The sequence below is a fragment of the Delphinapterus leucas genome, chromosome 9 (assembly GCF_059928025.1).
Source record: "Delphinapterus leucas isolate spDelLeu-1000000601 "Yukka" chromosome 9, BTC_Dleu_Yukka2, whole genome shotgun sequence".
In the NCBI taxonomy this organism is placed as follows: domain Eukaryota; kingdom Metazoa; phylum Chordata; class Mammalia; order Artiodactyla; family Monodontidae; genus Delphinapterus; species Delphinapterus leucas.
Window position 1 is genome coordinate 33,557,859 of NC_143137.1, and position 144,179 is coordinate 33,702,037.

The 144,179-nt window shown below is 35.5% G+C and overlaps 1 protein-coding gene and 1 long non-coding RNA gene across 4 annotated transcripts; both read left to right on the forward strand.

The window, feature by feature from the left end:
- The first annotated feature begins 26,895 nt into the window (after nucleotides 1–26,895).
- On the forward strand, nucleotides 26,896–109,654 carry TFEC (transcription factor EC). 3 transcript variants are annotated; one of them, XM_022582818.2, is made up of 8 exons: nucleotides 26,896–28,161; nucleotides 52,829–53,080; nucleotides 71,335–71,421; nucleotides 91,209–91,323; nucleotides 93,256–93,312; nucleotides 96,876–96,951; nucleotides 102,760–102,907; nucleotides 103,791–109,654. In XM_022582818.2, exons 2-8 carry the CDS (start codon nucleotides 52,901–52,903, stop codon nucleotides 104,169–104,171), a joined length of 1,044 nt encoding a protein of 347 aa, XP_022438526.1. In that variant the 5' UTR covers nucleotides 26,896–28,161; nucleotides 52,829–52,900; the 3' UTR covers nucleotides 104,172–109,654. The 3 variants fall into 3 exon arrangements, with proteins under 3 accessions (XP_022438526.1, XP_089773611.1, XP_089773612.1); XM_089917485.1 differs by lacking the exons at nucleotides 26,896–28,161; nucleotides 71,335–71,421; XM_089917486.1 differs by lacking the exons at nucleotides 26,896–28,161; nucleotides 52,829–53,080; nucleotides 71,335–71,421 and adding an exon at nucleotides 80,372–80,452 and having other exon boundaries at nucleotides 103,791–104,171.
- A 19,627-nt stretch (nucleotides 109,655–129,281) lies between these two features.
- On the forward strand, nucleotides 129,282–135,890 carry LOC149748378 (uncharacterized). Its single transcript, XR_016394292.1, has 3 exons — nucleotides 129,282–129,392; nucleotides 134,679–134,743; nucleotides 134,854–135,890. It is a non-coding gene; the product is annotated as an uncharacterized LOC149748378 (long non-coding RNA).
- The last annotated feature ends 8,289 nt before the right edge of the window (nucleotides 135,891–144,179 follow it).

Below are 144,179 nucleotides of genomic sequence, written 5' to 3' on the forward strand. Positions count from 1 at the left end.
TATTTATCCATAAAAGTTTGGTAGAATTCATCAATGAAGCTATCTGACTTTGGAGTTTTCTTTTTGGTAAGAATGTTAACTTCATATTCTATTTTTTTTAGATAGACGTAGGCTATTCAGGTTATCCATTTCTTCTTGAAGTCTTGTTTGTGCCTTTTAACAAATTTGTCCATTTAATTTTTAAAAAAGTTTTGAGGGTTTTTTGGAATAGAGTTATTTGTAATATACATTGATCATCTTTTCAAGTAGCTGTAGTATCTGTAGTGACATCATCTCTTTCATTCCTTATTGAGTGATTTGTGTTTTCTCTTTTTTACTCTCTTTTTGGATCAGTATGGCTAGAGTTTTATCAATTTTATTGATTTTCTCAAAGAACAGCTTTTGGTTTCATTTATTTCTTTATTTTTTATTTTATCAATTTTCATCCTGATCTTTATCATTTCCTTTCTTTTTTAACTTAATTTGTAATTTGTTTCCTTTTTCTAGTTTCTTAAGGTAGAAGCTGAGGGTTGATATGAGACCTTTCTTCTTTTTAAATATAGTCATTTAGTGCTAAAGATGTATCCTCAAGTACTGCTTCATTAGTACTTCACCCATTTATTTAGCTCACATAGTTTTGTTTTTATTTTTATTCAGTTCAAAATACTTCCTAACTTCCCTTTTGATTTCTTTTCTGATCATGAGTTATTTAGAAGCATATTACTTTGTTCCAGATATTTGGAGATTTTCCATAAATCTTTCTGTTTTGATTTCCAATTTAATTACACTATGCAGAGAACCATACTTTGTATGACATGATTTCTGTTATATTTATTCATATTTATTTATTGCCCATAATATGTTATCTACGTAAATTTTCCATGTGAATGTAAAAATAATGTGTATTTGTTGTTGCTGGGTAGAATGTTCTGTAAATATCAATTAGGACAAGTTCGTTGATAATCCAACATCTTGCTCACATCTTCTAAATTCTGATTTACTGTCTTCTATCTGTTATTAAAAGAAGGTTATTAAAATTTCTAACTAAAATTGTAAAATTTTTTATTTCTCATTGTAGTTCCATCAGTTTTTGCTTCATATACTTTGAAGCTTTGTTATTAGGTGTATAATTGTTTACAATCATTATATTTGTTTAAATGAATTGACAGTTTCATTATTATAAAATTACCTTCTTTATCCCTGCTAATATTCATTGCTGAATAACCTAGTTTAACTGATATTAATACAGTCACTCCAACTTTCTTTTGATTAGTGTTAGTAAGGGTATAGCTTTTTCCACCCTTTCACTTTAAAACTATTTCTTACTGTATATTTAAAGGGAATTTCTTGTAGGAAGCATATAGTTGGGTCTTGCTTTTAAAAAAAATGCAATCCTACAATCTTTGCCTTTTAATTAGGGTAATAAGACATTCAATGTGATTAGTAATTTGAGTGGTTTAAAACTATTATTATTTGTTTTCTATTTTTTCCATCTATTCCTTTTTCTCCTTTCCTCTTTTTCTGCCTCGTTTTGGATTAGTCAAATTAAACAAATACTGCTTATGATTGCACTTTATCTCTTTTGTTGGCTTATTCTCTATAACTCTTTATTTATTTCAGCGACTACTTTAGGGTTTATAGCTATGTCTTTGACTTCATACAGTTTTCCCTCAAGTGATATAACTTTATGTATAGTGAAGAACCTCACAATAGTATACTTCCATTTCTTTTCTCCCAGCTTTTGTGTTATTTTTATTAATTTTATTTTTATGTTATAAACCTCACACTGCATTATTATTAATTTTGTTTAAATAATCAATTATATTTTAGAGAGATTTAAATAATAAGAAAAAATCATAAATATGTACCCATAAATTACTGTTTCTAGTCCTCTTCTTTCTTTAACATTTCTGATAGTATGGGTCTGCTGGTGTTGAATGCTTTCAGATTTTGTATGTCTGGAAAAGTATTTCACCTTCATTTTCAAAAGATGTTTTTGTTGAGTTTAGAAATCTAGGTTTACCATTATTATCTTTCAGCACCTTAATGACGCTGTTTCACTATCTTCAGTGACAGAAATCTGCTGTCATCCTTATCTTTGTTCCTCTGTACATAACATGTTTTCTCTGGCTACTTTTAAGATTTTGTCTTTATCACTGGCTTTGAACAATTTAGTAATGGTATGCCATGATGTTTAGGGCTTGGAGTTATTTAATTGAGCTTCTTGGGTTTATATGGGTTTATATGGGTTTATAGTTTTTACCGTATTTGAAGAGTTTTGGGCTACCATTTCATCCTTTTTTTTTTTTTTTTTTTTTTCTGTTCTCTTTCTCTTTCCTAACTCTGGGAACTACAATTACACATATTTTAGGCTACAAGAAGTTGTCCCATAGCTAGCTGGCACTCTGTTCATTTTTGTTCTTATTATTCTTATTTTACTCTGTGTTTCATTTTGGATAGTTTATTTTGTTATGACTTAAAGTGTACTATTTTTTTTTTCTTTTTTTTGCAGCAGTATCTAATCTGCTGTTATTCCCATCTGGCACATTTTGCATCTCACACATTGTAGTTTTTATCCCTAGAAGTTCAACCAAGTCCTTTTTATATCTTATATGTCTTTACATAATTTTTCAAACATATCATATGCAATACAGTTATAATGTTTTAATGTCATTTTCTTCTAATTCTTAACATCTGTGTTGGTTTTTATTGGTTTATTGATTGATTGATTTTTATCCCCATTATGGGCTGGGTTTCCTTGTTTCTTTGCATGTTTGATAGTTTTTTATTGGATGTCAGACATCATGAATTTTATCTTATTGGATGCTGGATATTTTTGTATTCTTATAAATGTTTTTAAACTTTGTTTTGGGACACAATTTAGTTACTTGGAAAGAGTTTGAATTTTGCTGGTTATATTTTTAAGATTTCTTTTAAGTGGGAGCAGAGCAGTGCTAGATCTAGGGCTATAATTATCCTCATAATTGAGGCAAGATCCTTCTGTATTCTCTTACTGCATACCTGTGAGTCATATGATTTTCACTATGGTTCTCAGCATTTACCTCTAATCATTTCAAGTGGTTCTTTTTCTGGTTTGGAGTATTTTCATACAAGAATGCACTTATCAGTACTTAGCTGAATGCTTTGAGAGAACCGCCTACAGATATCTGGAGTTCTTTCTCTGTGCAGCTCTTTCTTCTCCAGTATATTTGGAACTCTAGCCACCTTGGTTTCCCCATATTTTCAGATCTTCCCCACTCACAGAGTCTGCCAGCGTCTGCCTGGGTTGACTTACTGTGTACCACAGCCTCAAACTCTCTCATGGCAGTAAGCTAGGGAAATCATTGAGCTCACTTTTTCTCCTGAATGTTTCCTGTCTCTCAGGGATCATTTTCTTTTATTGACTGATGCCCAGTCTCTTGAAAGCTAGTGTTTCAAATATTTTGTCTGTTTGTTGGTTGTTTTCGTTAGGAACGTAGATTTGGCCCCAGTTACTCTGTGTTGGTCAGGTGTAGTAACATCAAGTTTATGCTTTCTTAATATTTTTATTAAGGTTTTAGTGAGATTTCAACAATGTGCTGTCAATAATTATAAATTGATCTGTAATAGCTGCTAATTCTAATATCAATAAAACCAGAAAAATTATGGTACAGTACGCATCAAATAGGAGCATCTGAAGATGTAGGTTATCGGAGTACAAAGATCACAGAACCAATAATAAGAGTATCTGGTCCTTGAATGAAACTTGCCATTGATCAGTGTGTCACACTTTAAGTTTTCTGTTTATTCTTGATTGTCTTATTTGCAAAAAAGATATTATTACAGCTATAGTATCTTCTTCAAAGACTTGTGAAATCATGTTGCATGTAAAATTTCTTTGAAAAATCAACACTTTATGTACATTTAAGACCTCTTTAAATATTTTCGATATTAATTTTATAAAATATTTATTACAAATATTTTTGTAGTATATAATCCATGTATGTTTCATATGTTACTTATATATTTTTCAGGAAAAGCCCATAGTATGAAAACATTAAAAGGCTCCTAGTAGATTGTAAAATCACTATGTAAGTAATATCAGAAAATATTTGTATATTTATTTTGAATTTAGACTTCTATTCTTCTTTTACACACGTTTTACTATCTTTCTTGATCTTGATTTTGTCTACATAATTCAAAAAAAACTTAAATTAAAGATAAGATAGTGTGAAATAGTACTGGAAAAAGCAAAAAAAAAAAAAAACCCCACAAAAAACACATTTAAATGACAGAGATTACTATAGCATTGATTGCAAACTGTGGGGCCTATTGCTTTTAAAAGCATAACATCAAGCACAATGCTAAATTGTTTTAAATATAACCATGGAATTACTGAGAGTAATCTTTTCCCATTTATGTCAAAGATAAAATATAATTTGTGATGATGCATAGTTATTTTCCTGTCATCATAATCAAACTTATTCTCTAAACTGTGTTAACAACAGGAATGATCAGGGAGCCTACCCACTGATATCTTACTACACATATAACTTGTGATACAAATTTTAGACCACAGTTTATGCTTTCAAAATGCCTTCACTTTCATAAAATGCCATGTGCATTTATATATTCATATGAATATCATATTTAAGATCATGAAATGCATTTACTCTAGTTTAGCAAACTAGGAGTATAATTTTTGACTTGATAAGATTTATTCATTACTTTATTTGCTTAAATTAATACTAGCAATAAAGATATGTTATCAAGCTCAGGAACTAAATCTGTGAGTTGGAAAAATCTGAATTCAGATGCTGGCTCCATTAGCAAGGTTGCCAGATAAAATATAGGGTGCCCAGGTCTACATTTATTTTTACATCTTGATTGGAGTATAATTGCTCTACAATGCTTTGCTAGTTTCTGCTTTATAACAAAGTGAATCAGTTATACATGTACATATGTTCCCATCTCTCTTCCCTCTTGTGTCTCCCTCCCTCCCACCCTCCGTATCCCACCCCTCTAGGTGGTCACAAAGCACCGAGCTGATCTCCCTGTGCTATGCGGCTGCTTCCCACTAGCTATCTATTTTACGTTTGGTAGTGTATATATGTCCATGCCACTCTCTCGCTTTGTCACAGCTTACTCTTCCCCCTCCCCATATCCTCAAGCCCATTCTCTAGTAGGTCTGTGTCTTTATTCCTGTCTTAACACTAGGTTCTTCATGACATTTTTTTTTCTTAAATTCCATATATATGTGTTAGAATATGGTATTTGTCTTTCTCTTTCTGACTTACTTCACTCTGTATGACAGACTCTAGGTCCATCCACCTCATTACAAATAGCTCAGTTTCATTTCTTTTTATGGCTGACTAATATTCCATTGTATATATGTGCCAAATCTTCTTTATCCATTCATCCAATGATGGACACTTAGGTTGTTTCCATCTCCGGGCTATTATAAATAGAGCAGCAATGAACATTTTGGTACATGACTCGTTTTGAATTATGGTTTTCTCAGGGTATATGCCCAGTAGTGGGATTGCTGGATCACATGGTAGTTCTATTTGTAGTTTTTTAAGGAACCTCCATACTGTTCTCCATAGTGGCTGTACCAATTCACATTCCTACCAGCAGTGCAAGAGGGCTCCCTTTTCTCCACACCCTCTCCAGCATTTATTGTTTCTAGATTTTTTGATGATGGCCATTCTGACTGGTGTGAGATGATATCTCATTGTAGTTTTGATTTGCATTTCTCTAATGATTAATGATGTTGAGCATCCTTTCACGTGTTTATTGGCAGTCTGTATATCTTTGGAGAAATGTCTATTTAGGTCTTCTGCCCATTTTTGGATTGGGTTGTTTGTTTTTTTGTAATTGAGCTGCATGAGCTGCTTGTAAATTTTGGAGATTAATCGTTTGTCAGTTGCATCATTTGCAAATATTTTCTCCCATTCTGAGGGTTGTCTTGTGGTCTTGCTTATGGTTTCCTTTGCTGTGCAAAAGCTTTGAAGTTTCATTAGGTCCCATTTGTTTATTTTTGTTTTTATTTCCATTTCTCTGGGAGCTTGGTCAAAAAGGATCTTGCTGTGATTTATGTCATAGATTGTTCTGCCTATGTTTTCCTCTAAGAGTTTGATAGTTTCTGGCCTTACATTTAGGTCTTTAATCCATTTTGAGCTTATTTTTGTGTATGGTGTTAGGGAGTTATCTAATCTCATACTTTTACATGTACATGTCCAGTTTTCCCAGCACCACTTATTGAAGAGGCTGTCCTTTCTCCATTGTACATTCCTGTCTCCTTTATCAAAGATAAGGTAACCATATGTGCGTGGGTTTATCTCTGGGCTTTCTATCCTGTTCCATTGATCTATCTTTCTGTTTTTGTGCCAGTACCATACTGTCTTGGTTACTGTAGCTTTGTAGTATAGTCTGAAGTCAGGGAGCCTGATTCCTCCAGCTCCGTTTTTCGTTCTCAAGATTGCTTTGGCTATTCGGCACCTTTTGTGTTTCCATACAAATTGTGAATTTTTTTTTCTAGTTCTGTGAAAAATGCCAGTGATATGATAAGGATTGCATTGAATCTGTAGGTTGCTTTGGGTAGTAGAGTCATTTCACAATGTTGACTCTTCCAATCCAAGAAATGGTATATCTCTCCATCTATTTGTATCATCTTTAATTTCTTTCATCAGTGTCTTATAATTTTCTGCATACAGGTCTTTTTTCTCCTTAGGTAGGTTTCTTCATAGATATATTATTCTTTTTGTTACAATGGTAAATGGGAGTGTTTTCTTGATTTCACTTTCAGATTTTTCATCATTAGTGTACAGGAATGCCAGAAATTTCTGTGCATTCATTTTGAACCCTGCCACTTTATCAGATTTATTGATTAGCTCTAGTAGTTTTCTGCTGGCATCTTTAGGATTCTCTATGTATAGTATCATGTCATCTGCAAACAGTGACAGCTTTACTTCTTCTTTTCCGATTTGGATTCCTTTTATTTCCTTTTCTTCTCTGATTGCTGTGGCTAAAACTTCCAAAACTATGTTGAATAAGAGTGGTGAGAGTGGGCAACCTTGTCTTGTTCCTGATCTTAGTGGAAATGCTTTCAGTTTTTCACCATTGAGGACGATGTTGGCTGTGGGTTTGTCATATATGGCCTTTATTATGTTGAGGAAAGTTCCCTCTATGCCTACTTTCTGCAGGGTTTTTATCATAAATGGGTGTTGAATTTTGTCAAAAGCTTTCTCTACATCTATTGAGATGATCATATGGTTTTTCTTCTTCAATTTGTTAATATGGTGTATCACGTTGATTGATTTGTGTATATTGAAGAATCCTTGCATTCCTAGAATAAAGCCCACTTGATCATGGTGTGCTGTTGGATTCTGTCTGCTAGTATTTTGTTGAGGATTTTTGCATCTATGTTCATCAGTGATATTGGCCTGTAGTTTCCTTTCTTTGTGACATCTTTGTCTGGTTTTGGTATCAGGGTGATGGTGGCCTCATAGAATGAGTTTGGGAGTGTTCCACCCTCTGCTATATTTTGGAAGGGTTTGAGAAGGATAGGTGTTAGCTCTTCTCTAAATGTTTGATAGAATTTGCCTGTGAAGCCATCTCATCCTGGGCTTTTGTTTGTTGGAAGATTTTAAATCACAGTTTCAATTTCAGTGCTTGTGATTCTTCTGTTCATATTTTCTATTTCTTCCTGATTCAGTCTTGGCAGGTCGTACATTTCTAAGAATTTGTCCATTTCTTCCAGGTTGTCCATTTTATTGGCATAGAGTTGCTTGTAGTAATCTCTCATGATCTTTTGTATTTCTGCAGTGTCAGTTGTTACTTCTCCTTTTTCATTTCTAATTCTATTGATTTGAGTCTTCTCCCTTTTTTTCTTGATGAGTCTGGCTAATGGTTTATCAATTTTGTTTATCTTCTCAAAGAACCAGCTTTTAGTTTTATTGATCTTTGCTATCGTTTCCTTCCTTTCTTTTTCATTTATTTCTGATCTGATCTTTATGATTTCTTTCCTTCTGCTAACTTTGGGGTTTTTTTATTCTTCTTTTTCTAATTGCTTTAGGTGCAAGGTTAGGTTGTTTATTCGAGATGTTTCCTGTTTCTTAAGGTAGAATTGTATTGCTATAAACTTCCCTCTTAGAACTACTTTTGCTGCATCCCATAGATTTTGGGTCGTCGTGTCTCCATTGTCATTTGTTTCTAGATACTTTTTGATTTCCTCTTTGATATCTTCAGTGATCACTTCGTTATTAAGTAGTGTATTGTTTAGCCCCCATGTGTTTGTATTTTTTAAAGATCTTTTCCTGTAATTGATATCTAGTCTCATAGCATTGTGGTCGGAAAAGATACTTGATACAATTTCAATTTTCTTAAATTTACCAAAGCTTGATTTGTGACCCAAAATATGATCTATCCTGGTGAATGTTCCATGAGCACTTGAAAAAAATGTGTGTTCTGTTGTTTTTGGATGGAATGTCCGATAAATATCAATTAAGTCCATATTGTTTAATGTATCATTTAAAGCTTGTGTTTCCTTATTTATTTTCATTTTGGATAATCTGTCCATTGGTCAAAGTAGGGTGTTAAAGTCCCCTACTATGAATGTGTTACTGTCAATTTCCCCTTTTATGGCTGTTAGTATTTGCCTTATGTATTGAGGTGCTCCTATGTTGGGTGCATAAATATTTACAATTGTTATATCTTCTTCTTGGATCGATCCCTTGATCATTATGTAATGTCCTTCTTTTTCTCTTCTAATAGTCCTTATTTTAAAGTCTATTTTGTCTGATATGAGAATTGCTACGCCAGCTTTCCTTTGGTTTCCATTTGCATGGAATATCTTTTTCCATCCCCTCACTTTCAGTCTGTATGTGTCTCTAGGTCTGAAGTGGGTCTCTTGTAGACAGCATATATATGGGTCTTGTTTTCATATCCATTCAGCCAAGTCTGTGTCTTTTGGTGGGAGCATTTAATCCAACTACATTTAAGGTAATTATCAATATGTATGTTCCTATTCCCATTTTCTTAATTGTTTTGGGTTTGTTATTGTAGGTCTTTTCCTTCTCTTGTGTTTCTTGCCTAGAGAAGTTCCTTTAGCATTTGTTGTAAAGCTGGTTTGGTGGTGCTGAACTCTTTGAGCTTTTGCTTGTCTGTAAAGTTTTAATTTCTCCATCAAATCTTAATGAGATCCTTGCTGGGTAGAGTGATCTTGGTTGTAGGTTTTTCTCTTTCATCACTTTAAATATGTCCTGCCACTCCCTTCTGGCTTGCAGAGTTTCTGCTGAAAGATCAGCTGTTAACCTTATGGGGATTCCCTTGTGTGTTATTTGTTGTTATTCCCTTGCTGCATTTAATATGTTTTCTTTCATTTAATTTTTGACAATTTGATTAATATGTGTCTTGGCATGCTTCTCTTTGGATTTATCCTGTATGGGACTCTCTGTGCTTCCTGGACTTGATTAACTATTTCCTTTCCCATATTAGGGAAGTTTTCAACTATAATCTCTTCAAATATTTTCTCAGTCCCTTTCTTTTTCTCTTCTTCTTCTGGAACCCCTATAATTCGAATGTTGGTGCATTTAACGTTGTCCCAGAGGTCTCTGAGACTGTCCTCAGTTCTTTTCATTCTTTTTTCTTTATTCTGCTCTGCAGTAGTTATTTCCACTATTTTATCTTCCAGGTCACTTATCCGTTCTTCTGCCTCAGTTATTCTGCTATTGATCCCATGTAGAGTATTTTTTTTTTTTTTTTTTTTGCAGTACATGGGCCTCACATTGATGTGGCCTCTCCCGTTGTGGAGCACAGGCTCCGGATGCGCAGGCTCAGCGGCCATGGCTCACGGTTCCAGCCGCTCCGTGGCATGTGGGATCTTCCCGGACTGGGGCACGAACCCGTGTCCCCTGCATTGGCAGGCAGACTCTCAACCACTGCACCACCAGGGAAGCCCCCGTCTAGAGTATTTTTAATTTCATTTATTTTGTTGTTCATTGTTACTTGTTTCATCTTTAGTTCTTCTAGGTCCTTGATAAATGTTTCTTGCATTTTATCTATTCTATTTCCAAGATTTTGGTTCACTTTACTATCATTATTCTGAATTCTTTTTCAGGTAGACTGCCTATTTCCTCTTCATTTGTTAGGTCTGGTGGGTTTTTATCTTGCTCCTTCATCTGCTGTGTGTTTTTCTATCTTCTCATTTTGCTTATCTTACCGTGTTTGGGGTCTCCTTTTTGCAGGCTGCAGGTTCATAGTTCCCGTTGTTTTTGGTGTTTGTCCCCAGTGGCTACGGTTGTTTCAGTAGGCTTCCTGGTGGAGGGGACTTGTGCCTGTGTTCTGGTGGATGAGCTGGATCTTGTCTTTCTGGTGGGCAGTTCCACGTCTGGTGGTGTGTTTTGGGGTGTCTGTGGACTTATGATGATTTTAGGCAGCCTCTCTGTTAATGGGTGAGGTTGTGTTCCTGTCTTGCTATTTGTTTTGCATAGGGTGTCCAGCACTGTAGGTTGCTGGTCGTTGAGTGAAGCTGGGTGCTGGTGTTAAGATGGAGATCTCTGGGAGATTTTCACCGTTTGCTATTATGTGGAGCTGGGAGGTGTCTTGTGGACCAGTGTACTGAAGTTGGCTCTCCCACCTCAGAGGCACAGCACTGACTCCTGGCTGGAGCACCAAGAGCCTTTCATCCACACGGCTCAGAATAAAAGGGAGAAAAAGTGAAAGAAAGAAAGAAAGAAAGGAAAGAAAGGAAGGAGGGAAGGAAGGAAGAAAGAAAGAAAGGAAAGAGGATAAAATAAAATAAAGTAAGATAAAATAAAGTTATTAAAATAAAAAATAATTATTAAGAAAAAAAATTTTTAAAGAAAACAACAAAACAACAGACGGATAGAACCCTAGGACAAATGGTGACAGCAAAGCTATACAGACAAAATCTCACACAGAAGCATACACATACACACTCACAAAAAGAGGAAAAGGGGAAAAAAATCATAAATCTTGCTCTCAAAGTCCACCTCCTCAATTTGGGATGATTCGTTGTCTATTCAAGTATTCCACAGATGCAGGGTACATCAAGTTGATTGTGGAGCTTTAATCCGCTGCTTCTGAGGCTGCTGGGAGAGATTTCCCTTTCTCTTCTTTGTTCACACAGCTCCCGGGGCTCAGCTTTGGATTTGGTCCCGCCTCTGCGTGTAGGTTGCCGGAGGGCTTCTGTTCTTGCTCAGACAGGACTGGGTTAAAGGAGCAGTTGCTTCGGGGACTCTGGCTCACTCGGGCCGGAGGGGTGTGGATGCGGGGCGAGCCTGCGGCAGCAGAGGCCTGGGGGACATTGCACCAGGCGGCGGCGCGCCGTGCGTTCTCCCGGGGAAGTTGTCCCTGGATCCCGGGACCCTGGCAGTGGCGGGCTGCACAGGCTCCCTGGAAGGGAGGTGTGGATAGTGACCTGTGCTCACACACAGGCTTCTTGGTGGCAGCAGCAGCAGCCTTAGCGTCTCATGCCCGTCTCTGGGGTCTGTGCTGTTAGCCGCGGCTCGCGCCCGTCTCCGGAGCTCCTTTAAGCGGCGCTCTGAATCCCCTCTCCTCGTGCACCAGGAAACTAAGAGGGAAGAAAAAGTCTCTTGCCTCTTCAGCAGGTCCAGACTTTTCCCGGGACTCCCTCCCGGCTAGCCGTGGTGCACTAACCCCCTGCAGGCTGTGTTCACGCCGCCTACCCCTGTCCTATCCCTGCGCTCCGACCGAAGCCCGATCCTCAGCTCCCAGCCCCCACCCGCCCCAGCGGGTGAGCAGACAAGCCTCTCAGGCTGGTGAGTGCCGGTCGGCCCTGATCCTCTGTGCGGGAATCTCTCCGCTTTGCCCTCTGCACCCCTCTTGCTGCACTCTCCTCTGTGGCCCCGAAGCTTCCCCCCTCCGCCACTCGCAGTCTCTGCCCGCCAAGGGGCTTCCTAGTGTGTGGAAACCTTCCCTCCTTCACAGCTCCCTCCCACTGGTGCAGGGCCCGTCCCTATCCTTTTGTCTCTGTTTATTCTTTTTTCTTTTGCCCTACCCAGGTACGTGGGGAGTTTCTTGCCTGTTGGGAGGTCTGAGGTCTTCTGCCAGCGTTCAGTAGGTGTTCTGTAGGAGTTGTTCCACGTGTAGATGTATTTCTGGTGTATCTGTGGGGAGGAAGGTGATCTCCGCTTCTTACTCTTCTGCCATCTTCCTGATTCCCCCCCGCCAGGTCTACATTTGAGTTTCAGGTGAACAACACATTATTATTTGGTATGTATATGTCCCATACAATATTTGGACATACCCAAAGGAAATTTATTTTTCTTATCTGAAATTAAAATATATCTGTGCATCTTATATTTTTATTTACTAAATCTGGCAACCCTATCCATCAGTCACCATTTTAATGACAATCTCCTTATTCCCTCAACATTTTAGCCCCTGGATCTATGTCATTCTCCCTTCAAATTGTTCTGTCTTGGTGATATCAATTTTTCTGCAGATAATGTCTCCAGTACTTTGGTCTCTTACTTCCTTAACCTCTTTTCCTCCAGTGATCTTTCTCTATTATGTTAACCACCCTTCTACATTAATTATTATATTCTAGACCTCACCATTCCAAATATATGCACTTCTCTCATAATATTTAATTCCAAGAATTCCACTCTCCAGCTAACACTTCTGATTTTTTTATTGTACATCATTGAAAATCCACAGCTGTAGTATTTGTTCTTTTTTACTCCACTGGAACCTACAGTCCACTGATCCTTCTACCATTTCATTCTTCATGTTCTTAATTCACTCCTTATTTGATAGATTCCACAGTTGTTCATGGCAGTATGGAATTATTATTATATGGATCCAGACTACCTAGAATTAAAGGACTTAAATCCTGCCTTCACCATTCACTATCTATAACTTTCAACAATTTACTTAGTCATTCTGCCTCAGTTTACTCATCTATAAAATGGCAATACTAATAGTTAAATATGCCACATAAGGCTATGGTGAAGAATAAATAATTTATGTAATGTGTTTTGAACAGTTCCCTCCTGGTACAAAGTTTGCACTATAAATTTAGCTTTTGTTATCATTATCATCATTAACATTATTACCACTGGCAACATCAGAATGCCCTAATTCACACTCTTAAATCCTTTGTCCATCCCTTCCTTCACTTTTCTTGTCTGGCAAAACCTAAATCCTATTCAAATCCAACTGTACTCTGTACATGAACATAGAAAGTAGAGGGGAAAATTGCAAAGCAAACAGGCTGTCTGGTTTCACTTTAAATTAATAATTGTGAACTTTAAATTGTCCCTTACTGCGCCCCAGAAATCCAGTTACATGTCCAAGATTCATTCTGTCTCTGTTTCACATGTCTCCTTTCTCACCAACCTTGAATGCCTGTCCTCATTCTTACATTGTACTTCACTGAGGAAGTGTGAACTGTCAGAAAAGAACTTCCAAAAACTCACAGCCATGTTTCCCAGCCTCTTGGAGTCTGTCCACCCTTTGGCTTCCCTCCTTTCACTCTGAATGGACCCTCCGTGACCCTACCTTGACCAGTCCCCCCATTTGTGCACTGCATCTCCTCCCCTCCTGGATGTTTGCATTTGGATGGATGTCTAATAGACACCTCAGAGTTAACACATCCAAAACCGCACTGCTAAATTTTCCAGCAGATTATCTCATCTCAGGAAATGGCAGCTCCAGCCTCACAGTTCCTCAGGACAAAGCACTTGGCTTCTCTATTCCTCTCACACCCCACATCCTTTGCGTGAGGCTCTGAACAGCACCTGATGTACCCAAAAGTTATTTTATCCAATCTTTAGTTTTATAATTTGGAAAAGTAGATGAAACAAATAGTATCATCTATCAAAATTTTGGGAGAGAATTCAACCAATAATGCCTGGAAAGTGCTGGCCGCTGTGTCTGGTGTATAGTAAATATTCAATAAATGTTTGTAGCTATTTTTACTATCATTCATACTACTCCTTTTTCTGTTTCTCCTCCTCCAGACTATGCTAATGTAGGTAAATATACAAACACATGCAGCTGAATATAAAATGCTATGGGCTTAAACATCATTAGACGTGTATTAATACAAAATATACTATTTGCCCCAGTTTTGTAGAAAAGTAATTCCTTTTGGACTGCTTATATGAATTTAGTTTGAGATACCCAAAGAATCTCATCGTTTAGTAATGATGTTGTATAATGTAAAAATTCAACTGGAGCCAGACTTCCTGAGTTTGTATTTTGCCTCTAGTATGACTTTGGTCACTTATTTGAACTCTATGCCTCAGTTTTCTCATCTGTAGTACGGGGATTATAATAGTACCTCCTCATAGGATTGTTCCACTGTTTTTCATATTTGTGCAGTTTTAGTGTGGTTACTGAGATATTATAAGTGTTCACCACTTTTGTTTCTATTTTATTTTTGTTTCTAAGAAGGGGTCTTCTTCATAAGCTTCCAAGGCATGAATTCAAAGGATTGTATTCTAGCTCATTTCTCTTGCAGGTATTATGGTCTATGTATATGAGTATAGTTTTTCACAACTTCAGAAATGTAAAGTACAGTGTGATTTTGCCCCAGATGCTTTGCCGATTTTTTGTTTTTTTGCGGTACGCAGGCCTCTCACTGTTGTGGCCTCTCCTGCTGTGGAGCACAGGCTCCGGACTCGCAGGCTCAGCGGCCATGGCTCACGGGCCTAGCCGCTCCGCGGCATGTGGGATTTTCCCGGACCGGGGCATGAAGCTGTGTCCCCTGCATCGGCAGGCGGACTCTCAACCACTGCGCCACCAGGGAAGCCCCGTTTTTTTTGTTTTTGTTTTTTTGACATACGTGTTTCTGAAACAAAAATGGATGACTTTGGCTGCATTTAAATTATAGGGAGTATAATCAATACCAAATGTCTGTCAATTTCATGCATTCCACAGAGAGCTATTAAACACTAGTATATATATTGTGCACAAAGTTTTGTAGTGGGGTACAATGGTGATTAAACTGAAAAAGCTTTTGCCCTCTTTGAACTTATGGTATGAAACAAGGAAAAGATATTTTTCACATAAATAAGTATAAGCCTATTTCTTTTCTTTTTGCTAGTTGTGTTGGATTAAGGATCTGGCCAACTTTGTAGCATCACATGGTGCCAATTTTTAGGCAGCACTGCAACAACACTGGGGTTCTTTGGATCTGGTGTGCTAGTTTGCTCAGGTTTTGCCCACGCAATTCCTTACATAACTGGAAATATTGAATTTGGTCTCCCTTCCACTGAAGTAGACAGTGCTGCTCAGTGTAAACAAATTTGGAAAAGAGAAACTTCTTCACGGGTGCTGCTTGTCCCAGTCAAGTATTTTAGATCTTACACAGGCAGGTTCCAGGTAGAACTACAGATCATGCCTCAGAGCCTGAGGCTGGGAAGCTGTCAGTTTCCTGGAATCAGCAGGTATAGGCAGTCAAAATACTGAAGATGAGGATAACATTCAGCGTCTGGCTCTTTACCAGGAACCAGTGATTCATTTTATTACCTAACATTTAGACCCTTAAATATGCTTCCCAAGTGGTTGCTCAAAAAAACCGAGGAAACAAACACTAAAGGATTTGAAGGACATTTTGCTGATACAGTAGCCAGAGGAAAATAAACTTACATTCTAATAAGATTTTTTTTTTATTAATTAATTTATTAGTTATATTTGGTTGCATTGGGTCTTCGTTACTGTGCGGGGCTTTCTCTAGTTGTGGTGAGCGGGGGCTACTCTTCGTTGTTGTTGCGGTGCGTAGGCTTCTCATTGTGGTGACTTGTTGTGGAGTACGGGCTCTAGGCCGTGCGGGCTTCAGTAGCTGCAGCATGTGGGCTCAGTAGTTGTGGCTCTCATGCTCTAGAGCGCAGGCTCAGTAGTTGTGGCGCACGGGCTTAGTAGCTCCATGGCATGTGGGATCTTCCCAGACCAGGGCTCGAACCCGTGTCCCCTGCATTGGCAGGCAGGTTCTTAACCACTGTGCCACCAGGGAAGCCCCTCTAATAAGATTTTATAACAAAGTAAGTGTAGGTCAGTTTATCTATTCTTGGTAACTATAACACTGTGAAAGGAAAATATATTCTAAATAATTTAAATTTTATGTTCAGAGCATGTAATAAATCTCTTATTTTGAATATAAGAGCTACACGATTAGTACTAATTAAGAGCAAATGCCTATTCTCATTAAATAGATGGTGTACAAATACCTTAAAATATCAGTTAGAAGACAGTAACATTATCCTACTGCATGATATCCCATAAGACTTGTTCTGACCATGATGGAGAATGTGCATAGAAGGACTTTAGAATACTTAATGAATCCTACTCCTGTCTTCTTTGGGGCAAATCACTTCTTTGTTTAATGTTCAGAGGCCCAAGTTTACAACTTCTGAGTAAAATTTAACATCGTTCACATTGGAAAACTTAGATTCTAATTCTGCCATAAATTTAAGTGATATACTTTTAGAGATTGTAGATTACCTTTTTATTTTTGAGAAAATAACTAAGCATTATTTGGCAGCTGAGGGTCCCGAAATTGGTTACTAGTCGTTTTGTAGTTCACATTCGCAGGAAGGCCACATTTAGCACCCAGAAGAGTTTTCTTTCATAGTGTCACGATTCCCACCCATATATTCTACTTCATTAATCAAAGAATTCAGTAGTGTTTAGTTCATTTTGAGCCCTACATAGACTGGATATGCATAAGAGGTTGACCTTGGATTTGTCAGGGTATGAGTGAACCCATTGGTGACCTCTCATGACATTTTTAGGTAAAGCATCTCAAATAGTCATACTCTGTTAAATACTAAAACATGCATTTTCATATGGGTTTCCTTTCCTTTTTGTTCTTAACTATTATTTGCAGGTAAAACTATATACTGTTTTTGATACTTTTTCTTTGAAAAATAAGAAATGGTTTATTTTTAACAGATTTTGATAAATGTAAATAGAAATCTCAAATTTAATCATAGTTTGTTCAGCAAGATTTGCTAGGTGAGAGCCCCTTATTTTTACTTAAACCCTTACATATTGATTGATACTATGACAGTTTTAACAATTCATGTTTTAGCCCACCATCTTCCCGTAGGAATTTGATGAAGGATTTTTAAATGACTTTTTCCATTCATAAGCTTATTCCCCTTTGTATAACCTTCACTTATAGTGCATATAGTTTTCAAAAACTTTGGTCCTCTGTTTGTAGAGTGTGAGATATCTATTATTAATGAAATATTGGTGGATTTTTTTTTCTGAATTGTCTTGAGAGAATAATGTTCTCTTACTCAGAAGAAAGTCCTTCAGAATGAGGTATTCTAACAAAAAAATCATTATATCCACATATGTTCATCAGATACACTATTAAATTTAGTAGTCCCATCACATGTAAGCTTCAGATATTGTTGCTTTAATGCATTCCCTCACTACTTTGATAAAAGCCTTAAGATGTTGCCACTAGTTCTTTGATGATTTCCTCTGATGTTACAGTACCTTTCTTTTTTTTCTCCAAAAAATCTGTTTTGCATAAACATGAGAAGTCAAGGCAGTTTGAGTTAACCGGTAAAAAGATTCAAGTTTTTGCAACAAAAGTACATATATTTGTAATCACATATTATAGCCCTCTCTCTCAATGTAAGGGAAGTTTATTTTCTATTTCTGGAAAATTTGAGCCTTTAGGTTTAAGAGAAGCCCAAATATGCTATTCAACTTTATAATTTTGAGCTTTATTCAGTTATTTCCATGTTGAATTCATGAGATTTATTAATGGAATTTAGAAGGAGAAGAGACATATTGACCTAGATATTGACTTATTCATTTTTCCCCATCATCCCTGCCTGACTCCTGAATGAGTCCTGCATTCTGTTGGATTCAGGCATGGATAATTTTCTTTTTAATGTTTAGTTCTAGCTTCCAAATCTTTTTGCGGCAATTTCATTTAATAAAAAGCCATTCTGGATTACTTATTACATCCATAATTAGGTTTAAGATTCCTATAAGGATGAAATACTAACAAATTAATAACGAGCTTAAGTTTGTCCATTTTAACTACAAAGTTCTGCTTTCAACTAGACTATAGTTAATAATATGGTGTTACATACTTGAAATTTGCTGAGAGTAGAAAAGTGTTCTACTCTCAGTTAAACTACTCTCAGTTTTAACTACTCTTAGTTAAAAAGAGTTAACTAAGTGAGGTGATGGATATGTTAATTATTTTGATCATGGTGATCATTCCACAATGTATATGTATATCATACTTTTCTTTAAAGCCAAGCATGTTCTTCTGTGACTCTATTCTAGAAAAGAATGCCATTCTACCAACTCTCAGTGGTACCTGTGGGTTTGCGTTCATCTCGTTGTGCTAAAATGTCATTTTTCACTTTGCTACCTATATTCTGTGACTTGATAGTATAGACATCTAAAATCTAACTATTGCCTCTGATACTTTTACCTGTATTTCCTTTTCTTTAAAATGAAGCTTACTAGGCACCACTTTCACTATTGTTTTTCCCGTGTCACAGTTGTTTTTCTCTAATAACTGATCTGTAGCTTTATATCAGCTTGCAAGCAGAAGGTGAACAGTTGTAGGTCTATATATGGTGTGAGAGATGCATCTTTTGCCCCTTGTTTCAGGAACTGGCTGATTGTGAAGCTTTGCCATATTATTTTTGTGCGTGTGAGTGTGTGTGTGTGTGTGTGTGTGTTTTCTTTGTTTCAGACCTGTCATCCAACACAGGGAGCATAGAACCTCTGAAATCCCTGGGTTTTTCAAAACTCAGCTCTGCCTGCTTTGAGTTAAAACCAGAAAATGAAGTATAGTTTTCTACATGATTAGCAAGATCCATACACATGAGAAAAGAATCACTTCTGAGCACACTATTACTTGTTATAGATTTTCAGATATACCAGCTCTGGTCACTGCCACTTACCAGCTCTCTTTTTCTCTTATTTAACATAGGAAGTTTTCAACGGGTTGAATTTTCCAATATTCAACTTTATAATTTCTGAAATATGTTACCTTTTTTAAAACTTTTAAATCACTGCATTTCATATTCAAGTGAAAGCACCTAGCACAGCTCCTGGCACATGACACACATGCCCCAAGTTACTTGAATCTAGAACTGATATCTGAATAGAGTTGTGCTTATATTTTGTAATACTTGGCTGACCTTCTCTAGCAGTTTAGTTGGATATGTATATATATATATATTTTTTTCTACTTTTCCCTCATTAGTTGATAGCAAAATGAAAGGAAGCATTACCCTATGGGAAATGCAATAAATACAAATGTCATATTGAAAGATAAGGCAATTCACATAGCTTACACCCAGTGTAATTAGTATGCTTACATGCTAGTCTAGATACACCCAGTTATTTATGTTTCAAGAAATATTTCAGTATATTTGACAGATCCTTCTCATTTCAGTGTCACAACAGGAGATAGATACTCAAGTTACGATATTCAAGTTACATTAACTAAGTATCCTGGGAAATTAAGTCTTAACGTTCCCTTGAGGGAAACCTCTACCTAAAAGAATGTGTTCCATTTTAAATTTCCTAAGCCATGGCAGTGTATTTAATTTATCCTAACATTTGAACTCTGACAAAATGAAAGTGAATAATCCAATGTTAATTCTTTAATATCTGGCATAAGAATCACAGTTCCTACAAATGCAAGAACCATTCATGGATTCTGGCGAATCTGGGTTAACCCATATCAGATAAGTCCCAAATGGCAAAGGTGGGGATGGGAATGTGATTTAGAAAGTGTAGGATGGTTTTCATTGGCCATGATGTTAGTGGCTCTGTGTCGTGAATATGTGGCTGCACGTTTGTGCTTGCCAGGTTTGATGTCATTAACCCAGGAACTCAAAGCTGATCATCACGACACTGTGCAATTTAAGCATTACAATAGATTCCTAATATGGGGAAAGAAAATAAATAAAAATGGAGTACTTAAAATGCAATTGTAAAACAAAAATAATATTAAAATATCAGGTCTTTCTATTTGTAATTTCTATTTTATGTGCCCTGTAAAAATTGAAATGAAAAGATATTTCCAAATCTAATTTGTGAATTTAGTTTGGCCTCTCTCTTCTGAGCCCAAATGAGGTGAAAAATCTTATTAATAGAAAATATTAATGCTCTTTCTCTCTTTCTCTCTCTGTATGTACATGTCTTCCTCAACTGACGATGGGATTACGTCCCAATAAACCCATTGTAGAAAATATTGTAAGTCGAAAATGTATTTAATACACCTAACTTACCAGACATCATAGCCTAGCCTAGCCTACCTTAAATGTGCTCAGAACACTTATATTAGCCTATAGTTAGGCAAGATCACCTAACTCAAAGCCTATTTTATAATAAAGTTTGAATATCTCATGTTATTTATTGAATACTGCACTGAAAGTGAAAAACAGAATGGTTGTGAGTGTATCTATTGTTTATCCTTGTGATCATGTGGCTGACGGCTCTGCGGCTCACTGATGCTGCCAGCATGGGGAGAGACCATCTTACCACATATGACTAGCCTAGGAAAAGATCCAAATTCAAAATTTGATGCATGATTTCTGCTGAATTCGTATTGCTTTTGCACCATTGTAAAGTCGAAAATCATAAGTTGAACCATTGTAAGTTGGGGACTATCTGTATACATTTTTTTAAAAAATTAGGGAATAAGAACAAATCATGTTGGCTAATTACTAAAACATTATCAATTAAACAAAGACTATTCCTGCCAGTGCCATCATTTTCCTGGCATTTGTTGACACCTTTATTGAAGTCCTATGAGCCCCATTTTCCTTTGTTGTCTTCCCACATCATGATGCACCTACTGACCAAAGTAAATTTAAATACCACTAGCATTTCTTGTCACCAAGTGTATGAATTATCCCCAGCAGAACATTTATACCTTGCTTTATTCTACTCTCTTTGTCTAGGTCACACCTAGACTTTGTAGATTATTGCATATTACTTCCTATCTTACTTGAGGAACAAGACAACCTTACTCCCCTCTTCCCCCTTCTATTTCTTCTTATTTTACTTTGTCAGAGTGTAGTTTTATCGTAGTTAAAAATGTCAACCAAAAATTATAGATTAAAACAAGAGGTATACTTTTTTTTTTTTTGCGGTATGCTGGCCTCTCACTGTTGTGGCCTCTCCCGTTGCGGAGCACGGGCTCTGGATGCGCAGGCTCAGCGGCCATGGCTCACGGGAGGGCCCAGCCTCTCTGCGGCATGTGGGATCTTCCCGGACCGGGGCACGAACCCGTGTCCCCTGCATCGGCAGGCAGACTCTCAACCACTGCGTCACCAGGGAAGCCCCCAAGAAGTATACTTTGATGATTCTTTGGTGTGCATGGGCATTTTTTTAAACCTCTAAAGGAATTTTAAAAACCCTCAAAATGGAAATAGGAAACACTTTCTACACTTATCCTTTCTCTATCTCTGATCTTATTACCTTTCCAGATTGTATTCCTTTAAAAATTATTATACTGTTATAATTATTATAGTTTACTCAGGGAAACTTCATGTTTGCTTATAGCAAACTATGAATTTGTGAAGTGTCTCATATTTTTATACTTCTTTGAAAGATGGCAATTCCCTCCTTGCAGATTCCGGAAAGCATTTTGGCATAGATCTTAAGAACAAAAATAACAATACTGATAAACACATATATACTCATACAGAGAGCTTTTCTTTTATTTTAGTTTTTATCTCCCCAAATCATGGTAATCAAAATTATCATCGTCATCTCTCTGTCAGTCTACTCCCTCCCTTATTCCTGTACCTACTCTCTCTTCCTATTTGTATTTATAATGAGTTTCAGAATAAAGTTCATAACTTACTATTGCATGGACTGAATTTGTTTCTTAGGTGACAATACAGGAGAACTAAACTTTACTAAAGAGCGATTCCCTTGGGAAAAGTTGATAAGTTAAAGGCTATTAGGAGAGTTTTATAGTCATTGATCCTAATGACAAATATCCCAGTTCTCTCAATATATGGAAGGATTATGCAGGTTAATTTCCTTTGAAGTAGACATGATCATTGACAGCTTTGGCCAATGAATGACAAACAGAAGTGACAAGTGTCACTTCCTACAGAAGCTTTAAGAACCTGCATATGGTTCATTGCATCCTGTTTGCCTGCCTCAGTGGTGTTGAAAGCATATATGGAGATGGAGCCTCCATTATCCTGGGTTCTTGAGTAGCTGTGTGGAACACAGCCTCCCTCCCCCCCCACCCCCCGCAATCCACACTGGACTTATAGAGTATAAAATAACGTTTTGTTTTTAACACTCTGTATTTTTTTGAAGGTTTTTGTTACCACAGCATATCCTGTCCTCCCCTGTCTAGCAGAGAACAACTGTACAATTTTGGCAGACTGCAAAAGAATTATAATTTTCCCAATCTCTAGGGAGCTGCAGTGTCAATCATGGGAGATGCCTTCTCATTTGGAACTTCCTAATATTACAAAGGAAGAAGCTTTATACTTTTACTTATTTTACGGATAATAAATACATTGTCTCGTCTGAGTATAGGTTAGATGGTAGCCTCCATGGAATATTTCTGATTTCTGGAATTTTATATATAATTTTCCCTTCCCAATTTTAAATATATCTTCTGTCTTTACCTTAAGGATTTATTACCTTCCAAATGCAAATGCTTTGGGGAAGGAGAATATTTTAAGTCTTATTAGGCATTTATACCTTGGCGAATAAAGTACATAATGAATTAATTAGAGAGTTTCCTAAAAATAGTTTTAGATAGTGGCAAAGTGGGGAGTTGATAAGGGATCATGGCACCTGTCTGGCAAAAGGGAAAAAGACATAGAGATTGCATGTTAAAGACAAATTTTGCCTACTTCATAATTTTCAGAAGAGCCGATTCTTTGTTTAATTCTCTGGTGTATGCCGAGATTAAACATAAACTCTAGAGAATTCTTAAAGCCCTTGGCATCATAGAAGAATTAAATTATATTAATGCCTTACAGGTTTGTAGAGACTTCGTGCTCTTCAAAACTGATTTGTTGGGGACAGAAAAACTTGCAAAAGTCATTTGATTCTCCATTTCTCACAGAGCAATGTTAAGTCATGCACTTCTGCTGACACTGTGGATTGACGAGTTGATGTTTGTGAAGTTCATTGAAGTAGATGAGAGCATTTTAGAACTGAAAAAGTACTACTATTGCAATTGTATATTTATACTGATCTACACGTGTTCCACAGCTCTCATGCCTAGTACGCTTCTTAAGGACATAATAACTTTGATGGAATAAAACCTAAATGCAGTTTTAAAAGATATATTGAAAGTTTGCAAATACTACACTTGCTAATGTGCTAGTGAAATAGTAGAAATCTAGATAAGTTTCAGTGTTAGTATTTTAGTGGGATGAACTCCTATATGTTTGATGTTCTGTAATTCTTAAATGATATTGGAATTTAAGATCAGATTTGATATTTAGTGTTTATCTTAAAGTGCTATTCAGGCAAAGTGTAGAGTAATCACATACAAACAGGGAACATTCACTTTCTAACTTATGCACTTCTGGTAATGAAATCAGACTTTTGAATAATCAATGTGAATTTTTTGCCAAATGACTTAATGGTAATATTAGTCTCTCTGTAAAAGGATAATTTCTATCCCTGAGGGACATATAAACTCCAGTTCTATATACTCACATCTGATTTTGTTTGTTTTCTATGGTAATATTGATTCTGGACTTTTTCTCCAAACTTCTTAGGAGAGTTGTATCTTTTCCTTGAATTTAGCTTTTTAAAAGAGAAGTTAGATTTCTTCAGTGTTTATCAGGTTGGAAGTTTTTTAAAAATTAATGATTATCTTAAACTAGGCTACTTGTTGGTAAGAAAAAAGGCATACTTACGGGCATAATGACCCTCAACATCCAGGTATATATGTACAAAATCAATTGCCATTAAAAGGATTCTTTACCAATAATCTTTTATCTTTGAGACTTCTATGAATACAGTCTGAAGTTACAATGAATGCATTGTTTTTCTTTTTTGAAGAGCTGGTATGCAATCTTCTTGTCTGCTTTCTACTTACTTGTAGGAATGTTTTTTGAGTCCATTTCCAAAAGTGCATTAGCTGCCATTTGGCAAACAGAAATTTTTTCTTCTATGGTCTGTTCATATGTTTTTAACTTAAACAGTATTTATCATAGACATTATCTATTACTGATTGTTACCTTAGTGCCCCCAAATATGTTTGACTTTAGAAACGAAGCAGCCTCTACTTTTGTGGCATTTCTCATTTCAGTATCCCAGTCCTTCACAAAATCAGATGTAAGAAAACAATCCACTTATTCCTTGCATCATTTTTGTTTGCTATTTCATATATTCATCTACTAAATTACTGTTTCTCCGCCTTTAACTAACTTAAACCATAGGTAATTTATCTTCCAAATTCTATTAGATTTTAATCTCCTTGAGGGTAAGGATCACAACAGCTTGTCTTTGTATCCTACTGCCTGATACATGGTAGACATTCAGTAGAAGCTGATTAATTAATAATAGATAAAATACTGGTTTTGATGGAGAAGCTACTGTGAAGAACATAAGGCTTATTATTTAATATACACTGTCTATTGTGTGACAGGACTAATTATAAGTACTTGGAGCATATGCTGTCCATGTTCTGTCTATACTTCCATATACCACTTACCATCTCAGGCTTGTCTTCCAATTGCCTGCAATGGAAGTTTTGTCAGAAGGCTGCCCTCAGCAGAACAGATTCCACTTTGCCCAGCTGCAGCTTGGGCAGGATATGCTTGGGTGTTAACGTTCCCTTGGAGGCAGCCTGAAACCAGTGGCTGATGGATTTTAGGGGGGGGTCTAAATATCCCAGGTCCTTTGTTCCCTGCCTGGAATAAATATAAGCATTTTACATAATTTCCAGTGTCATGAAACTAAGAATTACCAATACAAAGAAGAAAAAGTTATGGTCCAATCCAGCAATAAGTACATCTTTAGATAAGAAGACAATCAAACCTTTATAATACAGTGTAATGATTACCTACATGTTATATGATTTAAAGCTAAGGAATAAAAGCATTTCCCAAGATTTTTTTTAGTCATTAAAAAGTATTTTTCTTAGAGAGATTTTAATCTGTATGTGGTCAAATACGTTAGACTTTCTTGATATTTTTCTCTACTTTATGAATTACAAAATAGTCACAGTTTGGGGGGTGATTTTGAAAATTTTATATTTGCATCTTTAAGATTTTGAAATTGAGTTTTTGGTATAGTAGAAGTATGGGTCTCTCTCTACTTCTCTCTTCCTCTCTCCCTCTCTCCCAACAAATTGTTAGCTATTTGCCCTTAAAGTATTTATTGAGAAATATATCTATTTCCTACTGATGTGAAATACAACCTTCAACATATACTAAATTTCTAAAAATGCATGTTTGAGTTTTCTGTCTACTGTATGCCATCAGTAAGCTGTTTTGATTAGTGTAGTTTTACAGTACGTCCAGTATCTCATTAGTCAAGTCCTTCTTCACTATTTTTTAATTTCAAAATATTTTGGCTATGTTTTTCATTTATTCTTCTTAGTAAATAATAATAGAAACACCAATAGACTGTAACTAGAATTTTGATGGATATTATATTGAATTTACAAATTTATTTGGGATTAAAATATACTGACATTAATACTTATAGTAGAAAGATATGTAAAGTTCCGTTTGTTCACACACACAAGAGCATTTAATTCTTATCTTTCAAGAAAAACCTACAGACAGGAGGTCAGACACAATCTAGACTTTGAAAAAGGGAGAGTCTTGCATCAGGACATTCTAAGCAGAAGGAAGGAAGGATGTTTATGATGAAGCTTGAAATCCAGACTTAGATTTGGTTGTGAGGACTTTTATATGTTATTCTAGAGTAATGGGAATCAGTTTAGGCAGTAGGAATCTTCTGATGGTTACAAGTAAGGAGAATAAAATTATCAAATCTGCGATTTAGAAAAACAACGCTCTAATCACGTAGTTGTTTCCTCTGACAACCAGCCCTCATCCGGAAACTATTTTGGGGCCAAAGAAGTCACCTCTTCAACATAAACTCATGTACTAGTTGAAATGGGCTTACATGATTAACAAAAGATGCTCTTCTCACCCCTATTAAGAACCGTGAACCAGGAACCAAGGATGAAGACCAAATATTTATTTCTTATTATATCACAGTATCACACAAAGTAGTATACTATCCTTAAATGTTTTGGTGTACAAACTATTTTTAAAATCAAAACTATATTTTAATACAAATTACAAACATGTTTATTATATAAAATATAGAAGCTATAGGTAAACAAAACTTTTAAAATATCTTAAGTGCTCCTCTAGACCACCATTAAGATATAAGCACTGTTAACACATTGGTGCCTTTTGCTTCAGGTGTGTGTGTCCACGTGTGCATTTCCAACTTTTCAAAAACCAAAATGTATGCCCTTATAATAACAGAGCTTCAAAACTTACCTTCTGAGTCACACAAATGTGTTTTAAATTATAATTCTATCTGAAGTAGTTTCTAATATGAGTTAAAATCCCATATGTTTCTCTTTCTTAACAATGTTTCTTATTACTCTTGTTTTCTTTATTTCTAAAATTAGCTTAAATCAATCACCTTTGCTCTAAATTAAGTACTTACTCCTTCCCATCACCTTAGGAGATTTAAATGTGTGATAACATCATAAGAAAATGTAAGGTGACTCAAAAATTAGTTATTGATAATGAGAGAACTTTTAAAATTTTTACTTAATAGTTTTGCAGTTCTTCAGAGGAGATACAAAGTGCTGAGACATTTTCACATAAACCTCACTCCTTGACAAACATCAATGTCAATTTAATTGCATGATTTTATATTTATTTATTTATTTATTTATTTATTTATTTATTTATGGCTGTGTTGGGTCTTCATTTCTGTGCGAGGGCTTTCTCCAGTTGCGGCAAGTGGGGGCCACTCTTCATCGCGGTGTGCGGGGCCTCTCACTATCGCGGCCTCTCTTGTTGCGGAGCACAGGCTCCAGACACGCAGGCTCAGTAATCGTGGCTCACGGGCCTAGTTGCTTCGCAGCATATGGGATCTTCCCAGACCAGGGCTCGAACCCGTGTCCCCTGCATTGGCAGGCAGATTCTCAACCACTGTGCCACCAGGGAAGCCCAATTGCATGATTTTATAAAACACAAAGAGAGGAATTTGAATGTAACCTTTGCATGAAACTTTAGTAATTATGTTATATGTAATGATGTAACTGTTATAAAGTAAATGCAAATTTTCACAGCACAAATTATAGTGTGGGAACAAAGTTGTATCTTTAGGTTTTTACTTTCATGCAGGTAACTAATATATAAAATGAGACCTCTTTAGATGTTTCATTTATAAAGGTAGTGAGTGAGTAACCAGTATTCATGTCCCTTAAAAATACGTCACACTGGGATATGAAAAATAATAATAAAAATTAGAAATCTTGTAAGTTGAAATATATATCTTCCAGCTACATAGGAAAATAAAATATTCCTGGACAAGATGAAAATTATCCTGGAATTTGAGAGCAAAATCATATGTAAGGAAAATGTGATTATATGAAATATGGGAAATTTAATGGCCTAAAGCAAAAACTCAAAATCTGTTAACACTCTTAACAAAACTGCAATTCTTAAAAACTGAAAATTGGTGCAGGTCAGCTTTTTGAAGAAACGTTAAGTGTGAGACTTGACACGTCGCAATAAATGTGGGACCTTAGTCCATTTTGATAACCATTTACTGCTTGTGTTTATTCTGGGAAGAAATGTTGATTATGGGGCAATAATGGGATCAACTAGAGCTTTTACTGTGGTCACATTACTGTGGAGTGCTTTTGTTGGAGTGCTATTTCTCAAATTGGTAGCATATTTCACATAAAGAAAGGAAGTCCCCGTACATGAAACTGCTGTGTCATTTCTTCTTCCTTAACTGAAATTCCAACCAAGGTTCAGGAAATGCCCTAATGAGCCACTTCTCTTTTCTCTTTCCTCAACTAAGTGGATTCCAACCAGTCCAAACTATTCATTATTCATGATCAGGACGTTTGCTTTGGTTGTCTCCTGTGGCATGGTGCTTATGTTATGGGAAGAGGGATTATAATTTGGTGCTGTTTGTAAAGGTGATAACACTGATAGAATCCAGTCATTGCTGGTAGGTAACTAAACTGGCAAGTTAATTTTCTGTACTTTAAACTGTGAAAGACAAGTCTAATCAATACCTATTTTACTTTGATATGTGTGGCTTGCTGATAATTATAGTTTCATCTTGCATGATCACTGGATATCAGGATATTAGAGTAGTTGAGCTATGATTTGCTGTAATTTGGGTAAAATATATCTAAAACTCAATCTATTAATGTCTTATTTTAATCAAGATATAGAAATCACTGTTTTATTTCATGATAACCAAAGGAATTTCTTCTTCCAGTTTAATATTCCTGGATGTTTACTAAATTGGAACATGATTTAACATTTTATTGCATCTTTTATGTTATTTTATGAGTAAATGTTAATTTCTACTTTTAGCAATATATATTTTATTGGCTATTAAAGGTAAGAAAATATGCATACTATTCATAGCAGAAATAACACCAGATACTATTTTAGCATATATTATTTTTCCAGCATTAAAAGTTATTCTGTTTTTTATGGAGATTTGAATCTGAAAAATTTGTGTAGGAGATGTCAAAATCCCAAAGCAATAACTTTTTATTATAATAGTTTTCAATTAGTTTATTAGTAATAGTTTTCAACTGTAATAATTAGCAGAGTTGTAGTAGGGACTGGAAGATTATATATATATTTGTTTATATATATATGTACATAAAAAATATAGTTTATATATATTTGTTTATATGAATTATAATCCCATGCTTTCGGTATCATCTTAAAATGTTTCATTGGGAATACACATTTTGAGAAGAAAATAAACCTCAGGTAATCTTTAATTCATTTTGGGTAGCTTTTTAGTAACTTATTTACTAGAAACTTCATTTAAAGTTAAGAGAATTTAAAATAACTTTCACAGTTCTTCCCTGTTCAGAGACTGTGTCAACAAAGCAAAGTGAAACAGAATATAGAGTTCATTATCAAGATTATTCAGACAATTCTGCTTCACTTCTATTTTAGATGAATCTGAGTGTAGCTTTACACTTTCAAGTAACTTTTGAATTAATACTAAATCTTTTACTTTTTTTGGTGGAAGCTACCTTAAATAGGCCAAACTTTGTAATCTCCATTTTGAGAATGAAAACTTTTTTTAGCTATAAAACAAATGGAATAGAGATAATTTTCATGTTGTCTATTTCTTTGGTTTGATTATCATTACTTTTTAAAAAATTTCTATTTCATTACAAAGCAGTAGAATAGTTCAATGTATGAGTAATTTTATTGAACTGGAAGTTGGAGCTGATGTCAAAAATGAAACAAACTGAAAAAAGTTCCTTAAAAATCAGCTTAATTTTAATGACTGTGACACAAGTGTTTATTATAAGTTTTAGATAGCCAAAATAATTATGAGGTATTTAAATCTGATGGAAATGTCTAGCATTAGTGACATTTTCAGAAATTGTGGTAATTAACACAGTGAAAATGGAAAATAATTTTGAAAACAGTGGTTTGAATAGTTAGAAAGGAGAAACTGAAAGGAATAAAATATTCTTACATGATAGTTTCAAATAAACTAGTGAAATATGATTCAAAGGAATAATGATGGATACTGATAAAGTAATAAATATACAAGTGGATGTATAATCATCAATTCTTTATTAATCAATTATAAATAGAAGTCAATTTTATTTTTGTACAAATCATTGTATAAAATGAAATTCACTAGACATACCAGATTATTCATGGAGGAAAATTTAATTAACTCTTTATAGTAAAAAATATTGGATTAAGCAATGGAGTGATAGCAGATCCAGAGAAGTGATGTTTACAAATAGCAGATTGCAAAATTTATACTATTTGGCAAAAAAAAACAAAACAAATGTATAGTGCAAAATATAGTTCTTGCTCAGGTTTTACTGATTATATTTACTAAGATTAGGAAGAAGAGTCAGTGAGGCATAGAGCAGAGGATGTATGAGGAAAACAGTAAGAATCACAAGTGTTTTCAAAAACATAACCTATGAGGGGAGAGCTTAACAGTAGTCTTATGGAAAAATGAGTATCAATAAATTAACATACAAAAATATCCCTTATTTTCTAGAGTTGTGAATTACCAGCCTGTTCAGGAATCTGTAGGTCAGGGTGTAGGTGTTTGGAGATACACCAAAATTGGTCAGACATTATTTTGCTTGTGAAAACTTAGTTGATGATAATTTTGTGATTCCATTAAATTGTAGCTATTGGAGCATGGACGTCTTGGCCAATTGCTCATCAGCAAAAAAGAATGATATGGGAATGTATTACAGGTAGTTTATGTTAAACATTAGGAAAATTGGGGGGATCTGTATTATTGAAAAGTGAGATAGTAAGATAGGTTGTGGAATTTCCTTAGGTGACAATTTTAAGAACAGATTGGTTAAGGACAGAAAACCCTAGGTTCTAATTTTGTAATTGTTCTCAGAATACAGCAGGAGGTTGAGCCTAATGATCTTAAAGCCCATTAGGTTGCTGTTTTTCTTTTTATCACTTCACATTTGAAAGAACATGTGAAATTCAAAAATAGAACTAAAAAAGGCAATTGAAAGGAATGAGTCTAGGAAAGAGATTGAGGTTTAATACGAATTTCCATATCCCCTTACGTTTATTCCCAAGAGTTACCATGGAAGAGTGTTTCCAAATCATTTCTTGCCTTTCCTGAAACACTCCTCCTCAGCCTGTGTACTGGAACAGATTGTGATTCACTTTCTAGCTTCCTCCACTGGGCCAGAGAATCCTTCTATCCCTCCCTTTGTTCCTTTCTTTATTCCTTGTTTTGTGAACATGTTTCCAATACAAAAGTTCTATGCACATGAACAATTAAGTTCTGAAAGGTATTTAGCTTCCTTGTGTGGATTTCCATCCAGAAAAGCATTTGAGCCAGGGTTATGTGTTCAGTCAGACATTTCACTGTATCCCTTTTTTTCTCCATTGGTGAAAACTCATTCTATTAGACATCTTTCCACACTCCCCAAAAATCTAGACCAGTACCTATTTGCCTTGAAAATCTCTCTATAGACAGGTAATGCTGTCAGCTAGTGTCTGCAGGGAATTCCTCAGCAGCTAGGATGTTTACATTCTCTGCTCCCTTTGATCCTGTGCGAATTCAAATAGATTTGAACCTACTGAACTATTGAGGTCTGTAACAGAAGTTTTGTCAGTAGCATTTTTACCATCAGGCTCTAAGGTTTGGTAAACTTTTAGGCTTCTCTTTAATTAGTCTTAGGCTAAGAGGCATCTCTCAAATGTTTCTCTCCATTTAATCAATCACTTTTCCTCTTCTATAGCTTATGATTGTCCTACACATATGTAAGGCACTTTTCACATGATGGATGATTTGCTCTTTCCATCAGAGCAGAGATGTGAAAAGCATGGCACATTCAGGGGTCTTTGATTATAGCTTGGAATCATTGTGGGGAATAACATAAAGAAGAGCTGGAGAGTTAAGGTGGGGGCAGACCATAAGAACTATGCTTTTAAGGGTTGTACAGTTTTAACAAGAGTACCTTGTTCTGATTGTGTTTTAGCAGGATATCTCTGGCCATTTGGAACACAGATTGGTGGGATGAAAGACCAGAGTCATAAGTTTTAGATTTTGTTTATAGGGTGCTCCTGTATCTGCTTTAAGACAGCAAAGACAATTATGTGTCTCTGGATAATACTTTGCAAAGTGGTTGTACCTCTGGCAACAACAGAAGGCAAGTTCTTTACTAAAAATATTGTAGAACCTACTTCATAAGAAAATCAAAGGTGGTGGACCGTGTCATTTTCCACTGTAAAAATAACCGCTTAAACTGAACATGGATTAGCTCCCAAACCAGTGGGCCAAGGAAATATCTGCAAGTGATTCAGTGGTTGCTTTGTTTAGTGCTGACAGAACACACTGTAAAATAGGAAGTCAGAAGTTAAGCATTTGTAGCTTGCTACTAACTTGCCATGTGACTTTAAATAAGTCTGTGTGTGTATATGTGCGAGTGTTAGCTGAATATTTTATATTGAATTAATACCTAGCGTGGAGAGTGAATGAACGGCTGGGGCTGGGCCTGAGTGTGAAGGAAGAGGGGTCTGGTTGTGTTAAAGTCTCCTGTGCTTGAAGAGTAGTTCTGAATTTGCTCCTAGGATATCAAATTTAGATTGGTCGTGGGAGCTCTAAGATTGGAAATAAAGGTCACAACCCAAAGGGAGGACTTCTCTGCTTCTCCCTATGGGATCCCTGATCTCACATTTCTGACAGATTTCTAGAGCACAGAACATAACCAGGGGCTACTGTCTCATATATTCTCTCCTATGAAAATAGCCTTGGAGGACTCTGCCTTAGGACAGAGCCCTCAGAGCAAAATGAAGTAGAGAATGAAGCAACTCTTTGCATAATTTGCCTTTTCTTCATAGGTCACATCTACTTTTCCATGTTTTCTAAAACTGCATTGCCAGTTCATTCTCATTTCTGTTTGTTTCAATAGGAAACAAAGTAGTATGAATTCATTTAGATTCAGCCCCACTGAACACACCACGTGAAATATGTAACACAACCAGTTGCTTAAGATGTATTTGTCTAAAGACAAAACAAGCAGCAACAGTGACAAAATAGCAAGCAAAAATATCCTATAATATGTTAGGAGAAGGAAAGAATTTATAAAATAAATGCATAAGCTGAAATATTAAGTCCTCTACTGAGGGATGAAAGAGAGACAGTGAATGTTAATTACTTCTGCTTCATAGCAGTAATCTTAGAAGGAGTTTTAACCAGTATCAAAATCAGATATTGTACATGAAATAGTCTTTTCTCTTCCACAGTTGATAATAGTTAACATCCATTGGGCTCTCATCATGTACTAAAGACTTTATCACCTCATTTGAGCCTGACATGCCCTTGAGGCAAGTCCGCTATTGCCATTGTTGAGAAAAGTGAGGCTTTTGAAGGATAGGTAACTTTTCCAAGGTGACCAGTGGGGAAGTGATGGAGCAGCGACCTGGATCTAGGTGTGTAAGGGTCTTAGACCTAAGTAAACTCCGTAGTCTTTTCTGGGGAACTTTTAAACTTAAACTGTATCTTTGTTGTTCTACTTTATTCATTTTGAACAAATGTTCTACTTTATCCCATCTTTATAGCAGAGAAGGGGAAACAGTTCAAGGGAGACGGGTTGGGGGAAATCAGAAATCACAGCTCTGCTAAAAGTGGTTCCTAGGCTTATACATGGATAACGAGGTCTTTGCCTACATTAAATTTGCAAAAATGGCAGTTGCAGAGGTAACAAGGGACCAGAATAGATGGCTCTATTTCGTAAAAGAAAGGGGCAAAGTGAAGAGACTCATTAATGTTGAAGCAGTAGATGGATAACCAGTGACAAATATCAAGCAGATTTGCTTCAGTTTGGTCAGAGAAAGGTCATTGATTATTTTTGGTTAAACTGGTTCACAGAGGCCAGGTCTCCACTAAAAAAGGGAATTAATTGCTTCCATTTCCCACTAATTGCCTCAACATTTCCCTGTGCTTTGTCATTGGAGATTTGGTCAGAGAGGCAAAAAGTCAAAAGTCAGAGTTTGATGGAATCTACATAAAAAGGGAATCTGAGGAGACCAAATTATGGCATTTGGTGTAATAATGATAATGATATTTAGCATTTTTCCCTGGGAGTGCTGTGGATTTTTAGAGACCTTTTCAATCTTTAATCAGACCATAGGGCACATTTAAGAGAGTTCACTGCTTTTATTTCCATCTAGAGGATAAGGCATCACAGAGAGATGAACTGACCTAGGGCAAATCTCCTGAGATGTTAAACCTCTATGTTGGATTACACCCTCTATGTTGAGTTTTAGCTGGAAGGCTGGGCACTTCCCAGAGGTATCATTCATTCATACTCCTTCAGAGTCTAGACTTTTTGTACATTACTCTCTGAGATTACTACCTCTATCAATGGCAGAAAAATCACCCAAGAAATTGGCATGAAATAGTTTTGATGTCACAAGAATTACTTAGTTTTCAGGCTATTAATTGATTCTTGAGCCATCTTCAATTAATGAGATATTCTACCTGTATTTTCTTAATTAGCCAGTCTTTAAAATCCTTTATAGCTCTAAATCCTTTGGAATCTGTGAGTTTTGTTGTCCAGAAATTTTGTACTTTTTTGGAACCCAAAGTGGCAGTGTAGAGAGTGGGAAGAACATGGGGTCTGGATATGCCAGGTCAGCGTTCAATCTTCCTGGCTCCTCTGATTTACTTGTAATACCTTTGGAGGCCCAATAGACAAATGTTGCTCTTTAGGAAGTCCCAAACCTGCAATATCAGCTACTCTTCTTTGCTGGAAGAACCAGAAATATGTTATTATTAGTTAGATATTTATTACATTGTAGGTTCTTAGAAACATGGTGTATTAGAATGAGCATAGGTTTTAAAGCAAGGCACTTAGGTTTCAAAACCAGCTCTGTCATAATCACCTGTTTGATCCCAGACAGGTCATGTAATTTGATTGAAACTCATGTGTAAACTCATTTCTTCATGTGTAAACCTGGTATACCTCATTGGGTTTCATATTAAATAAGAAAGTAAAGGTAAAGCACCCAGCTCAATGTCCACATATACTTATCAGCCATATATCTATTAACATCATTATTAGAAATGATAAAGATATTAAATGGTAAAACTATTAATTGGGGCATGACTTAAAACATAAAACCTTAGTATAAAAGAAGTCTAGTACTTTATAAAAATCCTTCCTTTGAATAAGATACTCTCACAGTTATGGTGAACTTGAGGTGGACCACCTTCTGGTCAGATGCCTCACTACAGCAAGTCCTCCTTACCTTCCCCAATAAAAGCGCTTTACTCACATTAAGTCATTTAGTAATCAGAACAGTTCTGGAAATTAAGCAGTATTATTGTGCTCAGTGAACAGGTAAGAGTGTTTACATATGGGGAGGGAAACATGTGGTCCAAAGTCATACAGCTTGTCAGTGAGGAGCCCAGCTTTGAAGCCAGGTGGGCTGATTCCAAACCCTATAATCCTAACTGCTCCTCTCACACTGCTTTGGAAACATCAGACTGCAGTTCAAGGTTGTCATTTGTGCAAGCTGAGAAATTAAATAGCCCTCACCCTCATTTTTAAATTAAGGGGATTCTTAAAGCTTATCTTTTGTCTGACAGAAATGGCTCTTCGCACCAAGAATCAAAAACCATTGTTAACAGTGATATCTATGTCACCAAACCCTTCCTTGGATTCTTTCTAAGTGTTTCTATTTAATTTCAAAAGGTACAACCAGCCCTTGTCAGAACACATATCAGTCCTCTATAACCAAGAAATGTTAGGAGCTGGGCATATGGTTTCTTCCTGCTCCCATGGTGCTTTTCCCTTGTCTGCCCCTGCCCTTGCCTCCCAGGCCCCATGAGCCTTTTCTCCCCAGTGCTGAAGCTGAGGTCCAGCTCTGAGGGGAGCCCTAATTGTCAAACTAGTTGCTCATAACTTTTTCGACTTGTTTCTCTTAAACAATGTAACTTAATAAAACTCTTTCAAATACTTAAGCAGGGCACAGCTACTAACACAGGAAGAGCTAAGTACACATGGGAAAAGCTGGTTTGACTGTTTTGATTAACTTGACTGCACAAGTCAGTCAAAAAGTAATCACCAGTGAAGCAAACCATTCTGACAGATTTTTGGCCCACGGTGACTGCTTATTTGACCGGCTTCAGCTTGAAGTGGTCAGATTGACTGGAGACAGTCTAACTGGAAAATTTAACTTTGGAGTATGTGTATACCAGAATCTACTTTAAATATCTTTATTCGAAATCTGTACATATTTTCCTAGGACCAGTGAGAGAAGTTTGAAAGTGACACATTGCAGCATTTGACTTTCTAGAGTGAGATAGATGTCTTGCCACTTGCTAGCACTGGCAATATATTTATAGGCTACAAAACAATCACATTTCACCCCATGCACATATAGAGTTCAATAAAATTGAAACTCTACCTTAACTTGGCCAAGTCCTAATGTAAGGCATTATATTCTCTTACTCTTCTGAAGGGTTGGTGATAGACTTATGACAGCAAATGACTTCTCAGATATCAGGTTACCAATTCAGTCATTAGTGACTTGGGGTAAGGCAAAGTTGACCTTGCCACTGAGAGTAGTCCTTCTAAGAAGAATTTATGAGAGAAAGAAAAACAAAACAAAACCTTTGATGAGAGGCAAAAGAATCTGGTTGACATTATTATTTGAGCTGCTTTTTCAAAGCAAGCCCCTTTATATCTATCTATCTATCTATCTATCTATCTATCTATCTATCTATATACCTATCTATCTATCCTTATGTTCCTTTAGGAAATTTACTTTGAAATGAGCTCCAGCTTTGGGCAAGACATAAACAACACTATAAGGATGGAAAGAACGATTTATTCTCACATTATAGTGTTGATTTTATGGGGAGAACATAATGAGGTTATTGTCTGCTGTAAGCACATTTTTATAAGGTCTGGTTTATGCTGGTTGAACATCCTAATACATTTATGTTGAGATTTTGAAATATCCTGTTACTGTTTGAAAGACATTCATGTGCTGCTCTTCAACACTCCTAAAATTCTAACTTTTCCCATGGAAATGTTTTGTAAATGTTCAGGACTTAGATGCTATCTCATGTACTTCTATTAAAGTTCAGTGGTAAGGCTAGATAGAACTTAAAGCCAGAGTGTTAGTAATGACTAAAATAATGATACTTTTCTTAAAATAGCTTGCTTAATAGTCATATTTTCTCTTGTGTTAGAGTCACTTGATATATAATTCTATTTTTAAAATTTTGTGATTAATAGAGAGAAAGGAAACTTACTTTAACTTTGCTTTCAAAGTTTATGCTTTCTAGTCATTTTACGATTAAGAGGCTTTAGCAGTAAAGCTCTTTGACCTGAGTAAAAGAGAGAAATAAATTAAATCTCACTGTTTGAAGAATGCTATAGAGAGTCCACTGGGGTATATATTTAAATTGTATATGTTCTCTACATTATAGAATCATTGTTAATAATGTTTCAATGATCATCTTGATGCTTCAAACCTTTTACACACCTAGGATTATTTCCTTAAGCTATGCAAATGTACGAATTTACTTCCCCGGCAGCAACTCACACAGATGCCTATTGCATTGTTCCCTCCTCAGCCCTAGGTATTATCATTTAAAAATATTTGTTAATTTGAAAGGAAAACAGCTTCATTTTAATAATCAATTCTGATGAGGAACAAAGACTCGGTAGTGAGACCAGTGAGGCTTTGAACTCAGGCTTTGCTTCACAGCTCCTCAACCTATCCTTTATCTCCACTTTCCCGTGAAAGTGCGGAGAAAGGCTACTCACCTCACAGCTTTCTGCGAGGATTGTATGAGACATGGTGGGTAGCACTCCGTGCTCTGTGCCTGACACAAAGCAAACTTTCTATACTTACCAGCAATGTATGTCATTATTATCATTATGATTATTAACACACTTTTTCACTTTCTGGAGAACACCAGCATAGAGATGAGCAGACTTCGATTGATTTTAACTCTGCGTGCTGCTTTGTTAACATGCTTAACATGAGCCTTAATTAGCTTATCAAAAAAATGGGTCAAATAAGGGATCATAATCATAAGGGATCAAATGAAAAATGAAGTTGAATAGGTAGGTGGGGGACAACCTATCCATAGGCCACGATAAGGAAACTGAACTTTATTCTAGATGAAATGGGAAGCAGCTGAAAGATTTTTAATCAGGAGAGAGGTTAATCCATTTTATGATTTAAAAAGTCCATTCTGAAGGGTGTATGAAGAATGGTTGAAGAGAGCAAAGGAGGGGGCTGGGAGATGAGTAATGAGAGATTCACAGTAAGGGATGATAGTGGCTTGTACTAGAGCTCTGGTAGTTAGAGATAGAGATGACTATATTTGAGGTCCATTTGTGAGTTAGAATGGATGGGGTGGATTATATATGAGGGGAAAGGAAAATGAAGGACAAAAGGAAGACTGCTCAGTTTCTGAGTTGAGAAATTGGATGAATAATTATGCCATTAACTGATTTGGAGAAGAATGAAGAGAAACAGGCTTTGGGGAGGATTATCACAAGTGGTTGGACATGCAAATTTTAAATTTTGCGATATTTGTGAGATATCTATTTATCTAATATACATAAACCTCGGCCTCCCAGAGAGAAACTTTGGGATTTATGTTTTGTTAGTGTGTAACTGGTATTTGTAACTGAGGGAATAGGTGATATCATCCACATACATGAAAAAGAGGTGTCTGGTGCTGAGTCCTGTGTCATCTCCAATTCACTTTTCAAGTTACTGCATTCCAGTTTCCATTTCATAGAGAGTTCTGGAAGAGAATTGCAAATTTGGGTATCATTAGCATATTGGTGGTATTTAAAGCCAGGGGAACAGATGAGACCCTCTTTGGGGAGAGTGTGGAGAGAGAGAAGTGCCTAGTGCTGAGCCCCGAGGTCTCCTCATTTACAATTTGCCATGTCCCTCCTGTCCCTGCAGGCTGACTTCTATTCTCACTATGTCCCTGAGATCATTCTCCTGAGGGTCACCAGTGACCCAGTTATTTCCCAATCTGCCAGCAATATCTCCTGCTCTTTCTATTTCCTCATCCCTGTGCTATTTGACTCTGTTAACCACCTTTTCCTTGAAATTCTATCCTACTTTGGCTTTGTTATATCATTCTGTCCTAATTTTCATTATACTTCCTTGAGATTTCTTTAGTCTTTTCTGCCCATTACATGTTGATATTCCTCAGAGTTCTTTACCTGGATTTTGTCTTTTTAATTCTAGTTCTTTGTCCTGTGTGATTTTAACTAAAACCCTGATTCAGTGATTTGTTCTAAGCTGGTCACCATATCTGTTTCTCTAAATCCACACATCTAGCTGTTTACTAGGCATCCCTGCTGGATGTTTCACAGCCACTCTGATTTCATTATGTCCAATACTGAAGTTATCATCTTTCCTTCTAATCTTTTGCCTCCACTTTTATTCTTTATTTTGATAAATGCCATCTTCTCCACCACTTCATCATATGTGAATCTTCCCCTTCATCACACATATAAACGAATCAGAAATCCTGTACATATTTTAAAATTTTTATCCTCTATATTATGGGTAATATTTAACCTATCTTTTTAATATCAAATACTTTTTGATATCAAATATTTAATATCAAATATCAAATAGAGGGCCTTAGCTTGGGCCCTCTATTCTTCTCTCCTGGAATATTACTAAAAACTCCTAATTGTTCTCTTTGTGCCCTGGTCTTTCAATAATTCAGTTTCCATATTGTTGCCTAAGGGATATTTCTGAAATAATAGTTGATCATATTACTGTCCTGCTAAAAGTCTTATATGGCACATTAGGGCTATAAGCACAAAGCTTAAGGTTGTATTTATTTCTCTTTATGAGCTGGCTTCTGCCTAGTTTTCTATTTTCATTTGTCCTCACCTACACTTTATTCAGATCATACTGAGGAAGAAAGAAGGGAAGAAAGGAAGGGAAGAAGGGGGTAAGAAAGAACATTTTGTCTTTATAACTTCTGCTATTGGAGCATTTTAATAACATTGAGAGCTTAATTAAAGACATTAGATTTGGGGAACTGAACTCTGTAGGATTTTCCTCAAATGACTTCAGCTATGATGAGGAAATCCCATAGCACCAGAATTTCCAGGCAGGGTGTTTCCTAGAAGCCATCATCAAGATTCTTAATGCTACAAGAATGAGAAACTCAGAATTTAAAAGGAGTACCTGTTAGTTTCCTATGGCTGCTGTAACAAAATTACCACAAACTTAGTGATTTAAAACAATACACATTTATTATCTTACAATTCTAGAGGATAGGCATCTGAAATCATTTAAACAGGGCTAAAATCAAAGTGTCACCAGGGTTTAGTTTGTTTCTGGAACTTCTAAGGGAAAATCTGTTTCCTTGCCTTTTCTAGCTTCTAGAGGCTGCCCACATTCTTTGGCTTAATTCTCATCACTGTGTCATCTGCTTCCATAGTCATATCTCTCTCCTTTGTCTAATTCTGACACTCCTGTCTCTCTTTTATAAGGACCCTCCCTTGAGATTACATTGGACCTATCCAGATAATCCAGGATAATTTCCCCATCTCAAGATCCTTAATTTAATCACAGCTACAAAGTTCCTTTTATAGTGTAAGGTCAGATATCCACAGGTTCTGGGGATTAAGATGTGGACATCTTTGGTGAAGGAGGCATTATTTCACCTACCACAGAATAATTGAAAATAAATGGGAAAAGTTTAAAAAGGCTAAAACAAATATGTTCAAATATATTTTTGTTTTCAATGAAAAAGTTTTGTTTTACTTAGTTTGTCTGCTCAACTTAGTGTGGAAAATAGAATCCTGTATCCTCATATATGAAGTTTCAGTAAGAATATTTTCCATATATTCCAAAGCTATAATATTAACCAGCACTTTGATTTTTCTTTATTTCTCAAAAGTAATTGACACAAAAGAAAGCTCTTACAAAAAACTTCTTTATTATTTCAACTCTTACCAACTTTTTATACGCAGTTATTCATTTCTTAAATTTATCCCCGAGAGCAGGAAGTTTAAAGATACTGAATAGAATAGTCGTGATATTTATTTAGAATAAGCCAAGCTGAAATTAATATTATTTTCTGCTCTTTCCACCTGCTGCCTTCCCATCCACCCTTGTGAAAAGGAGTGAAAGGTTTTTGGGAAAGGTAGCAGTAAAATGATATAAGGGAAATAAAATTTCTCCTGGGTAAGGAGGCTAATACTCTTCAGAATAGTGTATATTTAATACATAGATCTAGAGACTAAAGTGGAGAAAGCATCTTAAATAAAGGAAACACTTATCTAGAGTTCATATTTTCTGATGGTAGCTTTCAATTATAGCATTACCTCACTTGTATGGAAAACCCAGGTCTTGCACCATAAGGTGGTTACAATATAGATGAAGTGAAACACAAAATAATACAAAATCAAAAGTGAATCCAGCCAAACTCAACTAATAATGGGGAAGCAACCCCAAAGGTTTTTCCGCTACAGAGTAGAGTCAATTGATTCATATTTGTATACAGATATGGGACATATTTTTTTCTAATTGCAGGGCCTGGAGTTTTACTATTCTTGTGCGCTGATAATAAATAACTTGCAATTGAAAGAATACCCTCCTTGTACTCAAAAGACAAGAAGTCAAATTCACTTTTCTGCCTGTGTGATTGTAAGCGAGTCTGATAACCTGTTTGAGCTTCAGTTTCTTCGTCTATAAAATGAGGATAAAAGTCTTTACTTAAATCGTTGGAGTGTTTGATTCAACTTGTGACGGTGGCTACTATTATCTTGCATTCTGGGGCTTTGAACTAGTCCCTGAGGTCCTGTGATCAATCTTCTCAACAAATTGATGTTTCATGGCTATATACTTTCCATAACCATAAAAAAATTAAAACGGAAGTATATTTTTTTGATTCTAAAGGAACATTATTCTTCAGGGATAAGTGGAAAGTAAAACTGCAACTTTGTAACTGAAGGCCTTTCGTACATGAGGGCACAATTACTTGAGGAGTTTGATTTATGTAAATGTAGTAACAGGTGCCTTTAAAACATAGAGAACCAAAAGTAATTATATGTACTAGTTAGGTAAAACAAAGACAAGATAAATTTTACTTTTTTTTTTTCTCCAGAAAAACTAGTAATATCTACGAAAATTGAGTGATAAAATGTACTTATGAAACAAAGCCATTTTCTGCCGTTTGCCAATCAAAATGAATAATTTTAAAGTCTCATTTTCAATTAGATTATTTTAATATTTAACTACCTAAAATGCCCCAATCATATTTTTTAGAAAATGGTTACACTATAATACTGCAGTTCTAATGATGACATTTTATTATGATAAAAATGACTTCATTAATTGATGACCATATATCAACTCATAAAGTAGATAAGGGATATAAAAAGTTTTCAAGTCTAAGATAATATAAACCAATTTGAATTGTTTAGATTTTCTTTTTTTTATGATCCTTTTATTCTTACAAAATACATAAATTTGTTATAAATTTACCTGCATTAAGCGGCCTATGAATTTCTTTTATAAGGTCTGCATAAGTCGGCAATATATTGATGTTATCCCAAATCTTACCATTAAGATATACTAAAAATTAAAAATGTAATGTATTTGCAGCATAATGATACAAGAGATGACAAGTATTATATGGAAGTTTGTCCCAGATATTCCTATTTATGGCTTTGGATCTATTTTAGAACGTGTAAACATTCCATTCCATGACTTTCCAAGATATTTGAAATATGACCTTTTGAAGAAGTCAGTGTTGTTTCTCCTTTATTCTCTGCATCCTTGAAAGAACATTCACAACTTCATAATGAAAATGATATCAAAAAGTCACTATATGGAAGATGAAAAATAGTACATTTAAGCATTACATGAGAGCTTTGTTTTAAGTTGAAAGTAACTGTGAAGTATAAATCATCATTTAAACACAATTGTTGATTTCTGAAGCAAAATGTCTTTTGTTTTATAAAAGTCTTTTGTTTTATAAAAGTCTTTTGTTTTATAAAAGTCTTATTAATAAATATTAATGTTTAAGTCTTAATGCCATTAGTTAAATATTTTTTTAAAGAAGTTAAGACTTTTTACTGAATCTAGCTTAAATAATTAACTTGTATATTTCCACATTTACAGGAAACAATTTAATTGTATGAGAAGCTTCTAAAGAGAATATAAACTGTAGTATTAACTTAAATACAGCCAAAGCACTAAACATAAATATGTCTAATAATATCAAAATATAATGTTACAACTGGACAATTCTTTCTTATTAAAGGAAGAATACATCATTCATTCATTCAACTGGTTTGTTGAATTGGAAAGGACATTTCCTCATCTCGTTATTTCTCCAAGAGAGAATACACTCAATTTTAATTTAATTTTTGATACACTATAATTTCTGAAAACTAAATGCAGTTAAATATTGTACTGAAGTTTTAGAAAATAATTGTGGAGGCCCAATTGAGTATTTATTTATGATATTGTAAGATTAAATAAGATAATATATGCAAAGTATATAGCATAGTCCTTTCTATAGGCTGTTCACCCAATAAACAAGAAAAGGTACAAAATCTATTATTTAAAAACCTAGGGCTAGATGTGTTTCAAAATTATCAATACTTTAAATTTTGAAAGGTAATATGGTACATATTCCTTGATACCCTGCAGAGTCCAAGACAGCGTCCCATAATCAAACACATTAATATACCTGCAACAGTACATGTGAATATCTACTGTAAGTAGGTTAAAGAAAGACTTTAACTAACCTTACTTCATTTCAGGTTTGATTTTGCCACCAATTGGGTTTGTGTCAAACATAAAAAAAAAAAAAAGAAAACTCCTACTTTCAGAGCTTTTTGGATTTTGGAATTGCAGTTAAGAGGTAGAGGACTGATAGAATTGTAATGCAATCGGACTAGGAAAATAGGGCTGTATCTACATCAAAAGGTTGAATGCATAATTTTAGAAATAGGGCAAACTAACTTTATTAAGGAGGATTTACCTGACAATGTAACACACACAAACTTCAAATAAGCATTTTGCAAAATGTGAGAAAAAAATCAATGGAACCAAAGGGAAAAATAAAGTTTAGAATCGGAATAGATTTCCCTACGTGTAGTTAGAACATGGGAGTTAACCATCTTTGGCACTAGGTCCTCTCATCTTCTATTCTGTACATCCTCCAACGATCATCTCAGTTATCACCTCAGTGTAGATGTTATGTAAATTTTATCCAGAGTCCGTACCTTACCTCTGAATTCCATACCCATAAATGCAGCTGCCTACTTCACATACCTTCTTGGACACTTTCAAAACATCACAAACTCAACGTGTTCAAAACTGACCTTATAATTCTATGTCCCCCTCAAAAAACCTAGTCTTCTCTGTGAAAGCCATCACTATCTATTTAGTCACTTAAGCCAGAAACCTCAGGTGTCATTTCTTAATCCATTTCTAAACATCTCTTGAATCATCTACTTGTTTCCATGTGACTATGCAACCCTTATCACATGACCCTAGTTCAAGCAGCCCTTTTTTCTTTCCTAGACTCTCTCATTTTACCTCTCTAAAATTCATCCCACTGAACTGCTACTGCCCCTTTTCTTATGATAAAGAAAATAAGACATGTTTCTATACCGAAAAGATGGCATGAATTGGCCCTACTGGCCTCTCCAGCCTCATACCACACTCTGCTCTAGTCCTATCATCTCCTTTCAGTGCATTCTTTTCATCTTGTTTCTTCCCACCAGGGTCTTCACATATGCTGCTTTATCTCTCTAAATGTTTTTTTCTACTCTTCCTCTCTTTATTTCCTACTCATCCTCCAGATCCAGCCCTATCATCCCTTCTCTAGGAAAGTTGTCCTTAACTTCTGTCTAGATCATCTTTTTCTACAGGCTCATAGTCATGCGTATCTCTCCTGCCTATCACTTGTTACACTTGAAAATTTCCAGTCATTTGTGTGATTATTAGATTAAAATCTGTCTCTTCCACCTGTCCATAAGCTGCATGGGGAGAGGGACCATGTTTCACTTTATTCATCATTGTTACCCACACAACTGGCTACTACTATATATAGTAGCCAGTATGTATATATAGGCACACACATATCTATTAAGTGAATGAATCAGTGAAATTAATAGCAGAAACTGTCATTTGAATGACTCTTTCCCATTTTATCTAGGTCTTCCTGCTTGATTTTGTGACACCTTTTACTTTCACAGGGTTTATCACATTGTGTTATAATTATATTTTAATTATCTATTTCTCCTAGTAGACTGTGAACTCTTTGAAGACTGGGTTATGTCTATTTTGTTCATAATTATATCCCCAGAGCTTATCACAGTTGCATAAAACCTGATGTGTAGTGGCACTCAAAAATATTTATAGAATTAATGAATACTAAGCCTGAGAATGCATTGTCAAATATATTTTAAAGTATTATGGCTTAAGTTATCTGCATTTTTCATATTAACTTATTTTCATTATTGATGATATTGCCAGTTGACTTTAGTGTGTACATGGCTGCTGTGTAATTTTGAAGCCAGTGGGAAGTGGTCAGTGTCTGCTGTGATTCTTAGTTGATATTTATGGCTCTAAATTTCTATATACACATACACTTATAAAACAGATCAGACTAAATAAACCACAGTTATTTCTGGCATTAGTTCTAATTCTTTTAAAGATATAAAATGGTAATTTTCCTGAGATACTAACATAAACAAAGCAAATCAATGCAATTATAAATGGAGATAGATGGAGTTGTAAGGGAAGCTTAGTCTTTACAGTAATAATATAAGCGCTCATAGAGTGCAAGCATTTTTACTGCTAGAACACTATTGAATTAGGAAAACTATGCTTAATAATATTCATGCCTCTTTAAAGTCTCTTAAGTGTGGACCTCTTCTAAAGACACACCATTGGAATTATCCAAATTCAAGTGATAGGGACTGAAGGAATATGTTCCAATCACACTTTATATTATTATCCATTAAATAGCTTTGGATTATATAATGCTCAGCTGAAATATGCTGACAGTTATTCAGAAACCTAAGTAAAACTTTTGATGAACCCGGCCCTACTTTGTTCAGTAGTTATATCTCAATCAGACAAGCTCGACTGTATAATTTTAGGTTTAGTCAGGATGAGATTTATGGGTATATCATATCCAAAGACTGCTGTGAAGAAAGTAAGATTTGAAGAAACGAGTTATTAATCTTTGCTGCAGAATATTAACAAACGTCATGTGGCTTTTATGAGTAGGTATCTATGAGGTAGTAGATTCATAAGCCCCCCAAAATAGATTTCTTCTTATATACCTCTGCTACTAGGAACATAATTAATAGTTACCTATTACTCACTTGTGAAGTCCAAGCTTTTACTTCATTTATTAATTTCAACCTTAGTACAAAATTAACAAAATTAAATGAGGGTTGTCATGTTGTAGTGAATGGGATTGTCTGTCTTGCTTTTTGATGGGGCTGTGTGTATACACCTGCCTGTATGTGTGTGTGTGTGTGTTTAGCGGTAGTGCATGTGTTTTTATTTACTATCACTACATAGTAAATATGTATAGAATACATATTTTTCTTGCTGAAAATATTTCTGTTTCTGTTTTTGCAGATAGTCTAAACACACTCATTAAGTAGGTGCCCATATTTGCCTGATTGATTTGTTTGGCTAGTCAAATTAATGGTGATAAAATGTCTTGTTATTCAGATGATTGCTCGTGTGATGTTTGCCACGACTTTTTAGTTTTGAATTTCAAAAGGCCAGTACCCAGAGGGTGTTTCATCTCCTCCCAGGTTCTGTGCCCTCAGTTTAGATAAGTGATCTCCAGGTGGATGGTGACACATGGATCATAGACCTGCTTTCTGGAGAGGAATGACTTTCCCTTGGGACTGGCGTTAACAAAGAACAAACTCTCATTAAATGTTTGCTGAGTGAATGTTAAAAGAATTAGCTGAGGGCTTTTATGATTATCTTATGGTTTCTCTATAAAAAGGTAACTTTTTAAAGAGGCTATCATATATAGGCATACATATGAATTATGTTTAAAAGTATTTATATGATTTGTAGCAATATTTAAGAAGATATGATACAAGTAGACAATATTATAGACAGAGAATCACAGTGTTGGTGAACTCCTTCAAAGTTGTTTTTTGTTTTTGTTTTTTTGTACAACTACCCACCCAATTGTTTCTAAAATTTCCTCATTCAAAATACTCTGCTTGTGCGCCTGCCGATGCAGGGGACACGGGTTCGTTCCCCGGGCAGGGAAGATCCCACATGCCGCGGAGCGGCTGGGCCCGTGAGCCATGGCCGCTGAGCCTGCGCGTCCGGAGCCTGTGCTCTGTAACGGGAGAGGCCACAACAGTGAGAGGCCCGCGTACCGCAAAAAAAACCCCAAAAAACAAAAAACAACTCTCCTTGTTGTTTATCTACTGGATAGGACTGAAACCCATATGAGAACTAAATCAAAAGACTACAGTGTGGAACAATGAAACGTAAATTGGGAGAATTAATTCATGTATTTAGGAGCATAATTTGAAAACCACTGTGTGAAAGTAAGAATGCCTCCTTCTAGCCAGCACTGCTTGCCTGGCCCGCATTACTCCATAGCTCTTCTACCTACCAGGAGATTTTAAATACAAATGCATATAGGGCCACATAACATTTTGTTAGCCTTAATTTCTAATTAAATATTTGCTGATTTACAGAGTTGAAACCTCCCAAGACTGGATCTAAACTCTGGAATTAAAAAACAAGACAAACAAAAAAACCCTTCAGGTATCAGATACCCTAAATCATCTTCTGTTGTGTCAGAGAATGAGATCTGACCTTTTTCTATGGCATTGGGCTGCTGGCTCATGAATTTCCATCAATGCTCTCAACAGTCAGGATTCCTGCATCTATTCTAGTCTAAAAATAGGAGTAGGAAAAAAAACCCTACAGATACATAAATTTTTTTAACATCTTTATTGGAGTATAATTGCTTTACAATGGTGTGTTTGTTTCTGCTATATAACAAAGTGAATCAGTTATACATATATCCCCGTAACTCCTCTCTCTTGCGTCTCCCTCCCACCCTACCTATCCCACCCCTCTAGGTAGACACAAAGCACAGAGGTGATCTCCCTGTGCCGTGCAGCTGCTTCCCACTAGCTATCTATTTTACATTTGGTAGTGTATATATGTCAATGCTACTCTATCACTTCGTCCTAGCTTACCCTTCCCCCTCCCCATGTCCTCAAGTCCATTCTCTATGTCTGCGTCTTTACTCCTGTCCTGACCCCAGGTTCTTCAGAACTTTTTTTTTTTTAGATTCCATATATAGGTGTTAGCATACGGTATTTGTTTTCCTCGTTCCTCGTTACTTCACTCTGTATGAGTTTCTAGGTCCATCCACCTCACTACAAATAACTCAAATTTTTTTTCTTTTTATGGCTGAGTAATATTCCATTGTATATATGTGCCACATCTTCTTTATCCATTCATCTGTCGATGGACACTTAGGTTGCTTCCATGTCCTGGCTATTGTAAATAGAGCTGCAATGAACATTGTGGTACATGACTCTTTTTGAATTAGATACATACATTTTGTATTTGTGATTGTGATTCCCCAGTGATTATATTTTCTACAACCAGAATGCTTTTTTCTCCCTGACCAATTTCTTCCCATTAGCTTGTTGTACTTGCAGGAATTTATGTATTTCTAATTTAAAAAAAAATACTTCAATTGACCCATTAAGCACATTGCTCTGGTTCTCTTATTGATGAATCTAAGCATTTTTTAAAGCTCATCAATACATGCATTTCTAATTTTTAAAAATACTCACATCCCTTTATTAGAATATGAGAACTTAACTACATTTGAAACATATTTAAAAAAAAATTGGATGTTTTAAGCTAAGTTTCATTTTTGTAACTCCAAATAATGGAATTTTTTGAAAAAAAACAACCTAATTTCTATTGAAAGCCTAGGTTGAGATAATTGATATTGGGTTAATGGTCTAACCAGGTGATCCTCTAGGTTAGTGTATTTAAATATGGAGTCTGAAATATAAATTGATTTGGAAAACATTGCTCTGCGTGCTCTAAGTGCTGTCTAAGGTATCTAAGGGTCAAGTCAGATCACTATAAAGTTATATGTTTGGGCTTTCACTTGAGCTGATTCATATTATGCTTTGGGCCTTTGATCAAGAATAAATGTAGTGGATGTTACGGTGCGTGGCCAACATTATCCCCTTCATGACTGAACCACTCTTGCCTCCACCTGATCCTGTTTCCCTCACCTTACTGCAGCGCCGATTCTGAGAGCACCCCCCAATAAACATCCTACAGGCAAGTTTCAGATTATGTTTCCCAGCTAACTCAATTGAAGACAATAAATATTTATTTTTAAATATGGGCATATAAAGAACTTCACTGCCTATTTTGCAAGTTGGAATTTTGTTCAAGATATCATTCAAGTCTTCCATGAAAATATCTAGTTTATAAATTCTCAGATATTATTCTGAAAAATATTTGTCTTTCCTCAGAGCTGGCATGATTTAATTACTTATTAAGAAATATATATTAGGTTGAACTATACAGAAGGGACAATTCGTAGATCAAAAATTTTCAAATATCTACAATTTCACAAGGCTCCACCTAATATGTTTTTAAAATTTTCCTTTTTCCTTGGCTGTCAGGATGCTCATGGGTAAATTTTGTACTCAATTGCAATATTAATCTTCAGCCTACATTTTCTGGTATAAATACCTCTCACCACATTTATGCCTCATATTTATTTATAATGTTTTGGAAAAGAGGGAGAATATAAGTAAATAAATTCTTTTAATTTGAAATAAAACAGATCTCTGCACATAGACAAAACCTTGGACTTAAGCTGACCATCATTATTTTTAGTTTGCAATAACAGCATGCCAGAGAGATAATGCTGAGACATAATTCACAGTTAGGAGATGATGTTTTACTTATTACTCTCAATAGCAAAACTTCCCTACATCTGGGTGGTCTTAATCTCTTTGATAGTCCAAAGAACAAAATCACAATCTACAGCTGCTCTAGCCTTCTAGGTGAAGACCTTGGTATTCTGATTATGGTTTACCTGCTTCCTCTATTGGGTTCCCAAAGCTCTCTGCAGTCACCCATAGTTATTCACACACTGTACTTTAATGATTCATTCATAAAATCACTCATTGAACACATGTGAACACATATTTTTAAGTGCCTGCTGTGTGCCCCTCTCTGGGTTATGTATAGGAAGTATGGCAGTCCAGCAGCCAGCAAGATAAATGCAGCCCTTGCCCTTGGAGATCTCTTATTTTTCTTCCCTGACTAGACTACAAGCTCTTTGAAGGCAGATACTGTGGTTATCCCCCTTTTACCTTCAATGCACGACTCAGTGCACACACACTTGACACTCAAAAATATTTCTTAAATAAATGAATAAATGAACAATGGCAACATATAGTTTCATTTACTTCATCTCACCAACTACCAAGACCTTCAGTGAAACCAATCCAATAGATAGTTTTATAGTTGTGTCTTCAGATCCCAGGCAACTTAAAAGTATTTTAAAATTGACTGCACATGGTTTAACTGATGTTTTACAGTTAGTTGTCTCATTGTTCTGATATCAGTCCATGCTTGGAAAAGACGGAGGTTTACTGGGGAGTAATTTCATTGCATTCCATTTAATCTTCCCTGGCTCCACTGATCTTTCAGATTCTCATGCTTAGTTTATAGATGTTGTATACAGATGTTGTATATAGATGTAGGATCCAAGAGAGTCTTCACTTTTGCCTGCTAAACCCTTGTAATTCCCTATAAATAACCAATAATTTAGGCAGAATTAGAATTTCATATTTTTTATTGTGTCTCTGTATAGAGTGATCTAATGAGATGGTAGTTTTGCTTTGAGAAAGGAAAAGTATTCATGTGAATTCCTTTTCATGACTAATATTTGTGACTGTCTCCCAACTTCTTTTCTTCTTTCATTTTGATCTTTTACATTTGAGTTTTCCTTCTTTCTGTCCCCTATCCCAGGACCATCTCCTTCCAACACCTGATTTATAACCATTTTCTCTTTCAATTAGTTTTTTAAAACCACTGCTTCTTGTGGCATTCTAAATTCATTGTATACATTACTGAGCTTTTGCTTTGTATTCCAGTCATTTCAATCAGGAGCCAATATCATGTAGTGTTTAGGAAGCCAGGCCCTGCATTCCAGTTCCATCTCTTACTAGCAGAGTGATAACAGCCACACCATTTAACCTCTCTAAGTCTCAGTGGCTTCAATTATATGGTGCAATGGGGGTGCTATTGATACCTATCTCCTAAGGTTGTAACAAGGATTAAATGAAACAATGTGTGTAAAATGCTTGGCACAGTGCCTGATACTTGCTGCATATTATTATTTTTATCATCATCATCATTTTTGCTGTAGTTGATATTAATATTGCCCAAGTATATTGTAAATTCCTAGAGCCCTAGGATCACATTTATGACTTCCCTTGGACTCCTGATGTAACACAAAACACAATAAGTACTATAATGATGCTTCTGGCATCCATAGATGAAAAGTGAAAAATGAATTAGTTAATGAATGTTGTAAATTCTGATTCAACATACTTTTCTTAAAATAATATACAATGTTCTTTAGCATTCAGTTACATTGTGTGAAAGTCATTCAGATTTGTGAATCTGAAAATGCTGTTTATAGTGTATATTTTGTAAATGTATATGGATTAAGGATTAATTTAAAACTGTAGGATAATCTAAATAGCTACTCCCCAAAAATTACCACAGGCATTTTAATGAAATGTTGTTTTACAACTTTAAAGCTCACAGCAATATAATTAGTAATATGTGTAATCTTTATTACCAATCTTAATCTTTTTTATATGACTGAAAAATTATTTTATGGTAGTACAATTAAAATAATGCTAAAAATGTCAGCATAACAGAATTAAACTAAAGTAACTACTACAATATTGTACCCCAAACCAGCTAATTTAAATGCAAAATACTTTGTAAAGGCTATTTATCTGAGCTAATGCATGTTAAGGGATTTAAGGAGTAGTTTGTGTAGCTGAAATAAAAGGAAAAATAAGCACTGTACAGCAATCTTTACTATTGTTTAACACGAGGGAAATATTAAATAGGTTTATATATAGGCCACTTGAGGAAAATGTATTAGAAGTCACATCTCAGCATAGTAAATATAAAGGGAACTGGCAGGCAATACTATTTTCAGAGGTTTTTAAAGGGAAAGCTTGAAATACTTAAAATTGTCCTTATACAAATAATGGTATATCATTAACTATGATAGCTACACTGAAGATGCCCAGAATTTTATGTCTATGTTTTGAAAAAGGGATTTCAATATACTGGATAGTTGCTTAGTTGGCACATGACACTGCTTAGATTTTTCTCTGAATGCTTCTTTCTGTCAATTCATAATGATTCTACCAAAGTATTGTTATTATAAAGTGAGAATATGGAAGAGTTTAAAATTAATATTTTTAAAAAATTAAAATAAACTCAGTATAGAAACACTGGAAAATACAGAAAACTGAAAAAAATCACCTAGATTTTCACCACCCATAAAGTATCAGACAATATTTATATATTTCTAGTCTCTGCTCCCTCATGGATAATTTTTTAAAATCTTTAATTAAAAATAGAGATTATAGCCAATGGAATATTTATATGTAATATAAAGGAATACAAGAGATATATGTTATATAAAAATCACTAATAATAGTAGATCAGCTGTGTTTTCCTTTTATTATTTTAGTCATTCTTTTTCAGACCCTCAAAAAGTTTTGCTGCTTTTATATTTATTGCAAGTTGGTTTCAGTTGCATATTATTTTAAGAGCTATTCTTAAACACTTGGTTAGCATTTAAAATATTTTAGTAAAGTTTAAATGACTTCTCAAAAACTATAGTCCATTAATATCTTATGTAAATTATGACAGAAGCATAGACAATAAATTAGAAACAAACTAGATATTATAGTGTTTATTGTCATAATCCAATTGTTGAAAGTGGAACTCATTTACCAGATGATGCTACACATTGCATTTGTTTGGTTTTTATTTGGTAGGTCCCAGCACACCTGGAAAGTTCTGCTAGGACTCAGCTACAGAAAGTTCAGAGACAGCAAGTAAAACCTTTCATGACCCTTGACCACCAGATCGTCCACCAGACTCTTAAACGGTCACACCCTCCAACGCCAAGCAGTGCACTTCTGGTACAGCATGGACACCAGTCTCCCGAGAGTAACACTGGACCCACTGGAAATCCACTCACCAAGCTGCTAACTCTTGGGAAAGAAGATGACAATGTGGAATGGCATGTATGTCTAATGGCTGCTTATGAAAATATATCATCAGTTTCTTGGGAAAAAAAATACCTCAAGAAATTGAAGTCAAATTTTTATAGTAAACATTCCATATGCAAATTTATTTAACAAAAGGATGTCTTAATTTATTAATTTGTAATAATTAGTTATGCCCATAAGAATTGTTATGCATAAAATATAACAATTCATTTTTTAACACTCATTTCAGTTTTGTATCAATGTGAGTCAAAGCAGGTTCTAATAGTAATATGTTAAGAAGATTTAGCTTTAATTGTAATGGTTTTCTGATAACTTTAGTTAAAACATTTATCAACAGTTACATTATCTGAAGTACCCATTAAGATAAAACAAGCAAAAGAATAAATAACAGTAAACATATGCTCTAGAAATGTTTATCAGAATGAGACTAATAATCTTCTTGCACTTAATATTTTGTAGAATTATGTCGGAATTTATTACTATTGATTATCTATCCATTCATTTCTATTTTCAACAAATACTTGCCTACCATTTACTAAATAAGAGGAAATTAGAGGTGCTGAGGATACAAAATTAATGAGTGTCTAGCTTCGTGGAGTTCATAATTATTGTGACTTGCTTGTAAATGAACCTTCAAAAAATACTGAAGAATGAGTAGAAGTGGGAGAAAACTAGAACTAGAAAACTAGAACTGGGAAAAAGAGTTCCTTTAATATCTCAATGTAGAAAAACTGCATCAGTAACTGAGCTTTCTATTCTTTTCTTTTTCTTTTTTTCCATTTGATTTTTAGATGGAGACATGGTTCTATGATCTCCCAGATTTAATCTCCCAATCTACATTCCTGGTGATTATTACTGATTTCAGGTCACTGCTTTTTAGCTAAGTCTGTAGCCTCCAGGTACAAAATAGATGCTCAGTATATCATTATTTGAATTCCAAATGATAGAGGAAGATTTTCTTTTGCAAATTTTATGTTAATCTAGAAAAGAGAAAAGAATAAGGACCTGGTAGATTGTTTAATAAAATATAAAACAACCACAAAACAGGACTAGTTGAAATCCAAAACTAAACATAGATCTCTACATGTATATTTACTTAAACTTTTCAGTAGTGGATATACAAAGAATTTTAAAAAAAAAATGTAGAACTAGGTTCTCTATTCACTCTATGAAGATAATAAAAATATATGTAGGTTGAAAATCATCTGTACAGTAAATATTAGAACTCACCCAATACAACTTTTCTTACAACCACCTTCTTCCCAAGTTCATTTCCTTGTGTGGAAGAGTGATTCCCAAAGGAAAAAACAAATCGCAAAGGATATGCATATGCCAGTCAATTCTAGGCAAAACCCAGAAAATGATCTTATTATGTGTCTTATGAAATATGTCTTCTAAAAGATGAGAAAGGATAAGTAACATATATCAGTCTTCTCGGTTTTTCTTAGATAACATTTTTATTCCTTAGGCACACAGATTACCTTTTATTTTATAATAAGTTTGTATAAGAGAAATTTACCTGATCTTAGTGGACCTTTAGGTGGTGTCAGTCAAAAGGAGTTGCATGGCTGGGAAGGGTTGAAAGCCTCATTAAGTGCAGTGGTCTAGGGACAACATGCACATTGGCTGCAGACAAACACTTTCTATTTTTTTAACCATTGTTCTTTAAACTGTGTATATAAGTCTCTTCAACCATTAATGTCAATCACAATTTTATTCCATCTGTTATAGTTTTAATGTGTGTTTTCTTTGAATTTGACTTATCGTGTACACATTTTCACATAGTGCCATCAATTCCAGTCTTGCTATCTTTAGTAGCTAAGATGTATCCTACCTTGTTGCCATTTCCTAATATTCTTTTTTTTTTTCAAACATCTTTATTGGAGTATAATTGCTTTACAATGTTGCGTTAGTTTCTGCTGTATAACAAAGTGAATCAGCTATATGTATACATATATCCCAATATCCCCTCCCTGTTGCGTCTCCCTCACACCCTCCCTATCCCACCCCTCTAGGTGGGCACAAAGCACCAAACTGACATCCCTGTGCCATGCAGCTGCTTCCCACTAGCTATCTATTTTACATTTGGTAGTGTATATATGTCAATGCTACTCTCTCACTTCGTCCCAGCTCACCCTTCCCCCTCCCTGTGTCCTCAAGTCAATGCTCTACATCTGCGTCTTTATTCCTGTCCTTCCCCTAGGTTCATCAGAAACATTTTTTTTTTTTTAGACTCCATATATATGTGTTAGCATGCGGTATTTGTTTTTCTCTTTCTGACTTACTTCACTCTGTATGACAGACTCTAGGTCCATCCACCTCAATACAAATAACTCAGTTTCGTTTCTTTTTATGAGTCAGTAATATTCTATTGTATATATGTGCCACATCTTCTTCATCCATTCATCTGTGAGTGGACACCTAGGTTGCTTCCATGTTCCAGCTATTGAGAATAATGCTGCAATGAACATGTGGTACATGACTCTTTTTGAATTATGGTTTTCTCAGGGTATATGCCCAGTAGTGGGATTGCTGGGTCATATGGTAGTTCTAGTTTTAGTTTTTTAGGGAATCTCCATACTGTTCTCCATAGTGGCTGTATCAATTCACATTCCCACCGACAGTGCAAGAGGGTTCCCTTTTCTCCACCCCTCTCCAGCATTTATTGTTTGTAGATTTTTTGATGCTGGCCATTCTGACTGGTGTGAGGTGATACCTCATTGTAGCTTTGATTTGCATTTCTCTAATAATTTGTGATGTTGAGCATCCTTTCATATGTTTGTTGGCAATCTGTATATCTTCTCTGGAGAAATGTCTATTTAGATCTTCTGCCCAGTTTTGGATTGGGTTGTTTGTATTTTTGATATTGAGCTGCATGAGCTCCTTGTATATTTTGGAGGTTAATCCTTTGTCGGTTGTTTCATTTGCAAATATTTTCTCCCTTTCTGAGCATTGTCTTTTCATCTTGTTTATGGTTTCCTTTGCTGTGCAAAAGCTTTTAAGTTTCATTAGGTCCCACTTGTTTATTTGAACTGTGATTAAAAATCTTCCAACAAACAAAGCCCAGGACCAGATGGCTTCACAGGCGAATTCTATCAAACATTTAGAGAAGAGCTAACACCTATCCTTCTCAAACTCTTCCAAAATATAGCAGAGGGAGGAACACTCCCAAACTCAATCTACGAGGCCACCATCACCCTGATACCAAAACCCGACAAAGATGTCACAAAAAAAGAAAACTACAGACCAATATCACTGATAAACATAGATGCAAAATCCTCAACAAACTACTAGCAAACAGAATCCAACAGCACATTAAAAGGATCACACACCACCATCAAGTGGAGTTTATCCCAGGAATACAAGGATTCTTCAATATTCACAAATCAATCAATGTGATACGCCATATTAACAAACGGAAGGATAAAACCCATATAATCATCTCAACAGATGCAGAAAAAGCTTTTGACAAAATTCAACACCGATTTATGATAAAAAACTCTCCAGAAAGTAGGCATAGAGGGAACTTGCCTCAACATCCTAATATTCTTTGATTGGTGCTAAGAGTCATTGTCACAAAGCAGAAAGTTTGGAGTCTTCAGAGTCTTCAGAGTCAGGCACCATGAGATTAGCACCACCACTTAGTTGTTGTGTGGTCTCAATCCTTAACCAGCCAATCCTTAATCTCTCACCAACATTTCTATGGTTTGAAGAGTTGTCTTATATATAAATTTACATATTTATTTACATTTTATTTTTGGCTGTGTTGGGTCTTCATTGCGGCAAGTGGGGGCTCCTCTTCATTGTGGTGTGTGGGCTTCTCATTGCAGTGGCTTCTCTTGTTGTGGAGCACGGGCTCTAGGCACACGGGCTTCAGTAGTTGTTGTATGTGGGCTCAGTACTTGTGGCTCGCGGGCTCTAGAGTGCAGGCTCAGTAGTTATGGCACACGAGCTTTGTTGCTCCACGACATGGGGGATCTTCCTGGACCAGGGCTCGAACCTGTGTCCTCTACATTGGCAGGCGGATTCCTAACCACTGCACCACCAAGGAATTCCTTGAAGAGTTGTTTTGATGCTTACATTTCCAGGTGGGCTGGGGGGAGCTTCTGTCAACTTTTATTTTTATAATTATTTTAACATTATTTTATTTTTTCAGCTTGATTGTGAAATAATTGACATAATCATTATATATGTTTGAGGAATACAGCATGATGATTTAATTTACACATACTGTGACATGATTACCACAATAGGTTCAGCTAACATCCATCTTATCATATAGATACAGTAAAAAAAACAGAAAGAAGAAAAGAAAAAAAATTTCCTCTTAACAACTTTCCTGTATGTCATACAACATTGTTAAATATAGTCATCACATTGTAGTACATTATATTATATAAGTACTAGTTGTAGTACTTATATAAGTACTAGGGTACTTATTTATCTTAGTACTGAAGTTTGTACCTTTTCACCACCTTCCTCCAATTCCTCATCACTCCGACCGCCAACTTCTGGTAGCCGCAAGTCTGGTCTCTTTTTTTTGTTTGTTTTTTAACATCTTTATTGGAGTATAATTGCTTTACAATGGTGTGTTAGTTTCTGCTCTATAACAAAGTGTATCAGTTATACATATACATATGTCCCAATATCTCTTCCCTCTTGCATCTCCTTCCCTCCCAACCTCCCTATCCCACCCCTCTAGGTGGTCGCAAAGCACGGAGCTGATCTCCCTGTGCTATGCGGCTGCTTCCCAATAGCTATCTATTTTACATTTGGTAGTGTATATATGTCCATGTCACTCTCTCACTTTGTCCCAGCTTACCCTTCCCCCTCCCCGTATCCTCAAGTCCATTCTCTAGTAGGTCTGCATCTTTATTCCTGTCTTGCCCCTAGGTTCTTCTGAATATTGTTTTTTCTTTTATTCTTTTCTTTTAGATTCCATATATATGTTAGCATATGGTATTTGTTTTTCTCTTTCTGACTTACTTCACTCTGTATGACAGTCTCTAGGTCCATCCACCTCACTACAAATAACTCAGTTTCATTCCTTTTTATGGCTGAGTAATATTCCATTGTATATATGTGCCACATCTTCTTTATCCATTCATCTGTTGATGGACACTTAGGTTGCTTCCATGTCCTGGCTATTGTAAATAGAACTGCAATGAACATTTTGGTATACGACTCTTTTTGAATTATGGTTTTCTCAGGGTATATGCCCAGTAGTGGGATTGCTGGGTCGTATGCTAGTTCTATTTTTAGTTTCTTAAGGAACCTCCATACTGTTCTCTATAGTGGCTGTGTTACATTCCCACCAACAGTGCAAGAGTGTTCCCTTTTCTCCACACCCTCTCCAGCGTTTACTGTTTGTAGATTTTTTGATGATGTCCATTCTGACCAGTATGAGATGATATCTCATTGTAGTTTTGATTTGCATTTCTCTAATGATTAATGATGTTGAGCATTCTTTCACATGTTTGTTGTCAATCTGTATATCTTCTTTGGAGAAGTGTCTATTTAGGACTTCTGCCGCTTTTTGGATTGGGTTGTTTGTTTTTTTGATATTGAGCTGCATGTGTTGCTTGTATGTTTCGGAGATTAATCGTTTGTCAGTTGCTTCATCTGCAAATATTTTCTCCCATTGTGAGCGTTGTCTATTCATATTGTTTATGGTTTCCTTTGCTGTGCAAAAGCTTTAAGTTTCATTAGGTCCCATTTGTTTATTTTTGTTTTTATTTCCATTTCTCTAGGAGGTGGGTCAAAAGGATCTTGCTGTGATTTATGTCATAGAGTGTTCTGCCTATGTTTTCCTCTAAGAGTTTGATGGTGTCTGGCCTTACATTTAGGTCTTTAATCCATTTTGAGTTTAATTTTGTGTATGGTGTTAGGGAGAGTTCTAATTTCATTGTATTACATGTAGCTGTCCAGTTTTCCCAGCACCACCTATTGAAGAGGCTGTCTTTTATCCACTATATATTCTTGCCTCCTTTATCAAAGATAAGGTGACCATATGTGCGTGGGTTTATCTCTGGGCTTTCTATCCTGTTCCATTGATCTATCTTTCAGTTTTTGTGCCAGTACCATACTGTCTTGATTACTGTAGCTTTGTAGTATAGTCTGAAGCCAGGGAGCCTGATTCTTCCAGCTCCATTTTTCTTTCACAGGATTGCTTTGGCTACTCGGGGTCTTTTGTGTTTCCATACAAATTGTGAAATTTTTGGTTCTAGTTCTGTGAAAAATGCCAGTGGTAGTTTGATAGGGATTGCAATGAATCTCTAGGTTGCTTTGGGTACTAGAGTCATTTCACAATGTTGATTCTTCCAATCCAAGAACATGTTATATCTCTCCATCCGTTTGTATCATCTTTAATTTCTTGCATCAGTGTCTTATAGTTTTCTGCAGACAGGTTTTTTGTCTTCTTAAGTAGGTTTATTCTTAAGTATTTTATTCTTCATGTTGCAATGGTAAATAGGAGTATTTCCTTAATTTCTCTTTCAGATTTTTCATCATTAGTGTAGAGGCATGCAAGAGATTTCTGTACATTCATTGTGTATCCTGCTACTTTACCAAATTCATTGATTAGCTCTAGTAGTTTTCTGGTAGCATCTTTAGGATTCTCTATGTATAGTATCATGTCATTTGCAAACAGTGACAGCTTTACTTCTTCTTTTCCAATTTGGATTCCTTTTATTTCTTTTTCTTCTCTGATTGCTGTGGCTAAAACTTCAAAAACTATGGTGAATAATAGTGGTGAGAGTGGGCAACCTTGTCTTGTTCCTGATCTTACTGGAAATGGTTTCAGTTTTTCACCATTGAGTACAATGTTAGCTGTGCGTTTGTCATATATGGCCTTTGTTATGTTGAGTTAAGTTCCCTCTATTTATTGTCATTTGCTTCTAGGTATTTTTTCATTTCTTCTTGATTTCTTCAGTGATCTCTTGGTTATTAAGTAGTGTGTTGTTTACCCTCCATGTGTTTGTATTTCTTACAAATTTTTTCCTGTAATTGATATCTAGTCTCATAGCATTGTGGTCAGAAAAGATACTTGATACGATTTCAATTTTCTTAAATTTACCAAGGCTTTATTTGTGACCCATGATATGATCTATCCTGGAGAATGTTCCATGAGCACTTGAGAAGAATGTGTATTCTGTTGTTTTTGGATGGAATGTCCTATAAATATCAATTAAGTCCATCTTGTTTGATGTATCATTTAAAGCTTGTGTTTCCTTATTTATTTTCATTTTGGATGATCTGTCCATTGGTCAAAGTGGGGTGTTAAAGTCCCCTACTATGATTGTGTTACTGTCAATTTCCCCTTTTAGGCTGTTAGTAATTTCCTTATGTATTGAGGTGCTCCTCTGTTGGGTGCATAAATATTTACAATTGTTTTATCTTCTTCTTGGATTGATCCCTTGATCATTATGTAGTGTCCTTCTTTGCCTCTCGTAATAGTCTTTGTTTTAAAGTCTATTTTGTCTGATATGAGAATTGCTACTCCAGCTGTCTTTTGATTTCCATTTGCATGGAATATCTTTTTCCATCCCCTCACTTTCAGTCTGTATGTGTCCCTAGGTCTGAAGTGGGTCTCTTGTAGACAGCATATATATGGGTCTTGTTTTTGTTTCCATTCAGCAAGGCTGTGTCTTTTGTTGGAACATTTAATCCATTCACGTTTACAGTATTTATGGATATGTATGTTCCTATTACCATTTTCTTAATTGTTTGGGGTGTTTTTTTGTAGGTCCTTTTCTTCTCTTGTGTTTCCCACTTAGAGAAGTTCCTTTAGCACTTGTAGAGCTTATTTGGTGCTGCTGAATTCTCTTAGCTTTTGCTTGTCTGTAAAGCTTTTAATTCCTCCATCAAATCTGAATGAGACCCTTGCTGGGTAGAGTAATCTTGGTTGTAGGTTTTTCTCTTTCATCACTTTAAATATGACCTGCCAGTCCCTTCTGGCTTGCAGAGCTTCTGCTGAAAGATCAGCTGTTAACCTTATGGGGATTCCCTTATGTGTTACTTGTTGTTTTTCCCCTGCTGGTTTTAATATTTATTTTTTGTATTTAATTTTTGATAGTTTGATTAATATGTGTCTTGGCGTGTTTCTCCTTGGATTTATCCTGCATGGGACTCTCTGTGCTTCCTGGACTTGATTAACTATTTCCTTTTCCATATTAGGAAGTTTTCAACTATAATCTCTTCAAATATTTTCTCAGTCCCTTTCTTTTTTTCTTCTTCTTCTGGGACTCCTATAATTCGAATGTTGGTGTGTTTAATGTTGTCCCAGAGGTCTCTGAGACTGTCTTCAATTCTTTTCATTCTTTTTTCTTTATTCCTCTCTACAGTAGTTATTTCCACTATTTTATCTTCCAGGTCACTTATCTGTTCTTCTGCCTCAGTTATTCTGGTATTGATTCCTTCTAGAGAATTTTTAATTTCATTTATTGTGTCGTTCATCACTGTTTGTTTGCTCTTTAGTTCTTCTAGGTCCTTGTTAAACGTTGCTTGTATTTTCTACATTCTATTTCCTAGATTTTGGATTATCTTTACTATCATTATTCTGAATTCTTTTTCAGGTACTGCCTATTTCCTCTTCATTTTTTCGGTCTGGTGGGTTTTTGCCTTGCTCCTTCATCTGCTGTGTGTTTCTCTGTCTTCTCATTTTGCTTAACTTACTGTGTTTGGGGTCTCCTTATCGCAGGCTGCAGGTTTGTAGTTTCCATTGTTTTTGGTATCTGTCCCCAGTGGCTAAGGTTGGTTCAGTGGGTTGTGTAGGCTTCTTGGTGGAGGGGACTAATGCCTGTGTTCTGGGGGATGAGGCTGGATCTTGTTTTTCTGGTAGGCAGGTCCATGTCTGGTGGTGTGTTTTGGGGTATCTGTGGCCTTATTATGATTTTAGGCAGCCTCTGTGCTAATGGGTGGGGTTGTGTTCCTTTCTTGCTAGTTGTTTGGCATAGGGTGTCCTGCACTCCAGCTTGCTGGTCGTTGACTGGATTTGGGTCTTGGCATTGAGATGGGGATCTCTGGGAGATTTTCACTGTTTGATATTACATGGAGCTGGGAGGTCTGTTGTGGACCAGTGTCCTGAACTTGGCTCTCCCATCTCAGTGGCAGAGTCCTGATGCCTGTTTGGAGCACCAAGAGCCTTTCATCCACACGGCTCAGAATAAAAGGGAGAAAAGAAAGAAAGAAAGAAAGAAGAAGATAAAGTAAAATAAAATAAAATAAACGTATTAAAATAAAAAATAATTATTTAGAGAAAAAAATTTTTAAGCAGTTAAAAAAAAAAAAATGGCACGACAGAACCCTAGGACAAATGGTAAAAGCAAAGCTATACAGAAAAAAATCACACACAAAAGCACAGACATACTCACAAAAAGAGAAAAAGGGAAATATACATATATATATCATTGCTCCCTAAGTCCCCCTCCTCAATTTGTGATGATTCGTTGTCTATTCATGTATTCCACAGATGCAGGGTACATCAAGTTGATTGTGGAGATTTAATCCACTGCTTCTGAGGCTGCTGGGTGAAATTTCCCTTTCTTTTCTTTGTTCCCACAGCTCCCAGGTTTCAGCTTTGGATTTGGGCCTGCCTCTGCGTGTATTTCGCCTGAGGGCGTCTGTTCGTCACTCAGACAGGACGGGGTTAAAGGAACCGCTGATTCGGGGGCTCTGGCTCACTCAAGCCGGGGGGAGGGAGGGGTACAGAGTACGGGGCGAGCCTGCGGCGGCAGAGGCCGGCAGGATGTTGCACCGGCCTGAGGCGCGCTGTGTGAACGTTCTCCCGGGGAAATTGTCCCTGGATCACTGGATCCTGGCAGTGGCGGGCTGCAGAGGTTCCCGGGAGGGGAGGTGGGGATAGTGACCTGTGCTCGCACACAGGCTTCTTGGTGGCGGCAGCAGCAGCCTGAGTGTCTCATGCGCAGACAAGCCTCTCGGGCTGGTGAGTGCTGGTCGGCTCCGATCCTCTGTGCGGGAATCTCTCCACTTTGCCCTCCGCACCCCGGTGGCTGCGCTCTCCTCCGTGGCTCTGAAGCTTCCCCGCTCCGCCCCCCCGCAGTCTCTGCCCGTGAAGGGGCTTCCTAGTGTGTGGAAACCTTTCCTCCTTCACAGCTCCCTCCCCCGGTGCAGGTCCCGTCCCTGTTCTTTTGTCTCTGTTTTTTCTTTTTTCTTTTGCCCTACCCAGGTACGTGGGGAGTTTCTTGCCTTTTGTGAGGTCTGAGGTCTTCTGCCATTGTTCAGTAGGTGTTCTGTGGGAGTTTTTCCACGTGTAGATGTATTTCTGATATATTTATGGGAAGGTGATCTCCGAGTCTTACTCTTGCGCCATCTTGAAGGTCCTCTGATCTCTCTTTTTTTTTTTTTGCGGTATGCGGGCCTCTCACTGTTGTGGCCTCTCCCGTTGCAGAGCACAGGCTCCGGACGCGCAGGCTCAGCAGCCATGGCTCACGGGCCTAGCTGCTCCGCGGCATGTGGGATCTTCCCGGACCAGGGCACAAACCCCCGTCCCCTGCATCAGCAGGCGGACTCTCAACCACTGTGCCACCAAGGAAGCCCCTCTGATCTCTTTTTCTACGAGGTTTTTTTTTGTTTTTGTTTTTGCTTTAGTTTCCACATATAAGTGAGATCATGCAGTATTTGTCTTTCTTTGTCTGACTTCCTTCACTTAGCATAATGCCTTCAAGGCCTGCTTTTGCTGTATCCCTAAGTTCTGGTTTGTCGTGTCTCTATTTTTGTTTGTCTTAATAAACTTTTTTATTTCCCTTTTAATTTCCTCTTTGATCCATTGAATGTTCAGGAGAGTGTTGTGTAATTTCAATGTGTTTGTGAATTTTCTAGTTTCCTCTTGTTGATTTCTAGTTTCATGCCATTGTGATTAGCAAAGACACTTAGTATTATTCCATTCTTCTTGAATTTGTTAAGACTTGTTTTGTGGTCTAACATATGGTCTATCCTAGAAAATGTCACATGTATACTTGAGAGTACACATGTGTATTCTGCTGTCAATGGATAGAATGTTCTTTATGTATCTTTTAGGTCCAGGAAATCTATAGTGTTGATCAAATCCACTGTTTCCTTATTGATTCTTTGTGTGGATGATCTATCCATTGTTGAGAGTGGGGTAAAAAAGTCTTCAACTATTATTGTTTATAGTAACTATACCCTTTATTTTTCTCTTTAGCTCTGTTAGTTTTTTCTTTATATACTTAGGTGCTGTGATGTTGGACTCATAAATAGTTACATCTTTTTGATGCATTGACCCCTGTATCATTATATAATGACCTTCTTTGTCTCTTTTTACCATTTTTAGTTTAGTCTGTTTTGTCTGATGTAAGCAATATAAGCTGTCTACCCCTGCTTTCTTTTGGTTACCACTGCTTGAAATGTCTTTTTCCATCCCTTCACTCTCAGTCTATTTGTGTCTTTAAGGTGAAAGTGAGTCTCCTGTAGACAGCACATTTTGGATCTTCTATTTTTAATCCATTCATCCATACTGTGTCTTTGAATTGGAGAATTTAATTCATTTATATTTAAAGTAATTACTGATAGATAAGGGCTCACTACAATAAAATGTTTTTAGTTGTTTTCTGGTTATTTTGTAGCTCCATCATTCCTTGTTTCTTATCCTGCTATCATTTTTTGTATTCTGCCTTTTGGTATCAATATGCTTTGACTTCTTTATTGAGTTCTTTTGCGTAATTACAATACTATAAGATTTTCCTGTGGTTATCATGAGGCTTACATAAAATAACTTAAACTTATAACACCCTATTTTAAATTGATAGCAAGTTAACTTCAATAGAATTTGTATTCTTTACACTTTTACTTCTTCTCCCCATCACACTTTAGGTTATTGCTGTTAAAATTTATACTTTTTTTTAATATTGGGTTATTAATAATAGATTATTCTATTTCTTAATTTTGTTTAGTTATCTGTCTATGTTTTCATGTAGGTCACTAAACTTCGTTAAAAAGATTATTCTGAATTCTTTATCTGACAGTTCATAGATCTCCATTTCTTTAGGGTCAGTTATTGGAGTTTAATTAGTTTCCTTTGGTGGTGTCATATTTACCTGATTTTTTATGATCCTTAATTCCTTATGTTGGTATCTGTGCATTTGAGTAATAGGGCTCCTCTTGCAGACTTTACAGGTTTGCTTTGCCAGATACAGTTCTTCATCAGTCTGCTCATTTTGGGTTTCTGGGTGTGTCTGCCACTAATGCCTTTGGGCAGGTGGAGCCTGATATTATGATATATTTGGGTGAGGCAACTGTTAGAACTCTGAAGACAGGGATTGGGGGTTGTGCCACTAGCTGAGAGCAGTTGGATAGGACTGTTGGCTTTGTTTCTTACGCAAGTGAGGCTGTAGAATGGGCTCCACAGTTGCCTGAATTCTCTGATCAGGCTTACTAGATGGTTGGGACTGGATGTAGCAGGTGGGGCTATGAATTAGCTTCCCTGTCCTAGCAGGGAAGTAGGTCATGGCCCAGGGCCTGTGCAGTTCATTGTTTGGAGGCCTGAATAAGGCCTGAGTATGCACTGAATACCCTGGTCAGATGAGGCCACTGATTTTGCTCTGCAGATAGGGGAAGCCATGGCTGTGCTCTCTGTTCAAGTGCCACTGTATGTGGGACTGTTGAATGGGCTATGCAACTTCCCATGTGTTCTGGTTAGGTTTCCTTGTTGGATGGGCTGACTGCTGTATTCAATGATGAGCAAGACTACGAATTAGATTTTCTGCCCAGACACAGTTGCAGAAGCTGCTCTAAAACAAGTAAAGCTCTTTGTTGTCTTTAACTCAAGCTGACCCACACCCAAGTTCCTTGGCTGAACAGGGCTGCTGGCTTTGCTCTCCAGACTATCAGTTCTGTCTGCCCTTTGCTCAGCTTGAGTGCTGCTGTGCTGCAAAACTTTCAGGTATTTTTGCTAGCCCTTCTGATCAGTTGGGGCCAGAGGAATAGCCTTCCAGACTATTCTCAATTTTCCAAAGAGGTTCTCAGTTTGAGAGATGCCAAGAGCTACCCTTGGCTATGAATTAATCTTCCTGCCTGTGCATAGCATGGGAAGACCCCATGACTGGTACTGGCTTTGCTCTGTGGGTGATCTGCTCTGCCTGTCCACCTGCCTCTTGACTCAAGCCCCACTGTGCCACACAACTTCCAGGAGTTGTCACTAGCTCTTCTGTTCAGATGGGGCTGGAAAGTACTTTTCACTGTGGGTGGGGCCATGACTCAGCACCTTGACTGGGTGTGGACAAATGGGATCTAGGGCTGATAAAACTCCTTGAGGATCTGAATCAGTCAGACCCCCTCCCCCCAAGTTACCTGGTCAAAGTGTACCCCTGATTTGGTTCTGCAGACCAACGATGTCGCTGGTTGGATTTACTGCGCAGGCACTGCAGATATGAACTGTCTGCCAAGATCTGTGTGTTGATTGTTGCAAGCCCCTCCCTGCTTCTCTGTCACAGATTCCCAGTGGCTGGGCCCCATAGATTCCTCTGCAGTTACCATAGTGCGAGATCAAAGTAGGGGCTCCCACAGAGCAGCCCACAATGTTGAAGGAGATTGGTTGTCCGCCCTGGGTTCTCTTTTCCCTCTGGACGAACCAGTGGCTCAGAGAAGACCTCTCTGCATAGTGTTGCACTGTCCTAGGGGAGGGTCAATGTGGTCAACGTGTAGCTGCTTCTCTCACCTTCTGATGCAGTCTGCCTTGATCTCTGAGGTTCAGTGGGTATTTCAGCCTCACCTCCGTGCTCTAGGATTCTCTTAGTGGTGTCTTGTTTCTGAATAGGTGTTAATTGTTCTTCTCATGATGGTGAGTGAATTCAGGAGCTAACTATGTTGCCATCTTGGTGATGTCACTCTGATGCTTACATTTTTTGAAGTTTCTAACACAAGGGCAGTGAGATTGCTCAGGATTTGGTGGCTGTTGCCATATTTTTGTGTTTCTTTCTTTTATGCTTGTCCTCCTGTGACATCACGGAACACTTCATTAATTCAAAGACCCCAGAAATCATAGCTACCACAGAAGAAATCTATGAGAGCATCCATAGATTTAGGGTTTGGGGGTTGGAATTAGGAGTAACTAGGTGATTAAAGCGCTCCAAGACAATCAGATATAAAGTCAAATAAGCATTTTATAGCATGGGTCTTTCCAAGATAAAATTCAAATTTGGACTCATGGCACGCAGGACTCTTCCACACTTAACCCTTGCTACCCTACCCAGACTTATCATTACACATCTGCATGGTACTGTGTTCTTCAGCCATATGGTTCACTAGTGATTTTCACAGTGGCCAGGTTCTTCCTTATATCCTTTCTTTACCAACTACTCATTCAATCTCCATTTATCTGGATAATTCTGACTGACTCTTCAAAATTCATCTCAGGTTTCTTCTTTCCCTGGGGGTATTCTGTGTGGATTAGGTGCCTATTCTCTGAGTTTTCATAGTAACACCTATATCATGTGGATAAAAATTGCTCTTATCATAGCATTTTTACAGCACATGCTATATTTTAATTATTCCTTGTCTTGTTTTTCTTATCCTCTGTACTCTACAAGAACTCTAAGTTGAAGGGAAGAGAAAAAAAAGGAAGCAAATACTTATACTATTATGTAGAAAAGGCTATGGTATATGTAGAAGTGCAGAAGTGCTGTTCTGCTTCAGAAGTATGTCAAGTAGACTTAGAGGAAAATGGCTAGTGGGGCAATTTAGCCAAGTAAGATAACATGAGCAAAGAATAGGAAACAGCATGAGGTGATGACAAAAGGTCACACTAGAGAAGCAGGTAATAGACAAATCACAGAAAGGCTGGTGCTCCATGTTAAGTAATTTCAAATCCTTGAAAGGCTTAAATGTAAGGGCTAGGGTGACATAATCAGATTTGACTTTAATATCACTCTGTCAACTATGTAGAAGAAGAAACCTGGAGGGAGGGAGCGACCAGTGGGGAGGTTATTTCTGTAGTACAATGAGAGATGATGAGGCCTTATATTAGAACATGTTAGAACTGAGGTATCTGTGAGACCACCACGTGGAGATGCTGGTGACAGCTAGATATCCAAGTTTGTCTTGAGGAGGAGTAATCTAGACTGGAGGAAGAGATTTAAGAGTTGTCAGCCTATGGGTAGTACTTGAAAATTTGAATGAGGAAGAAAGCTCCTGAAGAACATGAAAACAATGAGGAGAGTAGGAAACCAAGGGTGGGATTGAGGAGATCACCCACATTTAAGGGGTGGTCAGAGGAAAAGGACTGTAAAGGTAAAGTAAAAAGATAACTAGTGTGGTGCCACTGAAGGAACCGGTTTAAAGAAGGAGGAAATGACCCACACACTCAAATGTAGTGACTGAGTCTAGTAAAATAAGGGCTGATAAATATCTATTGAATTTATCAGTCAAGCAGTCAAAGAAAATAGCAACAAAAGGAATTTCAGTAAGATGGTGAGCAAGAACCATTCTACTTTGAATTCAGAGTTAACAGGAAGTAGAGAGATAGAACTCCTGGGGAGTTAGGGGTGGTTGGGCAGAAAGATAATAGGGTAAAAGCGTAGAGAGTCATAATGAAAATTGTTCAGTTGATTTGCCATAGGGGGTCTAAATTGGATCTAAATGGAATATTGCATTTGATGAGTGAGATAATTGAATTTAAAATTTCAGAAATAGAGTGGTATAGACTAGAAGGTGATAGGACCCAGGCATGGCCTAGAGAATAGGTGAAGAGAAGGCTAAATTCAGATTTATGACTTTGAGAGTGGTGAGCTAAAATATTCAACTACAATTGAATTTATTTTTCATAGATTTCTGACAGCTGTTGCTACAGAGGTTTTTAGGTTTTTTTTTTTTAGGTTTTTTAGGTTTCATGGTCATTTGGTATTATTTTTTAATTATTTTTCCTTTAACATTTGATCTTGAATTTTATATGGTCTAATATTAACATTGCTACTGTTGCTTTCCTTTTGGTCATTTTTGTGGTACATCTTTGCACTTTATTTTCTGCTTTCTCTATTGTTTTATTTTAAATGTGTCCCTTATAGACAAAGTATTACAATACCTTTGAAAAATCCAATTTGAATGATATTTTCTTGAGCACTATGTTAACTCATTTACATTCTTGTAATTACTTTACCATTAGGATTTAATACTTACCTTTTTTCACGTTTTTTTTTTAATTACTATGCTTTCTGTTTCCTTATTTGCCATCTTTTTTTCTATCCTCTATTGGATAGGTTAAATTTCTCTCTCTCTCTTTTTGGTTACACCTAACTTAAGACACATAGCTATATTTCTTCTTTATCTATGTCATTGTTTAACAATATCTATGTCATACCCTTAAGTAAAAGTCTATCTGAGTATGGTCTTCTCCTTCTTGTTCTCACCTATCTTTCTGAATTGATATTTTTAGAATGAATACACACACATATATTCTTCTTATTTAGACCACAAACATTTTACTGTTACTTCCTCATTCTTCTATTTTGTATTGATTTCATAGTTTTATTTATTATCTGACTAGTGTATTTCCTGAAAGAGTGTTTTCCGAAGGTCTTTTTGCCCTAAAACTTCTGAGTTTTTATGTCTAAGAAAAGCTTTATTTCATGCACATACTTAAAGGATATTTTATTGGTTATAAATGTCTAGGTTCAAAATTCTTTACCTTTAACACTTCAAATGTTATCCCATTGTTTTCTTGCACCCAGGGTTGTTGAAAAGCTTGATTCTTAGTCTTTTGTAGACCTTTTCTTATAATCTTTTCCTTTGTCCTTGAGCCTCATTCTTTCCATAACTGTTATTTCCATTTTTATTTTAGTCAAAATATTGTGTTCTTCCTTTGTATTTCATCATCTTCATTTATCACTTTGAGGACACTTATTCTGCTGATTTGTAATTCTTCTTTTGTCTAATCTGTTCATTCTGTTTCATCTGATATAAAATGATGTGTTTGTTGTCTTTCTTAAAGTAGCAACTGGATTCCAAGGTGATTAATTATGAAGATTCCTGGAAGCTGTGAAGCAAAGTTTTGGTTTAGATTTTAAAGTCAATTTAGAATAATGGAAGAGACAGCAACTCCAACAAATTAGGGGAAAAGATAGTCATGTAGGTGGATGACAGAAATTATGGATAGAAGTGTTAGAGGCAAAAGTAGAGTCTCCAAGGAGGATGAACTTTGACATGTAGGAAAGAAGGGTTTCCTTCTGGAACAGAAGAAACCTGAGTATGTTTATAGGTAAAAGGAAAAAATGAGAGATGCAGGAGACTGAGTAATTTATGATGTAAGCTTCCAGAAAGAAAAGGGACAAATGACATGTGTAATTTTTATTGAAACTATCAGAAATACTCCAAAGTAAACCATTTACCATGAATTGTGTTTAGCATCCTTCTTCCCTCAGGTTTTCTTCACATCTGTTCAATACAAATTTGTTGTCTATTTAATGGTGGAGTAGTAATAAGAAAAATGTCATGAAATTAAAATTTGAGTTTGGTAACAATCAATAATATACTTGAAAACTTTCAGAAAGTGGACTAACCAAAAGAAAGAATACAAGTATATTTATTTCCCTAGATCCTTTAGAGATCTCTCAGTGCACATGGAATAACATCTAAAGCCCAGAACAGGGCCTAGAGCCACACTCTGGAATATGGTACCCAATGGCCACGTGTGTGTGTGTGTGTGTGTGTGTGTGTGTTTGTGTGTGTGTGGTACGCGGGCCTCCCACTGTTGTGGCCTCTCCCGTTGTGGAGCACAGGCTCCAGACGCGCAGGCTCAGCGGCCATGGCTCACGGGCCCAGCCACTCCACGGCATGTGGGATCTTCCCGGACTGGGGCACGAACCCATGTCCCCTGCATCGGCAGGCGGACTCTCAACGACTGCGCCACCAGGGAAGCCCCCTATCAAAACATTTTAAAAGAAAAATAAAATTTGTAGGAAGTCATCTCTCTACAAGCTAAGTATATGAGCTCTGGCTCAAGGTATTCATGATAATCACTCTATTTATGCAGATACTAATTTCCAAAGGACTAACCCAGGGTGATTTGCCCAGCCATCACCTGCCAGCTGGCGTAAGCTAATGCAAGGAAAAGCAACACAGATCAGAGTGTCAGGATTACTTCATTTTAAGTTCTAAAATATTCTGCGTTTTGATACACATATAATCTAAATATTCTAAAAAAACTTTTAAAGATTGCTAAAATTTTTCCCTCTGAACTCAGACTGACGTGCAACTTTTATCATTATGCACAATATTCTAAATGTATTATATTTTGCTAGATGGAGGACGTTATTGAGGATATAATCGGTACGGAATCAAGTTTTAAAGAGGAAGGAACAGACTCTCCTCTGCTAATGCAAAGAACAGTAAGTGTTTTCAGACCTGAGGAGGTCAATGAGATTAAAATCAATAATAGCATATGATGATAAAACAAGAAATTTCATTTGATTAATAAGTGGTGTTTTCTTCTGCACTTTTGAAACAGGTACAAGATAGATAAATATGAAAAAAATATTTATTGGGGCAGAAAAAAGATATATAATTTTATTGAGGAAGATAATAGGACGTGTACTATTCTATCTGTCAATCTATCTATCTACTTACCTACCTAATCTCTATAAACACCATCTAATTATATATCTAGTCTGCTATAGCATTTTCTGTGAAATCTTCAGATTTCCCTTTGAAGCACAACATATCATAATACCCTCATAAGTTCATGGCTAAATTTTAACTATTTTACCATGGCTAACAGCTATCAGATTCAGAGGCTCTACACCTTATAGAGGAAAGAAAAAAATTATAACAACAAAAATATAACTTTACTTCTGAGCCAATAACCAAAGGTTAAAGATGAACTGAAGAAAGGTAGAAGAGCCTCACACTACTTTAAGGCATGTAGACAGATTTCTGTGTTGAAATCACAAATTCCTGGAATAATATGCAGTGAAGAGTTATCTTATCTCCTATTTGATTACTGTTGCCTTCTCATTGTTCATTTATTAATCTCTAGAAACGAATCTGTAAAGGGTGTGCAAGCTCTTTCTATACAGTTTGAAGGGTTGTTGTTGGTTTGTTTGTTTATGGTTTTAGACCTTTTAGAAAACATGAGAAAAAATATGAAAGATTGTGATTTAATTGTTAAACATTTCATTTAAAGAAAGTGAATTCTGACTAGATACTGTTCATCAGTAAATCAGTGGGCTAAGTTGTATTAATATTAACAATGGACATTTTAAATTTAAAACTTTAAGAAAAAAATTAGACAAAGCATCCCTCTTTTCTTTATTAATTCCCAAATAGACTACAAAAAGGAGAATTATCTCTTTCCTCCTTTTCTCTCGTTCAAAGGACCTCCACTTTATAACAAGTCATTAATACCACTATTAGACAAAGATCAAATGAGGTTTAAAATATAGGTTTTTTTTGAAGGTTTTTTTGGTGGATTTTTTTGTTTGTTTTTTGGCTGTTTGTTCGTTCGTTTTTTAGAATGAAGTGACAATTCTTTCTACCTCTTCTCTCTTCAGGGTTCAAGCAGCATATTTATAGGAAATCTAACAAATTATCTATATAAATGTTATTAATGCTAAGTTTCCCCATCTAATTCCACAGCATGAGGTTACTATTTTCTTAACTAGTATTCAACTTCTGGGTTTGAGGAAATGATATTAATTTCCTGCAATCTTCTCTTCCTTGTATGTGGTACTTATTTCATTGAAATTGTACATTGAAACATTCTCTTTGTCAAATTATCTTACTTGTTTTGTAGAGGTTGCATAGATTGCTTATTCCATGCAAACTGGTGACAGTGACTATTGGGAATTTGCTTTTGATATACAGAATGTAAAAGATAGATACTACTGGCCTATTTGTACTTATATAAAGAAGTATCTGCTGTTGGCCAATCAACAATCATTGATAAATCAAGATCAAGATATAACCCCAAGCAGTTCAACTGACCAAATATTTATTCAATAGTTATTATATGCAAAGCACAATACGTGCACTATAGGAAACTAAAAGTTGAGTGAGACACAATTCACATATCAAGAGGCAACATGATAGTGAGGCAGTGCAGTGAGGCACACCTGAGAGGCAGGGAGGGAAAGAATATGGATCTTGGTATTAACCCAAGTTGTCAGCTAGGTACTGTGCAAGTCACTTCTCTTTATTTCACTTTCTTCTTCTGCATTATGAGAATAATTGAAAATATTTATTGCCAAAGCTATTTTTATATTAAATCTTGGTAGATGGCATATATATATATATATATATATATATATATATATATATAATTTTTTTAAATGCTAGTCAGAGAGTTGCCCTGGAGTTTGACTAAAGTAGAAACCATGCGAAATTGAGATATTTTTGGAATGCTTTAGGAAAAGATGATATTTGAGATATAGTTATAAAGGAAGGTTAAGATTTTAAGAGGTAGACATGAAGGCAGCAAAGTATAACAAGTTGAGAGAACAACATAAGAAAAGGCAAGAAGTCAGAAAAAAAGAATGTATAAGAATAGGTGGTAGAACAGAGATAGGAAATTCTGAAGGATATTTATAGTTCATGTGGATAAAAATAAAGACCTGTTAGATTCAGAGGAATGCTTTGAGTAAGCATTTTAGCTAGTGAACTTTTGGTTGTAGATGATAGAACCTGGCTTATATGGGGCTTAAGTATGAAAGGAATTTGTTGGCTCATGTCATCCACAAATTCCTAAGTAATATTGTATGTGAACATCCCTCCATAAGTTTGCCTTTGTTCTGTACTGGCCTTATTCTCAGCTGTTGAGCAGACACTATCACAGCTTATTCCTAGCTATGCACACAATTCTTCCTTGCTAACCCAGTTTTTTTTTTCAGACATCCACTCCTTCACAAGGAAGAGGAAGTTTCTGATTAATTTAAGCCAACCCTGGTGGCCCCGTTTCCCTGGCCAGAGATTGTTTTAAGAATGAGCTTGTGTTGCAATTCTGGCAAGTTGAGCAGGTTCCTGGGGTCTTCTAGAATTTACTTCAAACTTTAAAGGAGACCCAAGAAAGAGAAGGCTTTGCCTCTCCATGATGTTGTAAGACAATGTGACTTATGTAGTCATTTTATTGCCCAGAAGGCAAATAAACTGAGGAAAAACTAAAGAAACAAAGGGAGAGGAAAATCCAAGCGGAATGCAAAGAAATACTGCTTTATATGTCCCTGGAGAATTCTTTACCTATGGATCTCACACATTAAGTAAGATTTTTTTCTTTTATTTTATAAGCTAATTGTGTCAGGATTTTCTGATTGTCATAACCAAATGCATCCTGGTGGATACATTAAGTCAAGCTTAAAAACTTAAGAGGAGAGCTTCCTTTCCTGCTTAGTTCCAGTTCAATCTCTGGGCTAATTCCTTGTGGAGCAATTTCTGTCATATATCTAACTGTCAGCCAATTTTTCTGGGTCTTGGGCCCATGCTAGAGCTGTGAATCAAGCAGCTCCACAAAACAAATTATCTAGGTTAAGAGTGAGAACCAGGAGAGCAGGAGTTGTTACCAAAATAAATGTAAATGAATTCTAGAGAGGCTAAAACAACAGATGCCCATAATGGTAAGCTTCAAAAGTGAGGATATTTATCAATAATAATAATTTTTCTTACTGTCTCACCTACTATGTCACAGGCACGTTGCTGAGTATTTTACATATTTTCTCTAGTTCTCACAGAAATTGCAAAGTCTTAGGGGCAATCTACTGATTGTGCTGTTAGTCACTTTGGGGTTCTTTTGCTGTGACTTAAGCAGAAAACCTTGAGTGTAGATTTATCCCAGGACCACTGCATATAGGCTTAATTAAAAATCATGTTCTAACTTCTGTTGGTGGAAAGCTTGGAAGCTGCTAAGGGGTAGCTTGCACCACTTGTGGTGGTCCTTCACATTTCCCCAGGTTGAGTGGAATAGTTCAAGGTTTTCACCGATCAATTTAGCCCAGGTATTTCTGACCCAGAAATGAATATTGAGTGATTAGTGACTAGACTCAGAATAATTGAGCAGAAGTTACCTCTCAATTTCTATTTGACCAAGAGAACTAGGCAACTGTCAATTCGTTCTTACTGCAACAATTTTGTAAATTGGACTGAAAAGACCCGAAGTGCAAGAAACATTCAGTGAAATCAGCTGTGTTTTCATCAATACCTTAACCTCTCAGTTTCTCAGTCACCTTGGTGTCAATGGTATTTTTTCTCCTTCCTATCCAGCCATCCCTTCACATGATGATATCTTAGATCTTGTTATTATGTATTTCTCTATCCTATAACATTTTTATTTCATACTTTTTGACCATTACATTCTGTTTTTCAGTGCACCTTCTCTAATGTTCTTACTTCACCAATTGCTCAAGCTTGTGGAGACTCCAAATCAATTGACTTTACCACTGTTTTCAATAGCTATTATTTCTCACTCATGACATCTTTTTTGATATAGAATATGTTTATTATACATAATCTAGGTATGTTGAGTATAAAATAACTATCAGTGCAAATAATTACACACACACATTATTAGGGTTAAGCGTCAGGTTAGGGTTTTTGTGTCTCACAGGCTTGTGTTGTGTGACTTCTCAGTCTGTTTTCCAGATGATTGCCATTCTCAGATACAACATTTGCAAATCAGTGTTTTCTCACATTCGGTCCACTGCCTCTTTTGTCATGCATACGCTTGCCTGTGCTGTTGAAAACCTTTTCAGTCACCTGGAGCCCCAACTGGCTTTATTGTGCTTCTCTTTCCCTTGCTTGGGGACACCAATCCACAAACATGGTTCTAAGACTGAGGTCCAAGAACGCAGTACCTATGGGTTTCTTCTAGGCCTGGCCTGGCTTCAGGTTTTACGTTGCAGTAGTCGATTTGGTGTGAGTTTCTTGTTGTAGGTGGCACGAGAAAGGAATCCATTGTGATGCTTGTGCATGGAGCGGTCCTGTCTCCCCAACACCATTCATTGCACAGACTATCATATCCCCACGGGACCTTCTCACCTCCTTTGTCAGAGACGAATAGACACACAAGCGTGGCTTTCTTTCTGGGCTCTCCTTTCTCCTCCATGGATCTATGTGGATGTCTTGTGTGCCTATACCATGATGTCTTGATGATTGCAGGTTGGCAGGGTAGTTGGAAATCAGGCAGTGTGGGAAGTCCGAAGTCTGTGCTGCTGTCTGAAGAGAGTATTGACACTCTCTAGGTTCTTTTGTGTTTCCAGACGCATTTTGGAATTCTTGGTTGTACTTGTCTGAGAAAATCCGTGGGTATTTTGAGAGGAATGGCATTACATCTCTGGATTGTCTTGGGGGTGTGGAATCATTTCCACAAGACGGACTTTTCCAATCCATGAGCACCACCTATCTTTCCATGTTTTGTGTGTATCGTTTTCATTTTCTTTCATTGGTATGTCTGTCGTCCAGTTTTCTGAGTTACGGGTCTTGTAGGTCATGGGTTAGATGGACTCCTAGGTATTTTTTTTGTGTTGTTACCGTCATTGTCCACAGGGTTCTCTTCTTCCTTCCTCATTCAGATAGTTTGTTGTGAGTGTACAGAAAGGCAACCGATTTCTGTAGTGTCGATGAAGTTTCTATCCTGCAATCGAACTGAGTTTCCTGACGAGTTTTGTTCTGTTTTGTTCTGTTTTCTTTTGGGGGCGGAGGGGGTCACCTTCAGCATTCTCTGTGCAGAGAATCAGGTCCATTGGACTCTTTCCTCTGCCTTTGGATACCTCTTCTTTCTTTTTTCCATGCCATTAATATGGTGAGGATTTCCTCCACCTTGGAAAATGAAAGTGGCAGTGTATGCAATAACTGGCCCCCTTCTCCTTCCTCTGTCTCTATCTCTCTGAGACCTCCAGGAAGGGCAGGACAAGGCCAGGGTTGCATAGAGCTCAGCTTGATGAGCTGGATCGCTGTTCGTCTGCCCCTCCATCCAGGGCGTAATTTGCTCTACCATCTGTGGCCGGGGGTGTGGTCATGTGGGGTTGGGAGTCCCGTCAGCCTTTTCCCTCTTTGAACCAATCTTTTCTTCATTATGTGTTGGCAAACTGCAGTCCACCAGATGGGTTGTCTGAGGCCAGCCTTTGGTTCGGGCTGAATACCAGCCTCTGTGGGTCACCCTGTGGTGCCCAGCATACAGCCCCACCCTGCTCACCTTTGTACTCCAACTGGCTGTACTCTGGGTCCTCCAGCTGACCCTGGGGGAAGCGTGGCGTGGTGCTCCAGGTCAGTGCCAGCTGTGCTGTGCTCTTTTCAAAGCCCGGGATTGGGTCCCGTGGACCTCTGGGCCCTGATTCCGGAGAACCCTCCATGGCCACACTCACCCAGAGCCCACGCTGGCCCTCGTGGGCAGTGGGGGCAGGGGGTGGGGTGGGCTGCCCCGGCCCCTCACTCATGACATTTTGACAATTTCTTTCTTAACCTATTCTTGGTCAAGTACTATAACCATTTCTCTTGCAAACACTCTTAGCCTATACCCATTTTTCTTCATTTTATTCTCCTAACAAAAGCCCAACCCTGATTAAACTTATTTTTCATCTTACTACACATCTTCACCTGAGTAGCTGAATGGATAAAATTTTACCACATTGCTCGTAGTACTCACCTCCAATACATCACCAAAATTTCATAGGGGCTTTCACTACTACCAGACAATACTACAGCTATTCCTTGGTGAAAATTCTCATTAATTAAGACAACATTATACTTTCTCTTCTCTTCTCAAATCTCCACCATTCCCTATCCATTCTCCATTTTCTAGCTGATTTCTCTTTCACAACATACTTCAGAGAGAAAATATATGCAATCAGATTAGAACTTACTTGTTAGCTTTGCATCACAAATTCTATAAGACCACCTGCATCTGTTTTGATTTTCTCTGCCATCCCTTCTGTTAGAATAGAATCGTCCCAGCTCATAATCTGAAGCCAGCCCAACTACTTGTGTCCTAGATCTCACAAATTCTTATCTTCTCAAGCACTTTCCCTCTCTAAATAGCAACTCCTCCTATATCATCAGCCTATTCTGATGTATTGAATTATAAATATCAGCATTACACTTGTCTTTACTAAGATTCTCCCCAAATAAAACCAAATCAAACAACTCCCTTTGAATGCAGTTCCTCTCCAGCTACCACACCATTTCCTGACTCCCTACCCCTCAGAACTCACTCTGCTTCCATTTCCTTACCTCCCATCCTCTACTCTCCAATACAGCTGTTGCCCTTACAATTCTAAAAGAGCTCTTAAAACCAACCAATACCGAAGCCAATGGTAAATTCTCCATTCTCACCAGGCTTGGTTTCTCTGTGGCAGTAGCCATGGTTGACCACTCCCTCCTTCTTGAAGTATTATCTGGGATTCTGTAGCGCCACAGTTTTTGGCTTTTCACCCATCTTACTGGTTCTTTCTCTTCTAATAGACATCTACATGCTAAAGTGCTCCCAGGCTTAGACTTCAGTCCTCTTTTCTCACATATCTATACATTCTGTTGGTGATCTCAACCCTTCTCCAGCCTAGCTGTCTCCCCTAATGCTAGATTCGTATGTCTTACTGCTACCCTAACATCTTTTGTGCTTCCAACAGACATCTCAAACCTAATCTGACTGAAAAGAAGTTTTTGTCCCCCTCCTTATCCATCTAGAACCAACACCCTCCAAAAAAAGTAATTCTTCTTCTCTCTCTTACTTCCACACAACCACATTTATCAGTATGCCCTCCTACTCAGCATCCCAGATTTCCTGAATCTCACAGCTTATCAGCTCCTCTACTAAAACCCTTTTCCAGGCTATGATCGTCTCTCACTTGAACTTCAGAACTAAGCTCTCTGCTACTTCTTTCCCCCTTACGGCTGTTGATCACACAGCAGCCAGAATGATCTTCACATAGCAAAACCCAGATCCTGTTTCTCTGACTGCTGAGCATTCTGTTAACTTCCTAAAATCCTCAGAATATAACCAGGACCCTTTACCATAGTCAGCACTTCCCTTTAACTTTAGGCTCTGGTCTTGATAGCCTTCTTCCTACTCCTTGAATATGACATGCATATTATCATTTTAGGACCATGGAATTTCCTTTTTTGGGCTTGGAATGATTTTGTCCCAAATCTTTGCATGACTATCTCTTTATGCCTCAGATCTTTATTCCATATCAACTTGTCAGAGAGGTCTTCCACAATCACCCTATTTGGAAGACCCCATCCCACACTTCCTAAATCAATATCTTATTTAATTCCCTGGGACACTTAGGATTAGAGTTACAAAAATTATCTTGTTTTTTTTATTTTATTTACCTATTTATTGTGTGCTCCCACCCTTAAAATGTAAACTCCTGGAAGCTGGTAATCTTGTCTGTCTTGTTCACTGCTGTGTCCCTAAAGCCTAAAAGAGTGACCTGTTCATTATTTTATTCTCAGTACCCAGCACAAATGTCTAGCACATCATAGGTGCTCAGCAAATGCATATGAAATAAATACTTTAAAATTCACACACAATATTTTAAAAAATTGTTCCCATTATACATTACCATTTAGGAAATTTTTTAATGGCTAAAAATCAGCAGCAATAAGGATAACAACAATAATAATAGCTACTATGCCTTGGGTACTTGCTATGTGACAAGGATTGTGCAAAACACTTTTCATGAAAATTTAATCACCACAAGAAACATATGAGATAGAGACTATTATTATGGATTATCATTTTACAAATGAGGAAAGAGGCTTAGAGAAGTTCAGTAACTCACTCAAGTTCATATAGTTAGTGAATGGCAAGAGAGGGGTTTGAATCCAATCTTGTATGACACCAAATGCACAATCTTACCCACTCTGCTGTGCTAGCAGCCTCAGAAGGAAGCCATTTCATAGAATTGTAGAATCTTAGACTCTGAAGGGACCTTAGCCTGATCCGATCCTCTGTCACATTCCAGCCAAAGGATTGTTTAGCCTCTGAGTTTAAATCTGTCTCCCTATAATTTCTACCCTTTAGTCTTAGTTTCACCTCTCCCTTTCAGAGATGTGGTTGTGCACAGTAACTCATTTCTTTTATCATAGATGAGTATTTTTCAATCAAGTGTCTGTAAATGCTGGTGGCATTTGACAATCTCAGTATACTGTTATAGTTCAAGACTATTTCAGAGACAAGGACTGAGTAAATATTAACAACCCCCTGTGCTTGGTTGGAACTTGAAAGGACTACATAACACCAACAAGCAAGCTTTTGTCAATCACAATCTAGAGCAGATTAGACTTAAAGTCCAAGGGAGAACCAAAGTTCACCTTAGAAGTTTCTGCACAGCTCTCCCAGTTATTGCTTGCAAGTGTAAGGAAAAGAAAATGATGAAGGAGAAAGAGAAAACCATTGCTATTGTGAAGGTTATAGACACTTCAAAGTTAAAACTGGTGAGCAAGTGCATTTTGGAATTCTTTCAATGTTTGGAGATGAAACCACCTTAAATACTGAATTTAAACTTTATAAACTACTAGTCAATAAAATAAGGTATGTAGAAGTTGAGCATTGAAAAGTGTAACATATAATCTGCTGTACTGACAAGCTTATTTACTTAGAAGATAGTTTTTAATGCTTTGGCTACAGTAAAAATATTTTTATAGTCTATTTAGTTAAACAATTGTTAAAAATAATGTTATATTGTGACCTTTTTATCAAAAAGTGAAGGTTCTACTAATTATTTGTTGCAGCGTTTACATTTGGTACTAAACAGATTATATATATATAAAGTGTATGATGCAAAAGCATTTATTATGTTACCATTCTCTGTTTTGTATTTTATCTTTTCTATTTGCTTTATGAACCAGCTGGTCAAGGACAGGAATCTCCCACTCCCGCCCAACAGATTATTTTTATTCACTTATAATAGAATGAAAAAAAAATAACTCAGTGGGATTTCTCTTTTCAATGTTTATCATTCAAACCTCATAGCCCTGCTTCAGCAAATAAAATAAAGTTAGGGGGAGATCAATTGTACATGTCCTAAAACTGGAAAAATCTAGTTTACTATTTTTAAAGGTAAACTAGAGGAAAGAATAAATACACAAAAGGAAAGAAAATATTCTCTTAAATGCCAGTTTTTATATATGCTTACATTGTGCAATATATGCTCTCCTACAGTGTTCACTCTTTATTCCTGAAGTTTATCTTCTTTCTATGCCTACAATTATTCTATCTAACAGTCTCAAGCTCAATTTTGCCATTTTGCATTCACAGTAAATGTCTTCAGAGAAAAGCAAAATAGAGGGTCCAAACAACTCAAAATCCCCTCACTTTCCCATGAAACTCACACTAAATATTTGATATAGATATAGATATATAGATATCACACATACACATCTATGTATGAGTTTAGAAGTTTTTCTTCATTTAGCCTCTATACTGAAAAATTGTCTGGAAATATATGTATATATATATATGATTTTATTTCCTTTTTTGTATTTATAATGAGATTATCTGGGGGATAGATACATCACACACACACCACACACACCCATATGTAACATACATATATGCATATTATATGTATGTATGCATATACACAAATGCACATGTATCTCCAGGAAATTCTCAGGGTTTTACATAATCAGTTTTCAGAAACATGATGAGTGTTCCTGGGTACTATAGTACCCTCTCTCTTGCTGAGTGAATATAAACGAAGAGCGGTAAAACAATAAAAATGAATTAAATTATTGAATTTGTGGTCAAGTTTCCTCATACTATAGCGTTTTGGTGAAGAAAAAAATTAAGCCAGGTTGCTGTAGGGAGAATGTTGGAGATGGTTTGGACCTTATGTTGAGACTTAGAGAGTAGGTTGTAGTTTGATACTTAAAGAAAGCGTGAGGACATTTGAGGTGCAGAAAATAGCAGTGGGAAAGAATAAAACTGAGAAAAATATTCTCCAATGGGCTCCAACTTTTTTGAGTTTTCAAAACACTTCTTACCATTAAAAGTGTTAAGGCAAGAGCCCTTCCACAATAGGATAGGTAGTAAAGAATCCAGCCTCTGTGTTAGACGGACCTAGGTTTTAATCTCAAGTCTTTTATTTATTACAACTGTATGATCTGGAGATAAGTACTTAAGTTTTCAGAGTTTTAATTATTTATATTTAAAATGGGAACTATGAGACTTCACTCACAAAGTTATTATAAAGATTACCTGAGAAGCTGTTTTTTGTTATTACTATGAAACATGCTTATCTGAATATCTGGTGTATAATAAATACTCAACTATCTATGACGTTGCATATATATATTATGATATTGCTTGTATTTTATTATCTTTAAAAAATTCTCCATATGCGGATTCATAGGTTCCGTTTGGCAACATTCTATCCTCTTGCCTCTTCCCTCCCACTGGAGTGGGAGATCTATTTTTACAAGCTGTGACATAGTCTACATATGTGTATGTGGTGATGAGAAATCTTTCAGAACTTGAGAGTAGTGGGAAATAATGTTGACCAGATAATGTGGGGCCATTTAATGAGATTTTGAAAGCTGGACACAAGGGTTTGAACTTAATATATGAGTTAAAGGGGAGAGGTTTAAATTTTAGGTTTTTGAGCTGAGAGAGATCAGAAGAAAGTTGCATTTTTTAAAACATGAGTTGGTTTGAGAGGAGCAGTTGGAAATTAACTGAGAGGGATGGAGGACTACTGGAGGGAGGGACATATCTTAGGCTGAAGGCCCTGAGGATCTTGAGATACGAGGATAGGGAAGAAAATTTAAACTGACCAATGATTTAAAAGAAAAAAATGTCATAACTGGGTAATAGATTGGACCTAGTACATGGAGAGGGAAGAGGCCAAAACAGAAAAATACATATGTGGAATTTAGGTCAGATCATTCATGCTGCCCTTTACTGTATTTGGCCCGAGAGTAAATGGTTATATGAATATTTGTACAATAATTTTGGACCCAGATTTTATTTTCTCATAGGGAAACACTGATTTTAAACACAGGCAAAGCTATATTTTCTATTATTGAAAGTTATTGTCCTCTCACAAACTAAGAATTTTATAATAAGTGGGATTGAATTTTATCAGATACTTTTTAAAAATCTATTGAGATGATCATAGAGTTTCTTTTTCTTTTTTAACGTCATAAGATATATTTATGGGAAATCCAACTTGATTATGGTAAGTTACCTTTTTTATATTCTCTTGAATTAAAATTACTAATAATATTTTGCTTAAGATTTATAGAATGAATGAAATGGGTCTATAATATTTGTTTCTCATAATGTTTTCATATGGTTTCAGTCTCAATGAATTGGAACATATTTTCTCTTGTCTCTATTGTCTGGAAATGTTTGTACAAAATTGAGATGGTATGTTTCTTGAAAATGTGACAGTTTTGCCCATAAAACTGTCTAGTCCAGATATTTTCTTGTGTAATATGTTTAAAGCTTGTTTTGATTTCTTCAGTAATCATACGACTATTCAAGACTATTAATTATTTGTGTAGTAAGTTCTACCAAATAATACTTTTCTAGAAATTTATGTATTTTTCCTAAGCATTCACAGTCATTGGAAAATTATTATAGGTAATCTCTGTTATTATCTTTTTTATTGTGGTAAAACGTGTATAACATAAAATTTGCTATTATAAACATTTTAAAGTGTACAATTCAGTGGCATAACATAAATTCACATTGTTGTGCAACCATTACTGCTATACATTCCCAGAGCTTTTTCATTCTTCCAAACAGAAACCCTGAACCCATTAAACAATAACTCCCCATTTTCCCTTACCTCCAGCCCTTAGTAACCTCTATTCTCCTTTCTTCCTGCATAAATTTGACTATTCTAGGTACCTCATGTAAGTGGAATCATACAATATTTGTCCTTTTCTATCGGCTTATTTCACTTAGCATAACATTCATACATGTTGTAACATGTATCCATACTTCATTACCTTTTATGGCTGAATAATATCCCATTATATGTATATACCACGTTTTATTTATCCATTCATCTATTGATGGGCATTTGGATTGTTTCTACCCTTTGGCTCTTTAATGCTTCTATGGACATAGGTGTGCAAATATCTGTTTGAGTATCTGCTTTCAACTCTTACTGGTATATACCTAGAGGTGAGAAATTGTTGGTCATATGCTAATTTTATGTTTAACTTTTGAAGAACTGTCATACTGTTTTCCACAGTGGCTGCATCATTTCACATTCTCAGTGGCAATGAACAAGGGTAATATTTTTTCCATAGCCTCACCAACATGTTTTCCTTTCTTTCTTTCTTTTTTTTTTTTTTTTTGCGGTACGCAGGCCTCTCACTGTTGTGACCTCTCCCTTTGCGGAGCAAAGGCTCCGGACGCGCAGGCTCAGCGGTCATGGCTCACGGGCCTAGCCGCTCTGCGGCATGTGGGATCTTTCCGGACCGGGGCACGAACCCGTGTCCCCTGCATCGGCAGGCAGACTCTCAACCACTGTGCCACCAGGGAAGCCCTCCTTTCTTTTAATAATAGTCATCTTAATGAGTGTGAAGTTGTAAAACATTGTGGTATTGATTTATATTTCCCTAATGACTAATGATGTTGAGTATCTTTCAATGTCCTTATTGGTCATTTGTGTATCTTTTTCAGAGAAACGTCTATTCAAGTTCTTTGCTCATTTTTTAAGTTGGATTGTTTTTGTTGTTTTTGTGAGTCATATGAGTTTATTTTATGTAGTCTAGATATTAATCTCTGAACAGATATGTGATTTGCAAGTAATTTCTCCCATTTTGTGAGTTGTCCTTTCACTCACTTGATAGTGTCCTTTGATGTACAAAAGTTTTAAATTTTGATGAAGTCCAATTTATCTGTTTTGGTTGTTGTTGTTGCCTGTAATTTTGCTATCATATCCAAAAAATCATCACCAAACCCAATATCATGAAGATTTTCCCTCATCTTTTCTTCTAGGAGTGTTATAGCCTTAACTCTTATGTTTAAGTCATTGATCCATTTTGAGAAATTTTTGTTTATGGTGTAAGAATCCAACCTCACCTTCTGCATATGGCTATCTAGTTTCTCAAGATTGTTTGTTGAAAAAACTGTCTTGGTCTTGGCACTCTTGTCAAAACTCATTTGACCATATATTTGAGGACTAATTTCTGGGCTCTCTATTCCACTCTCTATGTCTGTCTTCATGCCAGTACCACACTGTTTTGATTATTGTTGCTTTGTAGTGAGCTTTGAAATATGGAAATTTGAGTCCTCCAACTTCGTTCTCTTTCAAGATTGTTTTTGCTATTCAGGGTCCTTTGAGATTCCATATGAGTTTTAATATGGGTTTTTCTATTTCTGCAAAAACCACTGTTAGGATTTTAATAGGGTTTGGATTGCATCTGTAGATTGCTCTGGGTAGAACTGTCATCTTAACAATATTAAGTCTTCTCATCAAAAAACATGGGATATCTTTCCATTTATTTATATCTTCTTTAATTTCTTTAAACAATGTTTTTTAGTTTTCAGTGTCTAAGTCTTTTCCTACTTGGGTAAATTTATTACCAAATATTTTATTCTTTTTGATGTTATTGTGAATGGAGTTGACTTCTTAATATCCTTTTCAGATTGTTCTTTGTTAGTGTGTAAAGATGCAACATATTTTGCATGTTGATTTTGTATCCTGCAACTTTGAATTCAGTTATTAGCTTTCATACTTGTGTGTGTGTGTGTGTGTGTGTGTAGCCTCATGATTTTCTAAATATAGGATCATATCATCTGTGAACAAAATCATTTTACTTACTCTTTTCCAATTTGAATGACTTTCTTTTCCATGCCTAATTGCTCTGGCTAGGACTTCCAACACTAAGTTAAAAAGAAGTGGCGAAAGAAAGTGGGTGGTGTCCCAGTCTCATTTGTTCCTGATCCTTGAGGAAAAAACTTATAAATCTCAACTTGTACTGTGGTTATATCCTCCTTTCATTTAAGATATCATTTGTTTAGTCTTCATTCTTTTTAATCAGTCTTGTAAGAGGCATGTCAAGTTTGTTAATTGAAAAAACAAAATAAAACTTGTCTTTTGCATTGTTTTGTTTTTCACTGATTTATGATCTTATATTACTATCTATTTTACTTGCTTTGGGTTTATTTGGTTATTCTTCTAACTTCTTGAGAAATTTACTTAGTTTATCAAATTTCAAATTTTTATCTATTTTTCTCATATTTAAGGGCATAAATTTCCTTCAAAGCATTATTTTGCCATATTCCAGAAGTTTCTTTATGTGTGTTTTCAGTATCTTTCATTTATTTTTAAATTACAGTATGATTTGGTCTTTACTCTTGAGTCACTTAAGAATTTCTAAATATATAGGAAATCAAGGACTCTATGAAATGTTTGAAATTTTTTTGGGGGGAGGAGTTGGTTTTAGTATTTTTTCTGAGTACATGATCAATATTTATGTACGTTCCATACGTACTTGGAAAACTGTGTGTCCTCTAATTTGTAGATGTAGAACTATATACATGTATTAGGCCAAGACTTTACTTTTATTGTTCACATCTAGAACATTACTGATTATTTTTGTCTACTTGACTTTTCAAAAAACAGGGAGAAATGTGTTGAAATCTCCCAATATGTTGATGGATTTATTAATTTCTCCTTGTAGCTACAAACATTTTGTTTCATATTTTGAGGTTATTCTATTAGGTACAAGCCTGCTCATAATTGCTGTGCCTTTTTGGAGTATTGAATTCTTTATTATTAGATAGTGACTCTCTCTAGCCCTAATTTTTCTAATTTTAAAGCCTATTTTCTCTGATATTAATGTAGTTCACTGGTTTCCTATGGTTATAATTTGCTGGACATATCTTTTCCCATCTTTTAATTTTCAATCTTTTGTGTCCTTTTGCAATGTAGTGGTGTCTCTTGTAAGCTACATAGATCTAAATACTGTCTTTTTAACCAAACTGTCAACCTTTTAGCTGAGGAGTTTGACCTATTTACATTGATTATTCTTATTGATATATTTTCATCTGTTCCTCTCATCTTATTTTATTATTTAAGTGAGTCCTATATTTTAATATGTTTTTCTTTAGTAATTTTTTTTTTTACCACTTTCACATCCATTGGCTTTTTTACTACTCCAATCCAATCGTACTGATATTATCTAGACTTTAATACTGACTTATATGGTTATACATTTCATTTTTTTTTTGCGGTACGTGGGCCTCTCACTGTTGTGGCCTCTCCCGTTGCGGAGCACAGGCTCCAGACGTGCAGGCTCAGCGGCCATGGCTCACAGGCCCAACCACTCCGTGGCATGTGGGATCTTCCCGGACCGGGGCACGAACCTGTGTCCCCTGCATCGGCAGGCAGACTCCCAACCACTGCACCACCAGGGAAGCCCTATACATTTCATTTTATCTTTGATTTTGATTCCCTTCTTCTTTTTTAGACTACAACCACTTTACCAAGATATTTGATTATTTTTTATGACATATTTTATTATATCATATTTACTTCATGCAAAACTGTTTTCAGTGTTAGTCTTTGAGGGAAAATATTCTTAAGCATTTTATACCTCTAAGAATATTTTTCATCATGACCTCATATGTGGATGATATTTGGGCTGGTTATAAAACTCTGTATTTTAAGTCCTTTTCTTTAAACATTTGAAAAATACTGATTCACTTTCTTCTTTCATCCATTTTGCTATTGAAAAATTTTTATGTTAATCAGATTCTTATTCCTTTGAGCATAATCTTCTCTTTTTCTCTTTAGGCTTTTCGATCTTTCTCTTTGTCATTGTATACTCTTAAATTTCACTATAATGTGTCTGGGTGTACATTTTTCTTCTTTGATATTCTATAGGTCCTTTGATTTTTAAATCAAAATAAAACAATGATAAAATAAGATGAGATAAAATAAAAGACTTTTTGGTCTTTTATTTAGTGTTAATTCTAGGAAATGCATCTCCATTATTTCTTAAAATTTTTTCTTCCTTCCAGTTTTATTTATTCTTTTTCTCTGAGAGTCCTAATACCTGTCTGTATTTTAGTTCTAATAATTCTATCCTACATACTAATTAGATTTTCTTTCATATGCTTTGTTTCTTGGTTCTTTTCATCACCCTCCTGAGAGATTACTTTAATTTGGTAATTCCTTTATTTCTTTCTAAGTATATGCATTATGCTGTTTTCCCATAGTTTTATTTTGTTCAAGTATTATATTTTCATGGCTCCTATTTCTGCTTCATCACTTCAGCCATTTTATGCTTTCTTGTTATTATTTTATATTATAAATTATTACAAGTTATATTATAAAGATATTATAAATATCTTTATTTCTTTTAGAATGTACACTAGGTCAATTTTAAAAACTTGGTTTCATGTGATCTTTTACTTCTTATTTCTAAAATTTTTGCTTTTGATGTTATTTCTAACACTCCATATTGTTTAACTTTTAAAATAGTCATTTTCCTCTAACGTTTTGATATATTGACCTGTGAGCTAATTTTCTTTAGGGAATATTGGCTACTCTGAAAGGTAGCATATGTGTGGAAAGGCCAGTGCTCAGTCCACTTAAGTCTCTATGATCTTAGTAATGAGATGTGAATAAAATCTAGGGTAGAGAATCTTGGACATCAGGAACCACTGCCAATCACTTCTCACTTCAAAGCAACTTCTTAGATCAGGAGTTCACTTTTTTCTACTGGAAAGAAGAATTGTCTTGAGGAGTATGTTTTTTACCTTGTTGAAAATATTTATAATTAATTCTTTATTAGATGTCTTTAAAATTTGTGAGTTTATTTCTAATAATAATATTTCCCTATTGTTATGTCAATGATTTTGCTTTTCTGAAAAAGTAACCTGTGTTTTAACCAGAATAATAAATACTTCTTCATAAAATATCTATCCAGTTGCCTACTACTCTATAAAATAAAGCTAAGACTTAGACCTTAATACCTAAGTAACTTATACCTTTAAAAAAAGTAGTTATAATTTTGCTTTGTAAGCCTTTTCCAATGTCTATGTAATCTTTAAATTTTCACTAACACTGTACCCTTATATCTTTTAATGGAGAAAAGGCTCTTTAGATTATGTGAGATGTATTACATACTTTGAAATTGAAACCAATTGTTTAATGATATTCAAAAAGTGATTAGCTATTTACATGAAATAGAGTAGTACCTACAGCATAAAATTAAATAGGATATTAATCATTGTGCTTCAGGGCATAAATTGACAATAACCAAGGTCAGGAGAGGATGTAATATACCCACAGTTAAGCAGGATTAGATTCATTTTCAGAATTCCAGACCCATTTCTAAGGAAAAATGCATTGGGTACCGTCTGACGAGGTAATATGGACCCAGTGAGATGCTATAGTTAGGAATCTATCACTTTATTGTTGCAGTGTATATGTAATATGGCTCCTTTTCTTCTCAAACATTTCTGCTATTTGCCACTGCTGCATTGAAATCCATCGGAATTCAAACTCTTCAGAGAAAAGTGCCCTTTCCCTAGTTCTTTCCCCCTTCCTTCTCCCTCACTCCCTGTCTTTTTGTTCAGCATGTCCATTATGTTTCTCAAAGGCACAGTGGAAATGAACAATTCAGGTTGGTGATGCCCCAGCTTATAACCAACAGGGTTTTCAAAAAAAGATTTCGGAAAATTTTAAATTTTACCAATATAACTAAATGACTCACATGTTAGGGAAATATCTGCCTTTAGGATTTCTTCCTAATTGTGTTGTACTGATACTAACACTCATCATCTATCCAATTTGGTCAACTTTGTCCCTGTCCCTACTTTTCAGATGAGGAAATTGAGAGGGAATAAATATCCCACTTAAGGCACTCCCTTCTAAGGTCCCAGAAGCAAAAATACATTTTAAAACAATGAATTTATATAAAATAAAGATGAGGAGTCCAAATAGAGTAAATAATGAGAAGAACCAATATATGAAAATATACATCAGAATACCATATGCAATCTATAATGTCCTTATTGATATGCACATACACTTAAATATTAGCCTGATTTCCACTGTATTTTCAATGATTTTTTTCCCTCAGAAATATACAATATTATTATATAGTTTAATAGATTATTATGTCAGAAACTAATTTTGGTCTTTCTTCACATTTATTTTCAGTCTGATTTTATAAGTATTAAAAAATTTCCCTCAGTTTGAACTGGAGTTTTACAAAAAGTGGGAATAAGATGTTAGAGTCTCCATAATAATCTGGTTATAGCTTTGCTTGGTTACTTGTATTATTTTTAGTTCTTTAGGAAAGAAAAAAGATACTGCTTATTCAGCTCTTGGTTGACTTCCCAGAAATGAAATAAAGATACTTAGAATGGAAATATTTTAAACATTCAAATCTTATATTTTAAATGTAGCTTGTTCTGGAATAATGAATATTAACTTGAGTTACAAATATTATTTAAATTTTTTTCTTGGGAGATCAAATCAATAAGCACATTTTAACTAAAAATTGGTACGATTTTAAATTGTGTATAAAGTATCTTAGCTTTCTGAAAAATTGTTCCCAAGAAGCACTTTAAGAATTGCAGTGTTGCTATAATTAGACATACCCTATATCCACTAGAGGTAAAAGCAGTTTTAGACTACTTTTGGTTACCAGCTAGGATATTTATAATAATCTAGAACATTAAATGTACATTGAGAAAAGTATGCCTTCCAGGAAGGAAAGAAAGTTTTTCACTTAATTAACAGTGTAGGACACCTCTTGACTGTGAGTTGCTGGTAGCACTGATGGTATTAAGAAGGCTTCCAAAATGTTCAACCATTATACCTAATTTATGATATGCAATGAACTTTCCAGCTTTGCTAATATGTATATTGATTTTTGTCAAAAATGATATTTTCAATCTTTTTCATTTATAACCAGGTAATGTGCTGGATCAAATTCCCATAACTTTGTAAATATTAATCAAAAATTTTCTTCGTGAGTGAACTAATTTCTCCTTTTGCTTAAATACAAATAGCTTTTTTCAATATAACTTATCCATAAGCATGCCACAATGATTTTACAAAGTTAAGGCATACTCACTTTTGTTTAAAATTAAAATGCTATATATTACAAATTACTATTAATAAAGTGGTAAATTTAAAACGAACATCTAAATACTTTGTCAATATCCAATGAAGATTTGATTGATCTTTTCTTCCTTTTTCCTCTAAAGCTTTCTGGAAGTATTTTGGATGTGTATAGTGGTGAGCAGGGAATTTCACCAGTTAATATGGGCCTTACAAGTGCTTCTTGTCCAAATAGTCTACCAATGAAAAGAGAAATTACAGGTAACATTGCTTTTATAGTTTTATCCTTTTTAAAAATCAACTACATAAGACATGAGTGACATATTTCCAAGCTAAAGAGGATTTTAAAAATATTATTAAAATAGTTAGTTAAAATGGAAGACATTTAGAGAGTAAATCCATCTTTTTTTCCTCTATGACAACCAAACAGCAAGTTAGCATAACTTACAGTTCAATTGAATTAATTAATTATTTTAGGAATTGGGTGAATATACACATAACTTCTATTCATATGTATATGACAGTTTGACTAAGTTCTTCACTTAACATAGGTTCATTTTGATATTGAATAGATGCAATTTATTAACATGATTGCAAAAGAACAGATTAATAGATTAAGGAAAATTAGATTTTCCCCTTTTTAGCTTGTTTTATGGATTTCATGATTCACATTTAACTTTCTCATGTGGGTAAAAAACCCTCAGTTTTCAATAGTAAATCTCAAAATTGTTACAACTCAAAGGAATTATAGGGGCACTGTCAAGTTCCTCCAATATGTTGATGTGGGAATCAAGAGTCAGAGGAGTTATTTTCCCAAAGTCATACAGCTGATTAGAAGCAGAAGTGGATCAAAATAAGGATTTCATGGCTTACAAGACCAGTGTTAGTTTCTCCATAAGAATAAAATAAAACTCAGTCGAAATTTCTATAACAAATTTTTAGTTTGGAGCTCAAACACTGGTCTTTAAATATTTTTATATAGTTAATATAAACATTTTTAATAAATGCAATATATCCATTCTTGGAGTCTAACCAATAACTCAAAAATATCTATGCATTCAAATTATTTAGACTAAAATTAATGAATGTAGCCTTAACTAAATTTAAATAAATGTATTTCTATTTTAAAACTAGAATAATTCAAAGAACATTGTATTAATTATCTATTGCTATATAACAAATTACTCAAAATTGGTTCGGAAATTCTGGGGGTGACCTGTAAAACTGGTTTTGGCTCAGAGTCTCTCATAAGGTTGCAGTCAAGATGTTGGCCAGAGGTACAGACATTTGCCACTTGACGGGCGAGAGGATGCACTCCCAAGGTGGTTCACTCACAGGTGTTCCAAGTCGGCGCTGCTTGTTGGCAAGTGGCCTTGGTTCTTTACCACATTGACCTCTCCACAGGACTGCTCAGGTGTCCACATGACATGACAACTAGCAATTCAAGGGACACCAAAGTGGGAAGCTGAAAATGTCTTTTATGATGTAGTCTGGGAAGCCACACTAATCATTCCCACAAAATTCTGTTGGTTTCATGGGTCAGCTTTATTCAGTGTGGAAGGGCACTAACAAAGGTGTGAATATCATGAGTGAGAATCATCGTGGGCCATATTGGAGACTGACTATCACAAATGCTCACAACTACATAGCACATGAAGTGTCACTTACTGAAAGTATGGAGTTGTCCAATAGGAATATCTGAGAAATGTATTTAGTTCCAATTCTTGGGATGTAGAAATCATAATTTTTTATAAAAAATTTAGGTTGTAATAATTTTAAATAATCTTAAAATTCTGAGAACAATACTAATAAAAATGATTAAGCAGTTTAATATTTTTTGTGTGCTGTACCCATTTTAATCATCACAGTGATTATCAGGTATTATATTATATCAGTTTTACAGATAAGAAGCCTGAGACACAGAGAACTTAGGTAACAGTTCACAAGGCTATTAAATGGAGGGCCAGAATACAAATCCAGGTTTTACTGCTGAAAGCCCATAGGTTTTGTCACTGCCTTCTTACTAAAGAGCACTCTGTTCCAAATTTCTGAATATTTGCAAAAAATATGTATATATATTTTACCACTTGGAGCAAGTAATATTGTATTTTCACTAGTATTTCTGAATTATGTTGACTGGAAGGATTGTAAAGTAGAAATAAGTACTGTTTCAATTGTCTTCCTTTCGATCAGAAACTGATACTCGAGCTTTGGCAAAAGAGAGACAAAAAAAGGACAACCACAACCTCAGTGAGTATATTTTCCTTTTTTCAAAACAAAATTAATTAATGCAAGAGGAAATGCAGAATTTAAAATGTGTGATGTTTTATTGTTGCCCCATAAATATTTTGAGGTCAGATGACCAGAAGTGTACATGCTCACTGGTAGAGCTATGTTGGGAAATTTAAACAATGCGAACTCTCAGAAAAGCTAGACATTTTTATGAAGTTCAGCACCTCAAGTTCTCTCCTTGATCATTCTCTCCCTCTCTCTCTCTCTCTCTCTCTCTCTCTCTCTCTCTCTCTCGAAGACTGCATGTGAGCATTGAGTTACGTCTGAACTCAGTTGTGACTCATGACTCCAAGGTTTAAAGAGATAAAAGTGACTTTAGAAAATATACACCATTTAAATAGCAAGAAATGTGACTCCAGGTTCTTATCTTTCTGTGTCAATCTGCTCCTCCCTTCCTAATGATAAGGCCTCTTACGCCTTCCTGGGGGTCAATTTGACTCTGATAATGGGTCACATGAGATGGGTAAATGCAGTCCAGGGAAGTTGTTGAGGGGCAAGTTGAGCTTTAGAGTGCTTTGTCATGTCTCAAATGCTTAACTGTCTTAAGTGAGCTTGACTAATTGGGTGTGAAGCGCTTTTGTTCTGGGAGCCAAATCAAAAAATGAGAAAAAAATAGAATAGAATAGAATTAAATAAAAACTTTAAAGCCCTAAAACAAACCAGGAATTTCCTTACATGTGGTTAGTTGAAATTGATTCTACATGTACCCGTGAAACCTGCATATATGTGTTTATCAAGCATCTGCCTACGTCACAGAGTAGGTTGACTGTGTGAGGAGAGGGCTGACCTGTGGTTATAACGGTCCTTGGAGTAATTGTGGAGAGGGAAATGATTTGATTCTGATCACTTAGTGGCAGAGCAGATAAGTGTTGGTGCAGTTTATGAGACAAGTAGAACCTGAAAGACAGAGCTAGTTGTTGCCAGAAGGAATTAATAATACATCAAGGAGATAAAGGCTTCTCTCTTAGTTTTAAGCCTGCTAACTATTACCTTCCTTGCTCCTTTCTTCTCTCCTCTATGTTTGCACTTTAAATAACAGGTCATTTAATGTAAAGTATGATAGGTGCCTGGTATGACCATTATCAAAGAGTTTTCTAATTTGGATTCTCTTACTTAGGGATCTTCCTTTTTGGAGATATCAATGTTACAAAAAATTAATATCACATTTTATATATGAATCTAGGATATCCCTTAACATTTGTGAGGATCATGGCTGGAGGACAAATAAAGTCCCACTTACCAGATGTCTAAATACTTAAAAGCTATAACTCAAGCTAGAAATGCTAAATTAAGTATGTTCTATCCTTCCTGAAGATTGGAAGGCCAGGTGTGAAATAAGAATTCTCAGATCCTTGGAATTCTGAGTAGGAATGTCAGGGTGGGGCAATGCCATCCTTTAGCCAGCAGCCCATCTCACTTCTCTGTCTACCCCCTAGAGGCCACTTGCATTTCTATGCTGCAAGTGGCCTCAAACACGAGTGGGAACCCCTCATTCTGTATATTCAAGTTCTATACATATCTCTGCAAACAGCTGCCCTTTGTCTGCATCTTGGGACTAGGGTAAGCACCTTGGTGCCCTGATCCTCCCTCAAGAGGATGGACCTGGGAAGCAGCCTGAACAGGCTCAGGGTGTTTGGGAAGATATTCCTGTTGCAAATTACCTGGAATGTAGTTTAGAAGGGGGATCTCTTTGTCCTGTGGCTGCCTTGCTCAGTGTGGATGGGTGTGGTAAGAAAAGGCAAAGGGGGCTCCTCATCAGTATGGGGTCTGAGAAGAGAGGCCCCTTTTGCTTGGATCTAAGGACAGGAATGAGTGAATATATCAAAAACTTGGTGACGAGTGAAATCACGTGTAGCATGAAATAGTTTAGTAATTTCTTAAAACTTGACTCCTTTACAGACAACTAGTACTGGAGATGAAAACATTGAGGAACCAAACTTCTCATCATAATTAGCCATTAAAAGTTTTACTGGGCACAATCTAAGAAGAGCTGGGTAGGAATTTCTGATATTTTACGTAAGGTGCATCTAAATAATAGATTTTGATAAAACATTATAGGACTAAACCAGTCTCCTATTTTGAGATAAAACTGTGAACATCCTTCCTAGCTGCTCTTCATCTTATATTTAAAAGTCTGTTTTATAATATAGGTGTGAGTATGTGTGAACATAGACTTACTAATAAATTCTCACTGTAAAATATAAATGTATTTCTATCAGCATTATCTTTGTTTATTTTCTTTTCAGTTTTTTATATGGTGTCAGTTTTTTGAATCACATGCATAGGAAAACAGGATTGGTAAAGAGGGAAAATAAACTCTCCCAAGAATCAATTATATCCTAATTTCAGAGGAATCCCAATGTATTATTTTTGAAGGTCAAGTTCATTCATGGTAAATTGCTTTGTAGAGTAGGTTCACCAAGACAATTGATATTTTTTTCATGACTTTCCTTGTTTCTAGTAGCAGATCTTATTTTTGAAGCACGTATGGTTTAATGTTTTTGACATAGTTCTCTTCTTCTTCATGACATTTTACTTCCTTCATTTCCCTAAAAAGCTTTAAAAATGTTATCTACTTAAACAATATTATGCATAAGTTGTGGTTCCTGATACTGGAAATATAGAGCACTGGGAATATAGGACTACTCTGTGCTCTATAAGACTGTTCTTAGGTAAGGGTCAATATAGAAAACTCTACTTATTTGTATATTTGACATTTATTGAACATTTACTAGATGCACAACATTTCCATAAGCAATGGATGCATAGAAATGCAAACAGAGAAAACAGTCTCTGAATAAAAACCTACATCAGTAGTTCTCAAAGTGTAAGCCCTAGACAAGCAGCATCGGCATCACCTGGGAACTTGTTACAAATGCAAATTCTTGGGTCCCAACCCAGTCCTACTAAAATCAGAATCTCTAGGTGCGGGGTACAAATTTATTTTAACTATCCCTCCAGGTGTGTCTGATGCATGCCAGAGTTTAAGAATCACTGCTCTATGTATTATTGAAAGTTGTTAAATTAGAAAACTATATTTATAGTCTAATCAACGTACATTTATTTAGCACCTTTTACATGCCAAGGCCTCTGGAGATACAAAAGAAATGGTCCCTGCCCTCAAAGAGGTCATAGTCTATTTGGGCACACATACCTACCATGTAGCAAACTTTGTGTTAGCCTTTCAGTGACGTGTATGAGAAAGGAGAGTATATAAATATATATATATATATATATATCAGTATGAGTGAATATTATTGCATTTCAAAGAATGATAAAAATGTTGTTTTTGAGAGAAAATGTTTTAAAATAATTGTGAATAGTAGACTCACAATTCTAATATTGTTATTTTTACTTTTAGAATAAAATGTGTTTGAATTTTTTATTTTTGAGAAGTACGCTTTTCACTAAATGAAACTTTTTTGCTCATTGTTTTTCAAAGATTGTTAAGAAAGTTTACAGCTGACCAAAAATGAATTATGCTTTAATGAGAATAATCAATAATATTTCTTTTTTAATAGTTGAAAGAAGAAGAAGGTATAATATTAATTACCGAATCAAGGAGCTTGGCACTCTCATTCCAAAGTCTAATGATCCGTGAGTTCACCAATCATTTTAATAATGTTATGGTTTCAATCACCCCCCCCAAAAAAAATGGGTGGGAGAGAGGGGGAGGGGAGAACCAAAGACTAGGAAATTAACCAGCTGTGGTAAAGATAAGGCTACTGCTGGTCTCATTTTTTAATATCTATTCAAGGCTGATGGTTATTAAGCATCAACGTTGTTTCTAACACTTGTCCTATTGAGCTATAGGAAATAAGTAAATTATTTCTTCTCAGTATTTAGTGGATTTTTCTGTATGGCATCAATATTTGCAGATTTAGTGGTAGTACCAAATGCTTTCATGATACTGACTGGCATCCTCAATTTATGATTATAGCACTCCTTCCAATTTAAGATTTATGTGTACGTGAAAACTGGAATGTTGAATTTTCAGAGGTTCCAAAATTCTGGCGATATGCAAGCAGAAAAAATAGAATTGTAAAAACAGGCTGATTGATGCCAGTCAATAATCGGTTATTGCAATTAAATTTTCAGCTAGGTTATGGTGTCACACAGTCACAAAGTCAGTTAAACAAGATGATTGAGGTTGTAAATTTCAAGAAATAGTTGATAAAACAAAATATCAATTTAGCATGTTAAGTGTTTCTCTAAAAACATGAAAACATTGTAGCATTAATAATGACTAGAAAAAAATGTTTTGTTCAGACTGAGAACTGGACTCTCCAGATACTGGCAAAAATCCATTATTCAGAAATGATGATGTTTGATAAAGTGATATTTGTGAAATTTGAAAGTATTCTTTCCCTAAATGTAAATGTGCTAGTTCACTTGGACAATTCATCCATTTATAATAGAAGGGAATGCCATATTTATTCTTATGGGCATAGTAGATAGTGAAGGCATCTCCAGTAGAATGGCAGAAAGAGCACTGGACAGAAAGTCTGAAGAACTCAATCTTGGTGTAGGTCCTACCAATAATTTTCAAATCTTTTGAAGTCTCTAAGCATGCAACTCTTTCTGTTAGCAGAAGGGAACATCCATTTTCCAGATAAGACTTTTTTTAACACTTAAAATATAAATGCACATTTATTCACCAAACATTTGATGTAAGACCAAGACCTTTTAGTTTGAATGTGTTTCAATTTTTCTTTCTTACATAAACTGCACAAAAATGTATAGTCTATTTCAATTTCTTAAAGATAAAACAAAAGCTAAGGGCCAACCACCTAAGTGTAGATGGATATTTTTTAATGTTTGCACTCTAATTTCTTACAGCATATTTTTTAGCAACCTATCTCTACTGACATTTTACTTGAGTTTTTCCAAAGCTTTTAATATACTTTTCCTAAGAACAATAGCTATCTTTATAAATGCTTTTTCTTCTTTTGCATTCGTATTTCATTAGTTAACATACACATAATTTAATTATACTATCACAATAATAAGTACAATGGGCATTCATTTAACAGCCTGTCAGTAAGCACATGTCACCACAAGGATAACAGAAGTACCTGCGTGTCTCAGAGAGTAGCCTAGTGTCTACTTTGTTCTGTCAACAGTCAGTGAGTATCACAAAGGGAATGGAGAACATTAATTAATCCTGAAAGTGATTAGATAAGGTCAGTTAGGAGAGCTTCCCTTGTAACCGGTAGAGCTAACCCAGGTAGTGCCAGGCCCAGGTTATATGCAGAAAACAGATGAGACTCTAAAATTGGACTCTGAAGCCTGACTGAACATCTTTAGATGTCACCATGCCTGTAAAGCACCAACTATATGGCTGTGTTTTTATAAAAATAAAATCAAGTAATATGTATGAGAATATCTTAAAAATTATAAAGCTTGTGTGAGGGATAATTCTTACTCTACATTTTTATAGAAGCTTTGGTTATAAAATGGCTCCTTTCTGGTTCTAATTCATTGTCCAGAACAGGGGATGGAAAACTTTTCCTCTAAAGGGCCAGATAGTAATTATTTCAAGCTTTGTGAGCATAAAGTCTCTCAAAATTATTCAACTCCACCATTGTAGCATGAAAGCAGACATAGACAATATATATATGAAAGAGCATGACTGCATCCAATGAAACTTTATTGACAAAAACAGGTTGCAGGCTATAGTTTGTCTACCCCTGATCTAGAATATGGAAAATCAATTTATCACAGAATCACATCTGAAAGGGACCATAATTGGGAAAGCTTCATTTTAAGTATTCTTAAGGGACTTTCTCTTCTTTGTGGATTTCAGAAAGAGGAATTATTAATTGTTTTAATTCTATTATATTATATGTAGGCACTGAAAACATCAGAGTATTACATATTACACGTTAGAAGGATAGTAATACCTCATGAAACCTTTGTTGCTGTTATAAGTACAAGGAGCGCACTGGGTCACAATAGAAAACACATTTCTTATGGCAGATGCATTTGAAAAAGTGGGAAAGCCACAGATTTGCAGATACAGCACTGAACTGAGAGAGGAGACCTAGGACTCATCTTCTAAACACCGCATGCTCTTGGGCAAGTAGCAGGAACTCTGAAGCTTTGGTTATAAAAAGGCTCTGAGGACCTTTCCAGCTCATGGCTAGAATAAACTTACGGTGTGGCTTAGCAAATGAAAGCTAATACCTGAAAGCATTTTGAATTCTATGAAGTTGCCATTTTTGTGTATGAAAAACATTCAGAAATTTGTACTTCTTTCTTCTTTGCTGGGTCAAAATAGTATGGTCAGAAGGGAAAAAATATAGTAAAGAGCTATTGTTGAGGTATATATGTTGAGAAAATGAAATGGAAAGCACACAGTCTCTTAACTGTCAGTGAAAAATAAAATCAAACAAAACTAGCAAATACAAAAAGTGAAGCATTTCTACAGATGTGTGGTAGTGATTTACTTCATATGTGCTTTTAATCATATTTACAAAAAAATCATATTGGTAGATATAAAAATGCCAACAGAGCATGAATTATTCTAGTTGTGCTATCAAATTATTCTTTTCTTTCTACTTTTTTATATATAAAATTAAGGTATTTTTGTATTGATTTTTTTTATCTTCTACAGTCAGAGCTTTCTCTGGCCTTTGTGTAAGAATGGCAGTTGAGGTAGTAAATGAGACCTAACAAGACTTTCTAAATCAGAAGTTATAAAATGTTGATCAAAGCAAGAAGAATCAGACGTGTCTTGGTGTTTTCTTTCTTTTTTATTTTTTTAATGCTTCTAAGTGAATGGGCACTCCTAAGATGACAACAGATTGTACATTTTCAATAGTTTTGCCTGGCAGCATTCTTACTCCAACTTACATATTTCTGTTACCTGCTTTAGCCCTATATACATTCAAGCTTTTAACTTTCTCAACGATGTAAGTTCTTCAAAGAAAATTATTTTGTAGAAAATGAAAAGCCAGTATCAACATTTGCTCCTTAGGTATGTCTTTGTATGTGTTAGTGTTTATAGTATAATGTCATATATAATGTTTTTTAATGCCTAACTGCATGAAATTATCTTGGGAGAGAGGTAAACATCTCTTTAATATATTTGGAAAACTTGAAATATTTTCAGAAGAAACCTCATATATTAAAATGGCTTTAAATAGAGTGAACTTTTAAACATTTAGTGAAATGACATCAAGTAGATATTTCTACCACAACTTTTTTTTTTAACATCTTTATTGGAGTATAATTGCTCTACAATGGTGTGTTAGTTTCTGTTTTATAACAAAGTGAATCAGCCATACATATATATATATCCCCATATCTCCTCCCTCTTGCGTCTCCCTCCCACCCTCGCTATCCCACCCCTCTAGGTGGTCACAAAGCACTGAGCTGATCTCCCTGTGCTATGTGGCTGCTTCCCACTAGCTATCAGTTTTACATTTGGTAGTGTATATATGTCCATGCCACTCTCTCACTTCGTCCCGGCTTACCCTTCCCCCTCCCCGTGTCCTCAAGTCCATTCTCTATGTCTGCGTCTTTATTCCTGTCCTGGCCGAGGTTCTTCAGAACCATTTTTTTTTTTAGGTTCCATATATATGTGTTAGCATATGGTATTTGTTTTTCTTTTTCTGACTGACTTCATTCTGTATGAGAAAGACCATACTTCAAAAAGAGTCATGTACCACAATGTTCATTGCAGCTCTATTTACAATAGCCAGGACATGGAAGCAACCTAAGTGTCCATCGACAGATGAATGGATAAAGAAGATGTGGGACATATATACAATGGAATATTACTCAGCCATGAAAAGAAATGAAATTGAGTTATTTGTAGTGAGGTGGATGGATCTACCACAACTTTGAAGGTTTATTTTAGATCTAAATAAACAGTACCTTAAACTTCAAAGTTGACTAGGGTTATTGTTTTCATCCTATTCCTTCTGTCCTTCAAGTTTTTCTTCCCATGAGAAGAAATAAAACAAAATTAGGGCCTTTAGGCTCCTGTTGCTGCTTAGAGTTTTAACTCAGGAGTTCACTACACTTTTCAGTGACAGATAACTTCTTGGTTTAATGACAAAAGTAGCCTCTTTTCCCCCTACCCTTCCCACCACTAGATAATTCACTGTGCTTGGAAAGATATTAACAGCTGTAGTGGCCCCAGAGAACTGACAAAGCATTTTCAAGCTTGAGACAGACGTGGCAATGGTTTGGTGCTTTTCAGTAGAAGATGGCTTATTCCAGCATTCTCACCTAATAAGCATTTTCACCTGTGGTAGAATAATGTATCTTCCTTTAATTTGTTACAGCTAATGGAATTGTCGTCTAACCTGAACTTCCAATGAGGCACATGCCAGTCAGGTTCATAAACTACATTTTCCCACTTCTGAACATTTAATAAATACATATTAAGTTCCATGTATTTCATGTAGATCACGTAAACCAAAAATACATGCAGTGTAATGTCTTTTAAAGTTTTCCCTACAAGTTTACTTTCTGTTGTATTAAAAGAAATCTCATGATTCTAAATGGAAAATACATCCAGATTTTTCAACAGCTCTGATTAACTTTTAGCAATCAGTTTGGCCCTATTCTCCATACATATTATGAATTGTCAGATAGTATTAAATATATTGATGTATGTTTTTAGATATTAAACTCAGTAGCCTGCCTGTAGTTCCAAATTTATCATCTCTCCTGTCTAAAAATAAGTTTTAATAAAATATTTTTTCTATGCTACAGTCTGAAGATTATTGGCAATGTTCAACTGTATTAACTTATTGTATACTTAAAAATAGATATCCAGCTTTTTAAAAAAAATGTTGATGCTTTTTGTGCAGAAAAATTTGCCTAATGATTCTAGAAAGTTTTGCTCTATTGCATAAAGTGATGTTGCCAAACTCCAATTTGTTTCACAATTACTCAGGATCACCATTCAGGAGGGACTTTATTTTTCTTTTCCTAGAAGCATAAAAGCAACCTTATAGAAAGTAGGTTAAAAGATTGGTGCATTTGGAATGATCTTAAAAAATTTAGGCTTAAGTCCTCAGTAATGTACATTTCCTCGTTCATTAATGCAGAAATACTGCACATAGATTTTAATCTCAGAGTTAATAATAAAAGCAATTTTCACTAAAAATATAAAAATTGTAATGGTAGAATCATGATATTGCATTTAGCTCTCCCACAAAAAGTCACTTTATTACTTTCTTTTGACACTTATTTTCATTCTGGGATTAATTTTACTATATAAGGGCTTCTTAACTATTCTATTAAAATTTCTATTCAGAAGCAATAATATCTAAGAGTGAATAATAGTCATGTAAATCATTATTTCATATTAATGTGAAAGATTTTGTAAGTTCTTATGAATTCTGCTGACATGCACAATTGTGAAAAGGTTATCTCTCCTTTCTACAGTGATATGCGCTGGAACAAAGGAACCATTCTAAAAGCATCAGTGGAGTACATCAAGTGGCTACAAAAAGAACAACAGAGAGCTCGAGAATTAGAACACAGACAGAAGAAATTAGAGCAGGCTAACAGGCGCCTTCTACTCCGGATTCAGGTTTTTATAAGAACGTTGCCATGAACCATGTAGCTTACATATGACTTATCCATCATCAGTTTTATTCATTGGTCTCATTTATTTTTTTTCTCATTAACAGTTATTTTTTCTTCCCAAGGATAATTTTATTGCCTTTTAGAAGTTCATGAATTAGATTGATTCAATTAGGTTTTGATTAGAAATCTAGGATCAAGTTGGCTTTAAAAGTATATAATGAATGACAATAACTAATTGCAAAAATGCAGAAAATAGAATCAATTTTATAAACACACAAATATTATTCCAGTCAAAAAATAATATAAGCAGAACCTTTGTTTCTCTGGATAATATTGGACATTAAGTTCTCCTCTCCCCCTTTTATTTCTATAGTAACATTGCTATGGATTTCATTGCCTTAAGGCATATTATGCCAGTTTATATTGTTACTCCTCATCTGTTCATGTGACACAAAATCTCAGAATATAGGTTTTCATAAGCCTCAAGATTTTTTCTTTAATATGTGAGCAAGCTTACTGCCAGGTAAAACACTCCTGTTTCCATGAAATGGACCTATAGAGAGAAATTAATCAGGAAGAATGACTGGAAGATTTCCACTATCTCCAAATAGTTGTACTGTAGCCTAAGCCACTATGGGACCATTATATGTCATGTATTCCTTTAACGAACAATCTGAGTAGTTTTTAAAAATCTGAGTATTTTCCTCAGGGTGATTTTTCAGGCATTAGAAATATACCACACTCTGTTATTTGCAAAGAATATTTATAATATGTATTAGTCTTCATTTTGAGTGCTTGTTAATATTTTAAATCTATTTGTGGCTTATTCTATAGAGTTGAGTTTACTTTCAAAGTCGTTATTTAATTATTCTTGTTTGAAATTGCAGGAACTAGAAATACAGGCTCGTGCTCATGGTCTGCCAACCCTGGCTTCACTTGGCACAGTTGATTTAGGTGCTCACATCACCAAGCAACAGGCCCATCTTGAGCAGAATTCAGTAGACTATTGCCAACAATTGGTTCTGTCTCAGGGGACAAGCCCTGAGCTCTGTGATCAAGCTATGGCCTTCTCTGATCCTTTGTCACACTTCACAGATTTATCATTTAGTGCGGCTTTGAAGGAGGAACAAAGATTGGATGACATGTTACTGGATGACACAATATCTCCATTTGGAACAGATCCTCTGCTATCTGCCACTTCCCCTGCAGTTTCCAAAGAGAGCAGTAGGAGAAGTAGCTTTAGCTCAGATGATGGTGATGACTTATAAGAAATAAACAGGCTCAATTCATCAACTGGGAATCAATTCTATGCTGGTGCTATGCAATGAAGTTCTGTGTTTCATATATTGCTTTGGCTCAATTTTTCTGAAAGGAATATATTGTTCATGAAAAACTGATTGGTTAGAAACAACAGAATTCACAGGAAGAAGAAGCACAGTGTCGAAGAATTATTAAGAGCAAAAAAGATTTTTTTTCTCTTTGAGTCCAAATCTACTTAAATTTTGTTTTCCTGGAAAGAGGCACAACATAAGAAAAAGCTCTCTACTGATATTTTAAAAGTAGTGACTTGGTGGTGTACTATTAGAACGAACAGACTGCAAAGAATAGACCTTCTGAAATATACATTTTCTTACTTCCGTCTCCTTCCTGTTCAGCTCTGACAATGTTAATTTTCAAGAATCAAGATCGACAGATCTGGTTGTTCATTGCCTTTTTTCCACTGTCTGGGGGATAGTTGTCTAAAGTTCAAGCCTTATAGGGGAACTAATTAAAAAATAGATTATCTACCACTTATAATTGAAAAGTGAATCTACAATAAACATTAGAATTTTCCACAATAAAATACAGAAAATTTATAAAAACTTAGGATTCTAAAATTAGACTCTAATTCCCTTGGTCAGTTCAATCACACTAACTCTAAAAGCATCTTTGCATATTTATGGAGACATGCTCAGTTCAGAAAAAGAACACATTGAATGCTGTCCTCAAGAATACTGGCTAGAATTGTTATCGCTTCACACAAGCATACCCACCGCCCCCCCAAACAGGTACACAATGCAGATAATACATGTTCTTTTTTTCCCCCTTCATTCTTCTGATTTTCTAATCAGCACCTGAAATTACACTCCAAATCCTTTTTACTTTATCAAGAAGAGATATTGGATAATCAGTTTCAGCAAATAAAATCTCGAAAGCCCCCCTACTAGGACAATTTGTTAATTTGTTAAATAAAACTTATCACTGTTTCCAAAATTGGATTTAAATTAATTAGTTGATACAATTTTTCTCCAAATTGATGAAATACTGAAAACTGGATTGCCAACTGACAAAATAATTAGTAAAACAAAAAATCTTTCTTATTACATTCAGCTCTGAGCAGAGGATAAAGTTCTATTCCTGTGAGTACTTAGAGTACCCTACGATCTCTGTTAGCCTTGTTAGCATTTATTATTTATATCTATGGTGCTTCACTCAAATTATTCTCTCTTGAGCTTCTTCAAAGCATTGGGAATTGACTTACCAAGAATGTTACTCTGTGCTAGACCTGCATGAATGATCATCTGATCAATGAGTATTTATGGAGGGATACTCAAAATGGCAGTAAGTTCTGTGAAAATATAGAACAGATGAGCAAAATATGGTCTTATTCCTCAGGGAGTTAAAATGACTGCATGAGAAACCACAACAAAAGATAGAAGACATTTAAAATTAAAGCCTACATGGTGCAGCATAAGCTGCAAATACAGGAGGTCAGAAAAACTAAAAATGAAGATTGGAGAATCACAAAAATGTGTGGGCATAGCAGAATTTAACTTCTTTTAAAAAGCATACATTTGGTGGAGGGGAGGCTATACAGGTGAATAATATCAACCAAATGATAAAAGCAAGAATAAGTTGGGGAAGTGTCTTCATGATACATTCATTAGAAAGATCTGACCACCCTAGAAGACGTCTGTTCGGAGTCCTGAAAAATACTGGCAACAAGTTATGAAAGCCCTTGAAAACCAAGATGAAATGATGTAGCAGGAATAGATTTTTTTATTAAGAGGAAGAAGCCTAAAAACTAAAATGCTACTGTATATTACTAATGTGATTGACATGTAATCTTTCATGAATATTAACTTTGGGATAAACTTTTGAAAGGGTGCTTCAGGTATTACATGAAAAATACGTCATCACAAAATTTGAGATTTTAATGCTAATGAAAGTGGAAAATATTAGATCTTTATGGTGTGCTTATTATCTCAGGCTTAGCTTACAATTAGCTCAGAGTTTGGAGAATTAAAATAATTTTCATTTTTTGACATGAAAAAACTCTTAATTTATAGGAATAGTTGTCAAAGCCAGATAGATAAATTCATCTGAAATAGATCACGTGGAAGAGAGCCATAAGATACATTTCCTCAAGAATTTTCAAGAGAACATTTTATACTTTATGACAAAATTCCACTTTATTATCCGAGTTGATAAGTTAACATTGCAAATCATAGAGAAGGAATATATCTTGAAGTCAATGGAAAACACATCATTCTAGATAGAGGCTAATTTCTGTTCTCATTTTATACATTATTCTAATTTCTTCATATTCTGAGAAAACTTACACTGAGGATTTCTTTACTCTGTCATCATTTTCCATTCTGCTCAAATACTACTACTCAGCCTTGAAAGCCATTTCTCATAATCTTAGCTAGTGAATGGTTTGACACAGGATGGTAGAGTCTGGATGAAGGAGATCTGGAAAGGGTAATAATATTTGCTACTACTTACAGATTATAATAACTATCAGCGGATTGTAAAACAGGTAATGGATTTTTAAAGACACAGTGAAGAGTAGTGTTGTGTCACAGTCAACTGAAGTAGATTAAAAAATTAATTTTAGTCATTAGTTCTTAACTTTTAAGGCCTTGATAATCTATTGAAAGTTATAGACTTTCTCCCTGGAAAAATACGGACTATATGTATATATATATATATATATAGCCCAAAATTTGTATGTGTTAAGAGGTGTGGGGGATCTCCTGAATATCTCCTTGGATCACAGATGAAGAACTCCCACATCAGGTCTGTTGCTCAATTGATAGCATAGTAGCTGTGTATCTATCAAGAGCTAAGTGTACAGTTAATGTCATATGTAATGATGGAGGAGGGAGCCCTAGTTATCTGAATATCATTATCCCAGCCCCAGAAATGATAAGGTTGCATAGGTAAGTGAAAGTGTACCAAACACTAAACTATTCACTAAAGTTGTTCACTTATAAAGTAGCCCCTTTCTAACATCCCCTGTTATATATATGCCTCTGTTATATGCTTATACATTTATGGGTCAGTTTCTCTATGATACATAGATGTTGTAACCATCTGACAATAACATTTTAAAGTTATATAGATATATATAACTTTATATATCTATATAACTTTATATATATATATATATATGTAGAAATAATGTAAATTCACAGGCAAATTATTTGAATATCTAAGAATCAAGAGTGATCCTTGGGAAAATTGATGCCTACAATATGTTTTCAGAAATGAGACTTACAACAGTAAAAGAGGCATATTGTTTACCAAATAATTTTGTCACAGAAAATATCAGCTACCACTGAACTATTAATACACAATTAACCGAGCCTTGTTCATTCAAATAATTATTACATAATTTCTATAATAATAAAAACTTTGTTAAAAATTAAATAAAACAATTTAAAAATTATTTTTAGTTATCTTTTCAAGATAAGGTCCCATGCAATCTTTTTTCTCTAAAATATTGGCTTCCTTTTCATGGACTCACACTAAACAACCTTTCCAAATCCCAGTTGTCTTAAAATAACAAGGGCCTCTTACGAGTAGATGTAGCTTTTCATATTTTTTTCTTCTTAGTGTCCTTTCTTATTGAATTTTCCCCATAACTGGAGAATATATGTACAGATCATATTTTCTCAGTTTACAGGTGTGAAGTCAGTGACTATAGCTTTCTAGATGTGGGTACAAGAGCTCTAAATAATAAATAGCCCGATGAGCTGGGGACATTGAGAAATAGCCTTTCTCCTCCTTTTTAAACTCATTCTTTTCCACTCATATGACTGTAAATAAAATAGTTAATAGCTCTTACTTAAAAAAAAATAGACATAACGAGTTTCTTGATTGGTGTGCTCATTTACCTTCATTGTCAGGGGAGAAGTTAGATTACACAAGGTAAAAAAGAATTTATTTTTTTCTTTGTTTTGATAGATTGAGCCATGCTTGAATTTTCTTATACTTCAAAGTATCATGAAAATATTTTTTGCTGCTCTGGTATCATGGAATTTTGATATTTAAATAAATGGCATAACTAAATGTTCCAATGTTTTTACAATATCTCTAGGCTGATATTTATCGACCTTATAATATCTAAGATGTAGATGAAAACTGGAATCAATTAATCTTTTGCTATGTTATCAACACTAGATCAACCATCTGGGTTTCTTGAAAATACCTGAAGGATTGAATTTTGCTTCAGTATTGATAATGGCACAGCCTATATCTGCTACATGGAATTACATCCTTTGCCCTTCTGGTGCCCTGCTTGTTGATAAATACAAGATGTCAATTTGAGTTAGTGTAAGTTACATATACAGAGATTTCATTTCATTTACTTAATAAATACTTAATACATTTAGAGTGTTGCTGATCTAATGCATCTTATGACCTTTCTGTAATCATTATTCATTGTGTACACCAATATCTTATCATTTGTATGATTTCTAATTTGTAAACAAAGTATTCAAAATGATAAAAATAGTTTTCTTAAAATTTTTCTGTGCTACATTTGTTTTCTGTGAGAGTCATAGAGAATTTTAGTATATAGGAGATCATCAGAAAATAATTATTTTGATTAAAAACACCTCCCACTGGATTCAACCAATTTAATGATGAAATACTGCTATCTGCTGCTTTATACATAAAAGGGAACTTTTAATCTTTTTCTTGTAAAGGGATCTGTGTATGTATTTCTACATATCCAAATGATTTCTATTGTGTTTTCTACTGATGAAATCTTCAATAATATATCTTTTGTCCTACATTTATCCAACATGCTTCAAGAATAAAGTTAAAGACTTTTGCGTTTCCAATTCTACCTCTCCTATTCCTGCACTACCATTTTATTTCAAAAGTTCTGTATTTTCAACTTTGCTTTTGCCACAGAAATAAATTTTATTTGTATATCGTTTAAAGTTGGTGATTATATATAACAAACAAAATAGGAAATATGCTGAAAGAATTATATGCAATCAGGAAGTTACATATTATATTATTCTTTACTACATGACTACTGGAGTATAAAAGCTAACTAAATTCAAGGATCTCATCTAAAAGCACTGCAGTTGCTTATGGCATACAAGGCTACAATTAATTCAGCTATTTAATCTTAATAACAACAATGTAGTTAAAAATCTTTGACTTTAATAGCATTTTATATATATGAATAGCTGAAGTAATATTCCTATAATTTTAATCTAACATTGGTTAGATCAAGAAAACATTGTTAGTATAATAAGACTGTAGAATTTGTAACTATTGCTATTTTTCATTTTTAATAACAAAGTCATGTCTTATTTTCTAAGAAAATAGAGAGCACTGGTATTCTCTAACACATAAATGAATGCTTATACACATACTTAAAAAATGTACCAAAATTTTCTTTGCATATGTATAAAATGAAAGCATAGAATCATTAAATGCTTTAACATACTTTTTGTTCTGCCTTTGTGTATAGATTGCACTGGAAAATATAGAATGTGGGTTAATCATCTGAAAGGATACTTAACAGCCATGAGACTTCACAACTGACAACTGCTTACTTCATAGTCCATGCTGAAAACAGTAATCCAGTATTTCCTTATTAATGAAAGTAATTGTTACATTTTAAAATATAGTCTCCTGCCATCTGCTTCTTAAGCTGTTATGATTTTGATTTATGGAAAATGTTCATCAAAATGTTGCAAAATTGCTAACAGGCATTCTTGTAGCAATGAAATCACTAAGAAACTCTGCAAAATCTTTTAATATACTAGATAGTCCCCAGACAATCTAGGATAAACAGAATACTGTATTTTAATATGTAAAACATTTTAAAGCTGCTAATTGGTATTGACTAGACCTATCCCTTGATAATGAAATTAATAAGAATTTCAGTTAAATGTTAAGACTTTCTAATATTTAATACCATGTTTGTGAATTTTTTTCTACACACCTGCCTCAGAAATAATAAAAAGGATGGCTCTGAGTTGACTATAAAAAGATGCTATTCTGTGTTCAAATATAGGTTCATTGATTTTAAAAAAATGTTATATCAGATAAATTTTTTTCTTAATGCATTATCAATGCCAAAAATACTGATCAATACAATATTTTCTGTGTAGAAAGGAATAACCACTCTAATAAGGTACAGGTAAGTCAGGATGATTTTCTTGACACTACATAGACTGAAAAAAGGATGACTGAATGGGTTCTATACTTGATTGTTTATTGTATGTGTATGTACATATGTGGTGTATTTGGATACAGACACATGTCTGCCTATGTGGGAGCTTATAAAAAAGTCTTCTAATCTCTTGATACTAGGAAAGACTCCACATATAAGAATATGCTATTCTTATGTTATTTTTTTATTGGAACCTACATGTAGGCAATATTTGAAGCTATCCGCAAATCCCTTCTGCTAGAAACACACACACACTCACACACACACACACACATACACACACCCCTTACTCTGAGTTGAGTCAGAAAGATGGAAAAAATGAAGAAAGTTGTAACAAGTTTTAATGTTTTTGTTAAAACAAGTGATGTTTGCAGCTATAAACCTTTTAAATATATTACAAACATTGATTTTATTGACCACCAAAAGGAATATTGAAACCCACCTAAAAAATTGCTATTTATTATTATCGCCTGCAGAGTTCTAGCTGTGGGGTGGTTAAGTGGTAAAATACAATAAGGTTTATGGGTTAAGGACTGGATACCCATCATGTTAAATATATATCAATTTCATTAGTTGGCAACCATAAGACAAGAGTACAGCATTCTAGATGGTGATGATTTTGATAGGACTGACCACAATGTGGTTAAATATAATTCATGTAATAAGAAAAAGGTGCCTGCAGCCTATTGTTCCTAGCATGGATTTAAATTTACATTTTGCTTCTCCTTGTGTCAAAACATCTGGTGCCTGCAAATGCTAACATTTTGTTAAAAAGTTTCACAAGCCAAGAAAAGTAGATTGGAAACATTGCATGTGAATCATTCAAGCATTATAATAGAATAAGAGCTATGTTCAGAAAAAATTAAATTGCTGCAAACAATACCGTAGTCAAGATTATAATTTATTTGCTTACACAAGTGAAAGGTGATGCTGTGTGTTTCCGTGGAGAAAAATAGTGTTTGAGTTATATGGTTGTCTCTTCAAAAATACTTATTTCATGTAATTACATAGAACAAGTAGGTTTCTAAGTCCTTCAAGACTTTAAAATCACTCTAACTATGTTAGAAGCAGTATGTAGTTGTATAAAACCCATTGTAATATTCCTAAGGACAGGAAGAGGGGATCCCTGAGACTTTATTCTGACATTAAATTTCTATTTATTCATTGGTAAATATAAAAAGTAGGTTTCGGATATAGATGAATTACCTTTTCTTTAAAAAATTTTTTTTATTGAATAGATGAGTCACCTTTTCTACCTAGGTCCTCAAATCAATAAAGATAGTTCTTCCAGCTTCCATTCTAGTCTGGCCTTCTGTTCTTTAATCTAAGACCACTTAAAGATTTTCCAACTTTGAGGATTTTTCTCACTACCTTAATCAACGGTTATCATTGTCATGGTCCTTTATGGCTATAGCAGCTAGCTGCCACTTAAAATCTATCTTTGTATTGCTGTTTTTCATAGCCATGCATACCTTCAGTAGATGGATGAGCACTGGAAGCAAAAATTAGCTTTCTCTATATCTCACATTATTTAACACAGTGTCTTGCTTAACATGCTATTTTATTAATAAATGATTAAGTGATTGTTAATTATAGGTGAGGGAAGTGTGCAGGTGTAAGATTCTTCAGATAATGAAATGGTGATCACTCAAGGCTGTGACCATTCATTGAAATGAATCTCTTCCAGTCTCTCTTTGTCAGTTCTTTCAATTGCAGTGAGATAAGCATTTGTGTCTTCTTTTGGTTTATCTAAAAGGTGAGGTCCGAAGTGAAAATAATATCTAAATGCTGCAACAATGGATATAGAGAAATCTTCTACTCTAGAATTCATCCTTTAATTCATTCACCGTTTCTTTAATAAGCATCCCCCAAAGAACAGTGATTGTTGATGAGGGGAATATAAAAGATGATATTTCAGTAAAGTGTAGTATGTGCTATGCTGGCATGATTAAGTGTGCTAGGGAAGCACAGGTCAGGGCATCTGGACCAATCTCAGGGAAACTGAGACCTAAAGGCAATATGAGGGCTAGCCTGTTTCAAGAAGGGGAGGTGAGAAAGAGAAGGGGAAGGGTTCCTTAAGTAGAGACAGTCAGATTACTATGACTAATTCAGGAGGCTCATGAGTGCTTTTGGTATAGGGAATGTAACTCTTTGGGGTCAGAAAATTTAGATGTTTTTGGAGTAATTAGCCTTAAAATCTTCTCAATTCTTTATCACATAAGACCCAAGTTATTCAGGTACTAGGTCAGAGGACCTTTGTGTCCCTTCTCCTAGGCCCAGAGTAAGAAAGTACTTGTGTGTGTGTGTGTGTGGAGGAAGTGGAGGAAGAAGTATACTGAGAAGGTGAACCGAGACATACTATTCTCAAATAGCTTCCCAGACAGGGGATCTTTTTCTTATTAGTATTAATCAAGGAGATGGAGACTGCTCATAGTAGACTTGATATTCAAATCTATGAGTGTGAGTGAGGTCTCACAAAAAGGAAAAAGAGAAAAAGAAGGATGGAGGGGCTAAGGGAAAGGGGGAGTGGAAGACGAGGACAATGATGAGGAAGAGGAGAAGATGAAGACTTATCATTTCAATGAAAAAAAGCCTATCTGTTTTCTTTTAAATTACTCATAAAAGGAAAGGAAGAAGGTTGAGTCTCTGAATGACCTTTTGCTTTTCAATTTTTATTCTCCACTCTAGATCTTATTGCTTTCAGCAACTCTTTTGAGTAACACCAATCACTTTAGGTATTTTTCCAGAGATCACATTCATTTAGTAGACAAGAAAATGTGAAGGTTCTTAGAGACTTTCAGATCAGATGCGGAGACAGCATGTAATATCTGAGATATCTGTAATAATTTGAGAGCCCCACAGTGTTTGTAGTCAGACAAAGTTGGTTCAAGTCCCTGCACTACAGTTTAAGGTCTGTGTGACCTCGAGGATTCGCTTAATCTCTCTGTGCATCAATGTGTAAATTGGCAACATATTAAGTTGTTAGCGAGGATTAAAACAGAGAAATTGCATAAAGAATTTAGCACAATCCCCTGCATATGTTTAGTTAGCACCCAGTAAATAATAGCTGTGGCAACTATTATCAACTATTTGCTATTTCCTAACAAGTTTTTATTTAATTTTTAGGTAAGCTATTTGGTGGCATGCTATTATCATAGTTTCTGTTAACATATTCAGCCATGTCTTTCTGTCTGTCTATCTAGCCATCTATCCATCCATCAAAAAACTTGATTATTACAGAAAGAATTTGAAGTGCATAGAATTTTTATAATTTTCAAGGAGCTTCCCTATATAATAGTTCACTTATACATCATAAATATTCAAAATCTCAGCATAAAAATGATGAATGACAGGCCTTAGATCACATAACCCAGATCACAGCTTCTCACTCTAAACTATTTGCACTTTTCACCACAAAAATGGTGTTTGTGCTTTGTTGGACATTATTACAGATACAGAGACATTGTAGTAAATAAGACCAAGATGCTGCCTTCATTTAACTTAGGTTTAAATAGGGAATATAGGCAATTAACAAATTAAAAAATAGAAAACAGCAAAATTTAGTAAAAATATAATACTCTGAAGTACTATTAGTCCTATGAAGAAAATAAAGGATGATAATATTATAGACTGTGATGAGAATAGAGATATATGCTTTGAACACATAATCAGGGAGAGTACCATAGGTTAGGTGACATTTGAACAAAGATCACAAATCTATGAGTGTACAAGTTGCACAAAGGACCAGGCTAGGTAGAAGAGAGAACAAATGTGAAAAGGGCTCACTGTGGAAACAACTTGGCCTGCCTGAATAATAGAAAGGCCAATGTGCTGTACTGTAGAGAAAGAGGAAGAATATATTAGGAAATGTGGGTACAGAGACAGAGTCTTCTAGTTCTGCAGGTATCAACTCCATAGCTTCCTGCTACAGCATAATCTTCCAAATGGATCTCATAATAATAGGACAGTCTGGACTTGCTTGTAGGCTAAAATTATGGCCATACGTGTCTGGTAATATTAAGCTGTTTATTCCCCAATTTTACCATGACTAGATTATTACCTGTTAGGATATAAGCAAGTTATTTATTACAACTTCTCCTTTACAGTACTAATTAAAGTAGTTTGGTTAGCACACTGGTGTCTAGGATATTTCTTGTCAGTCATTTGTAGTACTGAATGTGTTTCTCTGCCAAATACCTTGCAGATAAAGACGACTCACGAGTATTAGAAGGCATTTACTGCAAATATGTCAAAAGTCTACTCTAAAACATTTGAATGTTGGCAAAAGCATTCAGGGCCTTCTTCAACAGTATGAAAATGACATAGATCATCATTCATTCCAGCCCTTCCCCCTTGAGAAGAAGCTGTGTCACTTTGGCAGAAGAGATTCCACCCCGAGTTTCGAGTATGTGTTCTTGCAATAGGGGTTGGTTCAGGTAACTCAGGCTTACAACAATCAGCTCATGGCTTTTCCTTGGCAACATAATTGGTAGTAAAGGGTAGTAAAGTTCAGGAAGCTCAAAACTCTCATTTACTCACTTCGAAAAGTGATTTGCTTGCTGTCTCTCCATGTTTGTGAACAGAGCAGTATGTGGGACCAGTTAATGCTGGTGGCCATCCCATCATATGAAGGAAAGTCAGCCCAAGAACAAAGCTGATATATGTGGGGACGAAGGAGCTTTGAGAATTCCAGAGAGACATGGCAGGGACACCAACTGACTCCCACCTAAAGCCTACATTATCACATGTATTTTTAAGTTCTGTGGTTTAAAAAAATTCTTCTTTAATATTTCAGCCAGTTTGGGTGGGGATTTCTGTTACTGGTAAATGAAAACATAGTAATAGATACACCAGGACTAAAGGGCCATTGCCTAATCTTCTGACAGACTTGGCCTTGTGTGTGAGACATGATCACTTGCAGAGCAGCAGGCGTGACTCCCATGTGTTGATGTTTAATTCGGGAACGGGATTGAGAGATTCTCCATCTGAGCTCTTTGCAAGCATCATAAAGTAGTTCTCATACTGAAACCCCCATTTTCTTGTCTTAGGGACATGTGTCCAATATGATAAGTCCCTCTAAGCTTGAGATATGTGCATGAGGAAATTTAGGATGTCAGAGAAACACTTCTTTTTCCTTTTCAAATGCAGCAAAACTTGGTCACAATTCTTTTTTGCATCCCCCCCCTTACTGTTCCTAGATTATTTCTCCTATTGGTGAAAATAATTTATATCATTTAAAAAGTTGTTCTCTTGATATTCACAGAATGCAAGTAATTCTGAACACAAAATGGGCAGGATTACTGTGAAACTGTAGCTTCACCCATTCACTCATTTATCTATTTATCAAACATCTCTTGATTTCCTGCCAGGTGTCCTATGTTTTACATTCTATAAGTGGTTAACAGTGATAATGTTTCCTTAGTTCCCATCGTTAAGGAACTCATTGGTGGAGGAGAGGAACCAATATACCCACGATTACACACAGGAGGACCCAGTAACCCAGACTTACGGGGGTCAGGAGAGGATTCCTGAAGGAAGTGGCTTATTCCCTGAGTGTATGGTGAATGCTGCTATTCCAAGTCATGGTAAGCAGATTTCTTATAATTTTTAGTAAATTATTTCTTTCATTTTTTTAAAGTAAACTAGTATTTATGATTTTTAAAAGAAAGAGTTAATAGCTAAATAGCCCAAATATATAAAATAATATGAACAATATGATATATAAAAAGATAAATGTGAAATTATATATTAGTTCAAACTTCTAAAATATATACAACTGATTTATTTGTAAAAATAAATACAAGAAAATTTAGATATGAACACTCATATTCCCATTATGTAAAGAAAGATTTCTACTGATATTTTATCTGTTATATGTGTATATGTGTTTGTGCATGTGTGTGAATATGTGATTCAGTGTACATAACATGTATAAGATTTGTTTTTGCAAAAATAAGATCATATTACGTTTTACTTTTTTCACTTATTGTGTTAGGGGTATCTTTTTTGTCATGGAATAATCTACATTGTTATAATGGCTTCATAAGTGTGTCTCCTAGTATACATGTAGAACTTTTTCTCTAGGGCACATATCTAGACAATTAATAGCTGGAATATGGGGTAATATCCTTCAAAGTAGGAGTATTATTTTGTATCCCTAGTTGAAGCATTTGATCATTCTCTGTGGCCACAACTCAGCAATGCTTAGTTTTGTCTTCTGTTTTATTTTTATCAATTTAATGGGATAAAATGTTACTGTTTTGCCTTATTTTACATTTCACTGACTACTCTAGGACTAAATTTTTAAAATATTTTTGGCCATTTGGGTTTCTTTTGTGAGTATTCTCTTTCTATCCTTTGCCTCCTTTGGCTGTTTTATTGTTTGTTGTCTGAAACTATTTTTAATTGATTATAAGGATTTTAAATATATTCTGGGTGGCAGTTCTTTGTTGGTTGTACCTTTGTAGGTATGTTTTGCTAGTCTGTGGCTTTTTTTTTTAACTTTGTTGATGATATGTCTTTTTAAAAAGAAATTTTAATCTCTGATGTAGTCAAATTTTTCAATCATTCTTTCTGAGATGTATTTCTTATATCTTATTTAGGAAATTTTTTGCACTCTTGTTGATTGAAGATATTCCATATAATACCTTTTGATAGTTTAAAATTTTTATTTTACACATATGAATCAAAATCTTCTGGAGTTTATTCTTGTATATATTGTAAGACAGCAATCAAATTTTCTTTTATTCCAACTTATTTCAATATCATTTCTTCAGTAATCTCTCCTTTCTAAAATGATTGTATTGTGCTATGTCATGGTATATACTTGGGCAATTTTCTGTGTTCTCTTATCCTTTTTGTTTTTCTGTTAAATATAATTTTGCTAGTATCACACTGCTTTTCTGCTGCAGTTTTATAATAAGCCTTAATAATAGGAGAATAGGTTCCTAGTTCTTTCCTTCAAAACTGTCTTTTTGTCTTCATGTGAGTATGAAAAATAGTTGTCTATTTTTGCAAATCATGTACATATTGTTATTAAAATTACATTTAATTTAAAGATTAACTGAGGGAAATTTACACCTTTAATGTGTCAAGCCTTTCCCTCTATAGCAAGTTTCATGCAGCTAACAGTGTTTTGTAATTTTTTTCTAAGATCTTCCACATTTTTTATTAGGTTTATACCTCTGTTTTAAAATTTTCTCTTCCATCAAGATGCAAATTTTTTTACATTAAAATTTTTCTATGCTTACATTTGGGGTAGAGGAAAGCTATAGATTTTTGTATTTCTAGGAACTTGTCCATTTCATCTGAGTTTTCTAATTTGTTAGCACACAGTTATTCACAGTATTTCTTTATAATCCATTTTATTTTTGTAAGATTAGTAGTGAACTCTCTTTTATTCCTGATTTTAGTAATTTGAGTCTCTTACTCAAATTTCCTTTTTTTCTTGGTCAGTCTAAGCCAGTGATCCTTGTATGTTGACATTTAATCAAAAGAATCATGCTGGATTTTTGTTGTTGTTGTTAGTTATAATAATACATTTGTAGATGTTCTTGAATTTTCTATGTTGACAGTCTGAAATTTTATTTCTTCCTTTGTAATGCTTATATCCTTTAGTTCTTTTATAAGTATCAGTTTATTGACTTCTATCAACAGTAGAGTGTTAAATTAACAATGATTCAGGCTTCTTGACTTTAGCAGTGTCGATAAAAATTACCCTTTCACGAAAAAAGTATTCAAAATTGGAAAAATGTAAAAGAGAATACTGGATGCTTTTCCAGTGATTGTAACTTTGATTGACTTTTTAATTGACTAAATGATTTTACAACTCTGAAGGGGTAGATCTGAACCGGCAGAAAATTGATTGTGATGTAAATTATTCTTGTATTAGAGAAAAGCAAATGATCCTTGTCCATAGCAGCGCAAAGGAATTTTGTCTGGTAGTCATGCAATTGATTTTTTTTTGATTTTTTTTATACTCATTTTATTTTACTTTATTTTTTTACATTTTTATTGGAGTATAATTGCCTTACAATGGTTAGTTTCTGCTTTATAACAGAATGAATGTTTTACATATACATATGTTCCCATATCTCTTCCCTCTTGCGTCTCCCTCCCTCCCACCCTCCCTATCCCACCCCTCCAGGCGGTCACAAAGCACTGAGCTGATCTCCCTGTGCTATGCGCTGCTTCCCACTAGCTACCTACCTTACGTTTGGTAGTGCATATATGTCCATGCCTCTCGCTCGCTTTGTCACAGCTTATATCCTCAAGTCCATTCTCTAGTAAGTCTGTGTCTTTATTCCTGTCTTACCCCTAGGTTCTTCATGACTTTTTTTTCCTTAAATTCCATATATATGTGTTAGCATATGGTATTTGTCTTTCTCTTTCTGACTTACTTCACTCTGTATGACAGACTCTAGGTCTATCCACCTCATTATAAATAGCTCAATTTCGTTTCTTTTTATGGCTGAGTAATATTCCATTGTATATATGTGCCACATCTTCTTTATCCATTCATCCGATGATGGACACTTAGGTTGTTTCCATCTCTGGGCTATTGCAAATAGAGCTGCAATGAACATTTTGGTACATAACACTTTTTGAATTATGGTTTTCTCAGGGTATATGCCCAGTAGTGGGATTGCTGGGTCATATGGTAGTTCTATTTGTAGCTTTTTAAGGAACCTCCATACTGTTCTCCACAGTGGCTGTATCAATTTACATTCCCACCAACAGTGCAAGAGGGTTCCCTTTTCTCCACACCTTCTCCAGCATTTATTGTTTGTAGATTTTTTGATGATGGCCATTCTGACTGGTGTGAGATGATATCTCATTGTAGTTTGTATTTGCATTTCTCTAATGATTAATGATGTTGAGCATTCTTTCATGTGTTTGTTGGCAGTCTGTATATCTTCTTTGGAGAAATGTCTATTTAGGTCTTCTGCCCATTTTTGGATTGGGTTGTTTGTTTTCTTGTTATTGAGCTGCATGAGCTGCTTATAAATTTTGGAGGTTAATCCTTTGTCAGTTGCTTCATTTGCAAATATTTTCTCGCATTCTGAGGGTTGTCTTTTGGTTTTCTTTATGGTTTCCTTTGCTGTGCAAAAGCTTTGAAGTTTCATTAGGTCCCATTTGTTTATTTTTGGTTTTATGTCCATTTCTCTGGGAGCTTGGTCAAAAAGGATCTTGCTGTGATTTATGTCATAGAGTGTTCTGCCTATGTTTTCCTCTAAGAGTTTGATAGTTTCTGGCCTTACATTTAGGTCTTTAATCCATTTTGAGCTTATTTTTGTGTATGGTGTTAGGGAGTGATCTAATCTCATACTTTTACATGTAGCTGTCCAGTTTTCCCAGCACCATTTATTGAAGAGGCTGTCCTTTCTCCACTGTACATTCCTGCCTCCTTTATCAAAGATAAGGTGACCATATGTGCGTAGGTTTATCTCTGGGCTTTCTATCCTGTTCCATTGATCTATATTTCTCTTTTTGTGCTAGTACTATACTGTCTTGATTACTGTAGCTTTGTAGTATAGTCTGAAGTCAGGGAGCCTGATTCCTCCAGCTCCTTTTTTTGTTCTCAAGATTGCTTTCGCTATTCGGGGTCTTTTGTGTTTCCATACAAATTGTGAAATTTTTTGTTCTAGTTCTGTGAAAAATACCAGTGGTAGTTTGATAGGGATTGCATTGAATTTGTAGATTGCTTTGGGTAGTAGAGTCATTTTCACAATGTTGATTCTTCCAATCCAAGAACGTGGTATATCTCTCCATCTATTTGTATCATCTTTAATTTCTTTCATCAGTGTCTTATAATTTTCTGCATACAGGTCTTTTGTCTCCTTAGATAGGTTTATTCCTAGATATTTTATTCTTTTTGTTGCAATGGTAAATAGGAGTGTTTTCTTGATTTCACTTTCAGATTTTTCATCATTAGTGTATAGGAATGCCAGAGATTTCTGTGCATTAATTTTGTATCCTGCTACTTTACCAAATACATTGATTAGCTCTAGTAGTTTTCTGGTAACATCCTTAGGATTCTCTATGTATAGTATCATGTCATCTGCAAACAGTGACAACTTTACTTCTTCTTTTCTGATTTGGATTCCTTTTATTTCCTTTTCTTCTCTGATTGCTGTGGCTAAAACTTCCAAAACTATGTTGAATAAGAGTGGTGAGAGTGGGTAACCTTCTCTTGTTCCTGATCTTACTGGAAATGCTTTCAGTTTTTCACCATTGAGGACGATGTTGGCTGTGCGTTTGTCATATATGGCCTTTATTATGTTGAGGAAAGTTCCCTCTATGCCTACTTTCTGCAGGGTTTTTATCATAAATGGGTGTTGAATTTTGTCGAAAGCTTTCTCTGCATCTATTGAGATGATCATATGGTTTTTCTCCTTCAATTTGTTAATATGGTTTATCACTTTGATTGATTTGCGTATATTAAAGAATCCTTGCATTCCTGGAATAAAGCCCACTTAATCATGGTGTATGATACTTTTAATGTGCTGTTGGATTCTGTTTGCTAGTATTTTGTTGAGGATTTTTGCATCTATGTTCATCAGTGATATTGGCCTGTAGTTTTCTTTCTTTGTGACATCCTTGTCTGGTTTTGGTATCAGGGTGATGGTGGCCTCGTAGAATGAGCTTGGGAGTGTTCTTCCCTCTGCTATATTTTGGAAGAGTTTGAGAAGGATAGGTGTTAGCTCTTCTCTAAATGTTTGATAGAACTCGCCTGTGAAGCCATCTGGTCCTGGGCTTTTGTTTGTTGGAAGATTTTTAATGACAGCTTCAATTTCAGTGCTTGTGATTGGTCTGTTCATATTTTCTATTTCTTCCTGATTCAGTCTTGGCAGGTTGTACATTTCTAAGAATTTGTCCATTTCTTCCAGGTTGTCCATTTTATTGGCATAGAGTTGCTTGTAGTAATGTCTCATGATCTTTTGTATTTCTGCAGTGTCAGTTGTTACTTTTCCTTTTTCATTTCTAATTCTATTGATTTGAGTCTTCTCCCTTTTTTTCTTGATGAGTCTGGTTAACGGTTTATCAATTTTGTTTATCTTCTCAAGGAACCAGCTTTTAGTTTTATTGATCTTTGCTATCGTTTCCTTCATTTCTTTTTCACTTATTTCTGATCTGATTTTTATGATATCTTTCCTTCTAACTTTGGGGGTTTTTTGTTCTTCTTTCTCTAATTGCTTTAGGTGCAAGGTTAGTCTGTTTATTCGAGATGTTTCCTGTTTCTTAAGGTAGGATTGTATTGCTGTAAACTTCCCTCTTAGAACTGCTTTTGCTGTATCCCATAGATTTGGGGTCGTTGTGTCTCCATTGTCATTTGTTTCTATGTATTTTTGTATTTCCTCTTTGATTTCTTCAGTGATCAGTTCATTATTAAGTAGTGTATTGTTTAGCCTCCATGTGTTTGCATTTTTTACAGATCTTTTCCTGTAATTGATATCTAGTCTCATAGCATTGTGGTTGGAAAAGATATTTGATACAATTTCAATTTTCTTAAATTTACCAAGGCTTGATTTGTGACCCAAGATATGATCTGTCCTGGAGAATGTTCCATGAGCACTTGACAAAAATGTGTATTCTGTTGTTTTTGGATGGAATGTCCTATAAATATCAATTAAGTCCATCTTGTTTAATGTATCATTTAAAGCTTGTGTTTCCTTATTTATTTTCATTTTGGATGATCTGTCCATTGGTGAAAGTGGGGTGTTAAAGTCCCCTACTATTAATGTGTTACTGTCGATTTCCCCTTTTATGGCTGTTAGTATTTTCCTTATGTATTGAGGTGCTCCTATGTTGGGTGCATAAATATTTACAATTGTTGTATCTTCTTCTTGGATCGATCCCTTGATTATTATGTAGTGTCCTTCTTTGTCTCTTCTAATATTCTTTATTTTAAAGTCTATTTTGTCTGATATGAGAATTGCTACTCCAGCTTTCTTTTGGTTTCCATTTGCATGGAATATCTTTTTCCATCCCCTCACTTTCAGTCTGTATGTGTCTCTAGGTCTGAAGTGGGTCTCTTGTAGACAGCATATATATGGGTCTTGTTTTTGTATCCATTCAGCTAATCTGTGTCTTTTGGTGGGAGCATTAATTCATTTACATTTAAGGTAATTATTGATATGTATGCTCCTGTTCCCATTTTATTAATTGTTTTGGGTTCGTTATTGTAGGTCTTTTCCTTGTCTTGTGTTTCCTGCCTAGAGAAGTTCCTTTAGCAGTTGTTGTAAAGACGGTTTGGTGGTGCTGAACTCTTTGAGCTTCTGCTTGTCTGTAAAGGTTTTAATTTCTCTATCAAATCTGAATGAGATCCTTGCTGGGTAGAGTAATCTTGGTTGCAGGTTTTTCTCCTTCATCACTTTCAATATGTCCTGCCACTCCCTTCTGGCTTGCAGACTTTCTGCTGAAAGATCAGCTGTTAACGTTATGGGGATTCCCTTGTGTGTTATTTGTTGTTTTTCCCTTGCTGCTTTTAATATGTTTTCTTTGTATTTAATTTTTGACAGTTTGATTAATATGTGTCTTGGCATATTTCTCCTTGGATTTATCCTGTATGGGACTCTCTGTGCTTCCTGGACTTGATTAACTATTTCCTTTCCCATATTAGGGAAGTTTTCAACTATAATCTCTTCAAATATTTTCTCAGTCCCTTTCTTTTTCTCTTCTTCTTCTGGAACCCCTGTAATTCGAATGTTGGTGTGTTTCATCTTGTCCCAGAGGTCTCTGAGACTGTCCTCAGTTCTTTTCATTCTTTTTTCTTTATTCTGCTCTGCAGTAGTTATTTCCACTATTTTATTTTCCAGGTCACTTATCCGTTCTTCTGCCTCAGTTATTCTGCTATTGGTCCCATCTAGAGTGTTTTTCATTTCATTTATTGTGTTGTTCATCATTGTTTGTTTCATCTTTAGTTCTTCTAGGTCCTTGTTAAATGTTTCTTGCATTTTGTCTATTATATTTCCAAGATTTTGGATCATCTTTACTATCATTATTCTGAATTCTTTTTCAGGTAGACTGCCTATTTCCTCTTCATTTGTTAGGTCTGGTGGGTTTTTATCTTGCTCCTTCATCTGCGGTGTGTTTTTCTGTCTTCTCATTTTGCTTATCTTACTGTGTTTGGGGTCTCCTTTTTGCAGGCTGCAGGTTCGTAGTTCCCATTGTTTCTGGTATCTGTCCCCAGTGGCTAAGGTTGGTTCAGTGGGTTGCGTAGGCTTCCTGGTGGAGGGGGCTAGTGCCTGTGTTCTGGTGGATGAGGCTGGATCTTGTCTTTCTGGTGGGCAGGTCCACGTCTGGTGGTGTGTTTTGGGGTGTCTGTGGACTTATGATGATTTTAGGCAGCCTCTCTGCTAATGCGTGGTGTTGTGTTCCTGTCTTGCTAGTTGTTTGGCATAGGATGTCCAGCACTGTAGCTTGCTGGTCGTTGAGTGAAGCTGGGTGCTGGTGTTGAGATGGAGATCTCTGGGAGATTTTCGCCGTTTGCTATTTTGTGAAGCTGGGAGATCTCTTGTGGATCAGTGTCCTGAAGTTGGCTCTCCCATCTCAGAGGCACAGCACTGACTCCTGGCTGCAGCACCAAGAGCCTTTCATCCACACGGCTCAGAATAAAAGGGAGAAAAAGTAGAAAGAAAGAATTAGTAGAAGTAAAAAGAAAGTAAGAAAGAAAGAAAGAAAGAAGGGAGGGAGGGAGGGAGGAAGGAAGGAAGGAAGGAAGGAAGGAAAAAAAGAAAGAAGATAAAGTAAACTAAAGTAAGGTAAAATATAATAAAGTTATTAAAATAAAAAATAAGAAAGAAAAGAAAAAAATTTAAAAAACAAACAAAACAAAAAAATGGATGGATAGAACCCTAGGACAAATGGTGGAAGCAAAGCTATACAGACAAAATCTCACAGACGCATATGCATACACACTCACAAAAAGAGGAAAAGGGGAAAAAATCAATCTTGCTCTCAAATCCACCTCCTCAATTTGGGATGATTGGTTGTCTATTCATGTATTCCACAGATGCAGGGTACATCAAGTTGATTGTGGAGCTTTAATCCGCTGCTTCTGAGGCTGCTGGGAGAGATTTCCCTTTCTCTTCTTTGTTCTCACAGCTTCCAGGGGCTCAGCTTTGGATTTGGCCCCGCCTCTGCGTGTAGGTCACCTGAGGGCGTCTGTTTTTCGCTCAGACAGGACGGGGTTAAAGGGGCCGCTGATTCGGGGGCTCTGGCTCACTCAGGCCGAGGGGAGGGAGGGGCATGGAGTGCGGGGCGAGCCTGCGGCAGCAGAGGCCGGCGTGACGTTGCACCAGTCTGAGGCGTGCCGTGCGTTCTCCCGGGGGAGTTGTCCCTGTATCCCGGGACCCTGGCAGTGGCGGGCTGCACAGGCTCTCCGGAAGGGGGGTGTGTATACTGACCTGTGCTCGCACACAGGTTTCTTGGTGGCGGCAGCAGCAGCCTTAGCGTCTCATGTCTGTGTCTGGGGTCCGCGCTTTTAGCCGCGGCTCGCGCCCGCCTCTGGAGCTCCTTTAAGCAGCGCTCTTAATCCCTTCTCCTCGCGCACCAGGAAACAAAGAGGGAAGAAAAAGTCTCTTGTCTCTTCGGCAAGTCCAGACGTTTCCCCGGACTCCCTCCCGGCTAGCCGTGGCGCACTAACCCCCTTCAGGCTGTGTTCACGCCGCCAACCCCCGTCCTCTCCCTGCGCTCCGGCCGAAGCCCGAGCCTCAGCTACCAGCCCTGCCCGCCCCAGCGAGTGAGCAGACAAGCCTCTCGGGCTGGTAAGTGCCGGTCGGTACCAATCCTCTGTGCGGGAATGTCCCCGCTTTGCCCTCCGCACCCTGTTGCTACGCTCTCCTCCACAGCTCCGAAGCTTTCCCCCTCTGCCACCGGCAGTCTCCGCCCGCGAAGGGATTTCTAGTGTGTGGAAAGCTTTCCTCCTTCACAGCTCCCTCGCACTGGTGCAGGTCCCGTCCCTATCCTTTTGTCTCTGTTTATTCTTTTTTCTTTTGCCCTACCCAGGTACGTGGGGGGTTTCTTTCCTTTTGGGAGGTCTGAGGTCTTCTGCCAGCGTTCAGTAGGTGTTCTGTAGGAGTTGTTCCACGTGTAGATGTATTTCTGGTGTATCTGTGGGGAGGAAGGTGATCTCTGCGTCTTATTCTTCGGCCATCTTCCCGGAAGCTCTGATGCAATTGATTTTAATACAAGTTTATTTTATGTGTATATGAAGGTTATGTTTTAACTTTTTAAAACTATGCTTTGACAATGAAAACATTTATACTTTTTTTAACAATAAACATGAAACTTGCTATAAATTTTTAGTAAATTGTTTTTATCAGTGTAGGGAGGTTCAATCTGTTCATATATTTGGTGGAGGAGGTGTATTTGTCTCTCTTCTTTTTATTTTTTACTTTAGTTTTTTTTCTGTCTTTTTATTTTACGCATATGGATATCCAATTTTCAATTACCATTTGTCAAAAATATTACTCTTCTTCCATTGAATTGTCTTTGTACCTTTGTTGAAAATCAATTGTCCATGTGTTTGTAGGTGTATTTCTGGACTATATTCTGTTCTATTGACCTCTTTGACTAATTTATGTCAATACCACACTGTCTGGATTACTGTACCTTTATAACTTGTCTTGAAAGCACATAGTGTAGGTTTAAGAACTTATTTCTTCTTTTTCAAGATCCTTTACTTTTCCATATGAATTTTAGAATCAGCTTGTCAATTTTGCAAATAGACAGCTGAATTTTTGATTGGGATTATTTTGAATCTATAAATCAATTTTGGAAGAAATAGCTTCTTAACAAAATGGAGCCTTCTGACCCCTGAATTTTGTAGAGTCCATCAGATTTTCTACGTATTGTCTGTGAAAAAGACAGTTTTACTTATCCTTTCTCAAAGTGGATTCGTTTTATTGTTTTTTCTTGCCTGACTGTTTCATTGGCTAAACCCACAGTAGAAATTGAACAACAGTGGTGAGAGCATAACTTCTTATATGTTTCTGATCTTTTGGGTAGAAAATATTCATTGTTTCACCACTAAATATGTTTGGTGTATGTGTTTCATCAATGCCCTTTGTCAGGTTGTGGAAGTTTCCTTCTGTATTAGTTATCTTTTGCTACATAAATAATTACACCAAAATTTAATGGTTCAAAACAATATTTATTATCCCACAGTTTCTGTGGGTCAGGAATCCAGACATAACTTAGCTGTATCCTTTGATTCTGAGCCTCTGCAAGGCTGCAGTCATTTCACTGTTCATCTGGGAAAGAGCCACTTCCTGGCTCACTCACATGGATGTTTGTTCTGAAATGTAGTTGAGTTACTTGGAGAAAAGTTTGATCCTTTTGAGTCTTACTTTATGACTTTTTGGGAGTCTGGAGCAGTGCTCAATCTAGGGCTAAATATTCCCCATTGAGGCAAGACCTTCCTAAGTACTGTATGCAAACCCTATGAAGAAATTTTTTCAATTTGTTTCAGAAAGCAAAGAGTGATATAAAGAAATTAAAGTTCAGACTCAGTCAAAGAGTCGTCAGTAAATATCTCAGGCTTTTATTTGAGCAAGTTTATGCCCCAGGAGTCAGGATGCCTGACTAAGATGCCTCTTAGTCAGCCCTAAGAGTAATGGATCTGCCTTTGGAGTAATAGCAAAGCTGAATCATACTCATTTTAACAAGCCCTAAAAACAAGTCTTGATAGCTGTAATTCACTTCCAATAATGTAACATTTTGCCAAAAGAAATATTTACACTCTACAGAGGAAAATAACATAATCCAGAGTTTTTCTACTATAACTTTTACAACTTTTGGAATATAATTTGCTATCACTAGACCTGTGAAGAAGGAAAATGTTACTGATAAGCAAGAATTTTTTTTTAAGTCAATAGGAGCAAATCCAGGGATGATCCTGATATTGGAATTAGCAGAAGATGACTTCAAAAATAAGTTAACTTTTCAAATATTTTTACTTCTGCAAAAAATTTTATTTTAGATTTAGAAACTAATTAAAAACCTTTGTTTCTCTTTCTACATCTGTGGTAACAATTCTAACATTCTCATAGGTAAATGAATGGCCTTGTAAAAGTAGGAAAGAGACAAGTGTAAGAAAATAAAAAGGAGAAACATCATAAATAAAGTTTAATAATGCATTATCCTTATTGAAATTGCAAATTTAAAGATAAATAAAATACAATGTTATGCCTATCAAATTGAGAAAGATGAAAATAATTATTAAGATGACACTCTATTACTACTTGAAGGGTTTAAATTGTATATACTCAGCAACATGGTATTATATATCGGAAACCTTAAAGTCTTTAACATTTTTGATACTAATTTCATTTCTCAAAATATATCACAAGAAGACAATGTCAATTGCAGGCAAAGATTTATATGTAAGTTTGTTTATTCTAACCTTATTAACAATAGCAAAATGTGAGGAGCACATAAATTTCCTGTAAAGTTGAATGATTAATTAATTGTTCATCCTTATTAAGGAAAAGTAAGAGCAGTCATTTAAAATATTCATTTAATTATTTAAAATAAATAATATAAATGTATATGACATACATGTATACACATGCATATATGTATATAATCATATATATACAGTACATTCTCAATTATTTAAATAAAATTATATACATGAAACAACTAGAAAAATGTATAGCAACATTAATATTGATCACTTTTAGCTGCAAGACTATAATTCAAAGTTATTATTTTCTTTTATACATGCTTCTGTATTTCCTTCCAATAGTGATAGGATAGAGTGTCTTATCCTCTCTTTCACACACTCAGAAATTCCCACTTTCTTGCCCTTGTGCCCTAAGCTCCTCCAGAATGGGCATCCCTCTTATCTCTGCATGCTAGTTAATCTTCATGAATCAGTTCAAATTTCATCTCCTCCAAGAAGCTTTCCATAGGACTTCTGGCTGGAAGTCATTTTAACATGTCTAAACTGTCATAGCGCATTATCTCTACCTTCTTTATGGCCTTATCACTTTCCATCTTGGATTATAACTATTTATGTATAATAGAATTTAAGTTCATTGAGAAAAAGGATCTTTTAAAACTTTTTTTGTGTATTTCATAGCATCTAGCTTAGCATGTGTGTTTAAAAAATCTGTTGAATGAATAAATTTATGAAACTATAGATAACAATCAAAATCAATAATTCAATAATCCAGAATTTACTTTGTAAAAATTTGTGTTCATATTTCAGAATATTGGCTATTTAAGCTCTTTCTTAAACAACAATTTACTCTCTTAATGACAAACATATATGTGATGATTTTCACTTATTAGTCATTGATGTGGGTATTCTATATAAAGTACTAAATCTTCTATACGAAGAAATTTAGGCATGGAGAAGTTAAGTAACTTGACCAAAGTCACACAGCTAGTAAGAATTGTAACCCAGGTAGTCATATTTTTGAAATCTTGCACTTAGACATATTACAGTGTTATAAGTTTTTCTTGCATCTTCTGAAATGTTGTATACCTCTGCAAATCAGTGGCTATGAAAAATTTTTCTTCTGAGTGGAACTAAGGTTTGGGGATGAATTACATATATATACATATTTATATTTATTTATATGTATATGTGTGTGTATATATGAGGGTGTGTGTATAAATATATATATATATATATATATTTTTTCATGATGAATGGAATTCAATGCCCAAACAATTCAAATTAAGTGCTAACACTGGCTTGCCACAATATCAACTGCCCATTCGATTTGCCTTCATGTTTAATCTTTGGATTAATTAACTCTAGAGTTATTACCAGAAAGTGTCTTGAAAATGCTCTCCATATAGTAACCGATGCCTTTGCAAATAAATGCAGATAGTTTATTAGACAGTTAATTATTATCCTTCTCCTGCAGGAATAAAACTAGAACAAATTTGTTTCTGTGGAAAGGGAAATATGGCAGCAACAAACAAAAATGATAGGACATGGCTCTGACAGGTGACAATCCAGAAGAATAGCTCTTGAGTGCCCTATCTGATTCTTGGGAAACTAGAGGTAAGCTTGGGGTTGATGGACATTGCTGTTCAATGCCTGAGAGAGGAAAGTAGGAGATGCTCAAGTCTTAACTTATTTTAGAATATTCCTGGGAGATTGACTTCATTTGGGGTAATTAATCTGAAGAGCCAACCTAGAATATTCTGAAATTACTTGTGATATCCTGCTATATGTTATCTTAGTTTCTTTGAGAAAAAAATTAAAATAACAGATGGAAGAATTGTTTGGCTACAATCCAGGCCATCTGGCTTAGTCACATAGACACATCCACTGGGACAGTTTACTCAAAACAGAAAAATATAACTAAACGAGCTAGAAGACTGGAGTTCCTCTTCATCATCAAAGATATGCCCAGAATAGTTGAAGAACTACCATTGTCATTTTATCTTCCCACAAAAGAAACTTGGAAATACATTATTTCAGAGTTTCAGAATGGCTATATGTCAACAAAAACCAGTCCGTTCAGTGGAAAATTAATTCCATCATAATTGTAATTTTCTTGTAGAGAGCACTAACAGGGTGGTTGATATTTTACACTCTTCAACTAGTTTTTAGAACATCATACTATCATAGTCACTGTGGTGTTATGTCTTTTTGTGTACTAAGAAAACTTATTAAATTTGCTGGTAACACATATGCAGATAGTCTTTTGTACTTCTAGCAATTAGGTTATGTATGACCGGTCAGAATATGTTCTAACTATTATGGTTTACTCTCAGAGCGCACAAATACTTTCTCCAGAATGACAGATACTCTACAACCCTGGATTTCTTATTTTATCCAAAAACACATCTTCTTGCATAAAAGAAGCCTGTAAATACCAAGAAAAATGACATTCCCATATATGTGTTTTGTAAAACTTTATCCCCAATTACAAATAATAATAACTGCATGTGGTACATAATTCTAATGATATAATCCAGTCTTAGTGTTTTACTGCCATTCATAAACTGCTTCAGCAGAACTCCCTGTGATTTACAGCATCAATAGAACCCTTTAAATTACATCCTATATTATGTCGTAGGGCATGTATTGCCCTGTGGTCTCACATGCAATGTCAGAGACAGAGGGAACAGGAAATGAAGAATTGTGATTTCACTGTAAATCAAAAGCTAAATGTTGTTTATGAGCACTGGGGTTTTAGCTCATGGTATCATTTCCCTTTTTTTTTTTCCTTATAGCAGTTAACCTGATGTGGGACAAACTTAATCCAATCAATAATTATTTACCCTTTAACATCTTTGGTATCAATAAGCAAAAGGCAAGTACTAAACATATAATTTATTTCCCTAAAATTAGTCTATTTTAAAAATTGGCTGGATTTTTACTGTAAGAATATAAAGAATATTGAAAGATGTGTATACTTAATCCCAATGTCATGTATATATCGTGGGCACTCTATAAACATTTGTTGACTTTTCCCTTAAATTTAAAAATAAAATTTCCAAATTAAACCAATTTATTAATTTGTATTTAACTAAGAATGTAAAACAATGAAGGTTGCACTTGAGAAGCCATCTATAGTCACCAATGAATTTGTTATTTTATAATTTTGATTATATGTTTTAATAACATTTTCGATGTCACAGACACCCAAACACAAAAGTTGGATTCAGAGGAGACACTCAATTTGTTTCATGGCCAAGTATTTGAAGTGTTCACATCAACTTCAGTGATTTATTTTAAGACTTAAGAAGACAATTACGATTTTTCAAAGCATTTTAAGACAGCTTGACCTTGATTTTTCACAGAATAAATGTGTCTTTTGACTTCAGATTTCCTCACAGAGTCTGAGCCTAGTAATAAGTAGTTATAAATGAGGGCAATAATAATATGTGATTCAAATGCAAGCATCTCATCTGAGCAAAACCATTGGTCTTGTAACCATGACTTAGCCCTGGTGCACACATAGGGAGGTATGCTGCTTCCTAATGAATATTATCTTCTCTCTTCCAATTGTGATTTGATGTCTTCAAATCCTGTGCATACCATAAGCAGCAACTCTGTGAAATTTCCATGAACAAAAGATACATATACAGATAGAAAGAGTCGTTTAAAAAAATAGATCCTCAAGCCCATTTGGATTCAGTTAGTCTCTAAAGAGGCTGGTTAAGAAATCAGAGAAGTAGATGGGGTTCTTTCTATATTCTATGTGTCTAATATTTACCCACAGGCATATATGAAATAATTCTTAAATAACTGTGGCTACTTAAAATTTAAAGAATTGAACCTATGCAAGGAGTAGTTGATCTTAAACTGACACAAACCAGATAGTCTCTTAATGTTACTCTAAGGAATTTTAAACTGACTCTGTTAAAGCTGAGGTTATTTGCCTTGGGGATGCCTAATGGAAGGGTTATTATAACATTGTCCACAAATAGGGGTCTTGAGAGAGTCAGGCCATAGCACTCCATTGACAGCTAATACACTGGGCCATTGCCATGTCACAGAGATCTCCAAGGTCAAAGGTCATATCTCTCCCTTAATATTTAAATAAAGATACTTGACAAAAGCAGAAAACACCTTATTGTCAGTGATGGCTGCTGCTCAACTTATAAGAACCTTTACAAAGTCATGCTAATTCTCGGCTTTCTTAGAATGCATGGTAACCTTTCATAAATCCATCTTTTCCAGATGTCCTTGGAAATGACAGTTATAAAACTACAAATGATTTGTAATGCAAAATGGGACTGACACACTTGAAGATTAGGGCTCTGTGTACTAAAATGACTGAGATTGTAGCTAACAAAAGGCATAAAATGCATCAATACATAGCTGCCGCAGTAACTCAAGATTATTTTAAACATCCCTAGTAAATGCTAGAACAACAGCAACAAAAACTTATGCTTATAATTTTACAGGTAGCAGGTTACTTCAAAATAATGGAACAAAATTCCTCTGTGTAGGTCAGCTGGAAGACAGATAGCAAACCAGTTATGCTTTTTTTTTTCTAGGCAGTATAATTTTTTTCTCTTATGTCATTTTTTTACACGTCAACATATGAACTTGATTTTTTCAATCTTTAAGGAACACTGGACAAGTTGAACTTAATTATATATTCTTTTTTCCTTAACTTTTTAAAAACGAATCAACCAAATGCCTTATCCTATTAACATATCTAAATGAGTCACAAATTAAAACCTAATGAAAAATAATTTTCATACTTAATCTTTACTGCTGAGATGACTTACGTTAACAGGGTAAGTTGGGGCAATCTATTCAAGCAATACACACTAATGGATATTTTCAACTGCCTGATTTCAGGGAGACTGAAAGTCAGGAAAGAATTTGAGGCATATAACCTGAGATGCTATAACCTGAGCTTTTGAATAATACTTGAAGAAATGACTAAATACTACTTTTTTCTGTATAATCTTCAAAAACCTACATGATAAGCCTCTTGCCCTGTTGCACTTGCAAATAGCAAGTATAAGACCTGCCTCTGAAAGCATCAGGAAAGTGCTAAGAGCTTGGATCCAAAGTGACCTTCTGCTGGAGAGGAAGCTCATGGCTGACCCATTTTCAATGCTTTGGTTCTGTTTGCTTCCTATCCCTTTTTTCTCCGTATGTCCTTTACTTGAATTTAATTCCTTCCATTTTATTCTCTCTTCTCCCCTGCCTAATGACTGTTCAGTAAAAATGAGACCAAGCCCATAGTTGTGATTCTGATAGGTGTGGGGGAGAAAAACAACTTAAAATCCATCGAAACCTTCAAATATTAGTCCTTTATTTGCATGCTGAGAGCTTGAAAGTGAGCCATAAGCCTTTCAATATTAATGACCGAGAACTAGAATTATAGTAAAGACTTTTTTGTAGAGGAGCTAATACATCTTTGGAAACAGGAAATAATACATTTCCAAGGAATCTCTAAGTTTTGCTGTGAATAGTTGCATTCATTAGCTCAACTTTACTCAAAGTAGGAAGTTCATTTCTGAACATTTCTGGAAACCCCATGTGTGCTAAGTTTAGTTAACTGTAAAATATATTTGACCAAAGCATGGAGGAAGGATATTTCCTTTCCTTGCTTATTTTTCCAGTGCCATAAAATACGCTATCCCATTTACAGTATGTCAGAGTGATGTCATATGCAGAACATAAAAACAGATTGTTTTCAGTATGTGGGCAAAAAAACCCTCAGGACTCACTAGGAGCCCTAAAACCAAGATATTATACTGAGACTGTATGGGCTGTACGGAGTAGGCTAGGTCCCTATGGAAACCAGGGTGTGACTTACCTATCACATGGTCAACTTATTCTCCTTTCTCACTTAGTCCATCTTATGAAATGATTAAGTTGTTGGGTGAAAAATACAGTGCAGTGTGAGGTCAAGCTACTCATGCAAGAAAACTTGCCATTTCTAGGTATTTTGAGCACCAGGCCTGCAGTATATCTTTCATTCACCCTTAGCTTAACATTTATTTGCTCACCAGAGCCAAGGAAACTGACTCTTCTGGGGTTCTTTGAGTGCAATGTTTATTCACTCATTCATTCATTCATTCATTCATTCATTCATTCACAAGCCCCTGCAAAGCTTCCAGGCACCGCGGGGACAAAGATGAACAATGCAGTGCCTCCTTCTTTAAAGGCCTAATAATTACCTTGGCATTATACCCTCATCAAGTGACTTGGCCTTCTTCTTCGTTTTGACTCTCATCTTCAATATTAACTGATATGTTTTCACTGAAAGAGACAATTGCATTTGTCTTTCTTACCTCACTAAGCTGTGGATTTCTGCTGGGAAAGAACTATGCTTCATCATTTTTATAAACCCAGAGTAAATGGTCAATAAAAATGTATAGAATGAATGAGTGGATGAATGAATGAATGAACAGGATACATAACAGCACAATTATACTTGCCTTGTGATCTGCAGCTTGCTAGTGTTCAGTCTGAGATGCTCAAACATCCCCATGGCACAGTATTTCCAGTAATCTTAAACATTCTTTTATTCCAAACCTTGGTTTGCGGAAATTTAAAAGAAAAAGCAGAAGGGGAAGCTCATGATTCAAATATGGGACAGAGGTGTCACTGCTTATTGTGTAGCTTAGCTATACTTGAGAATAAAATAGACTCAAAATCAGGATGAGATCCCCAGAACTTTCTATGTTTATTCCAATCAAGATATGTCATATTGACATTTAGAACATTTAACACTTTAAATGATTCCTCAGTTGATATTTCCTTATGCAGCTTGTATCTCGTTTGATCTACTGTTTAATTATCATGAGTGTCATATGGTCTGATTGTCTTAAATGATTCTTTATAAAATTTCTCCCGTATACACAGGATGTCATCGTCGCCCTAGCCCCCTGCGTCACCACCCCTCTGGTTGCAACACAGAAGCTTTTTGGGTAACATATTCTTTTTTCTCTTTTTAATACAAATCCAGCCTGGCAGGCACAGTGCTATGTATAGACTGGATTGAATCAAAGCACTATTCTCCTACTTTTCCCATGTATAGGAAGTGATACTAACAAGAATCAGATTTTCCTGGACCCGTAACAGAGGAAACAACTTCTGGCACAGTAATTCTTTGAACTGGAACCATGAGGGCAAGTACTAACGTATCCTTCTATTGCATGCAATGTCTTATGCACAAAAGCAGTTTTTTTGACAGTTGAAATGAACTGAATCAGATTTGTGTTACTAAATTTTTTAGGGTATGTGAATATTTTTATTTATTTTGAAAGATTCTGTGTTCACAATTCATCTGGTCAGATCAGGAGTTTCATTTTTATTCCATGTAATTTACTTATGGAATGGATTTAAGACAGATGTTTAGGAAGATGTTTTATAAATATTTTCATTTGATCAGAAAAAGAAAACTAATAATCCAAAAATATTAGTAATCCAACAACACAATCTTGTATTGTTGGATTACTATTCGTTAAGCACCCACAGGATTTGGGGTAAGAAGCCTAGAGCCTGTGATCTGCCATTGATTAGCTGAGTGACCTGAAGCAACATAATTAACCTCTGAGAAACTCACTTTCCTCATCTGTAAAAATGAAGCTAATTATACCAACCTCAAATGGTTGTTAAGGTTCAAAGGATATCATGGAAGTAAATGTGCTTTTCAAACTGTATGGCTGCTAAAATCATGTAATATAATATTGTTTTATTTCCATTAGACTGTGAGCTCTTTTAGGGCTAGGATCATATATTCATCTTCGTAAAAATTTCTACACTTAACAATATTCCTGGCATGTAGCAGGTGCTCAATAAATGCAGAATGAATGCACAAATGAATAAATTCAGGATATTAGAGCTACGAAGATTCCTATGATCCTTGCCCTCAGAAAACTCATAATCTAATAAAGGAGGTGGATATATGTACAGTATACTATAACACAATCTAAAGTTACACCTGCACAACTCAGCAGTGTTATGTTAATCACTATCTGGTAATTTCTCTATTCCTTCTTTTCTGTGTGCAAACATCTGCAGAACAACATGCAAACACAAATTGAAGCTCACGCTGATATGTGCTATTTTCAAATTACTATGAATTTTACCATATGAACAAAGAAAAATAAAATCAAAGGTTTTAGAGCTGGAAGAGATACTTTAGATAACGTATCTAGTGAGGAAAGTAAGCCCATATTATGTGCACGTTCTTTTAAAGAAGATAGGTGAACAACCCCCATTTACTATTTCCCTATATTTGATGTAGGAACAATGGTCTTCCAGAAAATCTATACTAACTGACCTTTGTGATTTCTCATGATAAAGGGAAAGTAAGCGTAATGTTTAACTCTAGTGAAAAAATCTTGAATTGATTAAGATGTCGGGTATAATAACTTACATCTCAAGGATATTTCCTACGGGAAATGTTCTTGTTCACAAACCGGAGAAAGCTCTGCTTACTTAGTAGGTGCTTAAATAATTCCTGTTTTATGAATGAACCAGGTAACCTCTTAGGTCCTTCTTTCCTCTGAAATTCCTTGAGGATGAAAAGCCTAGAACAATCAGGGATTAGACACTCTAGCCCTCTTTGATGCAGTTTGCATCTGGAACCTGAAATCGCTTCTCAGCTGGAAGATGGTGTTGAACACTAATTGGCCACAGCTGCTTTATTGGCAAAGGGAAGAAAACACAGGTCACTTCAAAGTTTGGCTTAGTCTCACCCACAATTCAGCGTCAGTCATTTGTGTGGCTCTAGTAAGGTCCCAAAGCAATGGGCAAAGGATTTAAGCTGGAGGATTTCAAGTACAGCCATCAATTCTATTAAGCAGAGGAATTCTAACAGCGTCTGACAGCTGCTGTCTTCATTTTCAGATGCATAATTTTACCTTGTATTTTTATTTCTTCCAAGCATTTCATCTTTATATCAACATTCCATTAGGGCAAATAGTGATATCTTTATATGTTGAGGATAGAGAAACCAAAGCACAGAGGAGTTAGGGACCTCCTAAGGTGACCTGTTTAGTGACAGAGCAGTGACAATAATCCAACGCTGCAGAAATGGGAAGTTGGGTCGACTGAGTGCCATTCCAAGAGTGTTTGTTTTTCGCTAGAATGCTTTTCTGTAACAGCACATCTGGTGCCTACTTGGTGGTCCCTGCGGTTAGAATGGGAATAAGGGTGAGGATGACATTGAATGGTGGGAAATGATAAATTCTGAATCAGTTTATTGCAGCCTGAAAAAAGTGTATGAAAACACAGTTCCAAACTAAAAAGTGAAATGAAAAATATTGCCCATGTTTAGGGCAGAAAGGACTCTGATTCTCTTCCTTCCTTCTTTTCTTTCTTTATTCCCCCCCCTTGTTTGCACCCAAAAGAGAAGCATAAAGGGCAATAGTAGGTGTATAAAAATTAATAATTAAGACAAGGGTCTGAAACAAACTTAAAATAAGAATGAAATTGTATTTGCAGAGTTCTTTCCTGTTGCCAGTGTGTGTGTGTGTGTGTGTGTGTGTGTGTGTGTGTGTGTGTATGTGTATGAATGAGGCCCTCAAGCAAGGCATAAGGTAGTAAGTGAAGAATGGTTTGCATTTACGCCCCTTAGCCAGACCAGATTGTGACTTTTCGTTTTCCAACGAGAATTCTGGCAAACTCGGAAGGCTTTTGTTTTCACCTTCACTCTTTCTCGCGTACTATGGTGCTTGTGGAAATTAGTCTTTTTGTGGAACATGAATGGTGAGATCTATTAAGATCAGAAAGAGTGCAAGGAAACCATTCACAAGGTGTACATGCCGATAGAGACAGGGTTCAACATTGTTAGGGGAAATAGTTATAAACTGAAATGTGCGGTTTCATTTGAAGAACACACAGCAAGCTAGGAATGTGAATAGCTTTATTTTAAAGAAGAAGGAATCAGAAAGGACAGACAAATATGTTGCTTTATGTTCTTCTACCTTCGGACACTTTCTGTTAGCCATTATAATTATTTTTAAATATAAAAAAACCTCATTCAAAGCCTTTAAAATTTGAAGCTATTTTTTTCTCTGAAGAAATGCCATTCTAAACTGGAAACAAAGTCAGGGAAATAAAATTTGAGTGACACTCTCCAGTAACCCCTACCCTCCCTACTACCAATTCTCATTTAACTGGCTGCCAGCCACCAGCCCAAATTTGAAAATATTCATGAAGCACGCTTCCTCGGAATTATGATGTCCTGTTTTATGGGATGTTCAGACTTTGGTAAGAATGGAAAGATAGATCCTCTTCAGCATTAACTGAGATATATTAGTATGAGGAATATAAGGGCTGTTAATAACCTGCCTTGCAAATAGGCTCTAAAATTTCATTGTCCTAAGGAGAAATTGAAGAGAGTTTTATTAAAGACAATAGGAAGAATTAAAAATGGATAAGAAAACTAGGGACTACACTGAAAGTAAAAAATAGCCTCACAAAATACTCCTTTCCTAAATTTTGATGAACATCTGAACAGTAACGAAACCTAAGCTCTATTGTGGTTAAATTTTTAAAAGTGTATGTAACAGTTGTCATTATTATAGAAGCGAATTTCAGAAATTGTTACTGTAAGCAACTGGTTCCCACAGCTATAATACTTTTCTTAAAAATTGTGACCATATTTCAGTGCTGAGTTAATACTACACATTTGGATTATCAACTTCTTTCACTTTCTTCCTTATGCCTGGAGCACTTTCTTAAATTACATAGCTCTGGGTCATGGTGTTTTTCTGAACTCAAGTGGATGTCCTAATTTAAATTAGAACTTATTACCTAGTTCATAAACACAGTTAGTAGACCCAGATTTCTCTGGGATTTACTGCTATATCTCTAGCCAGAAAACATATCCTAATTATCATATTTACCATTACCGTTGTTTAAAGTAGAAAACTGTAATAAGTGATTAAAATTAGTTATACATCAGAGGGAGAATTAAATGCAATCGTATGAAGGACAGAGGAAAACTAATCTTAAAAATAAGGAGCACCAGTTGAATGAGACACTAATCCAGAGGCAACTATTTTCTCTAAATAACCTGTACTTGGGTGCCTTCTTACACTGCATTTGCCAGCCTTTGCTGTTTCTCTTAAAAAATAACATTGAATTAATATTTTATTATTAAAAGTTATGGTTTATGAAAATATGGAAAATCCCCAATCCCTGCTCCACCCTCCACTCATAGAAAAGTGCTTTGATATTTTATATGTAAAACAATTACCTACAATTAAAGTATAATTCAACAAACAAATAAGGCTATGGTTCCTAGCTTATGGAATGCCTCCAAATTCTGGTTGCCCTCTTTTACAAATCTTGTCTTTCTTCTTAGACACCTGTAACATGTTTTCCAAAATCTAATGTCTAAGAAGTTGTCTCCCTCAAGCACTTTGTTGCCTCCGTTCGGAAAATCATTATTTGCCTAAACAAATCGCACGTACTCAGGATGAAAGAGGAGTTTAGTTTGCTGTCTTGTGGATGCTGTCTTAAAATAGCGTATGCAAGTTCCGTTTCTCAGATGAAGCATAAACAATAAAACCCCTTTCCAAGGCACTTGCATTTTTTTCCACTAGAGGTCTCTCTCGTAACAGCTTTCCTTTTGCTGGGCTCATTAATTATTTTACTCAAAGGAACAATTTTACCTTTTAGATTGGAATGCTGCACTTAACATGTTATGCTAGAGAAAGATATAATACCTTCTCAGCTTGTTCTCTTCCTTGATGAGTAGATATCAGGTTGACTGAATGAATCACCCTGGGTATTTTATTACACGATGGCTATACTTTAGTAAAGAAGTTTGAATTTTCACCTACGCTTCCAAAAGTCTCAAAATTTGACCAGTTAGAACAATGTACTACAATAAATATGCCTTATCAACGAGCACTAAATGGTCAGGCTTTGAATTCTTCAGAGAACATCCATGATTTGGTGCCAACTTAGATCATATAATTGCAAGCCTGAATCATTTTACATTCATTCCACTTTTGCAAGAAAAGAAAGCACATTTTCTCATTTGTGTAAGGGTATTTAGTTTTTGCCATTTCCTTGTATATCCCTTTTATAGAAAATAAACTATTCAAACAGATCTATATTATATTATGAAGGGTTTTTTTGTTTTTAATGTATGTTTTCTGGGGGAAATACTAATTAAGAACTTTGTTTTTTACTCAAAAAAGTCTTGTCATTAATTCAGACAAAAAGACCAATAAGATTCAACAACATTGAAATAGAAAGAATCAGAAATGAAAATGAGCACTGACTACTCTCAAAGATTAATACAAAATTGTATTGAACACAGTACTATAGAATGAATCACACTGACATCAGTCTCAAAGCCACTTAAATATTCAGAAAACCCAAAGAGTGTTCAGATTTCTGAGGATGGAAGTAGAAAGATAGTGCTGTGCTCCTGACACAAGAAATTCAATGGGAAGATGTGAAATGTGAAGAAGCAAAGGAAAGTCTAGCAAATCAATTTTAGTGTTACACTGAAGGTAGAGTGTGTCTGCATGCATGGATACAGTGGCTAAGCACAGAGCAATGCTGTATAATGAAAAAGGGCGCGGGGAAATTTGACAAGCTGAAAAATGTACCACCACCTGGCCGGGAGAACACAGACCTGTCAGACAATAGTTTGGAGAATCAGAAACTGTACTATAACAGAAGCAGAAAATAGATAATGTGCTATTTACATTATTGAAATTTTATTCTGCTACCCAAAAAGTTTACCTGATACCCCTTCCTCCAGTTGTGATTTATTAACCAGTTTAAGTACATATTTTCTTTCAACACCAGTTCAGACATATCAATCAATGTATTTTATAACTGAATTACTGGTCAATTAATAACCAAAAAAATGGTGAAATTAAATATAAGGTTGGCACATTTTTCAACTTGAGTGACTAGATTGAACAGATATTTTTGCAAAGTTTTGGTCTCTTTGTGGTAGTGACAGCCCTCCCATTCACCCTCCGCCCCCTCCCCCCCCCGCCCAAAAAAAGCACATGCTGGTGATCAGTTTGAGCTGTTCAGATGGCTGAAATAATAGCACAGGCATGACAAACAGGAAGGAGTCTTAGAGACCAAATTTTTATTTTACATTTGAAGAGATTGTTCAAATCGGTTAAGTGACTACTGTTGGACCCTTATATGACTGGATTATTCTGGTAGTTGAGAAAAAGACCTAATTTGTTGAAAAACAAATAAACAGCAGCTTGGTAGCATCATAGACAAAGGGTATACACCACAGAGAAATACAGATTCTAAAAGCTTTGAGAGTTAAGGACATGTTAATAACATCTTATTATGGAAAAACTTATTTTTGAATATTAATTGGCTCATTTTGGCGGAATGTAAAATAAGCGCTATCTTTAAGAAAGATGGTTTTTCAGGATAGGCATTCAATGCAGGAGGGTTTTTTATCTATCAGAGGACACTATGCCCCTAAAGGTATGTTTCTGTTCTTAACTTATGAACTATTATCTCTGGTTTCAGGCAGATCTTCTTTATTTTTTATTTAATTCAGAAAATTCTAATTAATAAGCGGATAGATTGACCTAGTCATCCACACCCAATAGAACTAACAACAAAATGATGCAAATTAGAACAATGAAGAAGCGTTCTATTCAACTGTTTGTTTTTTCTTTCTTTCTTTTGCTTTCTTTTTTTTTTTTTTTTTTTGCTCTTCCTAAGCCAGTTTGTCATTGAATTTAGTCCATAATCAAACTTGTTCATTTTGAAGTACAATTTTGAAAAAGGGATAATAAAATAAATTGTCATTAATATACGGAAGCTGAAAATCTCTACAAGAGAAATTAGAAGTGAAGGAACAAACCAGGCTCTTTCTTTGAAAAATATGATATTGCATCTTTATGAGATCTTTTTTTCCACAAATCTACCTAAGCAGGGTAGTTGACAACTATATTTCTGTGTGTTTGTCAAGTCACTTTTATTCAGACAAATTACTGACATTCTGATGTTGAACATATTATGGAAGAAAAGTATTATAAGCAATTTCCAAACTTTAAAAAGTCACATTAAATTTTTTTCTTAGTAGCCCTTTAGGTAAAAATAATGTGTTTATTCTATTAGTTACCAGGGAATTATAAAGGAATGCAATTGGTTTGAATTAAATTGGTTCAGACTTCAATGCAATCTTAATAATTAGAAGGCTTTACTTTTTTTTTTTTTTTTTTTTTTGCGGTACGCGGGCCTCTCACTGTTGTGGGCTCTCCCGTTGTGGAGCACAGGCTCCGGACATGCGCAGGCTCAGCGACCATGGCTCACGGGCCCAGCCTCTCCGCGGCATGTGGGATCTTCCCGGACCGGGGCGCGAACCCACGTCCTCTGTATTGGCAGGCGGACTCTCAACCACTGTGCCACCAGGGAAGCCCGAAGGCTTTACTTTTAATATGTTTTGGAGTGAGGGAAAAACAACCTAGAACCGCCCCCCTCAAATGCTCTTCTCATTTCTTCCTCCTTTTTCATTATTTCTCCCTCTTTTAATCCTCCTTTAATCCCTTTCTCTTTCATTGTCCTGTGATATTTTAGAAAGTTATTTGCTTAACTTTTGTTCCCACTTCCATTTTAAATCCTTGATGAGTTTCATGAGATCAATGAAAACCTTCAATTTACGTTGAAGACAACGTAAATTCATTTTGGTGATTTTTAAAGGATGTACTTCTTAATTCATGTGTATATATCAATTTTTTCCCCTTTTTTGTCTACCACGGGAATAGAACTATTCAGGTACTCCCTCCCAGTATTAAATTATACACTGTAGTAATCCCTGATCGGAGATAAAAATGCCGGGAAGATATGGATCAACGGTGTGTTCTCTCCACTGAGAAAACTGGGTTTACTGCCTAGGCAATAAGTTGAACCTTCTTGCTGTGTGGCCAATCAGGGTGTGGGTGCAATTTATTAGAAAAACCCAGGAATAGGTTCTTGTTTTGGAAATTTGCATGTTTTTCTTTTTCTCTGTCCATTAAGCTTTTAACAAGTGTTTCACTTGATGGCGTGATTTACAGCTGGTTGTTAAGGTAAAATAGCATATTATCCTGCCTGCCCAATTACTTTTCTCTGATTAAATCATGCAGAAGTTTGTGTAGGGAAGAGCAACAGGCACTTGGATTTAGCTCTGACTTGGGTGAACTTAAAAGGAGAATTTGTCTTTTCTTTCTTTAAAGGACTTTTTCTTAATGGAGAAATTATTTTTCTGAAGCAAATGTTTCAAACCATCTTATTGACAGTTCTTTCAGTCTGGCAGGTAACTAAAATGGTACAGGAAACAAATAATGATGGAATGTCACTGGCTTCATTTTACTTTTAAAAGGAGCTACTTTATTTTCATAGGACTTTGACATATTTATGTGATTTCTCTTTCCTTTAAAGTACAAGTGAGTAGTTTTTTAAAAACTCTTTGTCAGTAGCCATCTGATACATCATTTCAATTGCTTTGTTTACAGAAAAATTTTGACATAAATAAATAAGAATATTGAACTAGTACAAATGCCTTGAGCAGTCAGCATAGTGAATCAGACATCAGCTGTCATAGTGAGCTGAAACACGTCTACATACTGAGTAGCATGTTTGGTGTGCCTAATCAGAACAGTATGTAATCTGCAAGTACATATGAGGACTTGCCAAGCCAGAATTACTTACAAGTTGCAGTTTGTGTCCTGGAAAGTTTCATAAATGAAGAAAAAGATATATGAAAAAAAAATGGGAAAGAAAAAAAATGGGAAAGAAACATGTAAGTTTCAAATATACAACTTAAAGAATGAATAAAACATTTTTGAGCTTTTTATTCAATAGATGCTATCAAACAGCTGAAGTTTTATAGCTCAATTCCAATCAAAAAGTTTTCTTTAAAATTTCTTGTTTGTAATATTTTTTATACTGATTCTCTACTCCTGGTTCCTTGTGGATCTGGCCTCAGAAAAAATCTCTTTTTGGTTAGTTTTCTGTTTTCTAATTCTCAACTCAAAATGCCAAAGCATGATTGGTTGACAACTTAGTCATATAAAAGAATATGCCTGTGGTTGTATATTCCATGCAGGTTGAGGTAAACCTTGCTTGTTGAAGGTAAAATAACATGTGCAATATTAAGAAGGGCATATATGGATTCTTGAAAGAGAAGGAAGGAGACAATCAAGTTTAAGAAGAGCTTGGAATGAGCAAAATTTATTTTTAAGGACCTTGGAGTCCTCTTCTATACCCTTCTTTCAACTTCAAACCCTAAGCATTCTTATGCTTTCTTTCCTTCTTTACATAATTTTTCCTGATCCCACTCACTATTTTCAAAGCATTTTAATGGCCATTAAATTGTTAAATAAAATGGGATAAAAATGTGTCTTTGACATTTCAGAAAAATTT

What these genes read in the sequence shown, in the direction of transcription:
- TFEC (XM_022582818.2), top strand. Translation starts at nt 52,901, where the DNA reads ATGACCCTTGACCACCAGATCGTCCACCAGACTCTTAAACGGTCACAC. An exon ending in ATGACAATGTGGAATGGCAT is followed by an intron (nt 53,081 to 71,334) that starts GTATGTCTAATG and finishes ATATTTTGCTAG; the next exon opens with ATGGAGGACGTTATTGAGGA. An exon ending in CTCTGCTAATGCAAAGAACA is followed by an intron (nt 71,422 to 91,208) that starts GTAAGTGTTTTC and finishes TTTCCTCTAAAG; the next exon opens with CTTTCTGGAAGTATTTTGGA.